This window comes from Phyllostomus discolor, chromosome 14, assembly GCF_004126475.2.
Source record: "Phyllostomus discolor isolate MPI-MPIP mPhyDis1 chromosome 14, mPhyDis1.pri.v3, whole genome shotgun sequence".
Taxonomy (NCBI): Eukaryota; Metazoa; Chordata; class Mammalia; order Chiroptera; family Phyllostomidae; genus Phyllostomus; species Phyllostomus discolor.
Genome location: NC_040916.2, coordinates 6,441,720 through 6,563,615, shown reverse-complemented (window position 1 = coordinate 6,563,615; position 121,896 = coordinate 6,441,720). Strand labels below are relative to the sequence as shown.

The 121,896-nt window shown below is 37.9% G+C and overlaps 1 protein-coding gene, 2 long non-coding RNA genes and 2 other non-coding genes across 15 annotated transcripts; 3 read left to right on the top strand and 2 right to left on the bottom strand.

Annotated features, from left to right (window-relative positions):
* The first annotated feature begins 8,219 nt into the window (after positions 1-8,219).
* On the top strand, positions 8,220-16,940 carry LOC118498157. Its single transcript, XR_004900678.1, has 2 exons — positions 8,220-8,349; positions 16,621-16,940. It is a non-coding gene; the product is annotated as an uncharacterized LOC118498157 (long non-coding RNA).
* A 6,350-nt stretch (positions 16,941-23,290) lies between these two features.
* LOC118498260 lies at positions 23,291-24,336 on the top strand. The gene is made up of 2 exons (XR_004900785.1): positions 23,291-23,741; positions 23,942-24,336. It is a non-coding gene; the product is annotated as an uncharacterized LOC118498260 (long non-coding RNA).
* CD55 (CD55 molecule (Cromer blood group)) lies at positions 24,104-66,933 on the bottom strand. Of its 11 annotated transcripts, none has more exons than XM_036015948.1 (10): positions 66,650-66,933; positions 65,771-65,956; positions 64,304-64,495; positions 63,805-63,904; positions 55,792-55,877; positions 53,246-53,308; positions 52,439-52,519; positions 36,513-36,533; positions 27,356-27,428; positions 24,104-24,374 (listed from the first exon to the last, which is right to left on the bottom strand). In XM_036015948.1, the coding sequence occupies exons 1-10, from the start codon at positions 66,759-66,761 to the stop codon at positions 24,215-24,217; spliced, it is 1,074 nt and encodes a 357-aa protein (XP_035871841.1). In that variant the 5' UTR covers positions 66,762-66,933; the 3' UTR covers positions 24,104-24,214. The 11 variants fall into 11 exon arrangements, with proteins under 11 accessions (XP_035871841.1, XP_035871839.1, XP_035871840.1 ...); XM_036015946.1 differs by having other exon boundaries at positions 53,144-53,308; positions 66,650-66,932; XM_036015947.1 differs by having other exon boundaries at positions 53,195-53,308; positions 66,650-66,932.
* On the top strand, positions 27,543-27,645 carry LOC114512191. Its single transcript, XR_003685773.1, has one exon. It is a non-coding gene; the product is annotated as a U6 spliceosomal RNA (small nuclear RNA).
* On the bottom strand, positions 54,776-54,882 carry LOC114512193. Its single transcript, XR_003685775.1, has one exon. It is a non-coding gene; the product is annotated as a U6 spliceosomal RNA (small nuclear RNA).
* Positions 66,934-121,896: the final 54,963 nt, after the last annotated feature.

The window sequence follows — 121,896 nt, the reverse complement described above, 5'->3', positions numbered from 1 at the left end:
TGGCAGGGGGCTGTAGCCATCCTTGGGCAAGCATGTGTACTGTGTGGCTGTCATATTAAAAATGACTGAGCAAGTAGTCAATGAATCTGCATCAAATTTTGCAGTAAGCTTGAAGAGTTTTTTTCTGAAGAAACTATTCAGATGATTCAGAAGGCTTTTGGGGATGATGCAATGAGTGCAGCGTAAATAAAAGTGTGGCACAAACACTTCAAAGATGGTTGAGGATCTGTTGACAGTAATCGACATTCTGAAAGACCTGCAACAAGCAGAACACCTAAGAATGTTGAACATACATGGGCTGTAATCTACAAAGATTGGTGACTGACAGTATGAGAACTAGAAGCTGATCTGGGGATTCCAAAAACTACTGTGTCTGAGATTTAGACCCAGGGTCTTGGCATGAAATGTGTTGTGGCAAAATTCATTCTGCGGCTTCTGCTACCAGAGCAGAAGAGACATTGTGCTGTGGTTGCTAATGACTTTATTCATTCATTACCAGATTCATAGACTACTACCAATAATGCAGATTTCCTCAACAAGGTCATAACTGGAAATGAATCGTGGGTTCTATGGCTATGATCTGGAAATGAAGGCCCAGTTGTCCCAATGGAAGTCACCTGGTTCTCTATACCTGAAGGAGGTGTGGCAAGATCAAGACCATAGTAACTATGTTTTTTTGACTGGGAAGGTGTTGTCTATTATGAATACACCCCTTCAGGCCAAACAATGAATAGGAAATACTACCTCAATATTCTTTGTTGGTTGAGAGATATAATATGACGAAAATGACTGCGGCTATGGACAACTGGTGATTGGCAACTTCATCATGACAATGTGCCTGCTCATACACCACACCTCATGTAGAGATTTTTGGTGAAACGTCAAGTAACTCCGGTGACTCAGTCACCCTACAGCCCAGATTTGGAGCCCTGCAAGGTCTGGCTTTTCCCAAAACTAAAATCACTTTGGAAGGGGAAGAGATTCCAGACCACTAATGAGATTCAGGAAAATACTACGGGCAAGTGATGGTGATTGGGAAAACTGTGTGAGGGCATAAGGTGCCTATTTTGAAGGGGACTGAGGCTTTATTGTCCTGTGTACAATGTTTCTGTATCTTGTATCTTTTTCAATAAATGTCTCAATTTTCAAATTATGTGGCTGGATACTTTCTAGGCAGACCTCATATATACATCTGGAAGAAATCTCTAAGATGCAAAAAAAGTTAAAAAATCAAGATATCATCCCTAATGTTTTAAATGTGCTATCTATGAAATAAAAAACAATAAAGCAACAATAACAAAGACCTCACTAGATTCAAAGAAAATGGAAGTACATGTTTTGCAGTTATTATGTTTGCAAGGACAAACATTATTTATATAGGATAAAGATATTAATATTTAGAGGACCAAGTCTGAACAGGTTTCTGTATTTGAAAGTGTTGTTTTCCAAACAAAAATGCTGATTTATTAAATTGTGTTATAGCATCATTGGCTAAAGATAATAGTGCATTCTGATGAGAGGGGAAATAAAATACATATACATAATTGTGTAAAAAAATCTAAATTATTAATGAAAATGTTTTTCTGTTCTAGTGTAAATACTTTCTATTCTTTATGAAATTTTAGATGAGAGAAACAGAAATCTATGGTTAAAAGGCCTTAGTATTCCTGTTAAGTTACAACATTGAGAAAGATATTATATTAGCCACAGCCCAATAATTAATAGTCATGAAGAGGCCCAAGGAAGAAAAAAAAAACAAACACATCAGGCATTGGGCTTGAACTGTCTTTTTTTGTAGTAAAAAGATAGCATTAAAACATATAAATGAAGATAAGTAACTTTAGAAAGGTACTTTATTTTTTAATTATATTTAAGTTAATAAATACATAGATTACTATGTGCCAGGCACTATTCTAAGAACACTACAAGTATTGACAGATTTGTCATAAAAATTCTGTAGCATTCTACTGTAATATTTGTAGATGAGAAAACAGATGCATGACATCACATTGGTAAATATCTCAATATACTTTTCAGTTTAAAAATTAATATACAAATTGTTCTTTTTAAAGTATAATGTGAATTTATCAATTATTCTATAAGCTAACAATATGAATAATGAATACTATATTTGGCCACTGTATTAGCTCAAACTGTATAACAAAATACTGTAGACTGGTGGCTCAAACAATAGAAATCAGAAACCCATAATCAGAGTGCCAGGGAGGTCAGTTTCTGGTGAGAGCTCTCTTCCTGGCTTATGGATGGCTGCCTTCTCATGCATCCTCACATGGTAGAGAAGGAGAGAGAAAGGGGAGAAGAAAGGGAGACAGAAGGGAAAAGAGAGAAGGAGAAAGCATTTACTTTAGTACGTCTTCTTAGAAGGGCACTAATCCCATCATGAGGGCCCCACCCTTGTAACCTTATCTAATCTTAATTACTTCCTGCTGGCCCTGTTTCTAAATACCATCACATTGGGGGCTGGGGCTTCAACATGTAAATTGGGGCAGAGTATTGGGGACCATTCTGAATGGGGTGGGAAGTGTAGCCCAGCCCCCACTCAGGAAGGCCAGTGGGGAGTGAGGTCCAGCACACAGGACCCACACCCACAGATAGATTTTCTCATGGGGTATCAGGCCTGCATTACACCTAGGCTTCTATGAGACTTGCTTTTGCTAAAACTCCCTCACCTTGGATTGAGGCAGCAAATGTTTTCTGTGTATCTTTAACTTCCTAAAGTCTGTGCTTAACCTCCCAAGTACGGAGTGTAACCAGTTCAACACTTTTCCCCTTGATCCGTAACATCCTTCTCTTTGAAGTAATTAGCAACATTCTTTCCCTTGTTATCTGTAAAAGATAATCACCTACAGTGAACCTGTGTAGAGTAAATGAGGGCCATCCTGATGTAATGAACCCAGAAAAGCAATAAAATCCTGCCGAGGCAGAGGTTGGGGCCCTCTCTCTCAGACAGTGGCATGCTGTCCCTTTTTCTCCACAAGACTTCTGTAGTCATGTGAATTTGTTCATAGCAGCCACAACACATGGACTTCATGGGCCGGAGTCTGTATCAACAGAGGGGCACAATTCAGTCAGTAGCAATCTTACAGGTGATAATTTGACATTTTGCAATGAAATGACCTTTGAGATTCTACGATTCTCTGCAGTTTCACCTGAATCAGTAAAGACTCAATTATTTTTGGTATAGTTTCTTTTTCCTTTAATTCAATTTTCTATTCATTTATATTTAGGAACAAAACCAATTATAATATTCCTGGGTATTACTATTTTTAATTTTTAAAATTGTTTTTCAGTTACAGTTGTCCCCATTTTTCCCCCATTCCCTTCTCCCACATTCAATCCTGCTCCCCCTCATTGTCCTCATCTATGGCCATACCACCCTGAATACACCCAATCTCATCTGGTATAGTTTCTATGTAACTATTTTCTATTGCACTGCACTGAACAAAATGAACTTGTATTATTTTTGGATTCAATTTACTAATGTTTGTTTATATCTTTTAAGTTTGGGGCTCTGGGTTACTAACCCTCACCAGCCCTGGGGCTTGTGAATGTGTATGGGCCCTTGGGACAACCCTTGCCCAGTTTTTTCCAAAGGTGACACCACAGGCACCTTTGGACTATGACACCCAAGGATGGTGAGACTGGTAGCAGATGTCCTCTGTGTCCCTCTCAGTGGCCATTAGAATGGTTACCCACTCTGGCTTGTATGTAAGGTGGTTCTCCAAGGATGGCCAATTCTATTGTCCCCTCCCCTAGAACTTCCAGATCGTTGCTCCACAAGGCTAAGGGACTCATCCTGCCAATGCTCTCTCTTGCCTCCAACCCACACTGAATTGCCATGCTGTTCTTGGTCAGTCATAGGCCATGCTAGAAGGGCATTCATTGTAGGAATGGCTTTTTCATTCAACCCCAGGGATTTTTGCCTCTCTTCCCAGCTGGTGGCAATATGAGGCAGTCAGGAATGCAGTTTATGTTGAAAGAGTTCTTAAAGAATACAGTGATTATGTCCTAAAGAATCTAAAGCTATTACATAAGTTCCAAAGGGTTAGCATAACAATAGTAGAAGATGAATTATTATTCACATTTTTTCCTGCCTGGATAACACTTGCATGTGTGGTCATCATCAATGAAGCACATAACAACCTTTGAGAGTCACTGAAAGCCAGCTTTCATAGGTGGCAGAGGGTCAAATGAGTAATGACATAATTAAAAATAAACAAAAGGTATTTGGGAAACACAGGGGCAAGAATATATATATCTGTATGAACAGGTTCTTAAAAGCCATGATACTGTGAGTAGTAACAAAATTTCCATCTTTTTCTGCCACATAGAGATATAAAATTATCGAGGAATAGCACATTGAGCACATTTTGTATACTTTTTACAAAAATGTAAAGGATCTAGGATTCAGACAGACAGAGATGGTACCTGGACACTATAAAAACCTTTCACATGCTACAGGGAACAATGTTATATGGTAGACATGATCGCCCCTATTTTACAGGTGAGGCAATTCAGGCATGGGGTGTTTACCTTGACAAAGTGGGAGGAACGTATTCAAACATAGTAACTGTACTTCTAGAAGTACTTAGATGAAAAAGCTGACTACAACTGTATGACTCTATCACATAACAATCTTGAAATGACAGAATTATAGATTGAAAAACAGATTGTGGTTGCCAGGGGTCCAGAATGAGAGGACAGTGAGTGGCATCAGGAGAGAGGTGGGTGTGGCTATAAAAGGGCAACAGGAGAGGTCATTGTGGTGATGAAACTACACATGTAATAAGGTTGCACAGAACTAAATGGACATACACATCAATGAGTACAAAGAAAACTGAGGGATCTGAGCAATATGTGTGGGTTGTATGTCAATATCCTGGTTGTGATATTGTTACAGGGTGCAGCCAAGAGGGGGGACCCCAAATAGGCATTTGAAATGGGGTCCAGAACTCAAAGTGTCCAGGATATTTTAAGGTGTCTTCACCCCTTCCCCAACAGGTGTGAGTTGGGGGAAGAGGCACACAGAGCAAGAGCATGCAGGGCAGCTTTGCAGCTAATCCATGGCATGGTCATTTAGCATACCTATAGCCTTTGGCTGGTCATTTAGATATGCTAAGTAGCTATGGCCATGCTCAAGGCCAGGGGGATGGAAAGGGACCTCCCCTGCAAGATGGGACCAGGGGGGCAGGTCCCCTGAGTTACAGTGCCTGCGTGGGAGCTGGGAGAAGATTGGTTCCATGACATGGGGTGACACCTGCCCAGACCCACGATGGCAACCAGAAAAGCGGGAGAAGACAACAGATTGAGGGCAAGTGTGCCCAAGTATAGGAGGAGTCGGAAATGGGGCTGCAGAAGAAGATTGGCGCGGGGATTTAAACCCAGACACGGCAGCCATTGGGAGAGAACCACGCGGCCTTGACAGAGTGGAGACGCCTGCATCCCTGGGAGAGGGAACCACGTGGCCTGGACAGAGTGGGGACTCCCGTGGCCCTGGAAGAGAGGACCATGTGCCTTTGCCAGAGTGGGGACCCCCCACAGCTTTAGAAGGGGGAACCACCACCTGGTTTTAGCAGAGATCCCGGCGACTCAGCTGAGGGTGCCGGGAACCCAGGGAGGTCTCCCAGTCGAGACCGAGTACTAACTGGGAATAACCAGAGGACTGCCTGAGCCATGGACTTCTATTTCCTTTCCTGAGATACAGTACTCTGGGCTGGGCAAAGGGGGAAGGAAGGAAGGACTGTGTCTGTTTGTGGGTGTTTTAAGAGACTTTGGGATTTTGGTGAAGACATTAGGTCACTACTTTAAGTTAGTATAGCATTAAAAAAACATTTCCTTTCCTTTTCACGAATCTTTGGCATTGAGAGACGTCTTTCCTCGGGCGGTGGACATAACGGACCCGGGCCTTCTTTCAATAATAGTATATCGTCCCAGGCCCCCCCTTGTTTGTTCTGTAACAATATTTTTACAGTAGTATAAATACTATTTTCAAGTGCAATATATTTTTATAATATATTTTACAATGTACAATTTTGTAATGTATAACTATTGTACAATAGTTCTGCAAGACATGAATGACCCTGAGAGGGGTCACTGAGAGGGAAATGGATAAAGGGGACAGGGAATCTCTTTGGGTTATTTCTTAAAATAACTTTGATGTTGGCTTCCGCCCTGCCTGGTTTCAGGAAGGTGTAACCCCTCGTGACTTAGGCTGAGTGAAAGACCTCCGGACCAGGAGCCACTGAAGGAGACAAAACTTATTTCCCTGGCTTGAACGGCAGTCAATGACAGGTAACAATTCTCTTGGATAGAGAATGAATCTCAGACAGATGCATTCATGAAGGAATGACAGGGACAAGAGTCATGGGGCTGTGGAAATGAAGGGGTGATCAGACATCAACCCCTCCCCCCTTTGGCTTTGTCAAAGCCTGAGTCTTTGCTCTTGGATGTGAGAAATCCAAGTCTCCTGTCTGCCTTTGTCTTCTGAGACCTGCAGGGGTGAAACAGCCTGGACCAGAAATAGTGGACCCCTGGGGTAATCAGGCCTGGGACATAGAATATGCAAGATCCTGTGAGATCTGTTTGCTGGAGGATGTTATTATCTTGGAATTTAAAAGCACAGGCAGGAACTTTTGGAACCTGTACCTCTTTCATATGTTAAAAACCCCAAACCTTCCCCAGATTCGCAGCAGGAGTGCTGCCCCCACCTTTGTTTACAATTTACAAATTGTTTCCATCTTTTGATCTTTTCTGCCAGACTGTGAATCCACAAACTAAGTCTGTTTTCTCAATAAAAATCTGCTTGAGTATGGACACGGGGCCCTCCCCACGTGAGGAGTGGCCATTCTGTCCTGATTCCCCCACAGGACCTGGTTGTCTCTGTGTATGTTTTTAGCATGTTTCGACAAACATATGCAGCCGAGATGTATACTGCTGGCCAGTATCCTCTACACTTTTAAATCTCTAATTATCTCAAAATGAAAACTTTAATTTTAAAAATACAGTATTTGTAAAAGATGTGCATGGTGACACCTATCAAATTTAGTATTTATCTAAAAGAACATTGGATATGCTGTAATGTAATATACAGAATTTGTTTAGATTTATCTAGCAACTTTTATAAATGTATTTGAAAATTTTATACATGTTATGAACTTCAACTAAAAAGTAAAAAAAAATAATAATAGTAACTGTTTTAGCTTTCAAAAAAAAGTACTCAGAAATTTAGAGAGAGAATTCCCTTCTTGCTCATAGAAAAGACAGGCCATATTTTAAAAAATGCAAATCACAAGTGCAAACTGTAAAAAAAATACATAATGTTACAAGATATAGCCAACAAAAGTCAACATTTAGACAGGAATTCACTATGGATTAAATTCTTTTTAATAGAAAACTATAAAGATGTCAAAATAAGTATGTTTAGGAAATTAATGAAGAATAAACATTCACTAAATAACTAAACAAAAACAGGTAGGTATGAATCACAAACTGCCTTATACAAAATTACTAGGAATTTTGGAAATGAACACTGTAATAATTTCAAATTGTAATCTCAACTAATAGTATGACCTCTATAGTGGGCACAGAAGGCAATAAATACTTCATGGTGTAGAGAAAGAAACAGATTAAAATAACAACTTAAAATTTGTGAAACATTGGATTAGTTACTCTTCAGTGCAGAAAATAAAAATCCCTGTGTTTAAAAGAAAATTCTGGGAAGGCTGGAAGCCACAGAATCATTTCTTAAACTATTGATTGCAAGGCCATTTCATGGAGGCTGTGATCTTGAGGCAGGAGATAGTCAGGAAGGAAGCTCCAGAGGCCCCGCAGGGCTGAGGTAGAAAACATCTATACATGACAAAGACCCCCTAAGACGGGTTGTTCCTGTTTACTGGGATAACTCTGAATCATAGAATGTGCCTGCGCGCTACCCCTGATTCATTATAATATCATTATAATGAAGTAACATTGTGGGACTCCCTTCTCCAGTAGCCAATCAAGAAAATCATGGGAAACCACACGTGCGCAGTAGCTTTGAAATCCAACTCCTTGTACCTGTGCAGGAAAAGCCCGCCAAAGATTAGCAAGGGGGCTTCTGCCCTATAAGAATAGAATCCCCCAGCCCACGTGCCCTTTTTCTCTGCTCAGAGCTGGCCCACTCCCGTGTCCTGTGGAGTGTACTATCACTTAATAAATCTTCCCTCTTTCTTTATGCTATAACCTTTGTGTGTTCGGTTCAATTCTTTGTCCTCGATCACTAAGAACCTGGTTACCTGTGCACACCTGTGACAGTTTTTGGCGAGCCAGCCAGCAGAAGACACCGGAGTGGTAAGCTTTCTTTGCTGCTCTGACACCCGGGATGCCCTTTTCCATTATCACCTATTCTGTTTTGGTGACTCTGATGTTCCGTGATGGAAGGTCGGCCGCTAATTTGCGGGCACAGGTCGGGCAGTTAAAAGCCACAAGGGCGCCCGCCGCTTGAAGACTCCTGTGATAGGATAACTTGGATGCGGAACGGGGTTAGCCTTAGTCCCCACCAGGTACAAGAAAATGTCCGCACAACGGTCAGGCACACTGTGGAAAGCACAAAACACTGCCCCACCCCGCGGCCACTCCCCCAATAGGCATAGTCGGACCTTCCATGCGGGATATCAGTCACCGCCTCACCTGCGCTATGACTTCCTTTTGCAGTCTCCTCATCAGGCCCACAGATAGTCTTTTATGCTTTTCCTCCCCAACTGACTTCTGGTCTTTATACCTTCACTCATACCCCACTTGCCTTTTATGTATGAAGGGCTCCTGCTGTCTTTGTACTAGGATATCTACCTTGGGGTCATTGACAGGCTAGCGCTAAGTACAGTTGCAGGAATGAGCCACTCCCATCTTTGCCACGTGTATACTATCATTGTAAGCAGCAACATCGCTCAGAACTGCACAACAGGTGCCTGCTGGTCACTGGTTACTAGAATGGCTGCGTAGAGCCACTCTTACCTAACTAATTGAATTTGGAATTCTAAGGTGGTTTACTTGTTCCTATAAGGGTATTTTAATTTCCCCTCTCAGTCCATTGTCCCTCTATGAGATCCGCCTCCAGTATGAAGGGTGGTGTTTTAGACATCTCTTGAGGTCCCTTCTGTAAGACTTCAGACACAGGTGCAATTTCTTAAAGCTCTGGAAAATTACATAGGATATTTAAGGGTCTTCTTTGTGATCTGGAAAAGAGTCATTTTATAATAAGATCATCTCGGTGCTTCTTGAATGGTTTACAGGGCCAGAAATTATTTTTCTAGTAACACACTTCCTTTGCCCCAGATCTTAAAGCTTACAGGAAAATGAGGGTCCCCATAGATGAAGAATACAGAAATGGAAATGTACTAGGGCCACAAGGGTAGAGTCTGGGATTGTCAGGATTATAGGCAATTGCTCAAGAATGCAGGACTGGTTCCTTCCCAATAGTTAGAGACAAAAGTAGACTGTGGTGATTCTCTCAGGTCTTTTAGATTTCTGTCGGCCGACACTCACTAGGATTTCTTTCGCCAGAGACGTCTGGTAGTTCGGTGGGATCCCAGGGGACGCCCTGTGGCCCACTAGGAAGCTCCTGAGGCAAGAAAAGGGGGACGCCTCTCGATTGCAAGGGAGTATCTCTCTCACTAGAATCTCTTTCGCCAGAGACGTCTGGTAGTTCGGTGGGATGCCAGGGGACGCCCGTGGCCCACTAGGAATCTCCTAAGGGCAGCAAAAGAGAGGGACGCCTCTAGTCTGCAAAGGAGTATCTTTGTGTTTCTTTTCCTTCTCTCTTAGGATCACCGCAGCCGAGATGGGAACTACATCTTCCATCCCTTCCAAATCACCATTGGGTTGCATTCTTAGCAACTGGGATAAATTTGACCCCAAAAATTTAAAAAAGAAGAGATTAGTTTTCTTTTGTAACACAGTTTGGCCCCAATATAAATTAGGGGATGGAGAAATATGGCCTGAGAATGGGAGCAAAAATTATAATACTATCCTACAGCTAGATCTATTCTGCCGGAGGGAAGGCAAATGGTCTGAAGTTCCTTACGTGCAGGCATTTATGGCTCTGTACCGAGATCCCTCGTTTTGCTCCAGTCCCACCCTGACAAAACCTACAGGCCCAAGTGTTGATCAATTAGAAGATACTCTCCTTAGCTCCCCACCTGTCTCTCAAGGGAGATTAAGGGAACCCCAGAGTTCTGGAGTCTCTGCTCCTACCTTAGAGGAAGCAACCTCTCCACCACCTTATGCTATGAACAACCTAAAGCCACCAGCTGAGGAAAAACCCAGCCCTGCAGGACATACTAGAAGTGGCACTTCTTATCTCCCTACCACTCCTGCACTCCTACCCTTGAGGGAGGTAGCAGGCCCTGAAGGTGCTATAAGGGTACAAGTGCCATTCTTTATAACTGATTTACAACAATGTAAAGACAGGCTTGGGAGTTTTTCAGAGGATCCTTCACGTTTCACTAGTAATTTCCAGACTCTTACTCTAGCATTTAGTATGTCATGGAGGGATTTGTACATAATTCTGACCACCTGCTGTTCCCCAGACGAGAAACAGCGGATCTGGGAGGAGGCCCATAAGTATGCAGATCAGCTGCATACCCAGAACCCTGGCACTAACCAGCCAGCTGCCCAAGCTGTCCCGGACCAGGAACCTGACTGGGGATACAATACTCAGGCAGGGATCCGGAGTAGGGATGCAATGATAGATTGCTTACTGGCAGGAATGAGAAACTGCATCAAGAAACCTGTGAATTATGAAAAGGTTAGGGAAATCTTTCAGGGCAAGGAAGAGAACCCAGCTCTCTTCAGAAACAGACTAGTGGAAGCCTTCCAAAAGTATACAAACTTGGACCCTTCATCCCCAGAGGGTCGAATCTTGATAGGACAGCATTTTATAAGTCAATCTGCCCCTGATATTTGCAGGAAGCTTCAGAAATTACAAATGGGCCCGCAGACCCCCTTAGATCAGCTCATGGATACAGCCTTTTCAGTCTTTAACAATAGGGATTTGGAGGAAAGAAAACAGGGAAAGAAGGAAAGGGAGAAGCAAGCAGAGCTCCTTGCACTAGCCTTTAGTAGTGCCATTGGTGGAAACCAGCCCCATCAGGGGAGCTTGGGGAGACCTCAAAAGAATCAGGGGCAAAAGGATCAGACCTGTTATAAGTGCAAGCGCCCTGGACACTGGTCAAAGAACTGCACTCAGCCACCTCCGAGGCCCTGTCCTCTATGCAAGAACTTCAGTTCTGATCCCTGGCACTGGAAGGTAGACTGCCCCCGTTCTCATAGTGGAAAGGGGTCATCTCCCAAGGCCATGGCTACTCTTGAGGACTGAAGGTGCCCGGGGAACAGGTCGGCCCCAGGGAATACTCATATTCCCATCTCTACCGAGGAGCCCCGGGTAACTCTAGATGTGGCAAGTAAGAAAATCAACTTTCTTGTTGATACAGGGGCCACTTACTCTGTCCTTAACTCTTACTCTGGACCTCTTTCCTCCAAATCAACTAAAGTAATGGGGGTCGAAGGAAATCCTAAGGCATATTTCTATACATTCCCTATCACTTGCCAATTTGAGAGTCGAATATTCAAACACTCCTTTTTAATTGTTCCTCAGTGCCCTATTCCTCTGTTAGGCCGGGACCTTTTAGCTCGGATGGGAACTATCTTGTTGTTCCCTGAAGTGCCATTTGAGTTAAGTAAGGTGATGATAATCAGTAGTGTTCGAAATCAGGAAGAAATCCCAAGTTCAGTTCTGGATGCAGTAAACCCACTAGTTTGGGAATCAGGGATTCCTGGAAGAGCAAAGACTGCATTACCGGTTAAAATCCAGTTAAAACCCAGGTCAGATTACCCTCACAGGAAGCAGTATCCTATTAAACAAGAAGCTTTGGAGGGGTTACAGCCCATCATAACTAAATTTATACAACATGGGCTCATAGTCCCTTGTCAGTCTCCTTACAACACTCCCATCTTACCAGATGCAGTTTCTCATTCCTGCCAGTAAGCAATCTATCATTGCATCCCTACTCTGGGATGAAACCTACAGGAGAATACAGGCTAGTCCAGGATCTAAGGTTAGTCAATGAAGCAGTAGTCCCTTTACATCCAATAGTAGCTAACCCTTACACCTTGCTCTCGCAGATACCAGATGATGCTCAGTGGTATTCAGTATTAGATCTGAAAGATGCCTTCTTCTGCATCCCTTTGCATCCTGACTCTCAGTATTTATTTGCTTTTGAGTGGACTGATCCAAAGACGATGATACATCAGCAATATACTTGGACTGTATTGCCACAAGGGTTTAGGGACAGTCCCCATCTCTTTGCTAGGGTATTAGAAAAGGATCTTAGAGATTTACAGCTAGAAGGAGGGGCCATTTTACAATATGTAGATGACATACTAATCTGCAGCCCCTCCAAGGAGGCTTCTGATCAAAATACCATCCAGACTCTGAATTTCCTAGCTGAAAGAGGATATTGGGTATCAAAGAAAAAGGCTCAGATTACCAAACAAAAAGTAAATTACTTAGGGTATATTTTGACTCCTGGATGTAGGCAATTATCACAGGAGAGAATTAAAGCGATTACTGAATTAACTCCACCTGCTGCTAAACAGCAGCTTCGCTCCTTCTTAGGAATGGCAGGATTCTGTAGGATTTGGATCCCCAACTTTGGGCTAATCGCCAAACCTCTGTATGAAGCCATTAAGGGGCCAGACACTGAACCCATTATATGGGAAAAAGAATGTGATCAGGCTTTTAATAAAATCAAGCAGGCTCTAGTCGAAGCTCCAGCCTTAGGCATCCCCAACTTAAGTAAGCCTTTCTCTCTATACATAGCAGAGAAGCAAGGGATAGCTTTAGGGGTCTTAGTCCAACGACTAGGGAATGAACCTCAACCAGTTGCATATTTCTCAAAAAAACTGGACACAGTAGCAGCTGGGTGGCCTCCGTGTCTAAGAGCAGTTGCAGCCACAGCCATGCTAACCGAGGAAGCTAGTAAACTAACTCTCGGGCAGAAGTTAGAAGTCTTAACTCCACATCAGGTACAAGGGGTGTTAGAAATGAAAGGGCACCTCTGGCTAACAGGAAATAGACTGACCAAATATCAGGCCCTTCTTCTAGACAATTCTGAAGTAACTATAAAGACCTGTAACACCCTAAACCCAGCCTCCTTAATGCCTACAGAATCGTCCCCAGATTTGATCCATTCCTGCTCAGACATTATTAGTCTTACTCAATCGAGCAGGACTGACTTATTAGACCAGCCCTTAGAAAACCCTGATGATGAGTGGTTCACTGATGGGAGCAGCTTTGTACAGAATGGGCAGCGAAAAGCAGGATATGCAGTAGTTAGTTTATATAACACCATTGAGGCACAGCCCCTTCCATCCTCAACCTCGGCCCAAAAGGCTGAAATTATAGCCCTTACCCGAGCTCTCATCCTAGGACAAGGAAGAAGGGTCAATATCTATACAGACTCCAAATATGCCTTCCTTGTTCTGCATGCTCATGCCGCCATATGGAAAGAAAGAGGGCTCCTCACCGCTAAGAATTCCCCTATTAAACATGGACCAGAAATCTTAAATTTATTGGAGGCAGTTAGGCTCCCTAAGCAAGTGGCAGTTATGCATTGCAAAGGCCACCAAAAGGATATGTCCCATATCTCTCAGGGAAATAGGAGAGCAGACCAAGAAGCAAAGAAAGCAGCTCTAGGGACTGATAAACAAATGGCTTTATTCCCCCCTGTAAATGTCTCAGATATCAAGCCCAACTATACATCTGAGGAAATATCTTGGGCTTTGGAGCAAGGAGGTGTCCATGAAGGACCCTGGATATATATTGGCCAGAGGCTCTTCCTTCCTCAAGCCTCCCAGTGGAAGTTCTTAAAGGCTTTGCATGACTCCTTCCACATTGGAAGGGATGCTACAATGACAATGGTTAACAAATTATTCATAGGTAGGGGAATAGCTACTACCATAAAGAATATTTGCCAGGCTTGTACTCTTTGTGCCTATAACAATCCTGGGCAAAAGCCATCCCTGCCCCCGCTGATAGAACCTATTCAGCGAAGAGGGACCTATCCTGGAGAGGACTGGCAGGTTGATTTTACCAAAATGCCTCCTTGTAAAGGATACAAATACTTACTAGTCCTGGTAGATACTTTTACTGGATGGATTGAGGCCTTTCCGACAAGGACAGAGAAGGCCACAGAAGTAGTAAAGGCTCTTCTAAAGGAAATAATACCCAGGTTTGGTCTTCCACGATCCCTACAGAGTGATAATGGGCCATCCTTCACGTCTAAGATCACTCAAGCAGTTTCTGAAGCTCTAGGCATAAAATATTATCTTCACTCTGCTTGGAGACCACAGTCCTCTGGAAAGGTAGAACGAGCAAATCAAACTTTAAAAAGGACATTAGCGAAACTTTGCCAAGAAACTTCTGAAAACTGGGCTAAGTTACTACCTATAGCCCTCATGAGAATTAGGGGCTCCCCTAAGGCCAATACTAAACTCAGTCCATTTGAAATGTTGTATGCCCGGCCCTTTTTAACTCTAGATCTGATATTCGATACAGAAACCCATCAAGCAATTAAGTATATAATAAACTTAGGACAAATGCAGAAAGCTTTACAGGAATATGGAAATAAAGTTTTACCAGCTTCGAAAGAGAATTTTCAAACTGCCATATCTCCGGGAGACTGGGTACTCCTTAAAACCTGGAAGGAGGGATCACCAGCAGACCAACTCAACCCTAAATGGAAAGGGCCTTACCAGGTAGCCCTGAGTACCCCTATGGCTGTGAAACTCCTAGGGGTCGATAGTTGGGTTCATATTTTCAGGGTAAAACTAGCCCCCACGGATCCCAATCTGACTCAGGACCAGCTGGAGACCCAAAGCCCAGACTATACCTGCGAGCCACTGGAGGACCTCAGGTTCCTGTTCAAAAGGAGGAAGCCCTAAAAAGATAAGTAATAACCAATAACAGTGCACTAAAATCACCATTGTTCTGGATAGTTGCACTTCTTGAAAACTTCCTATTCATACTGGTCCTCTGCTTCATATAAAGGCTTGCTCACTTCCTTCTGGGTGGAATCATATCTGGGTGGATTGTTTAAAATGAAAATGTCTTTGTTGTTTCTATTAACCATTCTCTACTCGCCTGCATCCTGTATAACGGAATGGGATGAAAATTTTCTAGTGAATGCTTCTCGGACCTTAGCAGCAGGAGAAAACCTGGCTCAATGTTGGATATGTCATCCTAACCCGGAAACTCCTTCCAGATACAATACTCATATAAAAGCCTACCCAATAGCTAATGAATCCTTAATCAGTGCTTTGAATTCCTCTGCCAATTACACGCGTTCCTCTTTTTCTTTAAGAGTCAGATGGGAGCGAAATCCTCCTTTGTGTTTCCGTATGACTCCACTAGAATTGAAGCCATTTAATTACTCCAGCACCTCTCTTAAGTGCAACAGTACAATGGGATGTACCCCATGTTATAATAATACTCATACAAGGGCCATTGACCCATTTCAAGCCCTGGCTTCTCTTTCAAGTTCCAGCTTTCTAGAGAATCTTTCTGAGGAAGAAACTTTCAAACCATTAAATTGGTCACATATAGTATGCTACCCAAATTATGATTCTAACTGTATTCCTAATAGTACCCATTGTTGCTTTGACAAAACTCACAAACGATACTTCTAAATGTGTTACTTGGAAATTAAACCAATCTCTTCAAGGAGTATTAGCAAAATTTCTACCACCTCCTGCAGGGGGGAAAGATCAGAGAAATAACTTAGGCCCTTTTAAGGACTGCCTTTCCCCCTTGCCATATGCCCTCCTTAACAAATATAACTCCACTAATGCCACAGTTATTGCAGCACCCCCGGGGCTCGTCTGGCTATGTGGGACTCCCAATAACTGGCTAACGGATCATTCAGAATTTCAAGAAGCTATTGCTTATACTCATCTCAGCAACTCTAAACATGGGGGTGACTGTACCCTAGGGACCTTGGCACCCCAAGACCTTACTGTTATAAATATAACCATGGGTCCTGGGAGTCCATCTCTCAGCAGAAAAAAACGAGCTTTTGGTCTAGTAGTGGCTGGAGCTGCTGCCACTATAGCCGCTGCAGCCCCCTGGGGAGGCTTTGCCTATCATGAGGCCACTCTAAGGGAACTCACTAAGATTATAGAAGAAATCTCCAAAGATACTGCTGGTACTCTAGCTGGACTCTCAAGATCAGTAGACTCACTGGCAAATGTAGTCATGGATAACCGCCTTGCCCTTGACTATCTTCTAGCAGAACAAGGAGGGGTATGTGCTGTTATCAATAAAACCTGCTGCACCTATGTAAATAACTCTGGAATGATCGAAACTAACATAAGGAAAATTTATGAACAGGCAGAATGGCTACATAAGTATAATCAACAGGGCCAAGGGATTAAGGAAGCCCTGACCTCTTGGTTCCCTGGCTTAACATGGTTATTACCCTTCTTAGGGCCCTTAATAACACTGCTGGTTTTACTACTTTTAGGATCTTGCTTATTTAATTTACTTGTTAAATTTGTTTCTTCTAGACTTAAGCAGTTCCACGTCAAACTGATGACGCTCCAAGGTTTCCAACCAATCCCTGAGAACGATGTCGAAGCTGACCAACATACAGCATCTGCGGTGGCCTCAGGAATTCCTCTTCAACCTCTAGATAGAATAGGGTGAGAGTTCCGTGATTCTCAATAGGCAGGGTCTACTGTCCAATCTAAGCCTGAAGCAGCTATGGAAGACGGATCTTCATCCTTCAACAACCCCAAAAAGATTTTTGAGAACCATGTCTCTCAGGGAGAAGTTGAGGCAGGAGATAGTCAGGAAGGAAGCTCCAGAGGCCCCACAGGGCTGAGGTCAGGAGCTGCTGCTCTAACTGCTACTATATATTCCATGACAGATTTGTATTCTCATGGAGTTGAAGACCAGATAAAGAAAGGTGAAAAAGGGCCACCAGAAACACTTACCTATTTTGCTTTTTGTTTTCTAAAAGTCAAAGCATGAGCAGCAGCAGAAACTGGCCTATGCCTTAATTCTGACTTCCAAATATTATATGACTACTATTAACAAAGTAGATACAGTCTTCCTCCACACTACTATCTTCAGTGATGTCTGAGAAATATAGTTTTAACTTTTCAGACATACTTTTTAAAATAGTAACTGAAAAAAGGGTTAAAAGAGGAACTGTACATTTGTATATAATTTTTAGAATCAGTTTCTTAAAATCCCTGCTGGGATTAGAAATTAATGTGTAAATTCTTCTAATTCATGAAATGACATATCATTTATTTAGATCTCTAATTTCTCTCAGTAAAGTTATATAGTTTTCTTTGTAAAGTTTTTCCACATGTTTTATGAAATATCTCTAAATATTTTATGTTTGAATGTTATGAAACAAAGTTTTTAAAATTTTATTTTCTAATTGTTCATTGACGGTACATAAATTTGCATACAATTACAATTGTTATCTGTATATTAACATTGTATTCTGTGACCTTACTAAATTCTCTTAGTTTTAGTAGATTCTTTTCTAGATTCACAATCTTGTCATCTACCTATAAAAACTTTACTTCTGACTTTGCAATTTGCAATTCATTGATTTTTATTTCTTTTTTAACTTACTGCACTGGCTAAATCATCAGTAAAATGTTGACTAAAAGCAGTAAGGTAGATAGATAGTCATGCTTTTTCCTCCCTTAGGTAGGAAGCATTGAAACTTTTACTGTTGAGTGCAATAGAAGTTATACATTTATTGAAGATGTCCTTAATTAGATTATGAAATTTCCCTTCTATTCTTAGTTTGCTAAGAGATTTTATCATGCATTGGTGTTGGACTTTACCAAACACTTTTTCTGTATCTATTAAAGTGATCATACAGTTTTCTTCATTCTAGGAACATGGAGAATTACATTGATTTTCTAGGAATATGGAGAATTACATTGACTTTTGGATGTTAAAGCAATCATTTGCTTCTGGGATAAGCCTCATTTGACCATGGTGTACTATATTCTTCTACACATATTTGGGGTTTGCTTTGCTAAAATTTTGTTAAGGATATTTGTCTTTATGTTCATGAGAAATACTAGTTTGTAGTTCTCTTTTCTTGTGATGTCTTTGACCTCACAACTGAATTTGGAAATATTCTATCTCTATTTTCATTTTTATTTCATTTTTTTCCCTAAAGATTTAATTTAATTATTTTTAGATTAAAAAGGGAAGAGAGAAAGAGAGGGAGAGAAACATCAATGTGTGGTTGCCTTTCACACAGCCCACTACTGGAAACCTGGCCTGCAACCCAGGCAATATGCCCTGCTAGGAATTTAACCAATGACCTTTGGTTCCCAGGCTGGCACTTAATTTACTGAGCCACATCAGCCAGGGCTCTATATTTTTAAAAAGTTCATGTAAGATTGGTATTATTTCTTCCTTGTTTTCATTTACCAGTGAAGCCATCTGTGCATGAAATTTTCTACTTGGAAATATTTTTAATTAAAAATTCAAATTCTTGAACTAATGTAGGGATATTCAATTAATTTGCTCATTTTATGCAATTTGCTGAATTTATTGATATAAACTTAGTATTCTCTTATTTTTGTTTTAATGGCCAGGCTCTATATTGAGTGATGTATTATATTACATTATTCATACTTATGATTTTTGTCTTCTCTTCATTCTTTATCAGTATAAATAGGTGATAAATTTTACTGATTTTAGAGACCTAACTCTTAGATTCATTGGTTTTCTCTATTATTTTCCTTTTTTCTATTCAATGATTTTTGATCTTTTTTTTCTTTGTTCTATTTGATTTTTGTGATCTTATAACTTTAGAAGAGTATAGGCCAGGTATTTTGTAGAATGTCCCTTAGATTTTATTTCTATGATACTTCCTCACAATTTGATTCAGGTTAGGCATTTTGGACAGGAATACCACAGAAATGATACTTCTTAACTTGTTCTATCAGGAGGTATTTCATGTTATTTTTCCCATTACTGATGATGATACTTTTGGAGAGTTGGTTAAAGCAGTGTCTGTCAGGTTTCTCTACTATAAAGTTACTATTTGTAATTAATAAGTATCCTGAGGGGGAATTGGAGACTATAAAATTATTCTATTTCTCATAATTTTGCTCATTAATTTACTAATTTTAGAACCCATTGATGATTTTTGTTTAAAATAATTATTACTGTCATGGTTGTCTAATGCTGATTTTTTAATTACATCATCCCTTCAACTTGTATTAGTTGCAATTATGCTATAAAGAAGAAACTTTCCTTCTTATTTATTCATTTATAGCAATATTATTTTATGTGTTATACTTCATTTTTTCTCTGGGTTATATTGTCATTATTTATTTTTTCTTTGTCAATGGGAACTTGTTCTTGGTGTCTTTTGAATCCATTGATATGTCACTTTCACTTTTGTGTAATTAGTTTTTGAAACAATTTGATACCACAAGGTTTTCCAGGCTCACTCCACATATCACCAGTCCTAGATGTGAAATTGGTGCCCTATTTTTTACACCATTACTACTTGCAGGGGAATCTCCTTCCTTCCTCACCAAAAAACCCCTTTCCTTTGAATCTCATATCATGAAAATATACTACCCATTATCTTTTTCTGCAGTCACCTTAGATATCCAGGCCACTACAAGCTTAATGGTTGCAATCTAGATTCATGAATACATACATCAACTGGGCCCTTAGTGCTATCCACTAATATTACTAAATTTCTCTAGCCCTTTCTTTCTCCTCTCTTCAAACATCTAACACCTGCTCATGCATATCATTTTCATGATGACCTTGTTTTATACTTCACTGAGAAAATAGAAAACATTTGAAGAAAATTTCCAAAGGCTGCCATCATGGCACCCCCCATTTGCAATTGTGTTCTTATATGCTTCTTATTACCTATGGGTGATCTGTCTTACATGCTTCTATCTAAGACCAATCTTTCTACTACAAAGAACTAAAACTTACTGAAGACTTACTATGTGGTTGACACTATTCTAAGCACTTTATGTTTATTCATTCTCATAAAAATTCTATGTATCCCGACTTTACAAAGGAACATTACTTTCTAGAGAGACAACTAAGGTGCATAGACAAGAAAATTTCCTAGAGTCATACAGCTATTAAGCATTGGGACTCCAATTTGAGTCCAGGTAGTCTGTCTTCAGAATCTACGCTCTTAACCACCAGCTATACTGCTTCTCAGGAAGGAGCCAATTACCTTTCACCTCCTCAAAGACTTTAGAAGGTCTCCTCTTTCTCTCCTGCATCACATCCATCAGCAAACACCATGTCATAATTTCCCCAATATTTTAAAATAAAATCTCTTGAGCCCACATTGCCTGTCAGCAAACATTCTACTTCTCAGCCATGACTTTTCTGTAAAACATTTCAAAAAATTTGTCTATATTCACTAATACTGTCTATCTCTACTTTCTGCCCTTTCAGTTTCTGCTTTAGTCTCTCAGTAATAGCTTTTTCCCACAATTACGTTTCTGAAAGAGCTTTGCTCAAGGCCACCAATGACCTCCATATTGCAAATCCTAATGCTGAAACAATCTTCAGCTTCCTTTCTTTATTTGGGTTCCTTGACATGGTCTTCTCTTGATTACTCCCAAATATTATCTCAAGATTTGGTTTTTTTTGATTACTTATACATCTTCACTGTGATGTCTAAAAGGCATCTCAAACTTACCATGTCCAAAAACAAACTTCTGATCTTTCTGTTAGAAAAGTGTCCCCAGCTCAGTAAATGGCAACCTCTTTATGTTTCTTAGGCTCAAAGTCTTGGTGTCATCCTTAACTCCTCTTTCTTTTTAACTGCACACCTAATTATTTAACAAATCCCAACTTCAAAATATAACTATCACACTGCACTTCCCATCACTCACTTCTTCTGGGTCTTTATCTGCTACCCTAGAAACTATCAGGGTACATGGCTTGGAGACTTTGAGGTTATCAGCAATCCTGGTCTTCTTCGTTGTTCACAGGAAATCTTCTCTCTTACTGGTTCTGCTTTTACATCCCTCCCCAAAGCTCAGTCCATGATGAAAGAATATGGGTTCAGAGGAGAAAAGCAAGGGACAGAATTGTCTTAAGCAGTTCTATTTTCAACCTGTCATGATATTCTTCTGTGGTGAGGAAGACCAAAATTTCGTAACTGTTTAAAACTAGGAAAGGAAAAACTAAACAAAAACATTTAACATTTTAGTAAATTACCCTACCAGAGAGAAAGAACAGTTCTTTTAAAGTATGTATGGGAGATTTGAGATGGAAGTTGTGGCAAAAGGAAAAGAGGACAATGTCACCACCACGTCTCAACATTGAGGCACATGGAGTATGGAAATGAACCAGCCACCACTGAAGCAGGCTACAAAGGAAGGATTGACTTCAGGGAAGAACCTATTTTTAACTCAGGTAAAGCAGGTGGAGGAAACACTCAAAGTGGGTGGGAGTAAATTGAGGTATTTCCACTTTAGTCATTAATCAAAATTATAGAGCTAGGGTATAATAAGACAAAAACTATTAATGTCTAAGTGTCCCAAGAATTTTGATAGTGAGAGTTAGTGGGTTAAAGAACATAAAACACAAATTTTTCTGGTATGCAAATATAATTTTTTACAACAAAGAAGCATCAGTCTCAAGAGTAAAGGCAATATGATCTTTGCAACCCGAAGTTCAACCAATCTTATAGGAGAACTTCCTTGGGAAAAATAAAATTATTCAGCTCCATGATAACAGGATACAAGTTAATTATAAATCCTACAAGAAAACCCCATTATCCTCAACATGCCACACTGTTTATATTATTATTTTAAGAAAGCTGATTGTTATTTTTTTTTACCTTTTTCCCTTATCTAAGTAATAGAACATAAATGATAATTCAATGTACTGCATTGTCAAAGTTCACTATTTCCCACTATCTAAAATTCTAGCTATTATACTTATATCCATTGATTCCAACTTTTATTTTAATCAAGGCTCAATAAAATATTTAGCATTTATATTTTTTACTTCTACACTAAACAAATGACATACTGTAGTCCTCTCTCCAAACCTTTTCTACTTCAAGCATGCAACACTCTTTGCAGTCCCCAAGCACACCATGTGAATGTCATGTATTTGTCCTTTGTTGGTTCATATTCTGTCCTGAATACTTCCCTGCCCACCATTCATTCACTTAGCACAGAGAGCTCAAGCATCCTCTGTATTCTGTACAGGTGACTACTATAACACTTAAAACTCTACATTCTTTCTCTCAATAAGTATATAATTTGGTCTTTCTGTGGTAGACTATAAGGAACTTGAGGGCAAACACTGTATTGTCATCTTTGTAACCTCAGCACCTAGCACATAGTAACGAGCATGTAGTAAGATCTCAGGTATTTTTCTGAGTAACTGAATCAGTGTTATCCTTGCCGCTTATCACTCCAGGAAACACTAGACTGACACACAGCAGGCAGAGCAGAATCTTCAGGAGAGATACAAGGATTTCCTATTAGAAACTATTAGAAAATTAGTTTTAATCTTATTAGTTGTGATGACTATGGTTCAGTAGGAAAAAATATCCTTATTGTTAGAAACACATATTAAAGTACTTAGTGAAATGCAATGAGGCATACAGAATTTATTTTAAAATACTACAACAAAGTAGATGATGTAATATGACAAATAACTATTGTTAAATTAGTTATGTGTATACCCTAGTCTATTCCAACACTTAAAATGTAACTGGCAAGATGACAAAAATATATTAAGAATCTAGAAATTAATGTAATTACTTTTAGGTAAGTCAGTAAGAAGTAATATAATACTTCTATACTAATATGAGAAGATATGACATGCTTAAGAAAGCATAATATAGTATAATTTAAAAGTAACCCAAAATGTTTTACACTGGGATAACCAAGAGATATCATTCTAAACTACTTACAGGAGATAGATAGGTATTCTCTTATTTGGAAATAAATTGTGCATATTTAAGAAAGTAAATTTCAAATACTACATGAGCCAAAACTGTGATCAATTTTTTATTACATTTAAAGAAAATAGATTTTTCTTTACATATCTTCTTGAACATTTCTTGTTATACATGTAAAACCAATGTGTTCCCTGGTATAAATTAATATAAATAATCTTAATATTACAAAAAAAATAAGATTTACAATTCAGGATCACTTCAGAAATATAGAATCTTATGTTATTCTTGTAATAACTCTGGATATTTTTAAAGAAGTAATAAAAAGACACCTTCCATTCTTTCACCTTTTCATAGGATTCTTTTACAAAAAGACAGATTGTCCTAAGAAGAAAATAAATATTGTCAATGATCCTTCTTACAAGTAAAGGGCCAAATTCTTCTGAATTACCTGTACTTATGTTACAAAGAAAGAATTATTCCTTCATTCTATACTTCTCCTTTGCTAACAACTAACCCAAGAAACTTAACACTTTGGGTCATTAACATGTTCATTTAAAACATTTTTCCAACCCATTTATATGTATTTTAATAGAATAAAGAAAGATAAAATACCTTAGAGTCAAGAAGGATTATTTTATAATTTGGTTAATCTGTCTTTGACAATTTTTCCCAGAAGAGACTGGGCAATATCTTCTTTTGTTTATTTTCAATGTCCAATTAATGTTTTTAGTTGTTTTACTTTTTTAAGATTTTATTTATTTACTTTTTTGGGGAGGGAAGGGAGGGAGAGAGAGAGAGAAACATCAATGTGTGGTTGCTGGGGGTTATGGCCTGCAACCCAGGTATATACCCTGACTGGGAATCGAACCTGCGACACTTTGGTTCGCAGCCCACACTCAATCCACTGAGCTATGCCAGCCAGGACTTAGTTGTTTTATTTTTTGTAAGTAAAAATAATATTACATATCCAATGGAATATATCACTTATTTCCTTTTCTTTATGCTCATCTTCTGAGCATAAACAAAGCTTGACACTTTCCTACACTTTTAGGAAATTAGTCACTCTCAGTCTTGTGAGTTGTTTTATTTTTAAGAGGTTTAGAAGTATTGAGAATGTGATTCCAGGACAGATTCATTTCTTCTTGCATCATTGACATTTCTATGCACCTTAAAGACAATGATAACATGCAAAATGAAGAGCACTACTGCATATATTGTGTCCACGGCTCCAGAAACTTATAGGAAACTACAAGTAGTCTGTGTACTTCTGTGCACTTTCTTCTTCTCTCTTCTTTGGCTAGATCAAATAGCCAGTGGCTGCTAGTGTCATTAGCAAAACGGTCAGTGTTACAAATGTATGTCCTGAAAGTTAAAGAAAATGTTAAAATCAAAATAATTTTATTTACTGGTGATAAACATGAAATTTTTCGTTAGTATGTGAAAAACCATGAAGGAGAATTAATTGGTTAATTTAGGATGTCAGACAAACGTAAAATTAGTAAATTACAGAGTATGGACAACCTCAGTCAGTGTAGAGTTAGAGTTTAGTATGGCCAACTAAAATATGATGAGCATATTGCTGAAGAGTCAAGAACTGATGACATGTCATGTTAATGAGAGATTCAATACGTTAGTCATTCATTCAAAAAACAAAAACAGTTCTGACAGTATAGTGGTTGAAGTCCCTGTTATCCTTGAATAGTTCCAGATGAATCCTGAGCCAACAGTATTGATAGACATTTGGAAATATACAGAAATGTGATTTTATAGAACTATATACCTTCATCATTTACCACAAGGTCATACTTCTGAGGCATTACCAGTCTCATTTAAATTATGCAATGTGACATTTTGTGCTTTGTTGTTTTCCTGAGGGTAGTAAACGCTGAAGAGTAGAGAAAGAAAGCACTAATTGAATTATATAATTTTAATTTGAATCAAAAAGCAATACCTGCAGGTGCTTACAATCACATCCTTTTTATAAACTAAAATGTTTCACACAAACCCAACACTTCTAAAGAAGTACATAAATCCTTCAATGGGCAAACACAAAGAATCACCAAGTGAAGGTGCATAATCACTTTCAGATTCATTAACTCTTTCCCTTATCCTCATTAAGATCAAAACTTAATTAAATCGATATGAAATCAGGAAGATAACAGGAATGTATAAAAAGTTAGCTCTTATTCTCATCAGCTTTTATTCGTTAAATAAAGCAAGTGGAGTGTTTTTAAAGAGCACACACAAAAAAGGCAAATTATTGCCTCTGAGGTTTTTGCCTGAATTTCCTCTTATTCAGAAATAGAGGAATTAGGTCTACTATAAAACCCCCATAAAATTAATATTCCCTCCTATGTTTCAGCACTTTTCATACAATTAAAAATATCACCATCAATTATTTCACCAAAGTATATAAAGAAACTGATGATAGCCAAGAGCTAGCACCCTGTAAACTCATTGCTTTCCACCCCTCTGACCTTCGGAGTCCCAAAGCACAGAAGGTAAATTGATAATGCTCTAATCCAGAAGGAAAGCTGTGACAGATGCAAGGAAGAACATGAGGTGGGTAGTTTACTTTTTTCTAGAGTAGTTTTGCTGGGATATCTGTACCAACTCATTTTACATGACTTAGACTTCTGTTCATTTTTGCAGGGTTCTAAATTTTACTTTTAAAAAATTTTTGAAAAACCTGAAGAGAAAGTTATATTCTATTACATTTGCTACTATAACATCTAGATTACTTGATTAACAGTAAAAACTATTTTAAAAACTTCAGGACCAAATAAAGTCAAATATTTTTACTAAAATACTGAACCATTTAGTGATTTTAAAGAACATTCACATACTTTAGCTTATAATAGGCTTAAATAATATTGTTAATTTAAGGAGAAAGGAAAGAGTTATATAGAGCAGAAAGTACATAGCTCACAGCACCCAAAGAATTAAAATAGGCAATTTAGTAACAGCATTAAAATAGTCTTTCAATCCTGGCTGGCGTAGCTCAGTGGATTGAGCGTGGGCTGGGAACCAAAGTGTCCCAGGTTCGATTCCCAGCCAGGGTACATTCCTGGGTTGCAGGCCATAACCCCCAGCAACCGCACATTGATGTTTCTCTCTATCTCTCTGCCTCTATCTCTATCTCCCTCCCTTCCCTCTCTAGAAATAAATGAATAAAATCTTTAAAAAAAAATAGTCTTTCATTTCTTTTTTGCTCGATTGTGCATTTAGTAATGCCATAATTATTTTAAAATTATAATTTAAACAAAGATTTAAATACAAACAAACTAACATTTTCTGCACTTTACTATTATGAGAAAAAGGCAATTTAAAACTTATAGGTACTCAAAACTTAGATAAATACATACACTATAAATAATTTTTATTTATCTTTTTACCAGTAAGAAGAGCTTCATTTTGTTTTGTTTCCTTCTCTTTGTTATTGAATTTATTGGGGTGAAAATGTAGGCATTAGGGAAGTATAGCAATAACTCAAGAGTTTATATAAACTCCACAATTAGTTTTCTCAACAATAAAATCTACAAGAAAACAGAAGAGGGTCAGTTTAAATAATCCTCTGTTTCTCTACAGAATATGAGCCAACCATGACAATATACTTAATATGTAAACTTTAATGAAGATCACATGTTTCAAACAATACTGATATTTTTTTCTGTGTGTTACTCTTTTACCATCTGAGGACATACCACATGACAAACACTGTTTTAACCTCTTTACAGGTCAAAACTCATTTGATCCTTAGCACCATCCCAGAAGGCAGGTTGTCTATGTTCACCGTTTTATGAATGAGAAACCTGAGGCCCACAGAGGTTAAGTTGCTCACAGTGACATGGCACACAAACAGCTGACACAGTTGGAACAAAAAACAGTCAGCTTACAAAGCCTGTCCTCTGAACCACTGGGTTGTTTCTGGCTAGACTGGCAGGTATTAAGAAACACAACTCAGAAAAAGGCCAAATTATTGGCAATTTAAGAGTAGGTTAGAGGCTGGCTTTTCCTAGATTTCTTTGTTTTTGTACAGCACACCTATGCTACCATAAATTATTCTAAGGAAAAGGTAAAGTGATTAATAGATTGCAAAGTGAACCTTTGGTTTTCATATCATTTTCTGTTGAAATGCTGTTAATGTCCTTGAGTATATCAAGAAATTAAAAAAAGATAGAGTCTGTTCATCAAGCGTAATAATTATAGACAAAAGAAATAAAGAGATATCATGTCAAAATATGCAATTAAGCTAAGAAAATTATCTATTTGTGATAAGGCATCAAGTTTTATTGGAAAGAAGCTAAGAATAAATGTTTTAGGTCATCAGAATTTTTGCTCACCCTGATTTTCCACGGTCCCAGAAAATTATGCCTAGAATTACGATGCCAATTATTAAAGTACCAGCAACAAATCCTTGAGGGAGAATAATTTGGTAACATAGTTAATACAAATATGAGCAATTACATATACAGTGTAATTTTGCAATGATAAACATACTGTTTATGAAGCAAATTAAAGAAAACATAGAAGCTTCAGCAGCACATATACTAAAATTAGAATGATACAGAGAAGATTAGCATGGCCCCTGTGCAAGGCTGACATGCAAATTTGTGAAGCATTCCATATTTTAAAAAATATAGAGAGAAGACAGAAATTATATTTTGTATATGGCTTCCTTGTGTTACAAGTTTGAGAGTAAAAATTCGACATTATTTATCCTTTATTCCATTTCCTTTCAAAAAAATGAAATACGATACTAAAAATAAAGTATTATAATGATCAAATAAAATTTGATTGACAGGTTTAAGAAGGTTATAAAGTGTTTTAACCCCACTATGCTTAATTCTAAATGCTTCAATCCTTCATGTATGTATTTTATCTCCTCTCAATCCTCCAATGTCCTTGAAGTCTACTCTTCTGATCAGTACTACAAAGGAAATTAGAGATGATACCAGAAAAGCAAATGGAACCTAATGTGCATAATAAGTGTATTTGGTTCCAAATAAGTGATATATAGCTACCACACAATTACATTACTATATAGGCACATGACTTAAAAAACAGCTATTTACATCACAATTAAGTTTGTATAGTACTTCATCCAATCAAGTTCTTTAACCTGTACTCTAGGATCATATTATTGGCTTGGAACAACAATATTCATACAATAAATCATGGTTCTTCAATTTTTTTTAGTTTTTTTTTAATTCATCATGTCCCATTCATCCCATTTTCAACTTGAATGGTAAATGAAGACAGTTGTGCAACTAGGGATTGAAAGAGGAAGAGACATCAAGACTGGCAGAAGGGGAAGAGACTCAGAAGGGGCTAATCCCACACCTATGTGTGATGGCTAAAACTTGGGAGGGATATCTGGGCTGCTGAGGGCCCTCACTGAGGAGCCAGGGGTCCTAGCCCCTCATTAGGTCCTCTAGCCCAGGGTTCCAGTGCTAGGAAAAGAAGTCCTCATTACACTTCTGGTTGTAAAAACCAAATACAAGCCCTGGCTGGCATAGCTCAGTGGATTGAGCGTGGGCTGGGAACCAAAGTGTCCCAGGTTCGATTCCCAGCCAGGGTACATTCCTGGGTTGCAGGCCAGAACCCCCAGCAACTGCACATTGATGTTTCTCTCTCTCTCTCTCTCTCTCTCTCTTCCCCTCCCTCCCTTCCCTCTCTAAAAATAAATAAACAAAATCTTTAAAAAAAAAAAAACAAATACAAAGACAAGCTATCTATCATATGTAGAGTTCAAAACACTGGTTATGAAGATCCCCAATGAACTTAGGAGAAGAGTAGATACACTTAGTAAGAACTTCAACAAGGGGATAAGAAACATAAAAACAAAGAAAGAAAACAGAAAAAAAAAACCCCAGAAACATTGAGGAATACATCACAGGGAATAAACTGTGGAGTAGGTGAAGCAGAGCATCAAATAAGGTTTAGAACATAAGGAAGCAGAAAATACCCAGTAAGAATAACAAGAAGAAAAAAGAATCCATAACATAAGGATAGCATAAGGAGCCTCTGAGACAACTTCAAGCATACCAACATTCATATATGGAAGGAGAAAAGAGAGCAATAATTGAAAACCTATTTGAAAAAATAACAACAGAAAACCTCCCTAACCTGGTGAAGGAAATAGACAAATAAATCCAGGAAAAATAAAGAGTCTCAAACAAGATAAACCCAAAGAAGGCCACACCAAGATGCATTATAATTAAAATGCCAAGGGTTAAAGATAAAGAGAACAGCTTAAAAGCAGCAAGAGAGAAGCTGAGTAAACCATTGGTATTTTAATTATAATGCATCTGGGTGTGGCTCACCACACAATGGAATACTATGCAGCAGAAAGAAAGAAAGAAAGAAAGAAAGAAGGAATTCCTACCCTTTGTGAGAGCATGGACAGAACTGGAGACTATTATGCTAAATGAAATAAGCCAGTCAGTTAAAGACAAATACCTTATGATCTCATCTATAAGTGAAGCCTAGACAACAAAACAAGCAAGTAAAATATAAACAGAGACATTGAAATAAAGAACAAACTGACAGTAACTAGAGGGGAGAGGGATAATGGGGAAGATCCATCAAGGAACATGTATAAAGGACACATGAACAAAGTCAAAGGGGGTAGGTTCAAGGGTGGGAGATGGGGATGAGTGGGGCAGGAGGCCACTGTGGGGTGAAAATGGAGACAGTTGTACATGAACAACAATAAAAAATGTGAAAAGAATATAAAATAAAATGACAAGGTTAACACAAAGAGAAAATCTTAAAAGCAGCAAGAGAAAAGCAGTTATCTATAAGGGAGATCCAAAAGACTGTGAGCTGATTTATCAACAGAAACTTTGCAGGCCAGAGGGCATTCACAAGGAATATTCAAAATGATGAAAACCAGGGACCTACAACTGAGATTACTCTACCCAGGAAAATAATCATTTAGAACTAAAGAACAGATAAAGAGCTTTCCAAACAAGAAAAGCTAAAGAAGTTCATCACCACTACACCAGTATTACGAGAAATGTTAAAGGGTCCTCTTTAACAAGAAAAAAGATTAAAGATATTATAATAAAATGGCAATAAACGTGTATCTATCAATAATTCCTCTAAATTCAAATGGATTAAATGCTCCAATCAAAAGACAGATGGTGGCTGAATGGATAACAAAATAAGCCCATATTACATATGCTGTCTACAAGAGACATGCCCAGATTGAAAGACACACACAGACTAAATGTAAAGGGATGGAAAAAGATATTTCATCAAAATGGAAACAAACAAACAAAATATAAAGCTCAAGTAGCAACAGTTATACCAAAGAAAACAGGCTTTAAAACAAAGGCTATATAACAAGTGTAGGGGACCAATTTGTTTTAGTCTGGCAAATGTGACTCAGCTCTGTATGGAAAACCTGCAGAAGTGAAGTGGTGGGCAGGAGCCAGACCTTCAAACTGAGTTCTCCTGTGGGAATCAGGCTTAGAAAATGCATATAGGCTGTTATGGCTTGCTCTTGCTAAACCTCCATCACCCTGGTCTAAAACAACAAATGTGTACTGTCTATCTCCAAGGTAATTTCCAAAGCCTGTGTGAATTCCCCCAGGGACAGAGATAATCAACTCGCTGTCATCCCCCTCCGCATGTTATTTTCATTTCCTTGACTGCACCTAAAATGTAGACAATAATATTCTATGTAATAGATAATAAATCTTTCTTTGATGTAAGATCCGAGAAAAACAATAAAAGGCTGTCTAGGCAAGGGTCAAGGCACTCTCTTCTTGAGAGAGTGGCTGAGGCATTCATAGGCACTCTCCCCTTGAGAAAGTAGCCATGCCATCCCTCTTTTCTCCACAGGATTGCTGTCTGCTGTGCATTTATTCTCATCTTCAGTTACAGCAGGCGGACCCTGCTGGCCAGAGTTCGCCACAAACAAGAGACAAAGAAGGACCCAGTAATTCCACTTCTGGATATTTATCCAAAACACTAAATCAAAAAGACATATATATCCACATTTATATTACAGCATTATTTAAAATAGCCATGATATGAATGCAACCTAAGTAAGTGTCCATAAATTGATGAATGAATAAAGAAAAAGTTGTACATATATACAATGAAATATGACTCTGCCATAAAAAGAATGAAATCTTGCCATCTACACATGGACCTAGAGAGTATTGTGCTGAGTGAAATAAGTAAGACAAAGGAAGATAAATTCCATATGATTTATTTATATGTAGAATTAAAAAAATAGATTAGCAAGCAGAACAGAAACAGACTCATAGATACAGAGAACATTTTGACAGTTGCCAAATGGAAAGGCGACTGGCAGAATGGATCAAAAAGGAGAAGAGATTAATAAGTACAAATTGGTAATTACAGACCAGCCATGGGAACATAAAGTACAACATAGAAAATATAGTCAAATTGTAATAATTATGTATGATGTCGGGTGGGTACAAGATTTATCTAGGTGACCATTTACTTAGTTATATAATGTCTAATCACTGGGTTGTACAGTGAAATTAATATAATACTGTATGTCAATTGTAATTGAAAAATAAAAAATATTTACTAAAATACCAAATTACCATTCTAAAAAATGAAATCAAGATAATTTTCAGGTTTATGTTTTACAACTATAGGATCACAAAGAAAAATATTGCCATATGTCTGATTTGAGAGGGAAGGAGTTCTTTATTTTGGGCACAAGCTAAAATTAAGGCAAGTTAACTGGGAAATCGCATAGTATATACTTCAAGAACTTCAGAGAAAATAGGAGTTCCAGCCAAGGGGGAAGCATAGGTAGAAATCCTTAGCTTCCTTGCACAACCAAAAGAATGATAATGACCAATCTAAAAACAATAAACAACCAGAAGTGCCAGAAAATCAAACTGCATGGAACTCCAGCAACTAAAGAGTTAAAGAAACATTCACCCAGACCACTAGGATGGACAGAGATAGAGACCAGCAGGAAGCAAAGAGGACAACCAGCAAGGCAGTGGACCATGTGGGCAAGGCAGGGCTGGCTGGATAGGAAACTAAATACTCAAAGCTACTTGTAAACTACTGTGGGGGCTGCCACAGTGGAAGAAATTCCCAGCCTCACACAAGAGCTCCTTGGAAAGTGGGGCTAGAGCATAGCAAGCCACATTATTCCCCTTTTGACCCCTCCCCCACAGGCAGCACCAAAACTAAGCAAAGAGAGTTGCCCTGCCCCGGTAAATACCTAAGGCCCCACTCCCTTGCAACATAACAGGTGAGCCAAGACAAAGAAATATGGCCTAAATTAAAGAGCAGATCAAAACTCCAGAAAAATAGCTAAGCAATGAGGAGACAGACAACCTATCCAACTCAGAGTTCAAAACACTGGTAATTAGGATGCTCACAGAACTGATTGAGCTCAGTCACAAAATGAAGGAAGAAATGAAGATTACTCAAAGTGAAATAAAGCAAAATATACAGGGAACCAACAGTGAAGGGAAGGAAACCAGGACTCAGATCAATGATTTGGAACAAAATGAAGAAATAAACATTCAGCTGGAACAGAATGAAGAAACAAGAATTCAAAGAAATGAGGAAAGGATTAGGAATCTCTGGGGCAACTTTAAGCACTCTAACATCAGAAACATAGGGGTGCCAGAAGGAGAAAAATAACAGTAAGTCATTGAAAACTTATTTGAACAAATAATGAAGGAAAACTTCCCTAATCTGGCAAAGGAAATAGACTTCCAGAAGTCCAGGAAACTCCGAGAATCCCAAAGAACTTGGACCCAAAGAGGCACACACTGAGGCACGTGCTAATTACATTACCTAGATTAAAGATAAGGAGAGAATCTGAAAAGCAGCAAAAGGAAAGGAGACAGTTACCTACAAAGTAGTGCCCATAAGGCTATCAGTTGATTTCTCAAAAAAAAAAAAAAAAACCCTTTCAGTCAAGAAGGGGCTGGAAAGAAGTATGCAACATCATGAAAGGCAAAAATCTACATCCAAGATTACTCTATCCGGCAAAGCTATCATTTAGAATGGAAGAGCATATAAAATGCTTCTCAGATAAGGTCAAGCTAAAGGAGTTCATCATCATCAAGCCCTTATTATATAAAATGTTAAAGGGACTTATCTAAGGAAAAGAAAATTATCAAAAATATGAACAATAAAATGACAACAAAATCACAACTACCAACAGCTGAACCTAAAAAACAAACACTAAAACTAAGAAAACAACTAAAACAGGAACAGAACCAGAGAAGTAAAGATCACATGGAGGGTTTTCAGTGGGGAGGTGGAGGGAAAGACTAGGGGGGGAAAGGTACAGAGAATAAGAAGCAGAAATGGTAGGCATAACATAGGGAGAGGTTAAGAATGGTGTAGGAAACAGGGAAGTCAAAGAACTCATATGTACAACCCATGGACATGAACTAAGGAGGGGGAATGCTGGAGGGTTGGGGGGGTACAGGGAAGAGGGGTAATAAAGGGGAGACAGAAGTTAGGAGAACTGTAATAGCATAATCAATAAAATATATGTAAAAAAAGAATTTCAGAGAAAGTAATAAGCACTTCAAATCTTTATTGAACACCATTGAGCATATAAGAAAAATTTCATCTATAAACTTATCACTGTTTTCAACATTAAATCATGAGATTTTCATTTATAATACAATTATTTCTATTTAAAATATAGAATAGATCGAATTACTCCTCTTTGAATCTTTCAAAACAAATATTTTAGCTTAGGGAAGGTTTATTCAAAATATAAAAGTTATAAAAATATTTTTTAAATAATAAAAAATACCTGTTTTCAGCTTTATAGTGCTTTGGTTAATTTATACATGTAAAAAACAGGACACTCGAGATTATAAGCACATAATTTTAAAATATACATTTTTTATGAGTGTATATTCAATTGGATGCTACTTACCAATATGCAAATTTAACTATATTGCTTCTTAACAAACATTTCTCTTAACATCTTTATAGAAGTTAATGTGTAACATCAAATAATATATTTATGGACAAAAAATGGACTGGACCAAATGCAAAAAGAAATTGCTATACAGATATATGATTTTGACCTCATGCCTAAAGCAACAGAATATTTTTTTTACTTTTTAATCATCTTTAAAATTTTTAATGATAAATCTTGATCTAACATTCTTTTTTTATTGTTGTTCAGTTATAGTTGTCCCTTATTTTCCCCATTGCTCACCCCTATCCTGTCCACCCCTACTCCCAGGGTCAATCTCCCCATTGTCTGTGCCCATGAATTCTCTATTCGTGTTCTTTTTCTTGCCCCTCCCCCTTTTTTCCCCATTACCCCCTCTGTCTTCCCCTCTGGTCACTGTTAGTTTGTTCTTTATTTCTAAGTCTCTGGTTCTATTTTGCTCATTTGTTTGTTTTGTTGATTACATTCCATTTACAGGTGAGATCATATGGTATTTGTCTTTCACCACCTGCCTTATTTCACTTAGCATAATGCTCTCTAGGTCCATCCATGCTGTCATGAAAGGTATGAGTTCTTTTTCTCTTTCTGCTGCATAGTATTCCATTGTATAAATGTTTTTTTTTAATAACTTTGCTTTCAATTATTCACAAGGAAGGGAAAAGAAAGAAAATGAATTAAAGGTAGTACTCTTTATTTCATTTGGGCATAAGATGGAAGTCTAGAAATGGTCAAGGAGCAGTTTTTATTTAATTATAAAATATTTGAGGACAGAAACTGTATTAGTAATGGTCTCTTTCTTGTGTTTCTTCAGCCTCTAGAGTAATTCATTGACATCATAGGCATGTAATAATACTTGATTGATTGGCCCAATGATTTGAAATTGTCCTAAAACTGCCTTGGATCAAGAACATGGTTGGACTATTCTGACAGGTGTGAGGTGATATCTCATTGTGGTTTTAATTTATGTCTCTCTGACATTTACTGATGAACATCTTTTTGTATGTCTATGGGTCATCTGTATGTCCTCCTTGGGGAAGCATCTATTCAGATCCTTTGCCCATTTTTTCACTGGATTGTTTGTATTCCTGGTGTTGAGCAGTATGAGCTCTTTATGTATTTTGGAGATTAAACCCTTGTCTGATGTATCATTGACAAATATGTTCTCTCATATAGTCAGTTCCCTTTTTATTTTGATGATGATTTCTTTAGCTGTGCAGAAGCTATTTAGTTTGATGTAGTCTCATTTGTTTATTTTTCCTTTATTCCCCTTGCCCTAGAAGCAAAAATATTGCTATGTGGGCTATCTAAATTTTTACTGCCTATGTATTCCTCTAGGACTTTTATGTCATGACTTATATTTAAATCTTTTAACCATTTTGAGTTTATTCTGGTATAAGGCCATCATTAATAAACTAATAAAGAATGAGTGCTGGTGAGGATCAGAGAAAAGGGAACCCTAGTGCACTGTTGGTGGAAATGAAGACTGGTACAAGTATTGTGGGAAACAGTATGGAATTTTCCTTAAAAAACTAAAAATGGAACTGCCCTTTGACCCAATGATTCCACTGCTGGGAATATACCCTAAGAAGTCTGAATTACCAATTCAAAAGAATTTAGGCACCCCTATGTTCATAGTGGTGCCATTTATAATAGTTAAGTGATGGAAACAACCTAAGTGACCATCAGTAAATGAGCGGATCGAAAAACTGTGGTACATTTACACAGTGGAATACTATGCAGCAGTAAGAAAGAAGGAACTCCTATCTTTTGCAACAGCATGGGTGGATCTGGAGAATATTACGCTCAGTGAAATAGGCTAGTTGGTGAAAGACAAATAAATACCATATGATCTTACCTGTAAGAGGAATCTAATGAACAAAATAAACTAACAAACAAAATAGGACCACAGGCACGGAAACATGGAACACACTGAAAGTCCCTGGGGGTAAGGGGGGTGGGGAGGAGGATAATGGTGGAAAGAAGGGATAAAGACCCAGGGGTGTCCAAACTTCTGGCATTTAGGTGTCACACTGGAAGAAGAAGAATTGTATTGGGGCATACATTAAATACATTGAGATACATAATCACAAAAATACTCATAATGTTTTAAGTAAATTTACAATTTGTGTTGGGCCACATTCATAGCCATGCTGGGCTGCATGTGGCCCATAGGCCACAGATTGGACACCTGATAGACAGAGAACATGTATGAATGACCCACAAACATGGACAACAGTGTGGGAATTGACTGTGGGAACAGCAGGTAAGATGGGCAAAGGCAGGCAAAGGGGGACAAAATTGGGACAACTGTAATAGAATAACAACAAAAATGATTTTTTAAAAAAGAAGATCATTGTTGGTAATATTTAGGAACATACCTAGTACCTAATGGTGTCCACAAAACAAAACACAAAGCACTTGTTTTCTTTTTGGCAACCTTAAATGCCGCATTTTAGTAGCATTCCTAAGACCGTTAAGAAACAATATTCTCTTCCAGGAACATGGATTGTACATACAATATAGATAGTAATTTCTTTTAACTAGCCAAGACTTACACTTACCAAATACAATGGAGTTAACCCCTAAAGAAGAAGAAGAAAAAGAAAAAAGAATTACAAAAATTAAAAGTTTTTAAGTCATGGATTTGTAATCAATTTAACACATGTACAAACTGCACTTGAAAGTTCAAAAGTAACTCGGATTTTCATAACTAAAAAAAAATTATAGGAGACAGAAGATGGCAGCAAGGTAGGAGGGAGCAGATTCCACTTCTCCCTACACACAGGAGTAAAACCTAGCTGATCTGCTGAGGAACAGAGCAAACAGACAACAGTACCCCAGCATATATGAAAATAGGAGACCAAAAATTGTAGTGGACATTGAGAAACCAGATGGTAAGGAGAGTGCTTCAGGATGATAAGGTCCCAGGGACTGGTGCAGGGACCAGCGTGGCTGTGGCTGCAGCCCCAGGCCTGGGGACTGCTGGGTCTGCCACAGGGTCCTTGGGAGAGAGCTGGGTGAACTGCTCCCTCCCCTGCCAAACAAGGTTTGAGCAGCAACAGGAGTGACCTGGTTGCTTGAAGTCACAGAGAGGGGAATTAGGACTAAGTGGCAAAAGCATGGGGGTTGTCAACACCCTCAGAGTCTGTGGTTGGGAGTCGTTCCATGGCAGGCCCTGACCTCGATAGTCCCCAGTCTGGCTAGAGAATTGGGCTGTGCAAGATGCAGGCTTGAGTAGGAGGAATTTCTCAAAAAGAAAAAGTGAAAAAAAAAAAAAAAAGAAACACTATTTGGGAAATTCTGCAGAAATCACTCTGGCTGCCTCCCCAATCAGCCGGGCAGCACTTCCAAGGGGACGCAGGAAGCCCTACGCACCCCCATAGCAATGGGAAGGGTGTGCACCCCAACCCATGGGGCTGGAGACAGCCTGGCTGAGCACACACAAGCCCGCAACCCACTCTGTGGAAGGCCCCAGCCCACAGAGGTAACCCTAGGAAAAGTACCCTCTGAGGAAGCCCTGGATCTGGAACCCAGGGCCCCATGGAGAGGGGTCAGGCTAGCACTGGGGAGAATGCAAGTGAGGCTGACTGAGTGATGATCAGGAAGTCAGAAAGGCCTCTCAGCCTCCTGCAAGCAGCAAGACCAGAAAAACTGGTGTGGACAGTTTGAAACCACCAAGAGGCACTTTTTTGGTTGTTGTCATTGTAGTTTTTTTTTTCTTTTAAGTCATTTTTTTATTTTTAAAATTTTATTATTATTTTTATCTCTCAAGCCCTTTTTACTCTCTCTCCTTTCTTGTTTTATTCCTTCTTCCTTTCTTTCCAATTTTATCCCTTTTTCCTTCCTTCTTCTGCTTCTTTTTTTTTTTAAATACCCACTAGTGAGACCAAAAAACTTGGAACTGTAAAAAGACCAGAGGTGGACCCAAAGAGGGGGCATCCCAATAGCTGACACAGTGAGACAAATTTCACTTTGTTATTACTGAGAACCTGCAAGTTATTGCATATTTGTATTATTATTTTTTCATTATGCCTACATCTTTTATTTTAATAGTATTTTTGTATTCTTCTTCTTTCTGTTCAGTCTTCTTTGGTTGGCTGGTTATATTGTACTGTTTCACAGGTTTCCCCTGTTCTCTCTTTCATAGTGTATTGCTAATTTGCTGTCCTTCACTTCATTTGTGTTCCATTGGAATACTACTCAAGGTCCTATAATCCCTATTCTTGTTATCCAGATCACATAGATTCTGTCATAAGATTGTTGCTCTAATGTTATTGTAAATAATAGCTGTTCCATATGATTGTAAATACTACACAACACCCCTCCCACACCGTAGCCCACTTCATGGTTTCCTGAACTCTATTACTGTAGTGGTTAACTCTATTCTCTCACACACTACACCTATTTACTATCCTTTACTCTTACGTTACTTCAGAATCTGACTTCCCACAACCTCACTGCCTTCTAGATCCAACTCACAACCCTTCCCTCCCCAACAAGAGTCTTATCTTCTCTCCATCCTTTCTAAAAAGTGGCTAGTTGGGTGGAATATTATTGTTAACACTACATAGCCAAAGGATCTCCTATCTCTTCTCTACTGGCTGCTACTGTAAATATCATAGAATACTTTCTTGCTATCTTAAACCATTTTGCCTTCCCCCTAAAAAATAATCACGAAAAAGCATAGGTGGAAGTGGTGAACACCAAGATACCCACTGGAAGAGGAAACCCAACAAGAAATGGACGACAAACAGAGAACAACAAAAGAAGGTGAAGGAGGAAGTGGAAGCCACACTAACTTCAATCCATGACCTATCTGGAAATACAACTAAAGAGTGGAAAAATTACCCAGAACAAGCAACTAAACAAGAGCAAGACAGAATCCTCAAAACCTTGTACATATGGAAGAAACAACTTCAACACAACCTGCCCTCAGAAGCAAACAAAATACAAGAGGTTATGGTCAGATTGACCCTCAGCTAATCAGCTGGTGGGAAGGACCCACCAAAAAAAGACCCAACAACAACCAAACCCAAAGACAAACACAGAGCAAACATAAATGTCAGCCCAAGATCAGTGAGCTTGGGAAATCAAAAAGACTGCACCACTGAATCTCACAGGTATTCTATCACAGAAGTTCATACCAGAAACCCAGGGAGCTAGAACAGATCAATTTAAGGAGCTGAGGTTCACAAGCAGTCTCACAAACAATAAGAAGACAAAGAAACAATCCCCAAATGAAAGGAAAGGAGGAAGCCTCAGAAAGAATGTTAAATGAAATAGAGGCAATTCAACTATTATATATAGAGTTCAAAGCAATGGTTATCAGGAAACTCAATGAGCTCACAGTGAATTACCAGAAACTACAGGGAAACTACAATGAACTCACTGCAAACTATACCAACATGAAAAAGAAAATAGAAACTATCAACAAGGGCCAAGAGGAAATGACGAATACAATTTCTGAACTGAAGAACACAGTACAAGGAATCAAAAGCAGGATTGATGAAGCGAAACATCGGATCAGTGAGCTGGAGGACAAAGGAAAAAACACTGAAAAAGAGCAAGAAAAGGGAAAGAGGCTCAGAAAGAATGAAGAGGGATTAAGAGAAATGCAAGACAATATGAAACATAATAATATCCGTATAATAGGGATACCAGAAGGAGAAGAAGAAGAGCAAGGGATAGAAAACCTATTTGAAAAAGGAATGATGGAAAACTTCCCTAATTTGATGAGAGAAAAAGTCACATAAATCTAGGAAACACAGAGAGTCCCAATCAAGAGGAACCCAAAGAGGCCCACCTCAAGACACATCATAATTAAAATGGCAAAATTTCAAGACAAAGAGAGACTATTAAAGGAAGCAAGGGAAAAACAGGAAGTAATATACGAGGGAGCCCCAATAAGGCTAATAGCTGACTTCTCAAAGGAAACACTCCAAGCCAGAAGAGAATGGCAAGAAATATTCCAAGTAATGAGAACCAGAGGTCTGCAACCAAGGGTACTTTACCCAGCAAGGCTCTCAATCAAGATAGAAGGCCAAATAAGAAGCTTCTCAGACAAAAGAAGTCTAAAAGAATACACCTCCACCAAACAATCTCTGCAAGAGATGCTAAAGGGGCTGCTTTAAGGAAAGAAAGGAAGAGAGAGAGAGAGAGAGAGAGAGAGAGAGAGGAACACATGTACATAAAAGGCAATGAATAAGTACCTATCAATAATAACCTTAAACGTAAATGGATTAAATGCTCCAATCAAAAGACATAGAATAGCTGAATGGATAAGAAAACATGGCCCACACATATGCGGCCTACAAGAGACCCACCTCAGGATAGAGACCCACCTGCACAGGCGAAACTGAAGGGCTGGAAACAAATTTTCCAAGCAAATGGACAGGAAAAAAAGCTGGGGTAGCAATACTCATATCTGACAAAATAGACTTTCAAAAAAGGGCCATAAAGAGAGACCCAGAAGGTCATTTCATAATACTCAAGGGAAGAATCCACCAAGAAGACATAATTATTGTAAATATATATGCACCCAACATAGGAGCACCCAAATACATAAAGAAAATCTTAGAGAACTTCAAGAAAGATATTGACAGCAACATAATTATTGTGGTGGATTTTAACACCCCACTATCAAAAATGGACAGATCTTCTAAACAAAATATCAACAGAGATATTGTGGCGTTGAACAATACCCTAGATGAAATGGGCTTTACTGATATATACAGAGCCCTCCATCCCAAAGAAGCTAAATACACATTCTTTTCAAATGTACATGGAACATTTTCAAAGATAGACCACATGACAGGACACAGAACAAGCCTCAAGAAATCCAAGAAAATTGAAATCATACCAAGCATTTTCTCTGATCACAAGGGACTGAAACTAGAAACCAATCCCAAGCAAAACAAACAAACAAACAAACAAACAACAACAACAAAAAAACTCAGACTCATGGAGATTGAATAGCATGCTATTAAACAATGAATGGGTCAAGAATGAAATTAGGAAAGAAATAAAAAAGTTTCTGGAAACAAAAGAAAATGAACTCATAACAGCCCAAAACTTATGGGATGCAGCAAAGCAGTCCTGGGAAGGAAGTTTGTAGTGATACAGGCCTACCTGAAAAAGACAGAAACATTTCAAACAAACAACCTAACCCTGTGCTCACAAGAACTCAAGGAACAACAACAAGGACATCCCAGAGCAAGTAGAAGGGAGGAAATAACCAAGATCAGAGCAGAATTAAATGGTATAGAGACTAAAAGCACAGTTCTAAGGATCAATGAATCCAGGAGCTGGTTCTTTGAAAAGATAAACAAAATTGACAAGCCTTTAAGCAGACTCATCAAGAAAAAAAGAGAGAGGACCCAAATAAACACAATCAGATATGAAAGAGGAGAGATTACAACTGATACCACAGAAATACAAAGGATTGTAAGAAATTACTATGAAGAACTGTACATCAAGAAATTTAAAACCCAGGTGAAAGGGACAGATTTCTAGAAAAATATAATCTTCCAAAACTCAATGAAGAAGAAGCAGGAAGCCTGGACAGACCAATAACAGCAAAGGAAATTGAAACAGTAATAAAAAAAAAAAAAACTCCCAACACAAAAGCTCTGGAGTGGATGGTTTCACAGGAGAATTCTACAAAGAATTTAAGGAAGAACTAACCCCTATCCTTCACAGACTATTCCAGAAAATCCAAAATGATGAAAGAGTCCCAAACTCTTTTTATGAAGCCAGCATCATCCGAATCCCAAAACCAGATAGAGACACAAAAAAGAAGGAAAACTTTATGCCAATATTGCTGATGAACAGAGGCGCTAAAATCCTCAACAAAATATTGGCAAATCGCACTCAGCAACACATTAAGAACATCATACACCATGACCAAGTGGGATTCATCCCAGGGATGGCAGGATGGTTCAATATTCGCGAATCAGTAAATGTGATACACCACATAAACAAAAGCAAAGACAAAAATCACATAATCATATCAATAGATGAGGTAAAAGCTTTTGATAAAGTATAGCACCCATTTATGATGAAAACATTTAGCAAAGTGGGAATACAAGGACCATTTCTCAACATAATAAAGGCCATATATGAGAGACCTACAGCCAACATCATGCTCAATGGCCAAAAACTAAAAGCTTTCCCACTAAGATCAGGAACAAGACAAGGATGTCTGCTTTTACCACTTCTATTCAACATAGTATTGGAAGTCCTATCCACAACACTCAGAGAAGAAAAGGAAATAAAAGACATCCAAATCAGAAAGGAGAAAACAAAACTGTCATTGTTTGCAGATGAGATGATAGTGTACATAGAAAATCCTATAGACCTGGTCAAAAAGTTACTTGACCTAATAAATAAATTTGGCAAAACAGCAGGATACAAACTCAATATCCAGAAATCAAAAACTTTTTGTATAATGACAATGAACCAGCAGAAGCAAAAATCAAGAAAAAAAATCCCATGTTGTATAGCAAAAAGAAAAATAAAATACCTAGAAATAAACCTAACAAAGGAGGTAAAAGACCTGTATTCAGAAAACTACACAACACTGAAGAAAGAAATCAAGGAAGACACCAACAAATGTGGACATATACCCTGTTCATAGATTGGAAGAATTAACATCATCAAAATGTCCATACTACCCAAAGTAATTTACACATTCAATGCAATACCTATTAAAATATCAATGGCATAATTCACAGGCATAGAACAAACACTTCAAAAATTTATATGGAACCATAAACAACCCCAAATAGCTGCTGCAATTTGGAGAAAGAAGAGCGAAATAGGAGGGATCACAATCCCTGATACTAAACTGTATCACAAGGCCGGTGTAATCAAAACAGCCTGGTACTGGCATAAAAACAGGCACATAGACCAATGGACCAGAACAGAGAGCCCAGAAATAAACCCAGATATCTACAGTCAATTAATATTCAACAAAGGAGGCAGCAACATAAAATGGAGTAACAATATCCTCTTCAAAAAATGGTGTTGGGAGAGCTGGACAGCTAGGTGCAAAAAAAAAAAAAAAAAATGAAAGTCGAGCACCACCTTACACCATACACAAAAATAAATTCAAGGTGGATAAAGGATTTAAATATAAGCTGTGACACCATTGAAGTCCTAGAGGAGAACATAAGCAGGAAAATCTCAAATATTTCACGCAGCAACATTTTCACTGATATGTCTCCTAGAATAAGGGACATAAAGGAAAGAATAAACAAATGAGATCTCATCAAAACAAAAAGCCTCTACACAGCTAAAGAAAACAGTATTAAAATAAAAGAGAACCACTGGCAAATATGTTTTGCCATATTTTGTATGGGAAATATACTTTGTATATACAAAATATACTTTGTATATTTTGGAGATCAGACAAGGGTTTGATCTCCAAAACATACAGAGAACTTACATGACTCTACTCTAAGAAGAACTTTAACTGGGTCAGAAGACAAGCAACCCAATTAAAAATGGGCAAAAGACTTGAACAGACACTTCTCTAAGGCAGACACACAGAGGATCCAGAGGCACATGAAAAGATGCTCAGTATCAGTAGCTATCAGAGAGATGCAAATTAAAATCACAATGAGATACCACTTCACACCAGACAGAATGGCGATCATAAACAAAGCAACAAACAACAGGTGCTGGAGAGGTTGTGGAGAAAAAGGAACTGTTTGGTGGGATTGCAGACAGGTACAACCACTATGGAAAACAGTATGGAAGTTCCTCAGAAAATTAAAAATGGATCTGCCTTTTGACCCAGCAATTCCACTGCTGGGATTATATCCTAAGAACCCTGAAACACCAATCCAAAAGAACCTATGCACCCCAATGTTCATAGCAGCACAATTCACAATAGCCAAGTGTTGGAAGCAACCTAGGTGTCCATCAGTAAATAAATGGATCAAATAACTATGTCTCATTTACACAATGGAATTCTATGCAGCACAAAGAAAGAAGGAGCTCCTACCCTTTGGGACAGCTGGGATGGAACTGGAAAGCATTATGCTAAGCAAAATAAGCCAGGCAATGAAAGACAAATACCATATGATCTCACCTTTAACAGGAACCTAAACAACACAGACAAACTAGCAAAATATAACCAAAGACACTGAAATAGAGAACAGGCTGACTAGAGGGTAGAGGGGAGGGAATTTCAGGGGAAAAGGGAAGGTTTTACAGGAACAAGTATAAAGGACACAGGGACAAAAACTAAGGAAGGCGGAAATAGGAGGGAGATGGGGAGGGCTGGGTGTGTTGGCTGGGATGGGAGTAAAAGACAGAAAACTGTACTTGAACAATAATTAAGTAAAAAATATATTTAAAAAATTATAAATAAGTTTATGAAAATAATTACATATTATGAGTAACCAAAGAACATACATACTAGTGCTTATATCTATTCAATGAGTTAACATTATAAACATAAAATATAATAGTTATTGAATACTAAAACAAACACTATGTAAATTTGTTTATATGACTTAATGGCAAGGAAGAAGTATTTAAGCTTAAAAAGTAAATAACTGCTGATCTAATTCTATGATCAAGAAACTATCAAAAATTGAAGTCTCTCAGCACTCTATCAAAACTTAAATTACCCATCACCTTATTATTTATATCCTTCAATGACTATGAGTGAGGCATTGCAAAAATAACCTGTGAGATAATAGATATCTGTAATAATAAATACACTGATGTCTTTAGGGATGAACAAATTTACTCAAAGTACCAATGAGAACAGGCAATATACATAGCAGAAAAATATACAATTTAAAGCCAGAAAATATATGTTTACACCCAATTTTTCTCTGTCAACTATGCATTATATATGGTTAATGTTACTCTCTACGCCTCTAAAATAAATCTTCATCTATAAAATGAAACTTTGCAAGGTTGTTGCAAGGGCAACTGTGAATAAGTGGAAAGCATATGGTACATGCCACTATAATACATGCTCAATAAGTGGTAGCTACTTTTTTAAAATAAGATCAAGAAATGGCATGATATTTAAAAAATAAATTAATTGCATACAAGAAATTTGATCTCAAAATAAATATGAATTATAAAATGGCAATAGAAACATGCCTATCAATAATCACTTTGAATATATATGGATTAAATGCACCAATGAGAAAGCATAGGGTAGCTAAATGCATAAGAAAACAAGACCTACATATATGCTGCCTGCAAGAGACTTGCTTCAGGTCAAGAGACACACAGAGGCTGAGAGTAAATGGATGGAAAAAGGTACTGCATGCAAATAGAAACCAAAAGAAAAAAAATGGGGATAGTAATACTTATATCAGACAATTAGACTTTAAAACAAAAGGTATGATAAAAGACAAATAAGAACATTACATAATGATAAAGGGATCAATTCAACAAGATGATATAACCCTTGTAAACATTTATACACCCAACATAGGAGCACCACAATATATAAGGCAATTACTAATGTATATAAATGGAGAGACCAACAATAATACAGTCATAGTAGGGGATTTTAACACACCATTAACATCAATGGATGGATCCTCAAGACACAAAGTCAACAAGAAAACATTATACAGATGGATTTAATTAATATTGGTAGAGCATTTTACTCCAAGTAACAAAATATACATTCTTTTCAAATGCACATGGAACATTTACCAGGATAGACCATGTTAGGCCACAATACAAGTCTCAGTGAATTGAAAAAGACTGAAATCATATCAAGCATCTTCTCTGATCACAGTATTATGAAATGAGAACTCAATTACATGAACAACACTGAAAAACACACAAACACACAGAGGCTAAATGATGTTACTAAACAATGAATGGGTTAACAGTGAGATCAAGGAAGAAATTGAAGCATAACCTAAGACAAATGAAAATGAGAACACAACAACCCAAAAATCTATGGGACAGAGTGGAAGCAGACTGAAGAAGGAAATTCATAGCATAATGGGCCTCAAGAAACAAGAAAAATCTCAAATAAAAAATCTAACTTTACACTTAAAGGAAGTAGAAAAAGAACAACAAATAAATGAGCATTAAAAAAAGGAAATAATAAGGATCAGACTGGAAGTAAGCAAAATATAGTCTAAATAAACAATACAAAAAATTGATGAAACTAAGAGCAGGTTCTTTGAAAAAATAAATAAGATTGATCAACCTTTAACCATAGTCATCAAGAAAAAAAGAGGAATGACCCATATATAAATAAAATGAGAAATGAAAGAGGAGAAATGACAACTGACACCACAGAAATACAAAAAAAACTTATAAGAAAATACTAGAAATAATTATATGCCAACATTGGAAAATCTGGAAGAAATGAATAAATTCCTACATGCACTCTTCCAAAACCAAATAAAAAATTAAAACAACAACAACAAAATCTGAACAGACTGATTATGAGAAATGAAATAAAAGCAGTAATCAAGAAACCCCCAACAAACAAAAGTCCTGGATTGGATGGTTTCACAGATGAATTTTACCAAGCATTCAAAGAAAAATTTACACCTATAGTTCTCAAACTATTACAAAACATTCAAGAAAAGAAAACTCCCAAGATCATTTCAAGAAGCCAGCATTATCCTTATTTTAAAACCAGATAAAAGATATTGCAAGGAAAGAAAATTATAAGCCAATATCCCTAATGCACATAGATACAAAAATCCTCAACAAAATACTAGAAAACTGAAATCATCAATACATTAAAAAGATCACAGTCCACCCTGGCTATTGTGGCAAAGGGTCTCTGGTTCACTTCCCAGTCAGGGCACATGCTTGGGTTGCAGGCCAGGTCCCCAGTAGGAGGCACTTAAGAGGCAACCACAAGCGCAGGCTGCAAACCAAAGTGTTGCAGGTTTGATTCCTAGTCAGGGTACATACCTGGGTTGCAGGCCATGACCCCCAGCAACTGCATATTGATGTTTCTCTCTCTCTCTCTCTCCCCCTCCCTTCCCTCTCTAAAAATAAATAAATAAAATCTTAAAAAAAAGAGGCAACCACACATTGATATTTCTCTCCTTCTCTTTCTTCCTCCTCTATCTCTCTCTAAAAGTAAATAAATAAAATGCTTTTTTAAAATCCAATCAATAAAAACAATTAAAAATAAGATTTATAGGAACAAATATAAAGGGCACAGGGACAAAAACTAGGGGAGGTGGAAATGGGAAGGAGGTGAGGAGGGATGGGTGGGTGTGCTGGAATGGGAGTAGAGGATAGGAAAATGTACTTGAACAATGATTAAAATGAAAGTTAAAAATAAATAAATAAGATCACAGTCCTGGCCAGGTAGTTTTGTTTGCAGTATTGTCCCTACACTACAAGGTTGTGGGTTTGATCCCCAGTTATCAGGGAACATACAAGAATCAATGAATGCATAGATGGGTGAAACAATCAATCAATGTCTCTGTCTCTCTCTTCCCCACCCTCCCCCTCTCCCTCCTTTTCTCTCTCTCTCTCTAAAAATCAATAAATAAAAATTTAAAAAATGATTATACACCATGACCAAGTGGGATTTATTTCTGGGATGCAAGGTTGGAACAATATCTGCAAATCAATTAATGTAATATACCACATTAATAAAATGAAATATAAAAGCCATATGATCATATCAATAGATGCACAAAAAGCATTTGAAAAAATTTAGCACCCATTCATGATAAAAACTCTCAGCAAAGTGGGAATAGAAGAAACATACCTCAATGTAAGAAAGGCCATATATGACAAACTTATAGCTCACATACACAATGGGGAAAAACTAAAAGCATTTTCCTTAAAATCAAAAAAAAAGACAGGGATGTCCACTTTCACCACTTTTAGTCAGCATAGTACTGGAAGTCCTAGCAACAGCAATAATGAAGGAAGAATTAAAAGGCATCCAAATAGAAAAGGAAAAAGTAAAACTATCATAATTTGCAGAATGGCATGATAGTATATCCTGAGACTCTTAAAGACTCCACCAAAACATTACTAGCACTGATAAATGAATAAAGTAGTGGAATAAAAAATTAATATTCAAACATAAACTGCATTTTTACTATTTTATTTTTTATATTTTTTAAAGATTTTATTTAATATTTCTAGAGGGGAAGGGAGGGAGAAAGAGAGGGAGAGAAACATCAATGTGTAGTTGTGTCTCTTGCACCCCCTACTGGGGACCTGGCCTGCAACCCAGATATTTGCCTGGACAGGGAGTTGAATGAGCGATCCTTTTACTTACAGGCTAGCACTCAATCCACTGAACCACACCAGCCAGAGCTAAGTTGCATTTTTATACACCAATAATGAACTATGAGAAAGAGAAACTAGAAAAGCAATCCCATTTACAATTGCATCAAAATAAATAAATAAAATACCTAGGAATAAATTTAAGCAAAGAGGTAAAAGACCTATACTCAGAAAATTATAAGAGATTGAAGAAAGAAACTGAAGAAGATACAAATAATTGGAAGCACAATCCCTGTTCATGGATAGGAAGAATTAATATCATAAATTGTTTATACCACCCAAAGCAATCTATAGATTCAGTTCAGTCCCTATCAATATTTCACCTTTCTGCTTTCAAAGAAATAGAACTAAAATAAATAACGTAAACATGTATATGGAATCACAATCTTGAGAAAGAAGAAAGATGTTTGTTGTATCGTGCTACCTGATATCAAACTATACTACTAGCCTATAGTAATCTAAACAACATGATACTAGAATAAAAGCAGACACATAGATTAATGTTAAAGAATAGAGGACACAGACATAAACCCTATATGGTCAATTAATATATGAGAAAGGAAACAAGAACACACGATGGGGTAAAGACAACCTATTCAATAAATTGTGTTGATAAAACTGGACAGACACCTGTAAAATAAATGAAACTAAACTGCTTTTTATACCATAATCAGAATAAACTCAAAATGGATTAAAGACTTAGTGTAAAATTTGAAACCATAAAATTCCTAGGAGTAAACATAGGAAATAAACTCTGACATTTTTCTCAGCAATATTCTTTTCTGATATATATCCATGGGCAAGGGAAATAAACAAACAAAAAATAAACAAATGGGGCTACATCAAATTAAAAAGGTTTGCACAACAAATGAAACCATCAAAAAAACAAATGAGAGAAGATATTGGCAAGGATACATATGATAAGGGGTTGATATCTAAAATTAATACAGAACTCATATAAGTCAACATCAAAAACACCAAACAATCCAATTTAAAAATAGGCACAGGACCTGAAAAGACACTTCTCCAAAGAGGGCATACAGATGACCAACAGACAAAAGAAAACATGCTCATAATCACCAATCATCAGAGAATGCAAATTAAAAAAAACATAGTGAGTTATCACCTCACACCTGTCATAAAGGCTATCATCAGTAAATTAACAATCAACAAGTATTAGCAAGGATGTGGAGAACCCTGGTGCACTGTTGGTGGAAATGCAAATTGGTGTAGCCACTATGGAAACTGCACTGAGATTTCTCAAAAAATTAAAAATGGAATTGCATTATGATTCAGTGTTTACAATTTTGGGTATAGATCTGAAGAAAACCAAAAACTAAATTGAAAAAATATATGCACCCCTATGTTCATTGCAGCATTATTTACAATAGCCAAAATATGGAAGCAACCCAAGTGCCCATCAGTAGACAAGTAAATAAAAAAGCAGTGGTACCTATATACAATTGAATATTACTTGACCATAAAAATGAATGAAATTCTACCATTTGCAACAGTATGGATGGACCAAGAGGCTATTATGCTAAGTGAAATAAGTTAGTCAAAGAAAGACAAATATCATATGATTTCACTTAAAGGAGGAATCTAAAAAACCGAATAAATGAACAAACAGAACAGAAACAGACACATAGAGAGAACAAACTGATGGTTGCCAGAGAGGTTGGAGCTTGAGCATCTGGGTGAAAACGGTGAAGAGATTAAGAAGTACAAATTGATAGTCATGGGAATCTAAAGCACAGAATAGAAAACATAGTCAATAATATTGTAATAATAAGTCTGGTGACATGTGGATACTTAAAATATCAGGGGAATCACTCTGTAAATTACATGATTGTCTAACCACTGGGCAACACAGCAGAAACTAATATAGAATAATATTAAATGTCAATTATAATTGGAAAATAACATTTAATTCCCCAAAATAAAATTTGATTTCAAAATTAGTTGTATTTTTATCTTAACAATTGACTCAAGCTTAATTTAAAATTGTTAAATTATCATGTATTTTTTGCAGAAAAATATTTCAACAAAGTTAGCTCTATAACAAATTTTATAGAGTTCGGGTTTATTGAAAAATTTATATAAAAATTGGGTGTATTCAACTTAAAACTTTGGGCCCAGAGGTGTCATAAAAATTGAAGACAGTAACCACATACATGTGTTAAAATTAATTAACTAAATCTAGATGAACAATTGTATTAATATAAGCCACAAAATCAATATTGAGTGCAAAAAAAGCCACTTTAGATCAGGAAAATATGACATGCTTTTTATGTAAATTATAAAAAGTATATACAAAAATATTATATACTATTTACAGATACATATATGTAACATAAGAATAAAAACAGAGAAAAGTTTGCACACGAATCTCACCCTTAATTGACTCAGGGTGAGAGAAAGGGAATGGAGAAATGTTCAAGGGAACTATAATGGGAATGTCTGTAATGGTTAAATTCTTTAACATATCTGGATACTGGCAAATAGGCTTTAAGATAACAATTATGAAAAATTTTTTCATTATCAAAATGTGGTCATTATGTGTGACATTGTGTTTAAAAACATAATTGTTTAATGCCATTGAAGAGTGACCTAAACTAGGCAGAAATTGAAGATTCAATGTTAAAGAGAGAAACTAAGTGGAGTGAGATTTTTTAAAAAATATTTCCTTTATTTATTTTTAGAGAGAGGGGGAGAGAGAGACAAATCAATGTGTAAGAGAAATATCAGTTGGATGCCTCTTGCATGCCCCCAGCTGGGGACTGAATCCACAATCCAGACATATGCCCTGACTGGTGTCTTTTTGGGTTTGCGAGATGACACTGAACTCACTGAACCAGTCAGGTATGGAATAAGATATTGAGTAATTATGTGTATTTGGCTTTTTACCTAATGGAATAAAGAAATATATAAAAATAATTTCAACAATAATGTTTAATGTCTCATGTTTCAAAAAGTATCCGGGTGATGGAATAATAGACTTCAAGGTAGCAATTACAAAATCCGGACAAAATATTGGAAAACAACAATAACAATGATTTCAAGGCCCTGGAGAACAAATGAATGTGAGCACAGGCAGAAGTGGATCAAAGCCAAGAGAGAGAACTGCATGCACTGAGATTTGCACACATGCAGCTGCGGGAAATCCCTAGGCCATGTGGTTTTGGGAGCAGAAACTCACAGTCTCACTGGCTCGACAAGTCAGAGGACAGGCCAAGCATCTGGAAAGTGATGGGGCAAATCTAAGGGGCTGCTGATGTTCTATTTCTTGACATTTGAAGTGGTTACACAGATATTTGCTTTAGAAAAGTTATTGAGCTACATATATATATTTTATGCAGTTTTCTGTATGTGCACTGACTTCAATAAAAATGTTAAAATGTTTTTTTGAAAAATATCTCCTAGCTCAGTGCTACTGAAATTTTCTATGGAAGAAAAGAAAAGAGAAAAGAGAGAAAAGAGAAGAGAAGAGAAGAGAAGAGAAGAGAAGAGAAGAGAAGAGAAGAGAAGAGAGGTATCTCTATTGGAGAACAAGAATATCTATAAAAATGGCCATATACTGGGCAAATTGTGAGACAAGATGACATCCTGATGGTCTGGAGAAGCATTAATTAGTAAGAGGGCTTTATTTATTCACTCAACAGGTATTTCCAAAGTCTATAGTACATTTTATTCCCTTTTTATAGAAAATATCTTTATTTAAAGAGCCCTATACTGATATGAACTATAAAAAAACAAACAAACAAAAAAAAACCAACAACAACTCTGTGTGTTCAATTCCTTAGAAGACACTGTTGAGATGCTTTACCAAATTACCAACTCTAGGGAATCTGGAGAGATTTTCTAGCTATATAAGGGATGGGTGTCTGTCAATGAACCAGACCCAGAAGAAGGATGGCATATATTTGGCTCTTTGAAGGGTCGTGAAGAACTCAATGACTCTCTACAGCTAATATAAAAAACAGAATTTTTTTTACCAGTCTTAATTTACCATTGTTTTTGTGGGGCCAAGCCTTTTTCTTTGTTTAAAGATTTGCCCTACCACAATCCAAGTCTGCCTCTGAAGGAAGCACAGAACATTAATATGAAAAAAAACTCTGGCTACAGTAAATCAGGCTATTTAATTATGTAATCCTGGTTAAGCTCAAATTTCCACCATAACACATGTGATTCATACTCAGGAATGTGTAGAGCACCAGCTCACCTGCAGAAGGGGTTCCTTTTCCTGTAGGTGTGCTTGCATGAGAAGGCGTGGTTAGCCTGGGAACAGCTGTACTCCGTGTTGCTGAAATAGGAGCAGAGGGCAGTCTTTGTGTTGTGTGGAGACTCTTAGTCACTGGAGCATGTACAGCAGTGAACTTTTGTGTTCCTGGAAGACTCCGTGTAAATGAAGCTTTTGCTGTTGTGAGTCTTTGGGTTTTGGGGGTAGCTTGTGTAACAGAAGAATTTGCCATGATGGGAGTCTGGGCTGCTGGAGGGGTCTCTATAGACAGAGCATTTGATACAGGGGTTATTTTAGCTATTGTGACTGAATCGTTTGCTGTGATGGGTTTCTGAGGAGTTGATGGGTTTTCCATAACTGAAATATTTGAGGTGGGTTTCTGAGGATTAGTTGGAACATGTAAGGTGGATTTATGAGAAATTAGTAGGGTCTTTGTAGCTGAAGAATTTATTTTAGTGGGTTTTTGAGGAGTTGATGTGGCTTCCGTAGCTGCAACATTTGCAGTGATAGGTTTCTGAGATGAGGGGAATTCTATAGCTGGAATATTTAATGTGGATTTCTGAGGAGTCAATGGGGCTTCTGTAGCTGAAAAGTTTACTGTGGTGAGTTCCTGAGGAGTTGATGCGACTTCTGTAGCTGGAACGATTACTGTGGTGTGTTTCTGAGAAGTTGATGGAGTTTTAGTACCTGGAACATCCACTGTGGTGGGTTTCTGAGGAGTTGATGGGGCTTTGGTACCTGAACCATCCACCGTGGTGGGTTTCTGAGGAGTTGATGGGGCTTTGGTACCTGAAACATCCACTGTGGTGGGTTTCTGAGGAGCTGGTGTGACATTAGAAGTTGGAGGACTTCCTGTGGAGGAAAAATGTCATTCACATATTAGTTAAATAATGCTGTTAAAATTTATAAACCAATTGATTACTTGATGACTCTTCTCTCCCCAGACCCAAACACCTAAATATGACATTTAGGAAACCAAGTCTTGTTGTGCATTTCCCAAGGAACTGAACTGCTATGCTGATTTTACTTCAATATAAACTATACCTACAGGCAACTAAATGCACCAAGTAGTACTGAGAAGATTAAACTGCTTTCTGTGTGAAGAAGGAAAGCCAAAGTCAGAGTTGGCAGTGATCTCATTCTGTGACACACCCCAAATAAAGATATTTTCCCTCAGAAAGTGTCTTCCTTTGCTCATGCCAAGACCAAAGAACAGCAGGATGCAAACACTGGACAACAGAGATAATCACAACAGAGATCACCCAGAGTTTCTGTTCCCATAGCTTTCAGGATATGTTAGTGACCTTGGAAACTTATTTCACTTCTTTTTTAAAGTAATCAAGTCAGTCAGAATGAAATTACTCCCTTTATCTGCTTTTGTGCTGTTTACCAACTTTACAAACATTAATTTAGTTCCTTTTGGATTTAGGTGAGCCAACAAATGCCTAAAGTGCAACTTCAGTTAAGATCTTATTCTGAGAATCATAAGTAAGGGCCTGGTACAGTGACTTGGGTTGCCTAGACAACCTCCCTCTCACAGCAGTTCTGAGTAGTACTTGGGCCTGTTCTACCACATCCTAGAGACCAAGGTTTCTAATCCCTCTGAACTTTGGTTTTCTCACCTATAAAGTGAGTGGCCCTCCTCTGGCTATCTCTCTCTACTACTTGGGTATTTGCAGAGCTGAAGCAATGTGCTCATTGAGAGCACCTCCCCCACCCCATTTTAAATCCTGTTTCAGGGACTGGCATTCAGAATTTCCTATGCTAATACCCCTTTCAAGGCCTGCGAGGGTCCTTCCTCCTGGTCTACACTATTTTTCCTCCCCTCCCCTCCCCACTCCCTCCTTCCTTCCCTCTCTCTCTCTTTCTTTCCTTCTTTTCTTTCTTTCTTTCTTTCTTTCTTTCTTTCTTTCTTTCTTTCTTTCTTTCTTTCTCTCTTTCTCTCTTTCTCTCTTTCTTTCTCTCTTTCTTTCTCTCTTTCTTCCTCTCCCTCTCCCTCTCCCTCTCCCTTCCTTCCTTCCTTCCTTCCTTCCTTCCTTCCTTCCTTCCTTCCTTCCTTCCTTCCTTCCTTTCTTTTCTTTCTTTCCCCTCTTTTTTCTTTTCTTTCTTTCTTTTTTTTTAATTTATATTTTAGAGATAGGGAGAGGGAGAAAGAGAGGGAGAGAAATATCAATCAGTTGCCTCTTGCACACCCCCAACTAGGGACCTGGCCCACAACCCAGGCATGTGCCTTGACCAGGAATCGAACCAGTGAACTGGTAACCTTTCAGTTCACAGGCTGGTGCTCAACCCTACCAGCCAGGGCCACCCTCCCTTTTTTAAAATATGTAATGCTTCATATATTTGCACATCAACTTTATTCAAGGGACATTCTAATTGTCTCTGTATTGTTCCAGTTTTAGTATATGTGCTGCTGAAAGGAGCACATGGTATATATACTTGAGGATGGTCTATACTGTTGATGTGCATTCTTCTGTCCACAGTTCAGTGGAATGGGGATAAGGGTCATAGGGCACTTGAGGTGTGTAGACTGAGTTGTCCATTTACAGGCACCAGAGGCCCCTCATTGAAAGAAGGGGGTGACTATTCAAGAAAGGCTGGGTCTTAGACCAAAGACTTTCATATCTATTCTACTTAACTATTAGAAGAAATGACAAGATAGTAAATGACCAAATGCAATGCAAATTTTAGATTGTTTTTAATCCTTTATCTCCAAAGCTAATAAATTAAGGAACATTACAAACAAAAGTTTTTACATAAGCTAAGACTTATATTAAAAGGTGAGTTTAGCACAAATATTCAGTGTGAATAATTAATTTTTTATTTTTTATTTTTTAAATTTTTGTTATTGTTACTCAAGTACAATTGTCTCAACTTTTCTACCACCACTGTCTCTTGTCAGACCTACCCCCACCTCCCACCCTCAAACCTTTCCCCCTTTGGTTTTGCCCATGGATCCTTTATACATATTCCTTGACCACCCTTCCTCTTCTAGCCCCCGTTATCCCCCTTCTCCCTTCCCTCTGGTTACTGTCAGTTTGTTCTTTATTTCAATGTCTCTCATTATATTTTGCTTCTTTGTTTGTTTTGTTAATTAGGTGCCACTTGTAGGTGAGCTCATATGGAATGGAATACTATGCATCAGAAAGAAAGAAGGAGTCCCCACCCTTTTTGAGAGCCTGGATGGAACTGGAGAGCATTATGCTAAATGAAATAAGCCAGGTGGTGAAAGACAAACACCATATGATCACTGTGAATAATTCTTAATGCACAGAAAGTAATTTGTCATTGATTATTCAACCTGAAAACATGAATGTTTTGACTCTCAGTCTTACCTTGGCACTCTGGAAATGGATCACCCCAGTCAACACTATTTCCACTAACAAGACAGTAAGTAGAAGTCACACCAACTAATTTGTACCTAAATAATGAAGGGAGAAAAAAAGTTGAGTTCTTTTAAATTCTCCAGAATATCATCTTAAAATATTTACTATACCAGTAGTTGGAGACAAAACAACAGTTAATAAAAGTTTGTATGGCAGTTTAAAGAAACAGAAAACAATTTTAAAAGGTGATCCAAAGTATAAAAAAGTGTAAGATATGCAAGACATTTCGTATTTGGGAGGAGTAAATGTTAAAAAAAAACAAAGCATTTTAAATCATTTTATTTTTTTTTTAAATTGTTCAAGTCCAGTTGTCTCCATTTTCCCATCACCACTTTCTCATGCCCCACCCACTCCCATCTCCCACCCTCAATCCTATGTCCCTTCGGCTTTGTCCATGGGTCCTTTATACATGTTCCTTGATGACTCTTCTCCTTCTTTCCCCCATTATCCCTCTCCCACCTCCCCTCTGGTTACTGTCAGTTTGTTCTTTATTTCAATGTCTCTCATTATATTTTTATTGCTTGTTTGTTTTGTTGATTAGGTTCCACTCATAGGTGAGAGCATATGGTGTTTGTCTTTCACCACCTGGCTTATTTCACTTGGTATAATGCTCTCCGGTTCCATCCATGCTGTCATGAAGGGTAGGGGTTCCTTCTTTCTTTCTGATGCATAGTATTCCATTGTGTAAAAGTACATTGTTTTTTGATCCACTCATTGACTGATGGGCACTTAGGTTGCTTCTAGCACTTGGCTGTTATAAATTGCAGTGCTATGAACATTGGGGTGCATAGGTTCTTTTGAATTGATGTTTCAGGATTCTTAGGGTATAGTCCCAACAGTGGAATCATCAGGTCAAAAGGTAGTTCCATTTTTAGTTTTTCAAGGAAATTACATACTGGTTTCCACAGTGCTTACACCAGTTTGCATTCCCAACAACAGTGTCCTAGAGTTCCCTTTTCTCTGCAACCACCAGCACTTGTTTGTTGATTTGTTTATGATGACCATTCTGACTGGTGTGAAGTAGTATCTCATTGTGGTTTTAATTTTCATCTCTTTGATGGCTAACAATGCTGAGCATCCTTTCATATGTCTCTAGGCCCTTTGTATGTCTTCTGTGGAGAAGTATCTGTTCAAATCCTTTGCCCATTTATTACTTGGGTTGTTTGTCTTCATGGAGTGGAGTTGTGTGAGTTTTGTATATATTTTGGAGATCAAACCCTTGTTCCAGGTATCATTGGCAAATGTATTTTCCCATACAGTTGGTTCCTTTTTCATATTGCTGATGTTTTCTTTGTCTGTGCTGAAGCTTTTTATTTTGATGAAGTCCCATTTATTTCTTCTTTCCTTTAAGTCCCTTCCTCTAGGGGACATATTGGTGAAAATATTGCTGTGTGGAATATCTGAGATTTTCCTGTCTATGTTCTCCTCTAGGACTTTTATTGTCTTATATTTAAGACTTTTTTCCATCTTGAGTTTATTTTTGTGTATGGTGTAAGTTAGTGATCAAGTTTTATTTTTTACATATAGCTGTCCAGATCTCCCAACACCATTCATTAAAGAGGCTATTTTGACTCCATTTTATGCTTCTGCCCCCTTCGGCAAATATTAATCAACTGTAGAGACTTGGGTTTATTTCTGGGCTCTCTGTTCTATTCCATTGGTCTATGTGCCCGTTTTAATGCCAGTACCAGACTGTTTTTATTACAGTGACTTTGTAATATAGTTTGATGTCAGGTATTGTGATTTCACCTACTTTGTTGTTCTTTCTCAAAATGGTTGTGGCTATCAGGGTAGTTTATGGTTCCTTATAAATATTTGAAATGTTTGTTCTATATCTGTGAAATATGTCATTGTTATTCTAATAGGGATTGCATTGAATCTTTAAATTGCTTTGGGTAGTATGGAGATTATGATGATGTCAATTCTTCCTATCCATGAGCATGGTATATGCTTCCACTGATTTCTGCCTTCCTTAATTTCTTTCTTTAGTGTTGTGTAGTTTCCTAAGTACAGGTCTTTGATCTCCTTGGTTAGGTTTATTTCCAGGTACTTTATTTCTCTTGTTGCTATAGCATATGCAATTTTTTTCTTGGTTTCTCTTTCTGGTATTTCATTGTTGGTGTATAAAAATGCCTTCTATTTCCAAATATTCACTTTGTATACCACTGTTTTGCCAAATTCACTTTTTAGGTCAAGTAGTTTTTTGGTGTAGTCTATAGAATTTTCTATGTACACTATCATGTCATCTGTAAACAATGACAGTTTTGTTTCCTCTTTTCTAATTTGGATGCCTTTTATTTCTTATTCTCATCTGATTGCTGTGGCTAGGATATGTTGAATAGAAGCGGTGAAAGAGGCATTGTCTTGTTCTTGATCTTGGGAAAGCTTTTAATTTTTGGCCATTGAAGATGATGTTGACTGTAAGTTTTTTCATATATGGTCTTTAGTATGTTTTTAGTCCCCTCTACTCCTACTTTACTGAGCATTTTTATCATAAATGAATGCTCTGCCTTATCAAATGCTTTTTCTGCATCTATTTATTGGATTATGTGGTCTTTGTCTTTCGTTTTGTTTATGTGTTGTATTATGTTTATTGATTTGTGAATATTGTACCATCCTTTTGTCCCTGGAATGAATCCAACTTGATCACGGTATATGATCTTTTTAATGCATTGTTGGATGCAGTTTGTCAATATTTTGTTGGGAATTTTAGCATCTATGTCCATCAGCAATATTGGCCCATAGTTTTCTTTCTTTGTTGTGTCTTTATCTGGTTTTGGGATTAGGATGATGCTGGCCTTATAAAAAGAGTGTGGGAGTCTTCCTTCTTGGATTTTTTGGAATAGTCTGAGGATAGGAATTAGCTCACCCTTAAATGTTTTGTAAAATTCTGCTGTGAAACTGTCTAGTCTAGGATTTTTGTGTACCAGGAATTTTTTTATTACTGCTTCAGTTTCACCAGCTGTTATCAGTCTGTTCAAGTTTTCTGCTTCTTCTTCATTCAGTTTTGGAAATTATATTTTTCTAAAAATTTGTCCATTTCACACCAATTTCTTGGCATATAGTTGTTCATAATAATTTCTTACAATACTTTGTATTTCTGTGGTTTCAGTTGTAATTTATCCTTTTTCACTTCTGATTTCATTCATTTGGGACCTCTCCCATTTTTCTTAATGAGTCTGGTTAAAGAACTGTCCATTTTTGTTTATCTTTTCAAAGAATAGGTGCCTGGATTTATTGATCTTTTGAATGGTCCTTTTAGTATCTAAGTCATTTGATTCTGCTCTGATCTTGATTATTTCCTTCCTTCTATTCACTCAGTTCTTACAGATGTAGGGTTAGGTTGTTTATTTGAAATGTTTCTATCTTTTATAAGTAGACCTGTATCACTATGAACTTCCTTCTCAGGACTGCCTTCACTGTGTCCCATAGGTTTTGGAATGTTGTGTGTTCATTTCATTTGTTTCCAGAAACTCTTTGATTTCTTCCTCGATCTCATTCTTACTCCATTTATTGTTCAATAGTATGCTCTTCAGTCTCCATGAGTTTGAATGTTTTTGAGTTTTTTCCTTGAGGTTGGTTTCTAGTTTCAAACCCTTGTGGTTGGAGAAAATGCTTGATATGATTTCAATTTTGTTGAATTTGTTGAGGCTTGTTTTGTGTCCTATTATGTGGTCTATCTTTGAAAATGTTCTGTGTGCATTTGAAAAAAAATTGTATTTTGTTTTTTGGGGATGAAAACTTCTAACTATATCAGTTAACTACATTGATCTACATTCAGTTCCACAATATCCTTGAGATTTTGTTTGGAAGATCTATCCATTATTGACAGTATTGTGTTAAATTCCCCTACTATAACTGTGTTGCTGTCTATATCTTTCTTGAAGTCCTCCAAGACTTTTCTTATATATTTGGGTTATCCTATGTTGAGTGCATATATGAATTCTTCCCTTGAGTATTATGAAGTGTCCTTGTGTGTCTTTTTTTATAGCCTTTGTTTTAAAGTCTATTTTTTTTTCTGATATAAGTATTGTTACCATGGCTTTCTTTTTCCTATCCATTCTCTTCGAATATTTTTTCCCAATCCTTCACTTTTAGTCTGTGGAGGTTTTTTTGTTCTGAGATGGATCTCTTGTAGGAAGCATATATATGGGTCATGTTTTCTTATCCATTCAGCTACCCTATGTCTTTTGATGGGAGCATTTAATCCATTTACATTTAAGGTTAGTATTGTTATTCATAACAATAATAATTGTAAGGTTATTATATTATTTAAGGCTATTTTCCCCCTTTGTACCTGTGTTCCCCTCTCTCTCACTCTTTTTCTTCATCTATTTAAAGCAGTCCTGTAGCATATCTTGCACTACTGGTTTGGTGGAGGTGTATTATTTTAGCCTTCTTTTTTCTAGGAAACTCCTTATTTCATTTTCCATTTTAATTAAGAGCCTTGTTGGGTAGAGTCATCCTGGCTGCAGGCCTTTATTTTTCATTACTTGGAATATTTCTTGGCATTCCCTTCTGACTTGTAGTGTTCCTGCTGAGAAGTCAGCTGCTAGTCTTATTAGGGCTCTCTTATATGTTACTTTCTGTATTTCCCTTGCTGCCTTTAAGATTCTCTTTTTGTTTTTGAATTTGTCATTTTAATTATGATGTATCTTGGATGGGCTTCTTTGGATTCCTCTTGCTTGGGGCCCTCTGTGCTTCCTGGACTTATGTGACTTTTTCTCTCATCAAATTAGGGAAGTTTTCCATCATTACTTTTTCAAACAGGTTTTCTATTCCTTGATCCTCTTCTTCTTTTTCTGGTATCTCTATTATACAGGTATTATTACATTTCATGTTGTCCTGCAATTTCCTTAACCCCCTTCCATTATTTTTAAGTCTTTTTCTTTTTCTTATCTTGATCATGCTGGGGGTTCTTCCTATGTTGTCCTCCATCTCACTGATTCAGTCATCTGCTTCATCTAGCCTGCATTTGATTCCTCCTACTGTGTTCTTCATTTCAGAAATTCTATTCTTCATTTCTTCTTGGCTCTTGTTGATTGTTTTTATGTCCTTTTCCACACTGATATAATAAGTTCTTTGTAGTTTCCCTGTAATTTTTGGTAATTCTCACTAAGCTTATTGAGCTTTCTTATAACCATTCTTTTGAACTGAATATCTGGTAGTTTACTTGCCTCTATTTCATTTAGCACTCTTTCTGAGAATTCCTCCTTTCCTTTCAATGGGGAGCTATTTCATTTTAAAATGATATGGATGCTTGGGACTTCCGAACAAGATGGAGGGGTAGGTAGATAAGCTTCACTTCTTCACACAACCAAAAGAAGGATAACAAAAAATTTAAAATAAAAAACAACCAGAACTGCCAGAAAATCGAACTGTATGGAAGTCTGACAACCAAGGAGTTAAAGAAGAAACATTCATCCAGACTGGTAGAAAGAGTGGAGACAGGAAGCTAGGGCAGCAAGGAAGTATGACAAGGTGGTTCATGGGATACAAAGCAGTCCTATATTTGAGTGCAGATAAGTTGGGAGGAACAACTGGGGAGTTAGACAGAGCAGGCAACTCAGGGTTCCATCGCAGGAAACTAAAGCCTCAAAACCTTTGGCTGTAAAAACTGTGGTGGTTACAGCAAAAGGAGAAACTCCCAGTCTCACAGGAGAGTCTGTTGAAGGGGCCCATAGGATGGTAGAACATACTCAAGCCAATCCACCCAGGAATCAGCATCCGAAAGGGCACAATTAGCTGTGGGTACCAGGGCAAGTAACTAAAAGTGGGGTGAGAGTCCAACAAGCCACATTGTTCCCTCCTGGACCCCTCCTCCACATACAGCATCACAACACAGTGAGGTGGGTTGCCTCACCCTAGTGAATACCAAAGGCTCTGCCCCTTACAACATAACAGGTACACTGAGACAAAGTAATATGGCCCAAATGAAAGAACAGATCAAATCTCCAGAAAAAGAACTAAGCAACAAGAAGACAGCCAACCTATCAGATACAGAGTTCAAAGCACTGGTAATCAGGATGATCACAGAAATGATTGAGTACAGATGCAAACTAGGGGAAGAAGTGAAGGCCATGCAAAGTGAAATAAAGAAAAATATAAAAGGAACCAACAATGAAGACAAGCAAATGGGGATTCAAATCAATAATTTGGAACAAAAGGAAGAAATAAACATTCAACTGGAGCAGAATGAAGAAACAAGAATTCAAAAAATGAGGAGAAGTTTAGGAACGTTTGTGACAACTTTGAACATTCCAACATCTGAATCATAGAACTGATAGGAGAAAAGGAAGAGCAAGAAATTGAAAACTTATTTGAACAAATAATGAAGGAGAACTTCCCAAATCTGGCAAAGGAACTAGACATGCAAGTCTAGGAAGCTCAGAATCCCAAGCAATTAGATCCAAGGAGAAACACATCAAGACACATCATAATTATATTACCCAAGATTAAAGATAAGGAGAGAATCTGAAAAGCAGCAAGAGAAAAGGAGAGAGTTACCTACAAAGGAGTGCCCATAAGACTATCAGCTGATTTATAAACACACACACACACACACACACACACACACAAACCCCAAAAACCTTATAGCCAAGAAGGGGCTGGGAAGAAGTATTCAAAGTCAGGAATGGCAGGGACCTACAACCTAGATTACTCTATCCAGCAAAGCTATCATTTAGAGTGGAAGGGCAGATAAAGTGCTTCCCAGATAAGGTCAAGTTAAAGGAGTTCATCATCACCAAGCCCTTATGATATGAAATGTTAAAGGGAATTATCTGAGAAAAAGAAGATCAAAACTATAAACTGTAAAAGGACAACAAACTCACAACTATCAACAACTGAATCTAAAAAACAAAAACAAACTAAGCCAATAGAACCATTAGAACAGGAATAGAATCACAGAAATGGAGATCATATGGAGAGTTATTAGCAGCGAGGGGGAAGGGGGAGAATGGTGGAAAAGGTACAGGGAATAAGAAGCATAATTGGTAAGCACAAAATAGACAAGAAGAAGCTAAAGATAGTATAGGGAATGGAGAAGCTAAAGGGCTATGTACAACCTAAGGACATGAACTAAGGCAGGGAGGGATGCTGGCAGGATGGGTGTACAGGGGGGAGGGGGTTTACAGGGAGAAAAAAATGGGACAACTGTAATAGTATAATCAATCAAATATACTTAAAAATAAAAATAAAATTATATAGATGCTTGAATATTTTATATTTCTGAGTTCTAAAAGATCAATACAACCTTCATAGAATAATAGAATGTACTTATATTTAAAGGGTTCAAACTCCTCCCAGATATGATATTAATGATCCAAACATCTGTGTTTAGTATAGGAGATAAGTGATACTGTTATTTTTATTTTGTAAATAATGGACATGTACAGAGTAAAATATTATAATTTAATTTGCAGATTTTAAATGAGAAAATCCATATAAAGTTTTAGCAGTATCTGCGACACTGATAATACTCAATGAGTGAGTTCTTTTACTCTACATAGAGAGCTTAGAAAAGACCTTAGGTAAAATATTTTCACACTAGAAATAAATGTTTTTAGCCTATGATACTTTATAATAGGTTGTTTATATATAGAAAAAAATATGCAAATTTGTTATTTAGGTAAATTAAAGATGAGTTTCACTTAGTACTTGAATTTAATTTCTGCAAGTATTATCACCATAAGGTTTTTCCTTTAGCAATCACATTTAAAATTCTATAATGAATCATAATATGTACTAAAATCTAAGAATTTAGAGAATTTGGTGCTGTAATATCTTCTTTTCTTTGCTCATTTTATTAAATTTAACTGCGATGAACTCATGAGAAAATCCTTGAACAGGCAGATTGTTTTATTGCTAATGGCTTGTAAACACTGGCCACATATCCAAAAATTTTCTTCTTAAATCCTAATTTTTCATTAAATATAAAGTGTTTAGTATGCAAAAACTTACCCTGTATTACATGAGAAGGTGAGGAGTCCACCAAATAATATGTCAGTTGTTATATTGACATGACCATTTAGTATTTCTCCAGGATTAGGACATGATTTTTCTAGAAGACAATACAAGTTGTTTTTTACAATGAATTGTCAGGCACATCTATGCAAATTCATCATTTGAATCACTGATAACCTCTCATCTGTAGACAGCTTAAACTCTACAGTCATTTTATAAGTTTCAAAAATGCAACATATTTAGAATACATACTGATTTCATTTCATTTAAGGTGATTTAATAAAATGTAAAATCTTTGAGTAAATTAATATTCCCATCTTGCAAGTATTTACTTTGCCTAATTTAAAATAAAATTATTCAGTGTTTTTTTAAAGAATCATTCTAAATAATACTATGTACATATAGTAATATGCATACATAGACTTTCAGCATAAAGGATGAAATACCACTTCCCAAAATACCATAGAATTAAGAATCTCTTTAAAACTGTACTTACTGTTGCAAAATTCCTCTGGTTTGGACCATGTAAAATTCTGAAGGCAAGTTAGAGTTTTTGGGAGGGAATAGTTTCTTGTGTAGCCCCTACGACAATCATATTCCACAACGGTACCCGGTGGGAAGTAATTTTGACTGTTATAAATGTCTTGAAGAGATGCAAAAAGTAGCCTGGTTGGAACATCGCAGCTACCTAAAAGTATTAACAAATGCAACAATAAGAAAAAGTGGTAACACTTTATTTTATAATTTATATTTAATTATTTGGAATTATCTGGTCCTTACACCCCTCCCTTTTCTGTGCATCTTTGTACATATTTGGTATCTATCAACATGACATTTATAGTGTCTCAAGAATATATTCAAATATATGTTTTCATTTCTAATTACTAGAGTCCTGTGAAGTAGATTTAGTATATAGATATCACTGTGAATACAATTTGAAAAAATATAGCCCATTTAAGTTGTCTGGCACAGTTCTGGTACTGACTCAGTATACGCCAGTTCCCTTAACCTGTCCTGTGTAGCACAGGGGTAGATGAGAACTGATAAACCCAGACCCCTGGGCTAGTATCTTGGACAACAACAATAGTAACAATAATAGCTAATATTTACGGAACACTTCTAAATGTTTTATATATATATATATATATATATTCATTTAATTTCACAACAAGCCACTGGGACAAGGATTAGATGAGCCAATGTGTACATAAAAGTATTTTAAAATTTTAAACATCTAGGCAAGTATGAATTTATAGAGGTATGGAATAGTGGGAGGGGCACTGAATTCATAGTCAAAAAACTCAAGTTTGAATCATGGCTTTTGTTGATCTCAAGGAAGTTATTTAATTCCCAAGGGCCTGTTTCCTCAACTGGAAAATGAGGATGAGTCCCTACTTAACTCATAAGGTTGTCTGGAGGATTAGGTGAAGTAATATATGTAGTCGAGTTATAAACTCTATAACCTGATACATGTACAAAGGCTTATGGACATCAACCTATTACCTTCTATCAAAGGTTAAAAAAACACTAAAGCCCATTTCATACCTGGTTTCAAGAAATACTTGTTGTTTATAACTACTTGTATATGTCAAAGCTAATACAGGGTTATACACAGAGTTTGAGGATATGTGTCTCAACATAATTACCAAACATGTTCATATGTAGTTTATTCCCTAAAAAAACACAACAGCACCTAGTGTTTATTTTCCCTGTTAGTTTGGAAGGTACAGTGTGTGTGTGTGTGTGGGGGGGGGGGTTAGGGGAAGTGTTAATGCAGAAGCAGGAGCTATTCTCAGAAGTAATGCCATCAATTAGCTGGAGTATAAAGTGCCAGCAGGTATACCCTGGGGTTTATAATGCTAGAAAACAATCAATTACCAGTCACTCCAACAAGGGATAAAATTTAACTTAACAAGATACATTCCATTCCCATAACTTTTTAAAGAAGAAATGAAGAACTTACGATTACAAAATTCTTCGATTTCTGACCATACATCGCCCTTGAGACAGAACACCGTGTCTGCCTTGTTAGGAAGTTTAGTAAACCCTTGATTGCATGTGTATGTTACCAGGGATCCTTCAGGAAAACTTGTAAGACCGTTCAATGATGCCTGAGCATTAGGCATATCTGGGGGAGGCCTGCAGTCACCTGGAGAGGAAAAAAAAAATGGAACTGAAGGAAACACTTATAGCAACATTCCTTTCCCAAGGCAATAAGGGAAGCAGCAATGACTTTTGATGCACATTTCCATTTCCATCCAGTGCTGAACTGACAGACCAAGAATTTGCTAGGCTCCCAGTCTTGTTAATAAAGTGGTTTAGTCTTTATCTCCACGCAGATACTGTTGCTAGGCACGCAATAAAGACACGCCCCCTTGGAACGTTACACCTGGAGATTTCAAATTTGTAGCTTCAGGTGTTGTATGCGACTAGATTCTTTTTAGGGGCTAGAGCCTTCAGCTAATTTGGTTTCCCACCCTGAAAGAAATGCCGGGGGATTGACAAATCACTCAATTCAAGCCCTGCCTTTCTGTTTCCCCACGTTTGGGGGCTCCACCAACTCACCAGCGTTTCCTCCATTCTCAATACTTCACTACTAAAGGCAGGCTAGCTGGGATCCAGCACATTGCTGGTTAGCAGCTGATATCCTTTTACTCTCCCATAGGATAGAGCCAGTAAGATCTCTGAGCCTCAAACGCAGAAGTTTATGGGAACAATTACAGATACCCCCATCCCTCACCTCACCAGGTCCCCAGACTTCTGGTTGTCACAGAGAAAGACCCAGCCCGTCCCACACAACCTAGGGGTTCACCCAGCGGGGCCAGGTCCCCGGCCCACTCACCCAGAGAAGCGCGGGGACACAGCAGCAGCAGCAGCAGCAGCAGCGGCAGCAGCGGAGTCAGCCAATTGAGGCGGCCCAGCACTTCGGGGGCGCACGGCCGGGCGGGACTCATGGCGCTGGACAGGGACCCGGCGCTGGCTCTCCGCAGCCTCGTAAGATTAAGCGGTTTAGGGCAAAAAGCTGTAAGTAGCAGCCGAGTAAACTGTTCAGCAATCAATTTAAATTAGCGACGTGGGTGGGTCCAGGGTTCTGGATTACCAAAGGGTGGAGCGAAGGGAGTTTGCCAACAGCAGATGCTGGGCGGGGCAAAGGCTGAGGCTCTAGCGTCACTGGCTTCACTCGATCCTTGACTAGGGAGGAAGGGTCCTGGGTAGGGAGGGAGACAGGCTCTTTGGCGCCAGATGCTGGGTCTTTTTGTTTCTTTGTAGGAGTGGGGCCTGAGACGAGCTGCCACCTGGAAATCTAAATATCTGCTTTCTAAATAAAACAAAAAATTGGGGGGAACAGAGGAGAGAGGAGTGTTTCAAGTAGCCAGGCTTGGCTCCCCAGGAATCTGAATTACTTTAGGAGGACCTTAAGCGCCCTTGGTACTGCAAAGCTAAGCGGCAGGTACGATGGATTCCGCTGCTTGGGGATGAGAAATGGTGCCCACCCAGGGACGTGGTGCCTTCAATTAGGAAGCCTGCCAAATGCCAACAAGTGGATGTGTAAGACTCTGTGCCAAACGACCCTTGAAGAAAGAAGGTGGGGCAACACAGCAGGGAGTGGCTGTTAGTTCCTACCGGGTTTGGGTGGAATCACTTTCTTTGCCAGGGTTCTCCATACTTACTAAGGGCCCCTCATGAATTCCACTTTGGGATTATTCTAGTCTGACTGCAGAGTGAAATTCACAGTGTGTTGAGTGGAAAGAAATATGAAAAACAAAAACCAGGTGCCAGAAAGCTAAATGATAAGGTGTTCGATTTAAAGAGGAAGGTTTGCTAGGACTTTATAAATTTATGCCCGTGGTTTTGGTGGGTAGCCACACATTAGAATCACATAAGAAGCTTTGTAAAAATCCAAATGCTTCTGATACCTAAGACAAGTTAAACTAGACTTTCTGGAAATAGGACAGGGGCATCAGGTTTATTTTAAGTGCTCCAGGTAAGTAATTCTACTGTGCAGCCAGGTGGAGAGCAACAGATTTACATGGTACTGGCCATAGTAAAGGTCCACACAGCTCAGAGCTCAGCCTGTCAACAACACTAAAGGATGTGAGTGGGAAGGCTAGACAGTTCTCATGGAGAGTAATGGCAATAAATTGTTTCTCTTTAGTAATTTACCTAAGTCTAGCTAGCAGAGTCCTAGCTTGGCTTTCTTATCTATACCTTGAACAGCTTACCTGGTTAAGTGAAATCCCTGTCCTGAAATTTTGCCTTAGTCTATGGACTTTGGGGTAACTATTGCATCCTGTTGTGATATTCTTTCTGAAATGCTTTTTGACCACTTTTTATAGGTTGATATGAGCTTTATAAAGAGGAAAACATCAGTTTTCAATAACAGTGTTTTCTCTGACTCATGTTTACTATACCAAAAAGAACTGTGTCACCCCATGCTAGAACTGATCCTATAGAGATTCCAGGGAAGGAATTCTGATGATCCTTCTTAATAAACTATCAGTATTAAAATATTGCAGAGTATAGAACCTGGGCTTTTAAAATCATCTAGTGTGGCTGTCATATTTTATAGTAAACCATCTTACTTTTACTCTCACATTTGATACAAAAATACAAAGCTTTTCAGGGCCCAGCAGTGTTTTAGAAGTGATACCAGGTCTTGGTTTATTCCCCTTAAGATCCTCTCCTGCCCTTACCTACCACACCCTTCTGCCACACACTTATGGGCAGGTAGTCTTTTTTTCTGCTTGAGCTCAAAGAACTGGTGTGAAAGGAAAGGTAGTATCAAAAGAATTGAAGGTCAAAATCAGTTATGGAGCTGTCAGAAAACAACTTTGATGTCTGTTAGAGGTGTTTATTAAGTGAACATAATAGTTTTTTTCAATCCAGAAAAAAACAACGAGCTCTGCAAAGTGTCAAAAAAAATTATCTCTGTCACCCAGCTTAGCTGCACTGAGTGCTCTAAGCATTTGCCTTCCAAAGTACATGGTTCTTGATAGTATTTTTAAAAGTAAGTATTATGAAAAATAACTGGGTGGACTCTTTAGTAACACTTATGGCCACTCCCAAATTTTCAGCACTCTGAGAACAAAAGAAAAAAGAGAAATCTATTGTTCATTTACTCAATGGTGTCAGATGTATGCAAGATTTATCCAGATGATCACTTAGTAAGTTGTATAATGTCTAATCACGGGGGTGTGCACCTGAAACTAATATAATGTTGTATATCAATTGATTAAAAAAATAAAAGTTTTATGCATTAGCAAAAAGTGTATGCATTAAGGAATATTAAATATGCAAATGTATAACTTACTAAAGATTACTTTAAATAATGACCTCAATAGTTGTGTTTCAATCACTTCATATACATTTATATCATTTCATCAACACAACTTCGTGAACTGGATATAATTGTCTACATTTTATAGCTGAAAAAAGAAAGCTGAGAAGTTAAATAATTAATCAAAATCTGTGTAGCTAATTAAGTGAGCAGGCCAGAATCTAAATCTGATCTGTTTGATTCCAAACTGATATTTACCTCTTTTACTATACCACATTGCATTCTTTTTATTGCAGTCAGTCAGCAGAGATATTTTCTATATAGAGGACACATAATTAGGTAATTTGGTTGATTTGGAAACCAAGCTCCTTCTGGTGTCAACAGTATACTTGGGTCTTCGTACTTGATCTGCCAAAAACTAGCTATGCATTCTCAGCCCATCACTGTATCCCTCAAGGCCTCATTTCCACATTAGTTAAGAAAGGGTTTAGGACTAAAATAATCTCTATAGAGCTTTCCAATTCCAAAGTGTTAAGTTTAGGTAACAAAATTAATTTAAATAATAGAAAATGGGTCTATGATTTTGGCAGAAATTAGTGAACACAGATTTTTACCCCTGTCCCAGGAATCATACAATGACTACATCAAAGACTTTTAATAAACTGGGAATCATCTAGTACCAGAAGCACATTAAAAAAGGGTCAATACTTGTGTTCAAGAATCTCTAATTGTGATATATATAAAAATTGTGACTTATAAGAAATGTATATTGGGTCCTTCAGATAACATAAATATGTTTCTCATAAATATTTGATCTTTGTCCAGAATTCCAGACTCACAACTCTCAGAAACTCTTGGAGTTTTCTAATGTTGAAATTGAAAAAGTTGTCTTTTGTTATGTTAAATGAAGTGACCTTTGGATCCTGATGTGGACCCCAACTCATGGGGTCCACCACATTGTAGATGAGGCACAAGAAATTCACATGGACTATCAAGTCCTGTGGAGGAAAAGGACAGTGTGGCTTCTCTCTCAGGAGGAGAAAAAACCTCAGCTTTAGCCTTGACAAGCTTTATTGCTTTTCTTGACACATTACATGATGGTCCTCATTTATTATCATGGGTTTGCTTTAGGTGGTTACCTTTTACAGAAAACAAAGGAGACAGTGCTGCTAATCACATCACAGAAGAAGGATATTTGCAAATGCAAAGGGAAAAGTGGTTGAACCAGTTACACCCCATACTGGGGAGGTTTAGCACAGATTTAGGAAGTTACAAGTAAGCACTTGCTGCCTTAATTCAGGGTGAAGGAATTTTAGCAAAAGCAAGTCTCAAAGTGGTCTAGGTACAATGCAGGCCTGATTCCTCACAGGAGAGCCTATCCGTGGGCATGGGTCCTGTGCATCTCCAAGTGGGATCTGGGCCCACCCCATGCAGAATGTTCTCCTATAGGACTTCACCAGAAATGGGGGCTGGTTGTCACTGGAACCAACAACTTGATTCAAAGGTGTGAACTTTAAGTCCTACCCCAGCCTTCTGGGAAGAAAGAGAGGCTGGGGTTAAATTAATAACCAATAGCCAATGATTTAATCAGTTGTGACTGTAATGAAGCCTATATAAAAACTCAAGAAGCTAGGGTTCAAGAAGTTTTAGGGTCTAGAATATGTGAAGGTATAAGGAAAGTGGTACATGTGGATAGGGCATGAGAGCTCTATGCCCCTTGCCCCATACCTTACCCTATGCATCTCTTCCATCTGGCTGTTCCTGAGTTATATATTTTTATAATCAACCAGTGATTGAAAAAGTAACATATTTCTCTGAGTTCTGTGACCTGTTCCAGCAAATTAATTGAATCCACAGAGTGGGTTTTAGGATCTTTGATTTATAGCCAGTTGGTCAGAAGCATAGGTAACAATCTGGACTTGCAATTGGCCTATTGATACAGGGTGCAGCCAACAAGGGGTGGGCAAATAGGGATTTGGAATGGGGTCCAGAATTCAGGGTGTCCAGGAAATATTAGAAAGATATAAAGGATGTCCTCCCCTTTCCCTCACCACAGGTGTGAGTTGGGGGAAGGGACACGTGGAGCAAGAACATGCAGGGCTGTTGTGTACAGCAACAGCTTTGCAACTAACCTCTGGCATGGTCATTTAACATATCTATAACCTTTAACTGGTTGCATAGATATGTTAAATAGCTGTGGCCATGCTCTGAGCCAGGGGGATGGAAGTGACTTCCACCCAAGATGTAACTGAGGAACAGGTAGGTCCCTCGGGTTATAGCGCCTGTGTGAGAGCTTGGAAAAGATTGGCTCCATGACATGGGACCACACCTCCCCAGACTCATGATGGCAGCCCAGTAAACTTGGAATAATACAGGAATTCCTACAGGTATAACTGATTGTAGGAGGAGTTGGAAATGGGGGTACAGAAAAAGATTAGCATGGGGACTTAAACCCAGACACAGCAGCCATTGGGTAGGGAACCACTCGGCTTTGCCAGAGTGGGGACCCCCACAGCTTTGGTAGAATAGGATCACGAGTCTTTGGGGTGCTCCCTTTGGCTACGTGGCCTGGGAAGCAGGAGAGACTTTGCCTGGAAAATGGGTACAAAGACTTGTTGATGGGCCATGAGAAGGTGCCACATGGCTTTGGATTAGCTGGAGGTCCTGAACAGCAACACAGCTGATGGTGCCAGCAGCCTGAATCACGGACATCTACTTCTTTTCCTGAGCTACAGTACCCCAGTTTAGGGCAGAGGAAGAAGGAAGCACTGTGTGCATCTGTGGGTATCCTTAAGGACTTTGATATTTTAATGAAGACATTAGGTCACTACTTTAAGTCTGTATAGTTTTACATAAACATTTCCTTTCCTTTTCACAAATCTCTGGTATTGAGAGATGTCTTTCCTCTGGCGGTGGACAAGTGAACCTAGTGGGGGGTCCTTTTGGTAATAGTATATCATACCCCCCTTGGCCCTGTATTCTGTAACACTATCTATCAGTTCCTCATTTCTGAAATGGAAAGGGTTGTTGAAACCTCCAATCTGTTGCAAGTTGGTCAGAAGCGCAGAAAACCTGGGCATCTGAAGTGTGTGTGTGGGGAAAGGGCAGCCTTGTAGGACTGAGCCCTTAACCTGTGGACTTTCATGCTATCTTGATCTCCAGATAGTGTCAGAATTGAGTTGACTTTTTGGACATCCTGCTTGTGAGCAAAAATTGTTGGTATGTAAAGTGGGAGAAGGGGAAAGTCTTGTAGAACTGAACCCTTAACCTGTGAACTTTGATGCTATCTCTGGGTAAATAGAGTCAAAGTTCTGAAACATGTTTGTTGGTTTTGGGGAAAACCCTTCCCTCCATGTTGGAATTGGGTCAGGGAATCCAATTTAATAATCTAGCAGGGAGGTTTTATGTGATAAGTGCTATGGCAATACCTCAACCAATGTAGTGTGGGGATTCAGAAAAGAGAGAAAATATCCTGGCAATTAGGGTGGAAGAGGCTATCAGCCTAGTGATTCAGCTAAATAATGACAAATACATCAATGCAATAAGGAAAAACATGAAAAGAAAAAAAAATGGTATGATAAAGGTTTGGGGTTAGGAAAGTGTCAGTTGATTCCAAGAATGGTAAGGAATTATGTTAGACCGAGCATGAGGAATTTAATATGAGCAATGGTTGAAGAGGCTGAGAGATAAGCTGGCAAAATATTTGAGAAAGACTTCAACTCAATGCATTTACACTATTTAGAAGCATGTAGGACTATTGAAGATTTTAGCAAGAAGTACAAGGTTATTTGGTGAGTCATGTGCAAAATGATCAATGGGAGTGGCCCAGCAAGCAAAGACCCAGAAATGTCTTAAATTTTAGCTTTAAAATTTAAAAATCTGTATTAAGGAAACAGTCTTGTTACTCTAAACACCCATCCCAGACATAATTATTATAGCCATTTGTGTTTCCATGTCTGTTCTTACAAAAGAGGTTTCAGTGGAAGAACCTACAGAATTTGTTGACTGATTAGATAAGGGACAAGGAAAAAAAGTGGTAAAGATGACTCAGAGGTTTGGTGTGTGTGAGACTAGGGGCCCTATTATAAAGTGTAGGGAAGAAATAACAAATGTGTTTTGTTATCAACAATAACAAAACAGTGTTGACTTAAAATGCCTTGTCTGGGTGTCTGTGTGGAGATGCAGAGCATGAAACAGAGACGTGCACGAGGCTGGCTGGGGCATGTTTGAGACATGGCGGAAGGTGAGGTAACCAAGGCAGAGAGTCAGAGACTCCAAGAGGCCCGTGGGGTGAGCCTTGGGGAGCCCACATTAGAATACAAAGAATGAAGGGGGAGGGGAAGGTATTAGGAAGAGGATAATGCAATTTCCTGTAAGCCCATGTATATAAAACTGTGAGCCAAATTGTAACACCTTCCTGGTAGGTGAGGCAACTGGTGTTTAGGAAAATTAAGTAACCAGCCCCTACCCTGTGGCTTATAAGGGGTAGGCCAGGACTTAGGATCTTACCCTCTACTTGAAAATCAATAATATATGTGTGTATATATATGTATACACACATATATATGTATACACACACATATATATACATATACATACATATATACATATTATTGATGTGTGTGTGTGTATAAATGCAAAAATTTGTAACAACACTTTAGCAAATGAAGTCAGGCAATGCATAAAAACGATAATACATCATGGACCAGGTGTCTGAATATTTAATATTTGAAATTCAGTTATTGTATATTACCATATTAACAGATTAAAGGAGAAAATCTATATGATTTTTCTCAATAGATGCAGAAAAAGCATTTGACAGAGCATCAGTTTCTTATAAAGTTAAGCATACACAGACTCAGCAACTTCACTCCTAGGTGTTACATGAGAGAAACTAAAACTTATGTCTACAAAAAGACTAGTATGCAAATGTTTACAGTAATTTTATTCATACTAATCAAAATGGAAAAAACTCAAATGTCTATTAACAAGGGAATGGATATAACAGTGGTATACCCATACAATTAAAAACTACTTGGCAATAATGAAAACAGCCTATGATACATGCAGTAACATGGATGAATAGTTACATTCTTATGCTGAGTGAAAGAAGTGAGATGTAAAGGATACATACTATATGATTTCACTTATATGAAATTATAAGAAAAACAAATTTGATCTATTGTGACAGAAAGCAGATCAGTGGCTGCCTAGGACCAAGGGTAGGTGAAAAATTGACTCAGAAAGGACACAGGGAACATAAAACAATAAAATATAATTTCCAAAGGAGATTCTGAAATCATTCAGTCATTTTTTCCCCACCCAACAGAATTTGTTTTTTAACAAAGATTAGGTCATTCACAAAGATCCAGATTTGTTTAAACATTGACCTTTTTTCCTACTTCAACTGTAGCCCTATCTGCATTTTGTTTGCCTTGATTTATGATATTGCCAATTACGAAGCTCATTAGAACTGCACAAGGGTGAGGAGAGAGAAAGAAATTTACATATAAGATTCACATACCATGTGCTACTCTTAGTTTGAGACCTAATCTCACTGGTTAACCATCACAGTAGTTCCATGGACAAATTTTTATTACATCCATTTTCACATGAGGAAACAGAGGTCCAGAGTGGAAATTAACTGGACCAAAGCACACAGATCCCAAGTCTAAGTAGGCCTAAAATTATGCTCCTTCCACTATACATGTTACCTTAATATTTCCTTAATATTTCTCAGAACTATTCATTACTGGGCATTTTTCTACCACTTTTCTTTCCATTGTCAAATAAATTATTTACCTAAAATGATGAGCATCTCCCTAGGATAAATTGTACTTTCTCATATGAAGCTAAATAGTCTGCTATAAAGAAGAAAACTTACCTTAAACAAATAATAATTGCAATTAATTTTGAAAATGCTACTCTTTCCTCAAGGTCCCATCTATGACCCCCTCTTCTAAGACTTCTGTAGTATTCTTTTTACCCCCTCCTATACACCAGTCCTGTGTTTCCAAAGCACTTATCATCTCTTTGCTGGTACTTTCTTAGTCCATTCTACCCTATATGAGCTACTGAAACACAGTCTAAATCTCAGGGATTGAATTTATTGAGGGCAAGCATAATATCTAATTTATCTTTGTATCTTTTACTCCACAGTGTAATATCATGCACATAGCAGACACTGAACAAATGTGTTAAACTGGATTTTCTAGTCTATCTTCCTTGTGATCATGGAATTTATTAAATTATTCAATGAATACTGTAGATATATTAAATAAGTGGTTAAAATACTATTTTAACATTTAGACATTCTTCTCTCTTAACTTATGGTTTAAGTAAATCTTCACTTTATGCCAGATGAGAATTTCAGTAAGTAAGAAAAAGAGGAAAGAATTTTCCAGAATAAAAAACATATATATAATATGATTTTTAGTTCATCTGGGAAATATATGGAAATGAGCTCATTTTCATATTCATCATCTTTCTCTCTACTTCAAACCTGCTTTACCTCAAAGAATGGTTCCCTCATTCACCCACACCTAGGTATGTCCCCATCAGTTGCTTCCATTCCTGGAAGACATATATAATTAAAGAAGATACTGGAATAGCAAAAATAAGCACTAGAAAAAATGCTCAACATTGTGATTCATCAGGGAAATGCAAATCAAAACACGAGATACTACTTATCACCCACTAGAATGACTAAAACTTAAAAAGACTGAAAAAATCCAGGCATTGGTGAGGATATAGAATGACTGGATATAGAAATCCCAAACATTGCTTGTGGGAGTGTAAAGATACAATCACTTTGGAAAATTCTCTGGTAATTCATTTAAAGTTAAATAGATACCTTATAGTCCAACAATTCTATTTCTAATTATTGATCCAGGGAAAATAAAAATATGTCTACAAAAGACTTATACATAATGTTCATAGCAGCTTTATTCATAATAATCTCAACTAGAAACAATTCAAATGTTCATCAGTAGCTGAATAGCTAATTAAATTGTAGGCCTGCAACTAACTACTCAGCATTAAAGAGGAACAAATGAGAGATACAACAACATGAACAAATCTCAAAAACATGCTATGCTAAAGAGGCTAGACACATAAGAGTTCATACTCTATCATTCCACTTATACTACATTCGAGAACATAGAAAACCAGTTTAAGGTGATGGAAATCAAATCAGTGACTGTCAAGAGTGGGGCATGCAAATGTGTAGAAGGACTGACTGCAAAGCAGAAAGGGGGAAATTTGGAGGAGAACAAAAATGTTCTATGTATTGATTGGGGTGGTGTTTACATGGTGTATACATTTGTCAAAACCCATCAAAGTGAATTCTTGAAATATTTCCATTTGCTTTATGTAGACTACACTTCATAGAGTTGATTAAAAACTATAAAATGAGATCAAAGGTTTCATTTCTGGAGTCAGTGGGCTTTGGCAACGGAAGACCAAGCAGGTCATTATGTCACAGATAGAAAAATCCAGTATACTTTTCCTCTGTTTGTCCCGCCCTCCACCCCAATTTAGTAATCAGTTTTAAGCAGAGTTGACCTGGCTTGTCAAACAGTCTTAGCCTATATGGAACATCAGTGGACTTTGCTGACTTCCCAAAAACTGGTTGTTACAGATATGAGAAAATTCACAACATACAAAAGTAATTATAAAGGCATGTCACATCAACTTTTTCATTTGGATAGTATAATCCTGGTTGTTTACCTATTGGAAGAAGCACAGCATCAAATAAGGGTACTCACCATTACCAGGACATCCATGGGAACTTCCGGTGCAACTTCCCAGCAAATGAGTACCAAGGAGATTCCATTACCCATGCAGTTTTGACCCCAGCCTGCTCTTACTGCTCCATCTGAAGAGCTGGTGATACGTGGTCTCAGAGCTAGTGAGGAGAGTGCCTGGCTCTCCTGCAATGACTTCCCTCCCCCCTGCTCAGTGAATCACCACACATCATGTGCCAGAATGATGTAAAGGACAGAAGTGATGATAGCAACAGTTTAGACGTGTGTGGGACTTCACTGCTCTGGGGAGTTTTTCACTCATATCTTGGTAATCCTCAGATCCACTCTGTGAGGTAGGTGTTATGTATTTCAAAGATTACCTAACTAGTCCCAAATCATACCTGTGGTAATGATTGGTATGAAACTTAAACCCCAATCATCTGACTATAGATTTTGTGCTTAGTTCATGACACCATTCTCACTTCATAATAGACTGCAAAATCAATAGCCAACACCTGCAGGTACCATATTTTAAAGGTGTTATTTATCCAGTCTGCTCAATCCAAGCACCAGAATTTTCATTCTAAGTGTCTGTGGGTATTCACCAGCGTAGATATCTTTTTTTAATAATGTCTACTGTATCCATTAATTTAAAATTTTAAAACAATAATATAATGAATTAAAAGAACAATTACACATATACTTTAGAATGTGCTGTATTCATTTTCCCAGTTAACATAAATGGAAATACATACAAATAAATTTAAATGCAATATAAAAACACATAGATATAATGATACTATGCTTCTGATGTTAATCATTGAACCTTGCTTGTGCCTCCATAGATGTTTTTTGTACGATGCCTATTTCCTATGTGTCATTATCTGTTGTCCTTTAGGACAGACGTGTGGTTAAAAATAAAATGTTGTGGGGGTTTGTTTTTTTTTTTTGCCTCAGTAAGGTTTTGCAGTCAAACTGTTTCATCCCTACTTAAAAAAAAGTTATGTTTAAACTAATTATTTCATAGTCTGCTGTTTTCTTAAAGACTTTTATCTGAAAAAAAAAAATAGCCCAAGGAGATGATCCACAACATAGAAAACGTAAGCAAAAAGATTACATTAATGTAAAAAGAAAATTTAGAATGTGCTTTAATATCCAACTATATTGGTTAAATACTTTTTAGTACATATATTACTGGATGCTATGCAATTACTGTTATGTATACCAATAAATTTGTAGTGGACTATAGAGTGTTTTATCAAAATGTTAATTATTCAAGTAACATGAAAATTATAAATTCTATACATAAGATGATAATCTGACTATGTATTAACATGGAAACAAAGTTGTACTTAAAAGAGATGAAAAAAAAATAAACCAAAATGTTAACTAAATCTGGGGTGAGGTGGAGTAAGCTTACTGATTTATTCTTCTTTCTATTTTTATTCATTTACCATGTTGAACATATGTTACTATTCATTCTAGGAATCTTTATTTCACTTTTAAAGAAATCCTATCAGCTGATTCAAGATCATAATTGCTAAATATTTGATTATTCTGGTTATAAGTTGTTTAAATCTAGCAATTTAAACTTACTTTTTAGTAAAAACAGGTATTCTACTTGCATTTAATTCTATTTTAATCACACGTTTCATTTATTTCTCATTTGAAAATCTTTCTTTTCAGTAGAGAATAAAAATCTAACATTTTTTAAAGTCTTAATGATTCTTCCCACCCAGAACTCAGCCCTTCCTTCCCACTCTCACTAACCCCAGTCTGGATGTTGATAATTCTCACTGGGACTTCACACCAAGACCTTACCTGTTCCTCCCACCTCTACTCCCGTCAATTGATTATTGTACAATGTCCAGATTAAGCTCTCACGTGCTCAACAATTATTGACTGTTCCCACAGGATAAACCAGTCTTCTATACTGCTATCAAGGCCCTTTATAATTTGACATTAGATCTCGTCTGCCTTGCTTTCACAAGTCTTATACGTGAATGAACAAAACTTGCTATGCCCAAGTCAGTTTACCTTCCTTGCTGTCCTCTGACATATGGTATATCACCTCCACATCTTGAGTCACTCAAAAGGAATCCGCTCCCCACCTACAATGGTCCAAGTTCAGTAGTTCTCCTTATCTGAGTTTTTGCTTTCCACAGCTTTAATTATGTGGGGTCAGCCGTAATCTAAAAATATTAAATGAAACATTCTAGAAATAAATGATTTACAAGTATTAAATTGCCCACTATTCTGAGTAGTTTTATGAAATCTCATGCCACCCCTCTTCATTCTACCTGGGATGCCACATCCTCTTGTCCAGTGTATCCACAATGCATATGTTACTCACTGGTTAGCCCTTAGTAGCCATTGGATCACCTGTTGCAGTATCACAGTGCTTGTGTTCAAGTAACCCTTATAATAACCTAATGCTACATTGCAATGCCTACATCATTCACCTCACTCTGTATCATCACATAGGTTATTATGACACATAGGCATTGTGTCATCTCACATCATCTCAAGAAGAGCGAGTACAGTGAGAGATTTTGAGAAAGACCACACTTACGAAACTCATTACAGTATATTGTTATAATTGTTTTATTATTAGTTATTAATCTTATGTGCTTAATTTATAAAATAAACATTATCATAGATATGTATGCATAGGAAAACCCATCATACTTATATTACACACACACACACACACACACGCACGCACGTGCTCACACACATAGGGTTTGGAATTATCTGTAATTTCAGGCACCTATCTACTGGGGATCTTGGAATGTATCTCCCTTGGGAAAGGAAAAACTGCCATAAATTCTTCCTTGACCATCAACCTGAAAGGGTCCCACTCTCTTCTGAGCTCCTACAGTAATACACTTATTTTTGCCTAAAATATGCCTGCATTTGTTTGTGGCATCTCTTCTAGAACTATGTTAAATCCTCTTAAACCTTATTTGTTCTTCCCCTTAACTAGATTATGAAGCAGTTTGTCAGTGCATAACAGCACTGACTCTCAAGCCTTTTGCTTAGTTTTGAATCCTGGCTCCAATTTTGATTAGCTCCATGACCTGGACAAGATCACAGTATCTAGCTATCTCATAGAATTAAGTAAGATAATATAACTAAAGTACTTGGAACAATGCTTGGTGTGTATTTACTGCTAATTAAATATTAGCCATCAAGGATGTTATTAGAAGTTAGTTCAATATAAGGATTATGTTTCATATTTTTATATCTTCCACAACACATAGTAAAGAATGTTTTACTAGGGAATGATGAGTACAAAGTTATGTACTATTTACTGACTGTTTTCTTAATGAGACTACCTTTATATCACAAGCTAGCACATCTTGAGAATTTATCAGTACTCTGGTATATCAACACTATTTTATGTGCTGTACACACATTATTTTACTAAATATTTACAATATCTCTTTTGTATTACATGGCTTTATAAGTGGTTTTTAAATTTGAATTTTAAGATACACAAATATGTAATAAATAAATATGTATTTATTTATTTATTTTAAAAGCAAAACAATACTTTCAGGATGTGAAGCAGCAGTTTCCTGACCCAGTAATCCACTGAAAGGTAGCCACTTTTAAAATTTGTAATTGTATCTTCAGGTATTTACCTCCATATCACCATTATTCATGTCTTTTTCTTTCTTTGTCAATTTTAGACTTCATCTCTTGACTGCCTGTTATGGAAGATCAGAATTTAACTCTCTTATCCTCCACCTCCAATAATACTTCTCATGTCCCTCATGCTCTCAATATAGTTATAATTTTTACTTCAATTAATATTCAGTATTTATATATTTGTATTATATCAATATTGTTAACAGATTATCATGTGTGTATTATTATGAAATTTCCTTTTGTATTAATCTTTTTATATTTCTTTCCATTAATAATTCTACCTTTTGCTCAGTTTTCCTTTGCATATTTCACTAACTTTACACAGAACATACTATTCCTTAAAATACCAACAGACATTAAATAAACTATGGGTTTCATTTTTTTTCTTGTCCTTGGAGTTGATAGGCCTTTTGTGGCCCTTCTTTATCTTCTACCAATCTGTACTTCTGTCTTTTGGGGACCTTCTTTTACCATGATTCTGAGAATTTCTCTTTGCCCCATTTTGTTATTGGATTTCCCCACTTCCTACACCCTTGTCTTCCTTTTTCTTGTGTTTCTTCTCATTTTGATGGTCTATATTCTCTGATAGCTTCCTGGGGGAAAAAGATGGGGGGGGTGGATGGGAGGTAATTTTCTTTCATTGATTTTTGAAAAACCTTTGTTTTACCTACAAACTTGACTGAAAGTTTGTCTAAGTTTTAAAATCTAAGTTGAAATGCTTTTCCTTAGAATTGTAAAGGCCTTTCTCTATTGTCATCTAGTTTTAGGATTAGTAATTTCCAGAAGTTGGTTGTCATTCTGACTCAAATTTCTTTATGTTTGACTGCAGTTTTATTCTCTAAAAAGTTATAGCTTCTTCTCTTTAACCTCTCAACTCTGAAATTTTATTACAATGTGCCTTACATTAATTAGTCTTTTTTCACTTACTGTGCTAAACAAGTCAATACAGAAATTTATGTCCTCCAGTTTTGGGACATATTCTCATATTATTTTAAAAATATTTTTTATATCTCTTCCTTGATCTCCTACTAGTTAGACTATTATTCCTGGAATTTCTATTAGTTCTCTAAAACTTTTTATGTTTTCCTTGCTATTTTCATCTTTTGTCTTTTTGTTATATTTTTACAACTTGACCATCTATTCCTCCCATTGCACTTTTATTATTTCTATGACCTTTCTTTTATTACTTTCAGCTCTTACTCTTCTTTAAATAGTCTTTTGTTTTTACCAGCATCCTTTTGTCATTTCATGGGTCAAATATCTTTCTTTATATCCGATTCATTATACAGGTTTTATTTTGGTTTTGGTGGTGGGGAGTTTTATTCTGGTGTTTTCATTGCCTGTATGTGTTCTGAGGCAGTTGTTTTGTCTCTATTTGGTGCTTAGTTTTGGACTCTGTTTTTCATTTGGAGGCTTTCTTCAACTATTATCTGTGACTTTCCTTTAACACTTAAGAGTACATCTTCAGTGCTGGCTGGCATAGCTCAGTGGATTGAGCGCGGGCTGGGAACCAAAGTATCACAGGATCGATTCCCAGTCAGGGCACATGCCCGGGTTGCAGGCCACGGTCCCCAGCAACCGCACATTCATGTTTCCCTCTCTCTCTCTTTCTCCCTCCCCTCCCTCTCTAAAAATAAATAAATAAATCTTTAAAAAAAGATTAAAAAAAAAAAAGACTAAATCTCCAAAAAGGTGGTCACAAAACACTGTGTATATGTGGTCTAGGCTGGTTTTCTCGTTGGCTTGACTAGAGGGTTACTGGTTTGGAAACACGACAGTGTAGCCCCATATGTTATCATCTGAAAACATTTCTCTTAGATCCATTCATTTGTGACTTTGGAGGATATCTAGGAAGATATCCTCCAAAGTCCTGGGATGGGACAGAGAGGTATAAGCATGGCTACCAACATCAGGTATCTTTGAAGGGAAAGGGGATCAAGAGTCTCGCCATTCAATATTTGTCTTTCCTACTCCTCTTCTCTCACTTTCTGGTATCTATCCTAGAGTCTAGAATTACTCTGGCTTGATTTTTCCACTTACTACCCCCTTATGCCTGTTAGGGTAATCACTTGAATGCTCTGGATAGGAGAAGTCCTTGGAGTCTCAAAATAGGAGCATAATAAACAGTTGCTAAATTAATGAATATATGAATAGATTTTCAACCTATGCTCCTCTTTTCAGTCCAAACCCTCATTCTCCCATCTTAAGAGGTTTTTGGTGTCTCCAGTTTTTAAGATTTTCTGAGGTCCCTCAGCATAAAAAGACTGGCTTCTCTATCTGCCAGAAGGTAGGTTTGAGCATTCTACTTTCTGCTAAATCAGTCACCATTCAAACCCATCTGCATCTTCTCACCCACTGCCCTTCTCTTTGATTTTTATGCATTTTACTGTCACTTTACTGGCCTTTGGGGAAAGAGCAGAATTAGACACGAATACTCATTTTTTTATCATTTTTATCCAGAAGTCACTAGTCACTATATGCATATATATGCTTATTATACTTATGCATACAGTGACTTAAATAAATATATATACACATAGTGACTTCTTAAACACACACATATATATAAATAAATATATTTATTGTTTATTTCATATCATGTTATCACCTTAAGAACAGAGACTTCTTTGTCAGGAAGTGTTTATTTAGCATCTGGGAAGGACATTTGAAAAATCTGGATACATCAATGAAAAATAAAATACAGAGGCAGAAGTTGAAAATCTCCTTTGTTCCTAAGACAGAAACATCCAGCAAGTAAGGCAAATGGTGAATTAACTCTTTCCTTTTAAATGGCCTAGAGAGTGGGCTCTTTTTTATCCAAAATATTACCTAAAATGCAATGAAGTACATCAATACTCATCCCCTGAAAAGCCAATTAACTTGTGAGTTATAAAAGAAAATCTCGCCCTGGCTGGCATAGCTCAGTGGATTGAGTGCGGGCTGCAAACCAAAGTGTCACAGGTTCGATTTCCAGTCAGGGTACATGCTTGGGTTGCAGGCCATGACCCCCAGCAACCACACATTGATGTTTCTCTCTCTCTCTCTCTCTCTCCCTTCCCTCTCTGAAAATAAATAAATAAAATCTAAAAAAAAATCTTCGGGTTCCACTCACAAAATCACTTGACAAAATGCTAAATCAAAGTCCAGTGTCTAATGGAGGTTACAATTCTTCAAAGTAGAAAGAACTAATTTTATTCATTAATTTAGCAACTGTTTATCATGTCCCTACTTTGTGCCAGAAACTGGGGTTGCTGGCCATTTGATACCAATTCTTCCCATGGATAAAGTAGTAGGGCATGATGCCCCTTGGCAAGCTGCTCTTTAAAGCAGCCAGTCCGGGACTGTCAAGGATCACAGGTGGTCAATCTTCTGCACAGAACACTAATGTTTTTCCTTCTAGTTGGAGTGCTACTTGACAAAGGAAGTGTTAACTATTTCAAATATGTTTCCAAAAGGGACTCTCAAGAAAATTTTCTGTGATGATATTAGTACGTACTTAAGAGACAAATCAGTTTCTTTGAGAAAATGTCAGTAGTTTTAATCTAGTAGCTGAAAATCATGTAGCTATCTATTCCTCATGGACTGAGACCAAAATTTTCCAAAAAATGTAAGCAATTCTAGTGTAGATGATACAATTTGAAGTCAATTAGGGTTTATCCTTGTTTCTTTCTTCCAAATCAAATCCAATAGGCTATTTCCACAACACATGTTTCCCTCAAAGTCCCATCAATTATGAGTCAGCAGCTTTGAGTCAGCAATGTTTACATTGAGGATAATCTGAATATTGATAGTGTTTCCAAATGAAGCATTTGTTTTGCTATGAAGGACCCACAATGTCCAGTGTATTTTCCAGATGAACTGGTATAGTGTGTAGATGTTGTCAACTGACAGTCTGCTTGCTGGACCCAGAACTTGGTATGCACTTTTTGTTAAGACTCCCAGCCTCCCCCTGCATCTCCTGCTCTAAGACATTCTTCCAACAATTGTCCATGCTCTCTCCTGCATCATCAGTTTTTTCTCTCAATTAGAACTTCCCTACAAACATACAGATGTACTGCAATTCCTCTGATCTTCAAAACACCAAAATTCCTCTCTTGACCCATTTCTACCTTCAGCCACTTCCCCATTCATTTTTCTTTATTTCCTTAGAACTTGTCAAAAGATTTGTGTACACTTATTGGGTCTAATTTTTCCTCCTCTTGTTGAACCTATTCAGTTAGGCTCTGTCACCACCACCTCATCACTCTACTAAAGCTTCTCTTATCAAGGTTATTAATGATCCTCATATTGCTAAATGGTCATTTCTTGGGAGAGGCAACAGCTTATGTCTCAGTTGCCCACTTCCTTCCTCTTAAAGCACTTTCTTCTCTTGAATGCCATATTCTCCTGTTTTTTCTATTTTATTGGTTGTTTCTTCTCCATTGGCTTTGCTGGCTCTTCCTCATCTCCCCAGATTCTAAATACAGTGCGTTTGTCCTCAGTCCTTTGTCCTGTTCTTTTCTCTATCAATTCTCACTCTCCTGATAACATCTAGTCTAACCGCTATGATTCTGTGAATTATATGCCATGCCTGGATCACTCCCCTGAATTCTAAACATAGATATCCAATCACCTAATTGACAACTCCACTTGAAGATCTAATAGGCATTTCAAACCTAGTAGGTAAAAAAATTGAGCTCCTATTTTTTGTCCCATCCCAAGATCATTATTTTTCCATCTTGGTTAATCACAACTCATCCTTACAGTTCAAGCTGAAAGTCCCAGAAGCTTTGTTTGATGCCTGTTTCTCTCACAAGGGTGTGAATCTGTCAGCAAATTATTTTTTCTTTACTTCCAAAATATATCCCAAATATGATTCTGTCTCTTTACTCCATCCCCTACCCATCTTGTCTAAGTAACCATCATTTTTAGCCTGGGATGCTATAGTAGCTTCCTCTCAGGTCTCCTGATTCCTTCTCTTCTTCTGTAGAAGTAAGTATACTCTCAACATAGCAAGCACAGAGTCACTCCTCAGCTCAAACATACTTTGGCTTTCTATGTTACCCAGGAAAATAGCAGACCCTCACTATGGCCACAGGCCCTGTAGGATCCTTCTCCCTTACTTCTCTGACTTCCTCTTCTAGGATTCTCCAGATCCTAGAATAGTGCTTGGCATGAACTTGGTACTCACAACATATGTGTTGAAAAAATAAATTTATACGTGGGGTTTTTAACATCTGAATTCTTTCCATAAAAATATCATGTTTGTGGTACCCTTTGACATGTCAGAAGATTAGGCAGCACTGGGACTGTCTCTCCAGGCCAACAATCACTGGGAATGGTGTAGGAGCTGTTTCCTCTGGATAGGGCATGCTTTCCATCACTTCACTATCTTTCATCCACTGATAATTGTATGTTACCCAACTGTATAGTAGCATCCACTTCTATTCTACTTGTGTTGTTAGGAAACAATACTTCCTTTTTTCTTTCTTTTCAACAAAGATAATTTTCAAAGTAGCAGGAAAGAAGTTAAAGAGAAAAATAATTTCATTTGCATCTGCTTTACCGATGCTCTGAGGTTCACTTCAAGCCTCTCAAGTGGAACATCTGAGCTCTGTGCCTTCTATCTAAGATCTGCTTTCATAGCCTTGAGGAAAACCTAGACACTGACTTCCAGATTATACTTTCAGCCTGAACTATGTCCTGAATTCCAGACTCACATACCATTTGCTTCACAGACACAACTGCCAGGAGTTCTCACAGCCATCTCAAATCCATCTTTAAAAGTGATGTTTTCATCTCCCTCCACAACCAGCAAGTATAACACATATTCTTCTTCATCCTCCAACTAAAATGCCATCTCCTGCAGTGTTTCTAATCATAATTAACTCCACCACAAGACACCAAGTCCACCTGAGTCAGACCCATTTGGGTCATTCTGGAATTTCTCTACTTTTTTCTCATTTTTAACATATATTTCATTCATCAAATCTGATGAATTCTACCTTTTAAACATCTATTTTCTTTCTCTGTTTTGTTCTTTAGCACAATAAGTTTTTTCTTTTGTAACAATCTTTTAAGTGATCTTTTAGCTCTGAGTTTCCCACACCCTAAATTCTATTCTCAATTCATGTTGCCATCTAAAACTATTGTAAATCCTATATGGCCTTGATTTTCTATAAATTAGAATTAAAACTCCTTAGCATGACATTCTAACCCTTGGGGATCTGCCCCCTCTATACCTTCCCACTGCTATCAGTGGTGTCTTTCCTCCACATACCCTATGTTAAAGCCTAGCTAATCTCCTTATTCTTTCCTATATGCTGTGCTTTTTTTCACTTAAACTGCTAGACTCTTTACCTAAAATTCTCTTACTCATGGTGTAGGGTTACTATTGTCAGCTTCATGAAGTTCTCTGCAGCCTTCCCTCATAGACATTCATAACACTTTTTACAGTACTCTATTACAACCCTTAACAAAGATCTGTAATTATTTGTCTATATCACTAGACCATGGCCTCTCAAGGACAAAGATCAGGAGTTAATCACCTTTATGTATACCTAGCAGTGCATAACAAAAAAAGATTTATTAAATAAACAGGAATAAGTTGGTAAATAAGTGAAGCTGTCAAGGGCAGAGACTTGGTTCAACTCTCTTCTTTCACTGGCCCTGTTTCAAGAGTTGTGTACATAGTAACCATAACGCCATGGGCTTTTAGTAGTAAAATGTCACGTCACTTAAGTGTAATTAAATGATTAAGTGTTTCTCAGTCTTCCTTAGAAATTGTGAGTCACAAGGATCTGGGCGTGGCATATTTTATGTTCTGTCATGATATATTACAGAACTCTGCAATCAAGTAAGTCATTTTACCAGGCACAGAGCAAAACAATGGAGACCCTAAAACTATGATAAACTAGAGGGCAGAAACATGACTTAAAGAAAATATAAAAGCAAGAGAACAAACTATGTGTCATTTGTGAGGTGTTAATTCATTTTTTATTTAAAACTTTCTAAAAGAAAAATTTATAAGTACCAACCCAGCCTCACCAATTCCGTGGTTTCTATTAGAAAGACAAATACCATATGATCTCACTTATATGTGGATCCTAATCCAACAAAACAAACAATCAAGCAAAATATAACCAAGACAATGAAATTAAGAAAAAATTGACAGTAACCAGGAGGGAGGTGAGAGGGGATAATGGGGACAAAAGGAGGAGGGGTATAAAGGACACATGGACAAAACCAAAGGGGATAGGATCAAGGGTGGGAGGTGGGGATTGCTGGGGTGGGGGGGAGTGTTGGGGGGGAATGGAGACAACTGTACTTTAACAACTATAAAAAATATAAAATAAATAAAAGAAAATGTTATGTTTGTTCCACACTCAATTTCAGATCATTTCTCTTCCACCCTCTTACAAAAAATATTTCTCTGCTTCTATGGAGATGGTTCTGTTTAGCAATACTACTTCACACCCTTCTGCTTGCTGTTAACTACTGACCTCTCTTCACCACTGCTCTTGATTCATTTGGTATCCTCACTTTTTTTCTATCTGCCCATTATTTGGGATAATATATTCATGGTTGACATTCTGGACATTTATTTCCTCAACATATTTATTTCCAATGACTTCTCTACTTCAGCCACCCATTTCCATAGACACCTCCTGGAACTTGTTGTCACCTAGCATTGCTCCAACTCTGAAAATATTTTCATGCCTCAGACTCTGAACATAACCTTTGATCAATTACTCTCAATCTGCTCTTCCATTTCCTGATACTTCCAATTTACAGATTTCTCTACTTCCTCTCTATCTCTTAGCTCATATTTGTCTTCATTCCTTCCTTTCCTGATTGACATTCTCTGGTCCATCACTTCTCCCCCTTTTTCTTTCTAATGTCTTACATTTTCTTACCCTGCCATTCTTCCATTGCACCTGCCAGGCCAAATATCAAAGTTCGGTGAACTGCCTTGTTGTCCATCTCTAAATCTTCAGATGATCTACTGGAGAGGATAAGACAACACGATGGCCACTAAACCATCTGGACTGAGCTTTCCATACTGCCTATTCTCCTCATCAACTTTCTGCCATTCTCTCTCACCTGTTTCACACTTTTTGAAAATGTCTAGCCCTCCCCGCAACACATCTTTTTCTAACCTCCTGTGGAAAATTTTTCCCTTCTAATTAGCAGATATGAGTATGAGGCAAACATTCACTCAAACACTCTTTAAGGTTCACTTTACCAATGTTTTAGGAGGAAGAAGGCTTTTACTCTTGAGCCCTGAAAGCTGCTTCACTGTGTTTCCTGCTTCTCCTAACCTCCCCCAGCCCCACCAAGGGAAAGCCTATCCTTGGTGCCAACCACTGCCTGGAATACATGGATACAGCCTCCTCAATGTCATGCTAGGTTTTGCCAGAGAAGTGTTGACTTTGCCTAAGTTGTATATTGGGTATTTTGTATTTTCTTCTGACAAACACAGGCAATCTTTGACTTCATCTCTTTTTCTTTAGCCTCTATCTAGTCTCTTTGGAGTTCTAGTGTGCCTTTTGTAATGTTGATTTACTTTTTTTCTGGAACTTCTTGGTCTACTTATGACAAACAGAATATATCACAGCAGATTATGTCATGTATCCATCATCACCGCAGAGTGCTGTGTTCTTGACATTTCACCATAAACACATATTTAACAGCAAGTTACTACATATTTTAGCAAGAGGAACCAAGTTAAATTTTACCATCCCTCATAATTTATGTGGACTACTCCCTCCCCATTATCACAAATAAATACATCTTCATTAAAGAATCTTAACATTTTGAGAGGCAGCAATTCTTACCCATCTCTTACCTATATGTAAGCTAGCAGGGAATGGAGAGTAGGAGTTAGCGACAGGGTTACAAATGATAGTAGAATCCTAAGGTGTTTTTTTTCAGACTTAAGCTCTTTTATTTTTTAATTGGGAAACAACACATACTTGGAAAAATGTATCAAGAATAAATATACAGTCCAATGAATTATTGTAGAACACAAAGCTTCTGACTCCTACTGCCTGCTCTGACTGCAGGCCAGAAACTCCCACTGTGACCTCCTAAAACTTGTACAAAAATAAATAACGTTTAATCTCAGGCACTAACTCAGCTCAGCTCTGTAATAGACAAAAACCCAGAGAAGCATCCTCTTTCAAGAAGGATATCCCTTAGGACTTTTGACTTTTCAACATCTCTATTCTTGATTATTTTTTAAAATGTTTCATGCCACAGTTTGTCTGTTTCAGCCTCAGTCCACCTGTGGCCTTATGTGTGGTTGCTACATGTTTTAATAGTTAATGTGATGCCATTTTCACAGTGTCAGGAGGGGAAATTTTAAAATTTAATATATAAGTATGTTAAATTCACATATAATTTCTGCATGCTACTATGAAAGTATGCTGTTAGATCTATTGGGAAACACACAGACTGTTTATCTTGAAACAGGGAGTTTCTTGGGTGTGGCAGATCTTACACTAAGTTTTATAGTCCCTAAGTCAGTTGCTCTCAATCTGAACAACTAGTTTCCAACTCAATACTACAATCCTTTTTGAATGTCAAAATATGGTTTCTTGTATATATAGTAGTTTTACTTTTTAGCATCTTTTGATTAAAAATACATAATGATAATAAAGCTACCATGGCTGGGGTGGATGGAAGCGGTGAGGGGAAAAGGCAGACTTTTTTTTATTGTACGTGAACAACAATAAAAAAAATTCAAAATAAATGAAGTTACCATGAATTCAGAGATACTTTAAAATTTTAATTGAATTGATAGCATTTACATACATTTATAAATATCACTTTATTAATTCGTTTTGCAGAAAATGGCTTCACCAAGCAGAAAGTTTCATCAAAATATCTGCAGCCCCTGACCTGCACTTTCTTTTCATTCCTGCCAAGCTTCCCCTCTTCTGCCTTTGGACATCATTTACCTATGAGGTATTGCCAGATTCCTTTATCCCAAGTACAAAACCACACTCTCCCTCAGTTGTTCTAATTGTTCTTCAATACTTTTATCTTCTGAGAAACTTCTCATGCCCATTCTCTAGTATGGTCTTTTAAATTCAATGAGTTCAAATTTAATAAACTTTATTGATTATCTATTATGTGCCAAGTACTTTACTAGGCATATCAGGCATAATTGCATTTAATCATCACAATAAATCTTCACAATAAGACATTGAGGATGTTATTATTATTACCACTCTTACACACGAGGAAATTGATGACTTGTTCATGTTGCAGTTTTTAGTTAAAAGAACCATACTGAGCAAACTTCTTCAAGGCCTCTGGTTTTTGCACTGTATAGTATCTGTTATGGCATGGCATGTTTTCTTTACATTTATGTGGATCACACAGCATCCCTTCTGTGTCTCCTATTCTAAGTGCGGGATGAGGCCAATAAGAACAACTTACACACATGAAGGTGCTTGTAATTTAATGAGTATAATAAAGTAGTAGACTTTTTAAAATGATGATTTAGCATACTCAACAGCAATTGTTTGCCTTTTATGCAAATGTAATTTATCCTTTTTAAAAATTTAGTCAAGTATATTTCCCTTTAATTATATAATGGGGATTGACTGTTATATGTCCTTGTTGACAGATTCATTAAATAACAGCAGTCAGAACCAAATAATAGGGGTACTATAGTTATTTCAAATTCAATACCTGTTAAACCTGGCTAGGAATATGTTGGCCTCTGTGGAAGTATTTGTAACCAGGCAAACATAACATTGCTATGGCATTGTCTCTTGGAACAAAATAAGGCCCTAAGGTCTTTGGGGAGCTGAGGCCACTTTGGACCTCAGGTGAAACTGGAGCCTAAAGAAGTCAACCATAAAGTAAACTAGAGGCATAGTGTATGTTCATATATACACTGAGACATCTGCAAATACAAATGCTTGGTTTCCACTGTTACCATTCTAAGTGTATAATTGGCTCTTCTGCTAGGGTGTCTATTTTGTCCTTTGGCGGAAGAGGAAAACTTCAACTTTGTTTATTTTGGAAAGCATGACTGACATTTTAGTAGAGTGATTGAGTAAACAACTAAAAAGCAAGGAAGCGAGACTAAAGAGGTGCAAATATTTGTTTCTTTTGGCATGGAGAAAAGCTTGATTGTGGAGGAGACTGAAAGAGACCTGAATAAATATCGGGGAGTTCATAGGAAGTGAGTGTAATTACAATAGGGTGTAATTACAAAGTACTTTGATGTCTAAAGATAGAAATTGTTATTCACACATGAGCACACTTGAACACATACTGCCAAGGTCACTATATTAAGATTTAATCCCAGGTGAAAATGATGCCAGTAGAAAAAGAGAAAGGGCCTTTCTGCACAGCTTGAATTTTCATTTTTCTTTGGAGCAAGTTTTTCCTACTTCCTAGGCACTTCTGGGCTATGCACACATTCTGGGATGAGAACAAGAAATGAGAGTTCTGGTAACAAATCTCATAGTAACGAGTAGGCTTACTTTAGGATTGTCAAAGAATAATGGAATGGCAGCCTTGAAAGAAACTTCAGAATTTTCTTAAGTCTGTCACTTCATTTTATAATAGATGAAATGGAGCTGGGACCTGTCTGTGCTTCAGTTTTTCCATCCTGTCAAATACATTCATTACTTCCCCTGCCTCCATAACAGTTCGTTGTGAGGGTCAAATGAAATAAGAGGTTTGAAAGTGGCTTACTCCTATGATCTTTCTTCCCTAGATTCCTATGCCATTTACTGTTATTCCTATTATTTCTATTTTATTGCCTAGGGTTGTTTATTATACTCCATTATCTACCTTTGCTTGTACCTTGATTTTGAAGGCAAGACGCCTGTCTTAAGTATAGTAAATAAAGATCTGGAAACATATTATTTGTTGAGTATACATTAACAACTGAAATTCACTATGTGGTTACTGTACAGTGGGCACTGGGCTTATTTATGCACACAGTAATCCTTAGCTGTGGGTAACATTGACCCTCCTTTTCTATCTAAGGAGACTGAGAAACAGAGAGGTTAAGCTGCTGGTAACAAATCTCATAGTAACGAGTAATGAGTTCCCAATGAACTCATAATTTAGAAGTAGTAGAGTAGAAGTGAAGTAGTAGTGGAGTAGTGGAAATTTAGAACAGGCCCAAATTTCTCTGGCTCCAAAGCCCTTATTCTTTCCATGCACACAGTCTTGGTTAAATTAAAAGTGATTTTGAAACGTTAGACATGATTATGACCACCAGTGCATTTCCCCCAGAGGCCTAGAAGAGTAGGAAAAATCAGGAAGAAGCAAAGGAAGAATAATCTTTCTGATGTTATTGAAACCAACTGTGAAAGAATTTGGACAACTACTCATAGGATTCATATCTCCAAGAATGCTGCACAGAAAATGTCATTCAATCTTATCTTCTACCTGTTTCCTTGGCCTAGCTACTGGCTTACAGTTCGTCCAGCTCCTCTCTTCATGCTAAAATGAAGCATAAATTTTTAAAAAATTAGATCCCAGCCCTGGCTGGCATAGCTCAGTGGATTGAGCATGGGCTGGGAACCAAAGTGTCCCAAGTTCGATTCCCAGCCAGGGTGCATTCCTGGGTTGCAGGCCATAACCCCCAGCAACTGCACATTGATGTTTCTATCTCTCTCTCTCTCTCTATCTCTATCTCCCTCTCTTCCCTCCCTAAAAAATAAATAAATAAAATCTTAAAAAAATTAGGTCCCTTACATTTAATCACTAAGTTTTTTCCATTTTATACTCTTCAGATCCTTTTACCTCCTCTCTCTCTCACTCTGCCAAGGCAGTGAGCTGGGCTCAGACAGGGGACTGGCTCTCAAGGCTTGCCTCCATAATGAGTGGAAAGCTACAAGCCGAGCCCTTGGGAGCACTTGAACCCTGCTCTCTGCAGCTTCCATGCTTTCATGAGGCTCTAGCCACCAAGGATACCTGGTATTAACATCACCTGCAGTTCTAAATGGCAAGTCCTCTAGGAAAAAACCCAACTGTTTATACCTTTCTCAGATTTCTCTACAATTTTAACTCCTTTTTAGCTGGTACTTTAAAACTATACCTTGTTGAAAGAAGACAAATTTCACCTGAAAAAAAAAACCTGTAGAGAATAAGTAGTCTGAATAGGTGAAATATGAACACCCTATGCTTTTAATTCTTTCAGTGCTTATTGATTGTTTGCTCTGTGCAAAGCTTTGTATAATGAATTTCAAATTGATGGGAATTTGAATTCCTAAGAAGATTGACAGAGCTACATCACCTGCATAACTATATCTGGGCTTTCCCAAACATCCCATTATCCTACTTGCTATTTTCTTTTGTTTCTCCTCTATGTCCTATGCAAATACTGACCACTTTTTGAATCTGCTAGGTAGAAAGCAATCAAAGTTTGTCATAGGAAGGTCTGAAGAGGCAAGACGATGCTGGAACATAAGGCTTTCCATTATAGTGTAAATATATCCTTGACCTGTTGCTTATATTAACTTTCATTTTCCTGGGAAGGCTAATATTTATTCTTTTACACAACCCATTTTAAAAATAAATACATACAGTGATCATATGTATAAGTGTATGCATATACATATATGTTTTGTGTTGATATTTCTGGCACTCTTCAATTTGGAACTTACCACTGACCAGTCTTCACTTTAGTTACAAAAATCTTGAACATTTAAGCCTATTGTTCAAAATCAAAATCTGGATTAAGAAATGCTAAATTATCCACTTCTCACTTTTCAGAAAACAGAAACAACCAAACAAACAAAACATGTAATCTAGTAGTGTTTGGCTTTCTAAAAGTTTGACTGTTCCTCTGAATCTCTTATAGTCATAATTACCTCTAAAAAAGATAAAATAACTAGTGTTATATCACACATTGCCTACTAATATAGATTTTATGCTATTGACATTAAGTGAATTAGAAGGAAGAATGGGGAGGTAGTAATCAATGTGTACAAATTTTCAATTTTGCAAGAGGAAAAAGAACTAGAGATCCAAGCAGCATAGTGCCTATAGTTAACCACACTGTATTATATACTTAAAAATTTGCTTAGAGGTTAGATCTTATATTGTCAGAGCTTATCGCACACATAAAAATAGTAAATAAAAAGAAGGGAAGGAAACTTTTGAAGGTAATATATATGTTTATGGTATAGATTGTGGTGATAGTTTCATGGTTATATACTATTTTCAAACTCGTCAAGTTGTGTATATTAAATATGTACAGCTTTTTGTATGTCAATCATACCTCCATAATGTGATTGAAAATTATTTTATTAGAATAAAGTCTCAAATACAACAGTATTACATCGAAGTCTTTTGATAAATATTTTCATATTAACTTCCATAAGAATTGTACTAGTGTGCAATCCTTAGAGAAAAAAGAAATCAGTTTACCTTACTGTCAAAGCTACATTCAATGATGACATCTGCTTTACTGATCTACCTGGCACTGAAGATGGAAGGCCTCCCTGTGTTCCTATGCCTCTCTGACAGTAGGCTTGCTGTCAGAGTTAAGAATTTACCTTATCCACTTCATGTTTCAGAAACTTAATTTGTGCAGAATGTGAGTCATCTACACAAAATATTTTTAAATTAACTAATATGTGTTTCTTGAGAACCTACTATGTGCTAAGAACTGTGCCTGGTGCTATGGAAAATGCAGTCATTGGCCTCAAAATACATACTCGCCAATAGGATAGGTAAGATTATCGTATCTGTCTTCCCTGGCATCCACTTCTTGCGGTTTTGTATTAGTTACACAGCTAACACAAAATAGAAACCAGTAAGAGCCATAGAATAGACACAAATTTTTAATGAGAACCAAAAAATTGATGAAACAATTGATGAAATGGAGAGATCTAATGTCAGTTACTTTGAGCTTTGTCCCTTTTTTGCATGAAAAAGAATAAAATGCTAGAGATAGAGCTTTGGGACCTTAAGATCCTTTTAGACAAGATTCTGGAAGGACTAGGACTTTAGAAATTTTGGAACATTGTATTGTATATGATGGAATGAAGTCTTGTGATTATGTTCATCATCATTTCAACTACTATAAATACTCTCCATAGTGTTTCAGGTAGAATGGATAGACAAATCAATGCTTTGTTTTGCAAATACTGCCAACCTGTATATTTTAAGATCTTTCTTTTCCCTTTATTTAATGGAGATGAAACTGATTCTTGTGATGGAGTTAAACCAAAGGAACGACTGAGCCCTTGGCCTTCTAGGATCCTGGTTATGTGTGTGTACACTGGACAAATAGACAAAAGAAAGATGTTCTGGTTTTATCTTAGTACCATACACTGGTTGCCATGTTACCCCGGGGATCTATGCAACGTGACAGCTGCTAGGCACATATAGCTGTTGAAATTTATTTTTAAACTAATGATAACTAAATAAAATTTAAAAGTTCCCCGGTCACACTAGCCATATTTCAACTCTTCAATAGTCTATGTGGTTAGCGGCTACTACCAACTATAAAAATAAAATCAACTAGTCATTCCATCACACACACAAAGATAATTTATTCAGAAAAAAGAAGGGATTACAATCCAGTGCGTGCAGACATGATGAGTCACAGGCACAAACTGGAGCCAAGAAAAAACAGGAAGCCCCTTTTACAGAGGGAAAGAGGAAGTTAAGGGTGGGGTGGTTATCCCATAGGGCTCTGTTGGAACCATAGAAAGTTCTTTCTGTAGGGTTTTCATGACCAAACATATGGTGTGATAGCTCTTCCCACAGGCCTTCCCCATTCCTGTCTTGGTTATAAATTTTAACACTTCTCTACTGGATAGTCAGTACAGAAAGTTCTACCAGACAATGGTGATCTAGAGTTTTAAGTAGTTCTGTAGGCTTATGATCTAGGAAATTCACTGTTTTCCTCTCCTCATACTCACACTTCTGACATCAGGTGTGTACATTTTCATACCAAGCAATTCTAACACTAACTGTCTGGAGTTAGTGCAGACTTCAATGGCTAAGGACTCCATCACAAAAACCCGGCCCCTCCTTCAGATGCCAGTTGCAACTAGTGGTTCCCCAGTTACCCACAACTGATAATTGACATTGCTACAAATCTTGAGGTTCCTACTACCCTGTTCCTGGGTTTTATAATTTGCTAGATGAGTTGCAAAAGCCTGGAAATGGTTTACTCACTATTGCTGATTTATTACAAAAACATATTTTAAAGGGTAGAAATGAACAACTACTTGAAGAGATACACAAGGGAAGGTCTGTGAATGTTCCAAGCACAGGAGCTTCTGTCTCTGTGGAGTTGGGATATACCACCCTCCTAGCACACGAATGCATTCACCCATCTGGAAAATCCCTGAACCCCATACTTCAGGGATTTTTATAGAGACAGCATCATATAGGCATGCTTGATTGCTAATTCAATTTCCAGCACCCTCTTCTTGCTAGAGAAGGGGAGGTGCGACTCAGTTTCAAGCTTTAATCATGGCTTAGTCTTTCTGGCAACCAGCCCCCGTGCAGGAGCCCACTCAAAGTCACCTCATTAGGGAAAGAGATGTTCCCACAACCTAGGAAATTACAAGGAATTTAGGAGTTTTTGTCAGTTGATCTTATTACTCAGGAAATTACAAGAGTGTTAAAAGTTATATATCAGCAATGAGCATCCAAGACCAATATTAACAATCCAGGGACAGAGAACAATATATAGATATAAGATGTTGCTTGTTAGATTGTACTCATGAATAATGGCTGTGCATTTGGCCAATATTTAGAGATTTTTAAATTAGACACGAGGGACCCAGTGTGCTGAGTGAGGCAAAGGGACATGGTTCCCCTGTTGCCTAGGATATAGTTAACAACATTCTTTGAACATCAACCTTTTTCAGAGCATTTTCTGTAAAATATGATCTAGAATACCTGGCTGGCATAGCTCAGTGGATTGAGCTCGGGCTGTGAACCAAAGTGTCGCAGGTTCGATTCCCAGTCAGGGCACATGCCTGGGTTGCAGGCCACGGCCCCCAGCAACCACACATTGATGTTTCTTTCTCTCTCTCTCTCTCTCTCTCTCCCTTCCCTCTCTAAAAATAAATAAATAAATAAGAATATAATCTAGAATAAAGGCAAAGAAGAGGGAAACCCTGAACATTAAGATTTCTAAATCTGCAAAATTTTTGGTTATAGGTGGAATGATTATATGTCACAATTTATCTGGGCATTCCCAGTTTGCTCCTGTTTTTTCAGTGCATAGTTATTATGAGTTTGCAATTTAACTCTCTGTGTCCCAACTTGGATGACAAATTATGTGGTTGCCCTCCTTCCTCAGTGAAACTTTGTAGATGGGTAAAAACAAAAGCCCTGACCTGGCTGGTGTGGCTCAGTGAATTGAGTGCTGGCCTGCAAACCAAAGGGTCACCAGTTTAATTCCCAGTCTAGGGCACATGGCCTACAACCAGGTCCCCAGTAGGGGGTGCATGAGAGGCAACCACACATTGATGTTTCTCTCCTTCTCTTTCTCCTTCCCTTCCCCTCTCTAAAAATAAATAAGTGAATAAATAAAATCTTAAACAAACAAACAAACAACCAAATGCCCTGTAAACACTGATTTCCTGAAATCAACTTTGTTCAGGGTACTTTTGGGTCTATGTTCTTATAGACAGTAAGATTGTTCCCCACGTATTTACTTATTTACTCGTAAGTACTTACTTGCCAACTTATTTGTAGCAAAGTTTCACATGTGATTCTTGAAGTTAAGTTACTCTCTTACTTAAGGATGAACAATTAGAGAGAACACTTCATCTAGCATGTGGAAATATATTAATGACTTAAGGAGACATAAGTTATATCAAATGTTTGCATATATTTATTTTCTGCATCAACACATTTCAATGAACATGATGAGGAAAAAGAGGCTTGATACTGAATGAAATGCAGAAATAGAAAGAAATATTTAGTGGAAAGAAAACTGATCAGGGAAGTAAACTACATGATTTTCTTGCTAGGTTAGCCATATATATGAACTTAGGCTATCCCTTTTTGTGTTTTTGCCCTTTAGATTTGTTTTCTAGGGAGAGAATTATAGTGCAAATTAGAAGTATTCTTCATTTGAGCCATTTTGAACTCTTGAACATCTTTTAGCTTCTTAAGTATACCAGTTTCTCTCCCATTCCCTGACCTTTGCGTATGCCCTTACTTTATTCCTCATGGAAGTCTTCTCTGATTCTCTGAATCAGGTCAAATGATCTCATTGTCTCTCTATCACATAAAAGCACTGAGCTTTAATTTTCCACTTATCAAAATTCCTTTGAGGCTTTAAGCTATATGAGAATAAAAGCCATGCCTATTTTATTTGCTTTGTACCCCAGTCCTAGAACAGATTCCACATAGTTAATGTTCATTTATATTTATGGAATGAATGAATGAATAAACAGATGTGTGAACCTTTGTACCCAAGGGTACAGAGCCAAGGAAGACATGGTTCCCACCCTGAAGGAGCTCACAGTTAAGGCCAAACTATTATAGAATAATTATAATCAAGGCAAAATAAGTGTTACAGAAGTGATATAAGGAAGTGTGGAGGGATTCAAAGAGAAATGGCAACACATTAGAGATCAGAAAAGACTTCTTGAAAGAGAGAGCATTTGAGATAGGCCTTAAAGCAAGGCTAGAACTTCACTAGGCAGGGATAATTAATGTGTAGTTAAAGTTTAATTCATTGTGAACATATTATTTATTGAAAGATATATATCTTTAGGCACTAAGTTAGTAAGAAGACAAATAAGACATGGGTTCCACCTTAAAGAAGCCAGTGATCTAATTGAGAAACATAGACATACTAAAAGCTAGGTGCAAAGCAAAATGTATTCCATTCTCAAGCTAACAGTGTAAACAGAATGCTGTAGGAACTCAGAGGGCCATGACACAGGGAAGGTAGAGAGAGAACAATCCATTCTGATTGGGTATGTGTCCTCTACTAGGGTGGAGAACAGTTGTGCAAAGCCCTGCAGCTGTGTGTTTTAATGAACTTCTTGGAACTTGCCTTTGTTTGTCTCATTGCTTGGCAACTCTCATTCTGGCTCATGAGTTGGTCACCCCTGGGAACAATTTATTTAAAGGCTGAAATGTAAAATCTCCCACATACATACAGACCACACTTATAAAACTTTTCTCCAGGTAGCTGCCTGTTCGGGCAATGACCTTGGCTATGTTAAGAACATTTCACCAAAATTTTACCTTCCCTCTGTGTTTGTGTGTCCTGTTGGGGTAATTGCTGGACTCTTAACTTCAGTAACTCCCAGGGATATTTTGAGCTGGCTTCTTCCATAGGGAGCTTTGACTGATTTGAATGTACTTCAGTGAGGTCTATTTATTTCCGCTTTCCCTCTTGGACTCTCACTTTGGGAATTATAGGTTGTGCTGCTTGGCAGAGTCCCCATGGTGTGTGTGTCAAATGGAGTGCCTAACCCAGCTGGCCACTTTTGCCCTTGGGATGCTCCAAGGTTGCTCAGCAGCAGCCTGATGGGGAGAGAAGTTTTTTTCTTTTTTTGTTTTCAGTTAACCTGAAGCTGATACATGGATTCTAATTTCTGCCACAGACTCAAATCTACCACATCTGTGACTATGCAGGGGGACTGGACAATCATGTCAAGTGCAGCTACTGACATGACAAATTTGAGGATCCCCTGAGTCATCAGAATCAAGGCATTTAGTTAATGACCTTTGTGCAGACCACTGAAAGATATAAGATATAAAGATGTCATTATTAACTACTATTGTCTAAAAAGCCTTTGGATACATCAAGGCCTATAAGCAATTCTGTGGTTTATAGAATCCTTCCCCTGAAATATTCCTGAAAAAAAAAAGGAACATTTGGCAGTGAACTTATTTTTTTTCTTGAGAGGGGGTATCTTCTAGGGAGAGGAAACATTATCAGTGGATTTAGGGCTACAAAATGCTGGAATGTAATGATATCACAACACTCTAAATGTCCACTCTAAATGAATGTCTAAATTCATTTAGCTCTTATAAAGGAGAGAAATGCAACTCACACAAACATTAGTTCACAGCCTTTTGTATATGCTGTCAACACCAACTTGCTTTGGAATCTCTTCCCATTCTACAACTAAGTGTGTGCTATGAAAATAAATCTTTTTGAAAAATCTGGAAGCATTATTATATTAGGGCTGGAACAAAATGGATTCTAAAGACACTAAAACATTCATTTTCTTGTCAGTTTAAACATAGCTGCTGCAGAGCCAAAATATAAGACATTTCAGAGTAGAAATAGTGTCCTTTTCCTGTCTCTGGAATCCCTGAATGTGACCAGCCCACCCAAGGATAATTATGCTGAGCAAATTCTTTGTCATTTGTAAACCAGAGGGAAATCTGTGGGAAAGACATCTTTCCCAGCAAAAAATAAAAAATAAAAATCTGTGACTTTTATGGCTAATTAATGGGGAGAGCTTAGTTTTTTAATTTCTTCAAAACATATGCATCAATATCCAAAAAGAGGATGAGTAAGGAGAAACAATGACTCTGTAGGAAAGAATTTAAAGAAAGAGGCACACACTAGTATTGCATCTATATAAATACATTATGAGGCTATATTTTGGGATCAGCAGTCTTGCTGCCAGAAAATGAAAGCTGAGAATCTGGTTACTATTGATCCTAAGCCACAAAGAAACTACTGACCAAGTGCCACATCCTTCTAGTTCACTAATTCAGTTGACATTTTCTCTCAGCTGGAAATATCTTACTGTGGTTCTGAGAAATCCCTTTCTACAATATTTAGAGTGAAAAGCTCCGGGAAGGGCAGGTTCTGGTTAGAAACAGCCATGTCTTTTTAAACCAGGCCTCTCACAGTGGCTCAGTCTGTGCTAAACCTGGTGAGTTCTGGGAACACCCATGTCTCTGGGGCCTGCCAACAACACAGTGTGGGGAAAAAGTAAGTTTGCAGTTGTTTGCATGGAAAATAAGCCAATAATTAATAAATAATAATAAAAGAATAAACACTGTTTCATGTACTCTCAACTATAAACCTATTTTTTGCCCCACCCTGTGTTGCAGGAAAGCAAAATGAGTTGCTGATGAATGTGAGGAGACACATTTATTATCTGTTGCTTAAAGGAAAGTGCTTATAAAGTGTACTATGCTGGATGTATCAGACCCATCAGAGTAACTCAAACCTGAGTTATTCCCTGAGGCTGGGAGGTAGTTTTATTTATTAGAGCAAAGAAAAGATAAAAGAAGATTAAAAAACAGGTAACAACTAAGATACCCCTGAGACTGGCCTGCAATCACTGTTTCAGGAGTAACGGGTAATGCCCTTGATAGGCATTCCCTCTCAGGCAAGTCCTCGTTCTCTTTCTTCAAATTCTTTTACTGCTGTACATCCTGAGGGTCCCTGTGCCTTACGCCCACCACATTTTGAAATCTCGTGTAGTTAAAATGTTACCATTCTGCTTATTTCTTTCCAATATCTCAAGAACGTGGCTTTTGGTAGCTTCACACAGAACAGGTTCCTGTTAAGAATGAAGAGGTATGTCTGATTTTCATTCCAAGCTGTGGAAACAGACACTGCTGGGTTTCATAAAATGCCTTTGGCTGTGCTCCAGGAAGAGCTGGATGAAGCAGAGATGGAAAAGGTCCAGCTGTACATAATTATGTTTTCAGAATCATGAGTATAGGCTTTTGCTTTGTTCTAACTCCTCTTCAGAAGAAAAATCTGTTTGTTCTGAGATTGAGCATCAACAGAACTCAGTAAGTGTAAAAAAAAAATTCATGCCAGCTATTTCATCACTAGGATTGTCAATTATAGGCAAATAGGGGCATTGACTCTTCACCAACCCTATTGACCCATAGGGTTACCACATTACTTCTACCCCATTCTTAATTGAACTAACAGGGATCTTGCAAATTACAATATTCAAAATACTTAGGCATGCTTGATGGAAAGAGGCAATTAGTAAGTATAAAGTTTATGACCAAAATTCCACCTTCTCCACAAAGCCTTGCAGCTAAAATGGTCTCTCTGGGCCCAAATTCCTATACATGGCACTGAACAGCTCTGACCTCCCACTTAGTTATTCTGCTACTGACGTCTTTTCTCCCCAAATGGTTTTGGGGTTATTAGAGGGAGTAGGACTTGTTTTAGCTTTTCCTTTACTTCCCAGTAACACCTGCTTCAATAAGCCTATATTAAGTCCTCATTAAGTGCTTGCTTAATTAATGAACAGTCCTTCATCCCTTCTTCTTCTCTACGAGTCCCATCAGACTAAATTGATTCCCTCAACATTTGGCACTCTAGAGTCCCACTAACAAACCCTTTTTGTATTTCTGGCTATTAACCTTCACAAGTCCGACTGGCAGTGAAATCAAACAGGCATCATCTGGGAAGAGCAAGCCAGTGATCCTCTTAACGTGTCACTCAGTTTGCATTTTGCCACTCTCATTCTTCAACCTGGCAACAGCCTTCAGAGGGGAGGAGGGAACAGAACTTATTTTTCCACTACAGTGTCATTGGAAGGAACTTAGAACAGTAATATGAAATTACCTAAATTATGATTAAAGTTGGGATTAAAAGCTTTGTTAAATAATATTCTTTCTATGTTGTTTTGAGGTCATTCCCATTTACAAACTGAAGAGAAATATTATGAGAAAAAAAACAACTATGACCAATTCTAAGCAGACCAAATGTAGGTAAAGTTTTCCTGGGTGTGCCTCACCTACGCCCTGTTCCACACCCCACCCTCAAATCCACTGCTTCCTCTACCACAAATTGGCTGGTTACCTAAAATCATTCTTGAAGTCAGAAAAACATCTGTTACAAATAGAAACTGGTAACATTTTCTCCATGAGCAAGAAATTCTTTTAAGAAGATGCAGAAAAAGAATGACAGTTAACACACAAATACATCGTTAATGACAGAAATTCAAGCATTACCTAATCTAGATGAACATGCAAAATTTGCATTTTTTATTTAAAGTAAGCAACTGCTGACAGTTATAATGAGGCCAGCTCTCACTATAATAAATGTCTGTTGCAGACATTAGTCATCAAATCTTGTTGCACAAAGTATTTAGTGTTGTTTTTTCTTTAAAGGGAGAGGTCATCTCCCTCAGCTGTTTGGTGATGGATGTACTAACCTGAAATGAAAGCAGCTAAAGGTCAGCAATGACTCATCCTGCAATTATGATACTTTCACTTTAAAGGGTTGGGTTTGCCTGGAAAGGAACAGCTCAATTTAGCAGTAAGAGGAAATGTAGCACTTCTAAGCTTTCATTTTGTAAAAGGATCTTCAAATGGGCCCAACAGGTAGCCTGGTGGCTCTGTTCCTCTCAATTCACCTTTTGCTCCAGGCTGTCAAATTTGGCTGTTTCTTTCACCCTATAGTGACTGCTATAGTGAATTCTGTGCCCTTTAATTTTGGCCAAAATGTGGACACAAACTCAGTTCTTTGCTTCTCCCCTTAGCATGGCTAAGACAAGTTGGAATTTTCACAAGAGCTTTTCTAAATAACAATTAAAACAAAAAGAGAGCGCTGAATAGAACCAGAGACATGGAAATAAAAAATAGACTGATAGTAATCAGAGAGAAGCGGGGAGAGGGGTGATGGGGAAAGAAGGGAAAGGGTCACCAAGGAACATGTATAAAGGACCCATGGACAAAGACAAGAGGGAGGGGGAGGATTGAATGTGGGAGGTAGGGGTGGGTAGGGCATGGAGAGTAATGGGGGGAAAATTGGGACAACTGTAATTGAACAACAATAAAAAAATACCTTCGGGGAAAAAAGAGAGAAGGAACCCAAAATATATAAATACATGAAAACTCTGTAATATATAAAATATAATTTCTAATTTTCTATATGCTGGTGTGCATCCAGGGCTTTTAGACTTTGTCCTATTTTACACCCTATCTGAGATGGTTTTATGTAACCCTAAATGACTGACACAAATTGTACCTACAGGGGAGGAAAAAGTTTTTCTGATCCTCTTAGGGTCCTTGGCTAGATCTAAAATTTAAACTTACAAAGAAAGATTAACAGGATAACAGCAAGCAAATTTTATTAAATTTTTACATGTACACGGGAGCCTTCACAAGAGAATGCAGACCCAAAGAAGTGACCAAAGCAGAAAGCTTTTATACCTTTTAGACAACGAAACAGTAAGTTTTGAAGAACTGAAAAGAGAAAAGAGTTTGGGGTAGTAAAATAGCAAAGTAACAAGGTTGTTTATACAGCCTCTCAACCCCCAATTCTCTGTCTCCGGTGATAAGGACGGTACAGGGAGGGCACCTTTCACACGGGAGATTTATCTACTGCTTTCAGGGAACAAACGTGAGGGGAATCGTCAGTGTGCCTTTACTGATTCGACTGTTTTTTCAAACTCCATTAGGTTAAGATATTCATTAAGCCAAGGTGGCATATTTTGGGGTAGCGCATGCTAAACATCATACCTCTGTTCTGACTTTCAAAGTTTTGGCTCGGCTTCCTATGGAGGAAATCAGCTGAACATTCTGCATCTCCTTCTAGACATCTAGGCTACATTGAGGTCAAGATCAACAAAGGCAGATTTCTATTCAACCACTAGAGTTCCCCCTTCCCCTCTGTACCAGCACCAACAGGACCTCCTTCTGTGTTCTGACCAGAGAAACACATGTTTCAGTCAAGTGATTGATGCCATGAGAAACCCCTCTTTGTGTGAGGTTTCCCCACAGCCATATACCAGAAGATGCCTTTGTACTTCATAAGGTTGATAATGTAAAATATACAAACAATTAACTAACACACCATCCCCAAGTGCCTACAATGAAAATAGGTGAGGATGTGGAGGCATCTCTAGAAAATCAGAATAAACTACCCCTACTCCCAATTTTACACTGGAAATTACCAAGTTTTTCCTTAGCCAGTAGCTCATCAAGTGGGCTTATGTCAGGGAGTGCTCACTAAAGCAAAGAGGCTAGGTAACTTTTCCACCTCTATTATTTTTTATATAAAATGACTACTACTGATCTGTTTGTATAAGATTTCCATCACGGAAGTCTTTTCTTTTCTCTGTTCTTGTGAGATCAGCTTGCCCAAACCTACACAGAATCCTGAATTCATTTGATAAGGCTGGATAAGTCTTTGCAAGAATAAAACCTGTGGTGTCAAGAGAAGTTGGGCTTGCAGTGGGCAAGCTCGAATTTCCAAAAGAGAGGATGTGATAATTGGTCATTATAAAGAGTGTGTATTTGTTATTCTAAGTTCAGCCACTCTAACAAAATGACAAATGTCATAAAGCTGATGAGTAGGGAAAGGAACCTGCTGAATTATGGCAAGAACTTCCTCTCTGAAAACAGTGGTGAATGAGCTGAATGAGCTAAAAGGCTACACTAATGCCTGGCCTCCAAAGCCTGAAAAACAAACAGATGTGGGTGTCTGACCTATTGATACCATGGAGCTCATAATATGAATTCAGACAAAAACAAAGTGTTTTATTTTCATTGGAAAAGGAAACAGCTCTATTGACCATCTGATCAAATTCAGGATTGTTTATTTGGAATAAACTATGCTTACACGAATAAATCTATGAACTCAGGATCTTCCTGTCACCTACCTCAAACTCTCTTAACCAATTCCCTGCCCTCGTACCAAATTTTGTTCTCCCGCTCCTACTGAAGTCTTCCATCTCTTTCATCCCTGATATTTACTCCTACCACTTAAAAAAAAAACAGATGTAGGGTTGGGTTGTTTGTTTGAAATGTTTCTATCTTTTTTAGGTAAGCCTGTATCGCTATGAACCTTCCTCTCAGGACTGCCTTAGCTGTGTCCCATAAGTTTTGGGTTATTGTGAGTTCATTTTCATTTGTTTTCAGAAACTTTTTGATTTCTTCCCTAATTTCAGTCTTGACCCATTCATTGTTTAATAGCATGCTCTTCAACCTCCATGATTTTGAGTGTTTGGGGTTTTTTTTCTTTGGGGTTGGGTTCTAGTTTCAGTCCCTTGTGATCCAAGAAGATGCTTGGTATGATTTCAATTTTCTTGAATTTGTTGAGGCTTGTTTTGTGTCCTATCACATGGTCTATCTTTGACAATGTTCCATGTGCATTTAAAAAGAATGTATAAAATTAAAAAATAAAGGAAGAAAGAAAGAAATGAAAACAAAAACAAATACAAACAAACCAAACTATCATCCCTGCTTTTCCTTCAAAACAATGTACGTGATTTCAATACTGCTCTCTATCATCAGACTTGGCAGGACTTGTTGAACAGGTTCACTTTCATTTCCTCTTATCTTTACAGAAACCTATTATCTTGATGACACTCAGGTCCAACTGCCTTTCCTATGAAATCCCCACCTTCCACTCCCACTTGTTTATGATGAAAAATATATCCTGCTGTGCCTATCAGCCTTTCAATTTACTTTTATAAAGTCTTTACAACTTTTAATCTCCACATTAACTTACCTCCAGAATGTAAATACACTGTACATACTTCTTTTATTGATGACATTTGCTCTCCCATTTTGCTTCTCCATCTACATTACCACTATTAACATTCATTTCACAGACTAACCCTTTTGAAATATCTTCTATGGGTCAGGTTTATTTGTATCCACTGTATTGACCTCTTTGTCACCCTTATGTTCCATTCTGGGTTCTGCAGCTCAGCTGACCTCCCTCAGCTCTGCACTTTGCACCAGCATTTCCACACTCTGACCATAATTATCTCAAAACTCCTGAACTCCATCTCCATATTCTACCATTGAAGCATTTCCTTGCTGCTTTTTTATCTTTACCCACACATTTTCCACTTTCCATTTTCCCGACCACTGAACAAACTTTTTTTGTTTGTTTTTGTTTTGTTTATTTTCAAAATTTTTTTGATTATTATTTAAGCTGTTAAGGTTGTTCCCACTTTTTTCCCCTTCTCCTCCCTCACCCAGCCTCACCCTCTCCCCACCCCAAGCCAATCCCCACATTGTTGTCTATGTCCCTGTGTTTTGCATACATTTTCTTTGATTGATCCCTTCACTATAACTGTCACCAGAATCTCTTGTATCTCAATCTTTTCTCCCTACTCAATCTGTTACAGTTACACAATTCTTTATTTAACTCTAGACTAGGTATTTCAAGAGTTCCTTGTAATCCACTCATTCACTTATTCTTCCAAAAATATATTTTGAGCACTTACTAAGTGCCAAATGCTGGGCTATGACTAAGGAAGACAACAGACATGATCTCAGCCTTCATGGAATTTTTAGTCTAATAGAAGAGACATATTAAATAAGTAAATATACAAATAAGTATACAATTACAAAAATAACAAATTGCTAATTGAGATCTACTATGGGTACAAAGACAGAATAATAGGGGCACACTCCTGATTGGGAGGGCCTGGAAATGCTTTCTGAAGGAGTGGCATTTAAGCCAAGGTATGAGGAACAAGAAGGAATAATAGATATGTAGGACTTGAGATAGGAAATAGTAGAATGTACTTGAAGAAATGCCAGTGTCGAAGGAACAAGCAAGAAAGTGACTCCAAATGAAGTTAGAGAGTTAGCGTTCTGATCATGTGAGATCTTATAAACCATAGTATGGTGTTTGGAATTTGTTCTAGGTGCAGTAGAAAGTCATTAGAGGTTTTAAGCAGCAGCTTATGAGCTGATCTGCAGTATCCAAGACAACAATCTGCGTAAGTACCCTCTGGTGCTGGTGGACCACAAATGCAATGACAGCCACCACTGGACCATGAGGGATGGCTCTGTCTATGCACTGGAGTGGAATTGGGCCATTATGGAGAACTCCACCAAAACAGATGTCAATATGCAGGAGCTATTTCACATGTACCTGAACCATACATGTGAAGGAGCCTACCACCTTTCTCCAGCCTCCCCAGAAGAAATCCCAGATGCCCAAAGCCACTGAAAAGCAAGAGTGTCATCCTGTGAGCCCTCAGCCTTAGGAGTCTGACTTTCTCCTACATTGTGGGAAAAACATGGACCAACTTCAGTGTAATATGCCATCTGTATGTGACTGATATTGTGCTGTGGTTTGGGTTGTAACAGCTAAACATCAATAAATGTCCCCTTTAAGTTTCTAACTTTTTTCTTTTTCTCAGGTGACAGAATTAAATTGTTACAACATTGACATTGGAGAAGCAGAGATAAAAGGGGACCCAATGCATTTAAAGAATAAGACTTGACAGACTTCAGAGATTAATGCTGGAAAAAGAGAATGAAATAACAAAATGAGTTGAAAGATGTCACCACCCTTCTTGTAACCTTATTATCATGTAATGTTTGGAAACATTTCAAGTCCTATAAATGTCTCATCAAATGTTTTCATTGTGTAATTATTAAGAAATGTGTTTTTGTAACAAAAACTTTGAAAGGTGACTGTGACACAGATATATCAAACAAGATAAACATTTTATAGCTAAATATTGAGTACAGGGGCAGAGAAAATTACAAAAGTGAAACTTGCTTATTAAAGATGTGCCAGTTTCCTAAGACATTTTAAAATGTCTGGGTATTCTGCATAGATGTTTTACAAAGTATAACAGTTCCATGACTTAGTAAAGTTTTTTTCCTATATGAAGAAATTTGCACTTAAAAAAATATTTCTTGGTCTTTTCAGTGGAAAATGAATTAAAAAGGGCTAGAGTAGAAACACAGAGAACAGTTAAGAGGCTGTTGTAGTTATTCCAGATCAGAGATAATGGTGGATAGGATTACAGAAATGGCAGAAGAGATGGAAAATATTTTAAATATATTTTGGAAGTAGAATCAGCAGATTAGAAAACTAGAAGGAAGGTATAAGGCAAATATCCCTCACCCAGACCAATTCTCTAGGGAGATTTTACCATAGACCAAAGGAACTAGATCTTTTACAAACAAGGGACCAAAAGAGATAGGATTGCTTAGATGTTGCACCATCTAAGTTGGACTAAAAGATGTGACACTTCAGGGGGAAATGTTCATCTCCACTGGATGAGTGGAGAGAATTGCAGATCTTATTGATGGGCAACTGTATGGCACAGGAACCTCTAGCAGGATGGGAACTGGAGGAGCTGTGACCATTGCAGCCCTGTTGTAGAATCAACAACATCAGTAGTGACTGTCCAGAAGAGAAATCAGAGCCAGCACTGGTAGGTAGTGGTCATTGTCTAACAAAAGGAAAGTAAGGCCAAGGAAAACAGCAGCACAGAGAAAGACACACATAACCCCCAGGTGTGTTCTTTTCTTTGTCCTGACTGCTAGCACATAGTCCCTATCAAGAGACCAGAGTCCCTTAGGAGAGACCATGGAGGACCTTACAAAAGACATATGTAACCCATGGGAGAAAAAGAGGAAAGTGGTATTATGCTGGGGTCCAGCCTCAGCAGGTCTCAGGGTCCCCAAAGGAGGAATGGCCTGGCAAAGGAAACATACACCAAGTGGGTGCCAGAGGATAGCCAGGCTCTCTAGGCTTGACTGACTCCCTGAGAAGAATCAGTTTTTATTTTTATAGGGGAGGTTATACAATACTCAATGGAGCAGGTGCATACTGTGATTATTAAAACAGAAAAGGTTACCATAGAAGTAACTTTGAAAAGTACAGGAGGTTTTACAGATCAATCATGTTAAATAAAAGTTATTTTGACCAAGAGGGTTATCAATCAGCTAGCCAGTGAAGCTATATGGGCACAAACTTTCGGGTGCCAATTAATAACTAAATGTCTACTAAGGTTCTATAGATTGGTCTAAATTAAAAGGGTGAAAGGGATGATTTAAAAGTCAGCTATTGTTTATTGAGGTTAGATTGTCTAAATTAGATAAATGGTCTTTCGCCTAGGTCTATTGACTTATACATCTTGGGGGGCCATATTTTGTATTAGTTTCCATGTATTGAGATTATTATATTTAATTAAAACTCCTTCCCTCTTTAGCCACCTGGTCCCATTAATAACCACTCCTGTCCAGAGTATGGGATGGGGTAGTGGCTCTAATAAATCTTGAGCTTTTAAGTTGTGACTTCTTAAGGGGCATTCCTAGCAACAGCTTTCTCCAGCATTCTGGCAGCTGGTCTGCTCATAGCTTAATTTTGTCCTTAACTTTCCAGGTGGGGGAAGTAGGCAGCATTAGGGTTGCTAGGGACTTCTATTCTGTGGTCAATAAGTCATTTTGCACAGAATCAGAGGCATCATGCAGATTTTTTGTTATAAAGCACAGGTGTCCAGAAATCCCACCACCTATTACTATCAGGGACAGGCATACAAGAAGAGATAGACAGGCAACCTGGCCACAGTCGCCTCTTCTGTGCAGATCCATCTCATCAGTCCCAACTGTCAAGTGTCGGCTGTTGGTCGGCTCCCAAAAGTATTAGAGAAAAAAAAAGTCCTTTATGGAGCAAGAAAAATTAAAATAGTTGGCCTACATTTTTCTGGGGTTCTAATATAAATCCCTTGTTTTTTTAAAAAAATATTTTCCCTGCTGCAAAAACAGAAGTGATTCAGTCAACTATTTTGGGCACACCACATTTGCATTTTGCACATTCACAAAGAAGAAAGTAGATACGTTTGCTAACTTAGTTTCTCCCCTTTACATTTTGAATGATCAAATAAACATATTTTGTACTTTTCTTTGACCTTTAGCTTTTCACAAAGCTAAAATTACCTTTGAAAGGGAAGGGATTTCAGGCCACAATAAGATTCATGAAAATACAACAGAGTAGCTGATGGTAATTGGGAGAACTGTGTGAGGTCCCAAGGTGCCTACCTTGAAGGAAATTGATATGTCATTGTCCTATGTACAATGTTTCTTGTATTTTGTATCTCCGTCAATAAATGTCTCCATTTTTCATATTACATGTCTGGACCTTCTGGACAGACCTCGTATATTGATACTGAAACTCCTTTCTTGAACATATATCTAAGAGAAAGCCTCAAGCAGTTTTGTAAAGAGACATGTACAAAAAAATTTGTCAGAGTTGTATGTGGTAAAGGGAAGTTGGAAGCAATCTAGGTGTTTACCATAAAAGGAATGGACAATAAAATGTGGGAGGTACATGTTATGGAATATTATGCAACCCTCAGGAGCAAGGAATATGATAAACATATACTCATCCCAAACCTGCATACATAATTAAGGACATCTATCACATATTAAAATTGGTCCCTGGAAGGTGGAGAGAGAAAAATATAGAATGGCAATGAAGAAATAAGAAAGAAAAGGGGAATATACTTTCAAGATGGCAGTGGAACAGGTGAAAACTGGCTGAACAACCTATCAGATGCAGAGTTCAAAACACTGGTTATCAGAATGCTCAGAGAGCTCCCTGAGTATGGCAAAAAAATAAAGGAAGAAATGAAGGTAACACTAAGTGAAATAAAGAATAATCCACAGGAAACCAACAGAGAAGGGAAGGAAACTAGGATTCAAACCAATAATTTGGAAATTAAGGAAGGAATAAACATTCAACCAGAATAAAAATAAACAGGATTTTTTTTTTTAAAAAAAGCAAGGATAGGTTTAGGAACCTCTGGGACATCTCCAAATATGCCAACACTCAAATCATAGAGATGCCAGAAGAAGGATCAAAAGAGCTGGACATTGAAAAATTATTTTAAAAAAAATGAAAGAAAACTTCCCAAATTTGGTGAAAGAAATAGACATACAAGTCCTGGAAGCATACAGAGAGTCTCAGACAAGTTGGACCCAAAGAGGAACACACCAAGACACTTCATAATTAAAATGCCAAAGGTTAAAGATAAAGAGAGAATCTTAAAAGTGATAGCGAACTCAAGAATTGGAAATTTTTAGTTTAGGTAATAGCTAATAAGCTTAGTAATCAATGCATACAAAAAGCTATTGTTCCAGGAACTGAAGGTATGACGCACCTTGACTCCAGGAGACCATAAACAGTTCCACCTTTGTGCCCCAGGAGGACTGCTAGCAATCAAGATAGAATCTGAGCTGTTGCACTTCAGGGTGAGATTTCCATAGCCCAGGACACAGACGAAAGAATGATGCAGCTTTTATCTGATAAACTATTTTCCTGAACTGCAAACCCCTTACCTACACTTTTCTTCTCCTTATAAAAAGGCTTAAAATGGAATTTAAGATGGTCTGTTAAGGTACATAACCCACCATCTTCTCAGATCATCAGCCATCTGAATGAAGTGCCCATAAAATTCAATCCCTCTCTCTCCTCATTGGTTCTGGTAATGACAGGCAACACAAAAGCCAGCTTTTCTGGTTTCAAAAGCAGCAAGAGAAAGGCAGAGAATTACCTACAAAGGAGTTCCCATAAGACTGTAGGCTTATTCTCAAAAGAAACTTTGCAGACAAGAAAGGACAGGCATACTTCTTAGTATTCAAAATGATGAAAAGCAAGTACCTACAACCTAGATTACTCTCTCCAGCAAAGCTATCATTTACAATGAAAGGGCAGGCCACCAGGATCCTGATCCTGAGTTAAATCTCAGGTACTGCAGTAGAATTCTTTCCTGAGTGGAGCAATCAGGAGGGATCAGCCTGGAGGAAGACAATTATCTCATCCTTAGGAATTTTTCTCACCCTACCAGTATTTCTTAAGTCCAGCTAAGAAGCCAGTGGCATAGTATGCCGAGGCAAAGCAGTCTGAGCAGACTCAGAAGAAATTAGTAACTGGTTGTGGGGTGGGGTCATTCACCTCACTTTTCTGTGAACCAGACAAGTACTTTCCCTCACAGGAGATTCAACAGAAACATATTCCTGGCCTCTGGCAGGTCCCACCTTCCTAGTTAATAGGGGCTCTACTCTGCCCATCAGGGCAAAATCCAGGACAGACTCAGTGACTCTAGAAGGGGGCCTACACCCACCATCTTCCCTGAAGCCTGAACAACATCTCTCCTTCACCTGAGACCCATTAGCACCGTCCTCTTGATTCTGCCAAAGGCTTTCAGTAACTAAACCTGGTAGGCAGCTGGAGGGTGCAGGCATGCAGCAGTAGATCCCAGGGTACCTTGGGATGTTTGCTGGCCCACACTCAGGCCCAGAGCTGGTAAAAGCTGGCCTTGAAGCACATCTTGGTCTTTGCCAGGTACAGCCAAGTCTAGCAAAGGCAGCCACAACTGTGCATCACTTGTAGCTTCAAGCAAGTTGCTGAGGCCAAGGCACAAGCAGTGCATCTGATATTGGCTTGAACCAGAATCCCTCCCAAGGGGTCCAGAATCAACACACCAAGTGACTAGCATCAGAAAACATCAGAGCAAGATCTAACAAACTTCACAAGTAACATATCCTAAGGGAGATCACAGCAGGCACTAAACTCTGCAAAGGAGAATTCTATTTTTTTCTTTTTTAATTTTTTATTTCTTTTTAAAAATGTTTTCTTTTCTTTTTTTCTTATTCTTTTATATTTTATTTTATATTCTTATCAGTTCTTTTCCTTTTTGTTTTTTATATTTTTTTTTCCTTTTTTAATTTTTATACCTTTATTTTTGTGTGTTTTATATATACTATTACTTGTATTATAGATATTGTTTTTTCTTTCTTTTTTGGGGGGTGGTCAATACCCACACAGCAGCTTGCATGCTGTGATCTCATAGTCAGCCAGCCTGAGGGTCGATCCTATGCACAACAGAAATGCCAACAGAAATCAGAGCTCAGTTACCATAGGAGGGCCCACAAAATGCAAACAAGGGATATGCAACCAGCTCAGGAGGTCAAGGAGACTACACCACTGGATCCCACAGGACACCTACTACAGAAAGCCACTCCACGAAGAATGGGAGACATAGCAGATCTAATACATAGAAACAAACACAAAGAGACAGCCAAAATGGGGAAACAAAGAAATAGGCCCCAAATGAAAGAACAGGTGGAATCTCCAGAAAAAGAGCTAAATAAAATGGAGGCAAGGAGTTTATCAAATATAGAGTTCAAAGTAATGGTTATAAGGACAATCAAGAAACTCAGTGAGAATTACAACAGCATGAAAAAGCAACATAGCAACCATAAGAAAGGACCAGTCAGAAATGAAGAACAGTAGATCTGACAGCAAGAATGCACTGGAAGGAATAAAAAGTAGGTCAGATGAAGCAGAGGATTGAATCAGCAATTTGGAAGACAAGGTAGAAAAAAAACACCCAATCATAGCAGCAAAAAGAAAAAAAGACTTAAAAAGAATGAGGATAGCTTAAGGGAACTTTGGGACAACATGAATTATAACAACATCCATATCATAAGTGTACCAGAAGGAGAAGACAGTAAACAAAGAATAGAGAATCTATTTGAAGAAATGATGGCAGAAAACTTTCCTAACCTGGTGAAGGAAAAAGTCACACAAATTCAGGAAGCACAGAGAGTCCTAATCAAGATAAGCCAAAGAGACTAACAGCAAGGCACATCACAATTCAAATGGCAATCAATAAAGAGTAAAGAGAAAGAAAAAAATTTAAAGGCAACAAGATAGAGACAGTTAGTTACCAGGATGCCCATCCATATATATATGGAACCAAAAAGGCCTCAAGTTGTCTCTTCAATCTTGAGAAAGAAGAAGAATGTTGGAGGTATCACAATACCTGATATTAAAGCAGCCTTTTACTGGCATATAAATCAATAGAATAGAACAAAGAGCCCAGAAATCAACCCATGTCTTTATGGTCAATCAGTATTTGACAAAGGAGGCAAGAGCATACAATGGAGTAAAGACAGTTTCTTCAATAAATAGTGTTGGGAAAATTGAATAGGTACATGCATAAAAAATGGAACTAGACCATCAACTTACACCATATACAAGGATAAACTCAAAATGGATAAAAGACTTAAACGTAAGTTGCAAGCCATAAGAATCCTAGAAGATGGCATGGGCAGTAAAAGCTCAGATATCTTTCATAGCAATATTTTTGAGGATATGTCTCCTCCTACAAGGGAAATCAAGGAACATATAAACCAATAGGACTATGTCAAACTAAAAAGCTTCCGCACAGAAAGAGAAACAATCAGCAAAATGAAAATGGAACCCACTGTATGGGAAAACATATTTGCTAATGATGCACCTGATAAGGGTTTAATTTCCAAAATTTATAAAGAAGTTCTACAACTTAACACCAGGAAGACAAAAAAAATGCAATTAAAAATGGGCAAATGTTTGCAGGCCTGCACTCAATCCACTGAGCTGCACCAGCCAGGGAAATATCAGTAAAATGAAAAGGGAACCAACTGTATGGGAAAATATATTTGCTGATGATACCTCAGACAAGGGTGTGATCTCCAAAATATACAAAAAACTCATATAACTCAACACCAGGAAGATAAACAATCCAAGTATAAAAATGGGCAAAGGACCTGTACAGACACTTCTCCAAGGAGGACGAGTGTTAAGAGGGCCCAGAGACATATGAAAAGATGCTCAGCATCACCAGCCATGAGAGAGATGAAAATCAAACCACAATGAGTTACCACTTCACACCAGTGAGAATCACCATCATAAATGAATCAACAAACAAGTGCTGGCAAGGATGTGGAGAAAAGGGAATCCTAGTGCACTGTTAGTGGGAATGAAGACTGGTGCAGCCACTGTGGAAAACAGTATGGAATTTCCACAAAAAAACTAAAAATAGAACTGCCTTTTTAATTCGGCAAATTTCACTGCTAAGTTTATATCCTAAGAATCCTGAAAGACCAATTCAAAACAACCTATGCACCCCAATGTTCATAGCAGTGTTATTTACAATAGCAAAGTGCTAGAAACAGCCTAAGTGCCCATCAGTAAAAGAGTGGATAAAAAATTGTACATTTACACAATGGAATACTGCACATCAGAAAGAAAGAAGGAACTCCTACCTTTTGTGACAGTATGGATGGGACTAGAGAGCATTATGCTAAGTGAAATAAGCCAAGCAGTGAAAGACAAATCCTATATGATCTCACCTATAAGTGGAACCTAATTAACAAAACAAACAAGTGAGCAAAAGAGAACCAGAGACATGGAAATAAAGAACAATGTGAGAGTGACTAGAGAAGGTGAGAGAGGGGTATAATGGGGGAAAGGAAAGGGAAGGGTCAAGTCAAGGAACATGTATAAAGGACCCAATGGACAAAGACAACAAGTGGGAGAGGATTGAATGTGGGTTGGGGGGTGGGGTGGGCAGAGGAAAGCAATGGGGGGAAAATGGGAAAACAAATTGAACAAAAACAAAAAAAAATTTTGAATGATCAAAAAACCTCCTGAGTAAACATTTCTCCAAAGAGGACATACACATGGCAATACAGGTATGAACAAATGCTTAATGTCACTAATCATCATAAAGATTCAAATTAAAACTATAATGAGGCATCACTGCTAACCTGTCAGAACTGCTACTATCAATAAATCAACGAACAACAAATGCTGATGAGGATGTGGAGAAAAGGAAAACCTAGTGTACTGCTGGTGAAAATGTAGACTGGTGCAGCCACTGTGGAAAAACAGTATGGAGTTTCCTCTAAACATTAAAAATGGAACTGCCTTTTGACCCAGTGATCCCACTTCTGGGAATATATACTAAGAATCCTGAAACACAAATCGGAAAGAAATTGCATCCCTTTGTTCATAGCAGCATTATTTATAATAACCAAGTTCTAGAAACAGCCCAAGAGCCCATCAGTAAATGAATGGATAAAAAAGCTGTAGTATATTTACACAATGGAATACTATGTGGCCACGAAAAGAAGAAACTCTTACCTTTTGTGACAGCATGTATTGACCTGGAAACTATTATTCTAAATGAAATAAGCCAGTCAGAGAAAGACAAATACCATACATCTATTTCTATGTGGAATCTAATAAACAAAATAAACTGATGAACAAAATAGAAACAGAAGCATGGAAACATGGAACAGACTTACAGTTGTCAGGGAGGAGGTGGAGGACTGAATGAAAGAAGGGGAAGAGAGTAGGACAACCCACAGGCACAGACAACTGTGTGGTGATCACCAGAGGGAAGGGGTCATGGGCTGGGAGGAGATGGGCACAGGGAGGATGGGAACATCTGTAATAGTATCAATAATAAAATTTAAAAAATTGTTAAATAATTAAGAAGGGAAGGAGGGAGGGAGAGAAAGAGAGGGAGAGGAAGGAAGGAAGGAAGGAAAGAAGGAAGGAAGGAAGGAAGGAAGGAAGGGGTTTTAACAATGACTAAAGATAACATTGTCTTATGAACTAGGGACTATGCACATGATGCCCAGGAAGAAAGAGAAAAAGTCGCATCAAAGCTGCTGTCTATGTAAATGCTCCTTACCCTCCACAACCACTGAAATACAATAAAATGGAAAAGAAACTCTATGAACTTTAGAAAGTGGACTATGCAGGCACTCATATTATATGACATGGATAATTGAAGTGAGAATTAGGACAAGCTAGTATTTAATAGGTAATTATTTTAGCTAGCCTGCCAAATTCAGAAAAGTCAAAACTTAAGCTGAGTATTAATGGTATAAAGGGTGGAGGGGCTCTGCCCACAGGGCCCCCCAGCTGCCACGGATGAGAATAAGTCCACTAAGACGTGACCTGCTTGGGGAGGAAAAGCAGCCGAACTCTCAGAGGAGAAGGGCCAAGAGCCTGTTCCTCAATGGGCTTTTATTGAGTTCATTTTGCACAAGAATACAGGTAAAGCTCATTAATCATTATCAGGCAGTAAAGATCAAACAGTAGATAACATACAAAGAACTTCTAGGGTCTGTTAGATAAAAGGCTACAAAACTTTGGAAAGCAAACTCATATCCTGCTCTGACCCTTATCAGAAAATTGAGAGCATTCTTAGCAAAACAGGTTTCACAGGTTTTTGTGTATTCTTTTGTAGGCCTGATTACCCCAGGAGAACGCCACCTTCCCAGCACAGGGCTGCACCACCCACTGTCATTGTTTCAGGCTTAAGTCAGGCAGGAGGAGTAAGGCAGCCAAGAGGTTAGGAGACTTCTTGCAGGCAGAATGAGGACTCAGACTATGTCAAAGCTGAGTGGTGGGGGTCCATCACCCCCTTTGGCTATAGCCCCCCAAGTCCTTCCCTGAGGGCTCCCTTGTGATCATGCCTATCTTAGATCATCTCTCCCTCGAGGAATCTTACCCATCATTGGCTAACCTATCATGCACTGGGGACCAGGCAGGGTGAAGTAAAAAGGGCAGAGGTATCACCCCTGCCAGGGAGGTAAACTTTGTTTCCTTAGTGGCTTATGATTCCAAGGTTGCTCACTCAGCCTTAGCCACAGGAGGTTACAGCTTCTGAAACCAGGCAGGTTGGTTCCCAACACTAAAATATCAATAGTTCCAGTTTCTGGGGTTACTACATATATTAGCAAGTTTTACTAAAGTTATTTACTGCAATAAATGATGATGATTAAGTGGAGTGGACATACTGAGGTTTTCTCCCTAGAGCAGTATGGAAAAGCACATATTACCCCCAACACCATCCCTGTTCATTCCTTATTAGTTTACAAGCAACCTTAGTTCACACATAGGTTAAGTTTGTATTTTTCAGAACTTTTGTATTCTATATGCTCAGGTGTAAAAGCTCATATACTGTTTCCTACAATTATATGCACATACATATGGTGCTATGCTTATAGTAGGATTTACTTACCTTTTCTCCATCTTCCTGGAAAAAGATGTTCTCTGTAGTCTTCTGCTTCAGAGTTCTGATTGCCAGAGATAGTTTATATAACTCCAGGACCACTTTTGAGACCTGGGGACTTGGGAGACACTGTACAAGTCTTTTGCTTGCCAGAATGACCTCATAATTTTCAAAGACTTCCTGAAAAAGAAAATCTAAAGGATGATTTCTCATAGTTTCTCCATTCTTGTAAAGAGTCATGGTTTTTCAGGAAGTCTTGGGTAGCAGGAAGATTGGAAGATGAAGAATGACCACAGGAGTGGCTGATGGGCAGAAACTCCAGAAAAATGCTTTGGATTCCAGCACAGTATTTCCCTGATAGCTCAAACCTTATCCATCCTTAGGTACTAACCAGTATCAGCTGAAGCAAAGAGGGAGTGTATTTGTCAAGGGAATCTCCCAAAATATCTGACAGAACAATGAGCTTGTCAGTTCAGGTGACCAACCAGAAATGGGGCAAAGGCACATTCTATACTGGGGAAAACGCTGAGAGTGAGGGCCATGACATATGTCAGTAAGACTCTCCTCTTCTCCAGGTCTGGACTGACCTGTTATAAATAAGACGCAATAAACTTTGCTACTACTGCAGACACATCACAGTGCTTCAAGGTAGAAAGAGTCAGGAAACACCTTATAAATTAACCCAAAAAACTGAGCGAGTCCTTCAGGACATATTGATTTTCTTATTTTATGAGCCATCCCATTTTCCCATGATTTATTTTAAGGTACCACATGAAAAAATTCATTGAATGAGTATTATTCACCTTCTTGCACTTCGGCATATTCAGCCTCCCAGATTCATTTTCTGAGCAAGAGATTCTCTGGAAGGCAACCATCCTGTAGTCAGGGTCACACTGGATGGTGACAGTTTCAGGGTTGACATGTTACAGAACAAACTAGGGGGACCCGGGATGATATACCATTATTGAAAAAAAAAAAGCCCCCAGGTCCGTCATGTCCGCCGCCCAAGGAAAGACGTCTCTCAATGCCAGAGATTTGTGAAAAGGAAAGGAAATGTTTATTTAACACTATACAAACTTAAAGTAGTGACCTAATGTCTTCATCAAAATCTCAAAAAAAAATCCTAAAGTCCCTTAAAAGACCCACAAACAGACACAGTCCTTCCTTCTCCCTTTGCCCAGTCCAGAGTACCATATCTCAGGAAAGGAAATAGAAGTCCATGGCTCAGGCAGTCCTCTGGTTCTTCCCAGTTAGTACTCCATCTCGACTGGGAGACCTCCCTGGGTTCCCGGCACCCTCAGCTGAGTCGCCAGGATCTCTGCTAAAACCAGGTGGTGGTTCCCCCTTCTAAAGCTGCGGGGGGGCGGGGGGGGGAGTCCCCACTCTGGCAAAGGCACGTGGTCCTCTCTCCCAGGGCCATAGGAGTCCCCACTCTGTCAAGGCCGCATGGTTCCCCCCAATGGCTGCTGTGTCTGGGTTTAAATCCCCCGCGCCAATCTTCCACTGCAGCCCCATTTCTGACCCCTCCTACACTTGGGCACACTTGCCCTCAATCTGCTGTCTTCTCCAGCTTTTCTGGTTGCCATCGTGGGTCTGGGCAGGTGTCACCCCATGTCATGGAGCCAATCTTCTCCCAGCTCCCACGCAGGTGCTGTAACTCGGGGGACCTGCCCCCCAAGTCACATCTTGGGGGGAGATCCCTTTCCATCCCCCTGGCCTTGAACATGGCCATAGCTATTTAGCATATCTAAGTGACCAGCCAAAGGCTATAGGTATGCTAAATGACCATGCCATGGATTAGCTGCAAATCTGCCCTGCGTTCTTGCTCTGTGTGTCCCTTCCCCCAACTCACACCTGTGGGGGAAGGGGTGAAGACACCTTAAAATCTCCTGGACACCTTGAGTTCTGGACCCCATTTCAAATGCCTATTTGGGGTCCCCCTTCTTGGCTGCACCCTGTAACAGACATACTGACCCTTCTCATGGGCAGTTTTCCATTTAGTATTTCTGATTTTAGGCACAGAGCTTTAATCAAAACACATTTTATTAGCATCTTCAGTATAATATAATTAAAGGTATAAAATGTTGCTGAATTCTATCTTTCCTTTCTACACTACTGATCCACCAAGATTACTGCCGCCGCTATCACCTCTACCAACACTACCACAGCTGGTATTTACCAAACACTTGCTGTGTGTCAAATTATGTGCCAGCAGATTACATGCATTATTTCACATAAGTCTTCAGCAACTCTGTGACAGAGACACTATTGTCATTTTTACTGTGGAGATGAGGAAACTGAGGCATGGAAAAGCTAAATGCCTTGCCCCAAATTGCATAACAATTTTTAAGTGTCAGAGCCAGAATTTGAACTCAGTGTACCCAACCCCAGATTCTGAGCTCTCTGCCTCTGTAATACAGAACCTCCCTTCTCGTTGCAGTTTTCTCCTGTGTAAAATGAAAACAGTGACAGCAACTTAGCTCCTGAAATTGGGGTATTTAGACAAACTTTTTCCTGTTTTTTTCTCATTGAAAACTCACAGTCAAAAAGTTTTCATCATGCCTTGTGTTCCCACATCTCTTTCTTTACTTTTGTGATGCTTTCTTCCTCCATCAATGATTTAATCAACCATGCCTATGTCTCCATAAAACAAAAACAAGGCTCAGAGAGCTTCCATGTGGGTGAACATTACTCCTCTTCATTCATTTCAATTTCAGCTTCCCTGTTCTTTTTGTCTTCTTGGACCCAATTTCAATATGTGTGTTTTTGTTGGGGAAGGGGTGTCTCCACATCTCCAACAAGCAATTGTCTTGAGACCAAATGGGTGTCCTATAATTCAACTCAAGTCTGGTACTATTTACCCAGTGATAGCACCCCCATACCCACTTCAGAGACC

What these genes read in the sequence shown, in the direction of transcription:
- CD55 (XM_036015938.1), bottom strand. Translation starts at nt 66,761, where the DNA reads ATGAGTCCCGCCCGGCCGTGCGCCCCCGAAGTGCTGGGCCGCCTCAAT. An exon ending in GTGTCCCCGCGCTTCTCTGG is followed by an intron (nt 65,957 to 66,649) that starts GTGAGTGGGCCG and finishes TTTCCTCTCCAG; the next exon opens with GTGACTGCAGGCCTCCCCCA. An exon ending in AATCGAAGAATTTTGTAATC is followed by an intron (nt 64,496 to 65,770) that starts GTAAGTTCTTCA and finishes TAATACTTTTAG; the next exon opens with GTAGCTGCGATGTTCCAACC.